At 33.3% G+C, this 144,179-nt stretch overlaps 6 protein-coding genes and 1 pseudogene across 9 annotated transcripts; 4 read left to right on the top strand and 3 right to left on the bottom strand.

Moving 5' to 3' along the window:
* The first annotated feature begins 29,527 nt into the window (after window positions 1–29,527).
* LOC122298840 (protein NIM1-INTERACTING 2) lies at window positions 29,528–29,923 on the top strand. The gene has a single exon (XM_043108687.1). The coding sequence runs from the start codon at window positions 29,528–29,530 to the stop codon at window positions 29,921–29,923; it is 396 nt and encodes a 131-aa protein (XP_042964621.1).
* A 35,507-nt stretch (window positions 29,924–65,430) lies between these two features.
* LOC122299442 (dihydrolipoyllysine-residue acetyltransferase component 4 of pyruvate dehydrogenase complex, chloroplastic-like) lies at window positions 65,431–71,251 on the bottom strand. The gene is made up of 7 exons (XM_043109732.1): window positions 70,202–71,251; window positions 69,911–70,102; window positions 69,717–69,804; window positions 69,548–69,618; window positions 69,325–69,408; window positions 65,776–65,923; window positions 65,431–65,665 (listed from the first exon to the last, which is right to left on the bottom strand). The coding sequence occupies exons 1-6, from the start codon at window positions 71,108–71,110 to the stop codon at window positions 65,819–65,821; spliced, it is 1,449 nt and encodes a 482-aa protein (XP_042965666.1). The 5' UTR covers window positions 71,111–71,251; the 3' UTR covers window positions 65,431–65,665; window positions 65,776–65,818.
* A 14,998-nt stretch (window positions 71,252–86,249) lies between these two features.
* On the top strand, window positions 86,250–88,219 carry LOC122299589. 2 transcript variants are annotated; one of them, XM_043109973.1, is made up of 3 exons: window positions 86,250–86,709; window positions 86,815–86,896; window positions 87,906–88,219. In XM_043109973.1, the coding sequence occupies exons 1-3, from the start codon at window positions 86,581–86,583 to the stop codon at window positions 88,061–88,063; spliced, it is 369 nt and encodes a 122-aa protein (XP_042965907.1). In that variant the 5' UTR covers window positions 86,250–86,580; the 3' UTR covers window positions 88,064–88,219. The 2 variants fall into 2 exon arrangements, with proteins under 2 accessions (XP_042965907.1, XP_042965906.1); XM_043109972.1 differs by having other exon boundaries at window positions 86,292–86,709; window positions 87,900–88,219.
* An 8,463-nt stretch (window positions 88,220–96,682) lies between these two features.
* Window positions 96,683–98,585, top strand: LOC122298839 (universal stress protein PHOS32-like). Its single transcript, XM_043108686.1, has 2 exons — window positions 96,683–96,743; window positions 97,869–98,585. Exons 1-2 carry the CDS (start codon window positions 96,683–96,685, stop codon window positions 98,315–98,317), a joined length of 510 nt encoding a protein of 169 aa, XP_042964620.1. The 3' UTR covers window positions 98,318–98,585.
* A 2,921-nt stretch (window positions 98,586–101,506) lies between these two features.
* LOC122299471 (protein-tyrosine-phosphatase PTP1-like) lies at window positions 101,507–115,117 on the top strand. Of its 3 annotated transcripts, none has more exons than XM_043109800.1 (9): window positions 101,509–102,010; window positions 102,201–102,297; window positions 102,436–102,518; window positions 102,617–102,757; window positions 108,775–108,909; window positions 111,400–111,548; window positions 111,644–111,785; window positions 114,396–114,482; window positions 114,656–115,117. In XM_043109800.1, exons 1-8 carry the CDS (start codon window positions 101,834–101,836, stop codon window positions 114,480–114,482), a joined length of 1,011 nt encoding a protein of 336 aa, XP_042965734.1. In that variant the 5' UTR covers window positions 101,509–101,833; the 3' UTR covers window positions 114,656–115,117. The 3 variants fall into 3 exon arrangements, with proteins under 3 accessions (XP_042965735.1, XP_042965734.1, XP_042965732.1); XM_043109798.1 differs by having other exon boundaries at window positions 101,511–102,010; window positions 114,396–114,478; XM_043109801.1 differs by lacking the exon at window positions 108,775–108,909 and having other exon boundaries at window positions 101,507–102,010; window positions 114,396–114,478.
* A 14,975-nt stretch (window positions 115,118–130,092) lies between these two features.
* LOC122298838 lies at window positions 130,093–130,932 on the bottom strand. The gene has a single exon (XM_043108685.1). It carries the CDS (start codon window positions 130,930–130,932, stop codon window positions 130,093–130,095), a length of 840 nt encoding a protein of 279 aa, XP_042964619.1.
* An 11,978-nt stretch (window positions 130,933–142,910) lies between these two features.
* LOC122298835 overlaps window positions 142,911–144,179 on the bottom strand; it is a 5,043-nt pseudogene continuing 3,774 nt past the window's right edge.

Genomic DNA, 144,179 nt, shown 5'->3' with positions numbered 1-144,179 from the left:
AAAGTTTGATACTGTTCCACACAGCAAAAACTAAATAAATAAATAACAACTGATTAATGTGAAATTTATACATGCATGATGCATTTTAAATGCTATAAATAATTTCGTTGCTTCATATGTTGAAAAATACATTCAACCAAATTAAATCATACTTTAAATCAACAAGGAAATGAAGATAACAAAATAACACATGGAATGAAAAAATACCATGAAAATGAAACTTATAAAAAGCATAGATCGATATCACATATCAAAATTCTTGAATGAAATATTTCTCAAAATTAATTTACTATTCAAAGTAAGTACTCACAAAAAAATTATAAGCAGGGACCAGTAAAAAGAGATATATAATATATATATAAAGGCACTTACAGGTCTTGAGATGAACAATAGAGAGTCTTTTATATATTCAGATCTCTTGATGAGGAGGACAATTCCTGTCTAGACACAAAAGGCATTGTAAGTTTTGATTGCATTGTATATATATACACACACACACACACACACATATGTATATAAATTGTCGAATTTTTTTTTTCTCCCTTGAAAATTGATTTCAATCGATAATTTAATGTATAAAGAATAAAATGAACGTTGTAATAAATATGGTTGTAATAAAAGATCTGGAATGCTTATTATTATCAGCATCAAGGTTCTTATTATATATAATATACGTAGTGATGATAGGTAGAATATTTATTCTTTTGCCTAAGGATGCATTGACCAAGCCGGGTAGAATACACTTGTGGGTTTCTATCGGACGTGATCGAGCCATTTCTAACTAATGTAAAAGTGTGTTACTTTTACATTAGTTAAGACTGTATTCAATATTATTCTTTTATACAATATTAAATGTATTTAAATGTGAAATTTATCAGTTCATGAGTTTTTTTTTTTTGTTTAATTTCAATTCTAAATCTCAAATTTTAAAATCTTCATCAAATTATAAGTGCAGATAGTATTTTTTTTTTAAATCAATTTGAGAAAAATTTTAAAATTTTAAAATTTTATTATATTTTATTTTTTAATTTGATAGGATAGTGGTCATATTTCAAAATTTCTTAACAACAACTTATGTTCTAAACTTACTTAGAAATAAAATGATTATTTTGAATATATTTAAGATGTGATATCCTTCGTTTAAATGCATGGTTTAAACTTTTTTATACTTATATTTAGAATAAATATAAAAAAAACTTGTTCAAATATGATTTTTTCAAAATGCTTGCCCGTATTTTCATTTTTTAAAATTTTTTTAATAGCAAAGAAAGTAATTACTAATGACTTTGTTTTTTTTTTAATATTTAAAAATGTTTAAAAAGATATAATTGCATACAAGAGAAAAACTACGAAGGATATATTTAAAGATGTTTACTAACAAGGGGTTTGTTGGTGATTTTAAATAAAAGTTACAAAATATAAGGAAAAAAAAAACTAATTGTTTGTTGGTAGATTATTTTATGATTTTTAAGGTGTGAGATTTATTTTAATATGTTTTCTTGATATTAATTATTGATTGCATTTAAGTTACTCTTTGACGTTTTAAAATCTTAATATAATTTTATGTAGAATTGATATATTAAGTAGAAAAAATTAAAACTTAAATTTAAGAGAAAAAACATTTTAAATTGTTAATAAAATTTTATGCAAAATTTACACATTACGTGAAAAAATTTAAACGAACTATATACTAATACATAAGCAATGAAAATTTTACAACATTTTAAATTTAATTTTTCATATTTTAAATTGTTAATAGAATTATATGTAAAATTGAAATATTAAGTGAAAAAATTTAATTAGGCCGTGTTAAATGACGCCGTTTTAAACCCCTTAACCCACCCCCATCCCCAACCAAAACGGCGCCGTTTCACACCACAAAACCCTAACTATAAAAGCTCCTCAAACGCCCCTCCCTCCCCTTTTCGAGAGTCTTCTTCCCCGCCCCCCTTCTTCCCTTTCTCTCTCTCTGTCTGTCTCTCTCTAGGTTTTTCCCCTTCTCTGAGCATTTTCTCTATTATCTTCTCGCACTTTCTCGCAGATTCTTTCTATTTTTCGCGCTCGTCCCCTTCGTGTGTGGTTCTCTGGGATCCTGGTACTAAAATGGAGTTTGGCACTGGCCGCAAAAGAGGGAGGCTCGAAGCTGCTTTGAATGGCAATGGCGGTCTCAAGAAATCTAAGCCAGGTTAGCCTTCACGCTACTCATATACGTTCACGCACACTCTCATACGGGCATTTCTGCTTCATTGTATGTATATTAGTACTCGTATCTATACTCTGTTGTGGGCTAAGGCTATTGTAATGAATGTTGAAGAATTTCTGGATTTACTTTAGATTTTTTTAGAAGTAATTTCTGGATTTGCTTTAGTCTTTCCTGTCATTTTTAGTTAGTGTATGTAAGTATTTCCTCTTGTATAGCTCCTGTATGCTTGGGCGATGCCTATTCTTGGTAATAAATCTCTTATTAATTATAAAAAAAATTAAAAAAAAAAAAAAGCTTTATTGGAACTATTATAGCTTTTGGCTTCCTTTGTGGTCTTCATGCTTTGGAACTTGAGCTGATTCTTTTATTTCATTGCCTTCTGAAGCAACCAAGTTGGGATTTTTCAGTCGTTGGATTAAAAGTATTGTGTGTTCTTGTGTCTTTGTTTTATCATGTTTATGGCTATAAAAATGAAGTTGCAGTATTCATGTTGTATTGTGTTAGTGAAATCTATTGATTTTTCTTTCTATGTTGTCGAGCTTAAATTCTCTAGTCTGTTTACTCCTTTTTGCTATTAACTGGCTGCTTTGTTAGCCCATCTTTTTGTTGCCTATTGCTTCTTTTAACTCGTCCTGTCGATGGTGATGTACGTGTGTTCCGCATTTCAGTTTAGTAGTCAGTAATTTATGATAACATGTGGGTGATGAAATATTTCTTAGGCTGTTTCTGCATGTTTTATTGCTATCTGTTCATTATTCTATTCTTTGTACACTTATTATGCTTAAAATTGTTGAGGTGGCTTCTTCTTTATCTACAGGCAGAATTTTAACTTGCCTGGACTGGTTATTTTCTTTGATGATTATATTTCAGAGATTTGGCATTGTTGTGCAAGCTATAAGCTTTTGATGGGAAAAATGTTAAAATGTGATACAAAAGAAATGTTAAGTCTTAAACACTATACAATTTAGTGTTTTGGGTTTTGGGTCTGTCTTGGGTTTTGGGTCCAATGACACAACATCACACTACTTCACATTACTTTTCTTTTCTTAACCTATTCACTATCAAGATAGCCAACAAAAATAGTATACATTATTATTGGAACACTTTTATTTTTAGATCCTCACCCTAGGATGTTTATCTAATTCTGTTTTTGCTCCTAGCTTTAGATATATCACTGACAAAACATCACATTTTTCTTTTCTTAACCTATTCACTGTCAAGATAGTTCACAAAAGAAAGAGTACACTTTTATTTTTAGCTTGGGTTAAATGGATTAGGTTCTGTCTTGGGTTTTGGGTCTGTGATTAGTTCATCTGGTTTAACTGCCGTTCCATTTTTTTTTCTTTTTGTAGTTTTTTTTAAGTTTTTTAATTTCCAATGAGGCAACATCACACTACTTCACACTACTTTTCTTTTCTTAACCTATTCACTATCAAGATAGCCAATAAAAACAGAATACATTATTATTGGAACACATTTTTATTTTTAGATCCTCACCCTAGGATGTTTATCTAATTCTGTTTTTGCTCCTAGCTTTAGATATATCACTAACAAAACATCACATTTTTCTTTTCTTAACCTATTCACTGTCAAGATAGCTCACAAAAGAAAGAGTACACTTTTATGTTTAGATCTTTGATAAATCTGACAATAGCAAATGAAAGGGATCGAAAAGTGGAAGATAACAAAATAAATGACACAAAAAAAAAAAAAAAAATTGAATAAAGTAAACCACAAGATAGACTTACAAAGATAAAAATCAGAAATGTAAAACTCCGAAAGTCCCCAACCAAGAAAACTTGAAAAGAAATCACCATTAGAAACGAACAGAAAACATTAAACACTGCAGGAAACAATGAAAAATAGAATAAAGAAAAGCTAGTAGGATAAGGAAACAATGAAAAAAAAGAAAAAGAAAGAAATGCTAGTAGGGTAAGGTAACAATGAAAGAAAGAAGAAAGAAAAGCTAGTAGGGTAAAGAAAATAACCCAAGAACTAAATGTGCAGCTCTGAAAGAAAGCACCAAACGACATAAGCAGGGTGAACAAAAATAATCTTCATAGACCCTTTTAAGGTGCAATGGCTTCCTGAACTATCCTCCTAGGAAGTCCCATCGCGTGCAGCAGACCACTGTAAAACCAATCAACCCACTGGAAAACCAATCAAACCAAATATTGGAAAACCAAATGGAAAACTGGCAGCATCAGACCACTGCATATGCATTTTTTATTTCTTGCGTTTTATTTATCAGGATTAACTATATATTTTTTTAAAAAAAAATCCTGCAGTTAATATAAGTGAATATATATGTAGATGTAGAACTGACCTCCTAGGGCATGCCATCATATGGATCTTTATCCTGATTAACTATACTTTTTAATGTTTTTATGATTCTTTATTTCTTACATTTTTATTTATCAGGATTAAATATTTGTGATTTTTTCATATGGCATTTGTATTTTCTTCTTAGGTAGTGAGCACTGTTTTCTTTGTCCTGATTAATCATATGGCAATTTTTTTCTTCTACACACTGAACAATTTTTTCTTCTTTATCCTAAACGGGCAGGATTTTTTTTATTTATTTTTAAGATTTTAATTATTTTTTTTATCCAGATTAAGAATATTTTTTTGAATGATTTTTGTGATTCCATATCTTACAGATGTAAAAGTCACAATTACTTATACGCATGCAAAACTCACAATTAACTCCAGGCATGCACTGACCAACTGAAGGAGGTTCTATACGCATGCACTGATAACTGACAAGAGGGGACAGCAGGCCTTGGTACCAATGCAATTGGCATATTTAGACTGCACAACCAATGAATTTAAAGACTTTTGCACGGATGGAATACACAAATTGAAGCAAAGAGTGGAGACATGAAACATGGAAACGGAATGGGATTATTACTGTAGCAGAAGCATAGATGCTTTTTATTATAGATAGATATAAGTTGTCTTTGGGCCAAGCTTGAGGACCCAAAAATGGCAGTGTACCCAAAAAAACTAAGATTTTATATATATCTTTGAAGGAAGAAGAACATATTTAGAATTTTTTTAAAAAAAGGTTTGGATGATATTTTCCATGATGATAAAATTGATTTTTTTTTTTTTTTTTGGTAAAGACTAGTCTTATTGATTTTCATTTATCAAAAAATGTATACAAGAAGGAATTTTCTCTAATAAAATTCTCTCCTCAGAGAGTTCAAGTACATTCTTAGCTATTGCATGTGCCACTTCATTAATGTTTCTAGTGACATGCCTCACAGTCCATTGAGCCACCTTCTCCATCAAGTCTTTGACATCTCTAACATCATCCCCACTAAACTCTATCTCTTTTCAGGACTATTGATCTTGTTTTCCAGTACTAAGAGTGCATCTCCCTCAAGTATCACTTGTTGTAGTTCTAACTCTTGGCTCATAATGGAGGCTTTAAGAGCTGCAACGGATTATCCAAATTGAGCATCTGGATATGATTCCCTAGATGATCTCAGTGAAGCCAAAAATCTGCCTTCACAATTTAAAACTATGACCCCTATGCCCACTTTGCAATGTATTTTATCAATAGCTGCATCCCAATTAATCTTATAAGAATTGGGAGGAGATGCACACTAGTGTTGATCTGCAATGACAGTTGTTCCTGCATTAGAAGGAGTCTTCTTCATGACTTGCCCATAGTCCTCGAGTGCCTGGTAAGACAGGTGCACCAGTTTGCCTATAGTTATAAATTATCATAAATACATTACTGTGAATTAATGAGGTAGATTTCAAAATCTTAGTTCCTTCTCCATTAATAATTTATTCATTGTTTAGATTATTTTGCATCTTTAGAATTTATTTTAATTCTTTTATTGTGTGATTAGCTTATTAAATTGCTTATTTCTTACTTTGATTCATTAATTATTTAGTTCTTAAATTTTATTTTTTTAGAACACATTTTTTAAACTAGATTAGAATTTATTTAACTTATATTTTATTAATCTCCAAGTGTTTATGGGTTTGACCTCGTCTTGTTGAACTATATTTTGATACTGTTCGTATCCTTACGAGTATAATTAAAATTTGACAAAATGCAACTTTCGATTCCTGGGTATTGTCAGTCGTCTGACATGATCAGTTTGCCGTATGTACAGTACAGGCAAACTTTGACCAGGAAATTTGTAAACAGGGGCGTGGCAAATCGACGGGGCCATGAAGTTGGTTAGATCTGACACTGATATAATAAGTTGGAAGGTTTGTTCTCCCTCTCATGTATCTCATTAGTTACTTCTTTATATATGAAATTTGCTACTTTTTACCTACTTGTCACCCGTCTCGGCATCTTGAATTAATGCAAGAAAAGTTGGACATTTTGGTTGGAGTCCTAGATTTGTGCCTTTACTCCTTAGGCTTTATAGGTTGTTGGATAATTTGGTTGGAATTACATACGGCTCAATCTAGATTGATTGAACAGTATCTTCTATTTCTTTACAGCCCGAGCTTAGGCTTTATTCAAGCACAACATAAAAAGAGAAAAACTTTCAATCTTTCCTTCTATTTATCCTCAAATAACAACCTTCTAATGATAAAATATCATGTATGCGTCCCATTTTATCTTCACTATAGTGCACCACAGATCAGACTTCAGGAAAAAAAGAAAAAGCCCTAGCAAATCCTCTCCCCTCTCAACGACGAATCCCCCACCCCCTCGTGCGACCGACCTCCCCCCTCCCCCCCCCCCCCCCCCCCCCAACCAATGATGGACCCTCGCATCGGCGTTGTCCCCTTACCCTTAACGCTCCCCCTCGCAACCAAGCCCTCCCCTCACACCAACGGAAACCCACAATTTGTAGAAACCAAGCTCTCCACTTGCTATGCACTCACTAGATTCTTTGGAAGTTTTCATACTAAAATCATTAAGATACACACAGGGGTCAATTCAATATATGCATAAGATCCTGGAAAATTTGATGAACTTTAAGATTATAAACTCTCGTTTTATTCTAATTCCTTGAAGGTATCATTCAAATGGAGCAAGCATGGATGATGATTTAAATCCTGATTTATGATCCATTTTAATGATCAAACCCAAGTCCTGAGAATGGGGTAAGGTCAACCTTCATCAAGTACTTTATCTTAATTGTCCCAAAAGTTTCCTAAAACCAAAACTTCGATTCAAATTTAGGCTCTTAAAAAAATGAATTTCAACCGATAGAGTCTAAGAAGACACAATCTCTATCATTTTCCCTGTGATTTATGCATGCCACTAGATGTTTTGTCGACAATGACATGTTTCAAATGAAAACACGCTCCCTTCAAACGAAAACCAGTTTTGAACATCCAATGAAAGCACACTCCCTTCAAACTCTTCTTACTAGGTTGTGGTTCCAAAGCTAGATAGAGATTATAGAGAGGACGATAGTGATGGACACGGCTAACACACTGTTGTGGACGACAGTGATAAATCATTGTTGCGGACTCCTGTGGTGAAAATTGGTGGCTAAATCACTATTGTGGACTCTTGCGGCGATGGACCTTAGGGGTCTGTCGACCTTGGCAGGCCATAAAACTAGGTGCGGTGGCGATGAAACTAGTTTGGCACCAACAACGAAACTAGTTTGACAAATAGCAAAGGATTGTTAGGCAACAGAATGAACAATGATGATAATGAAATCTTGGAATTATCGAGTGTGATAATATTATGTTCATTTGTGTAGAATTGTTGATGTGACAGACTTTGATTAGGGGCTACTGTTAAACTCCCAATATCAACCCAACCATTCAAAGAGGAATTGATATAGGAATGTACTTTGTTTTATTCAAGTACAAACTAGTTCATTAACTCATTTCAGTCTTGAACATGGACTAAGTTTAATTATTAAGCTTTGCTACTCATCATCCCCACACACCACATACCACACTTTTTTTTTTAAATATTAATTTTTTATTTTATTTTATTCTTCTTAAACTAATTGAATTCTTCTACTCATTATCCACATATCAAACATTTAGTAAGAGAAAAAAATATAAAAAAAGTTATATGTAATATGTGGTGTGAAGATGATAAGTAAAATTTTTCTTAATTATTACAATTAGATTCTTCAAAAATGATTATTGAAAATATAAGAAAAAAATTATTTATTTAGAATAAACGATATAACCACTATGTTATTAAATATGGCCAAAAAAAAAAAAAAATATTGCCTGTTATAAAATTACAATATAAGTTGAAAACAATATGACCAATAGATATGTAAAGTATGAAAAAAAAAAAGATTTAATAACAAAATAATAAAGAAATTGAAAACAAATAATATTTTATTATTAATATCTAGGACTCGATTTTGAGTGAAATAATTATAAAGTTAAATAGGAATGATATTTATCATTTCACACCATTTCACACCAAGCAATTTACATATTTTAATAGAATACTTAAGACTGAAGCTAAGGTTGTTGTTCCATCCTCATTGACTATTCATCTACTTATGAAATTGTTTTTTAATTAATTGTTAAGAAAATGTTTTAAATGAGTTTGGGATTTTTTTAAATATTTAAAAGGGTTTAAAAAATGTTTTATTTTTTATTTAAAAAATTACATTTTACACTTCTCAATAGAAATCCTCGCGACAACTCTCGATGGCTCTACCGACTCTTGGCTTATTTTTTACAATTTGTCAATATGTAAGTTTATGTACATTTTATTATTTATAATGAACTTTTGTATTTTTTTTTCTTTATACAGTTTAAATATTATTAATTTTTTTATTGTTTCTAGTATATATAACTTTCTTCCATATTCTAATGTACATTATTTGTAATTTCTTCTTTATAATTATCAAATAAAAATAAATCTAGAGACTAATATGAGAATATTTCCATAATATTTGTGGGGGTGAAAAAAATAGGGGAATGGTAAATATATAAAAGAATAAAAGAAGGAAAGTAGAAAAAGAAGAATAAAATATGTTTTTATGAGTGAATAGTGTGATCTAAGTCCACATATTTAATTATGGCAAATAGAAAATTTTATTTATTATCTCTACACAACACATAATTTTTTTTTTATATATATATTGTTCTTTAGCAATTATGTGATATATAAATAATGAATAAAATAACTCAATTAGTTTAACAGGATAAAATAAAACAAAAATAAAAATAAATACCTAATATGTGATATGAGGAATGATCAGGAGCAATGCTCATGACAAATATGTAAATTGGATTTGTTTTACGTAAATCGCTAAACAAATGAGAATGCTCTTCAAACCTTTAATTATTTGAATACCTAAGAGACTGTTTGGAACTAAATTTTTCTCAGATTACTTTATCACTATTCATAAACTATTTACTATTATTTTATTACTATTTATAAATTAGTTTACTACTATTTACAAATCATTTGAGATTCTTTTATCCAAACGGAGTCTAAATGCAATTCAAATATAAATATGGATATGGGACATTTACGTCCCAAATGTTATGTAATTGTTTATAATTAAGTATGTAAATTTTAGAATCTTCAATTATATAAAATATGCTGAGTTGATAATTATTTAGAATCTTAATCCGATGAATATAAGTTGGACTTATACGTAAATAAGTTATTAAATACATCCTGGTAAATAAGTGAACGAATGAGATTAACTTATAATAATAATCGGCAATCGTTTAGAGCACTAGCATTTGGCTAGCATTAGCTTAGCCAAATATGCCAGTTAAAGTTATAAGGCCCTCAAATTTCATCTATATTAGATTAGATTAGTCAAACAAAAGTTATCTACCATATTAGCTATGATATATCCCTCAAGTCAAGTAATATGTGATAGCAACAGTAGCTAAGTCAAATTAATTTATTATGATTTCCTATCAATCTAATCCTGCACGTACGGCTCATTCACCTTCTCTTTCTTGCAGCTCATTCTCCTTCTTCCTGCCCTCTCTCCCGCACGGTTGTCTTTTCTTCTCTCATGCACGTCTCTTTTTGGCGGTCACTGCTTTATAACCTTAGCAATTTCCCACAACTCCCTCTCCATTGCTTTCTCTAGATTTGTTTGGATTCCAATCACGTTTTTTTAAATTTCGGTCAGATCTAATTTCTTCTCCTCCATATTTTTGGGACTATGGTAGTGTGTGATCTGAAATTTTTCTTGCTTTCGTTTGTTTGGTGTTCCTTCACTGTGGAATAAAAAAGATAGTGGATCTATTTTTGCTTGAGCTATTTCCGTAGGTGTTGCTTTGCTTTGATTTAGTTTGGTTGGTGTTGCTTCAGGTGGAATCAAAATGATAGTGAAATGGTTCTTGTTTGAGCTATTTTCGTTGGTTGGTTGTTGGTTTGCTTTGATTTGGGCTTTAAGTGCATGCTACTTTGAGTTATTTTGAAATTTCTGGTTTTTGAAGTTTCTGGTATTTGTGAATTTCTAGTATTTGAAGTTGCTGGTACTCGTTGAGACAGTTTTATAGCCTTGTAGTCCCTTCTGAACTTGTGAAATTTGGGTAAACACAACGAGTGAAATTTGGGATGCTATTTGTTTATCTCAATTCTGTTGCATCAGTCCTGAGCATTATGATGCTCTCATGAATTATTGACAGGCTTGAAATCACTGTTATGTTGTGTACAATGTATTTATCGATCCTTCAGTGTTGTAGATGGAGGCGGCGGCAGAGGAAAGGGATGAATCCCTAACGGGTTGGGCCTAATGGTTGGGCCTAACGGGTTGGGATGAATCCTAACGGTTTGGGCCTAACGAAGCTGGGCTTTCAGTTAGGCTGGGCCTAATGTGTTTACAGTGTCTGGGTTTGTTGTTTTTTACGGCCCTTTTCAGTTTTTATGTTATGTATGGGTGATTGTGGTTTTGGTTTAGCTATTATAAATAAAAAAATAGACTAGTCCCACTCCTTTTTAAAGGAATGTGGGTGTTTGTCCTACTCCTCTTTTGGAGGAATGTAAGTTTGGTACTCTTCCTCTTTGGGAGGATAGAGTGTGGTTGTACTCCTCCTCCTTGGGAGGATGGAGCGTGGGTGTACCTTTCTTCTTTGGAAGAAAGGTCGTTTTATCTCTGTTTTAACAGAGAGCTTTCTCTTTTGACTGTTGTCAAGAGAGGAGGTATAGAAGTTTAGACAATGTCCGTCACAAAGAGATTTGTTGACGGGGAAGCTCCTGAGCAGTTGCGTTAGTTGACTTATAGTCTGGTTTTCCTGTATTGATAAGTCACAGTTGTAACTTCGTTTATGAATGAATGTATTGAAGCATTTTCCATAAAAAAAAAAAAAAATATGTAGATGTTCACATTGGGATGTTATTTTTAAATTATTGCATATGAAAATAAAAATGAAAATAGTTGTTGGAGTTTGAGTTGGAGATTATGAAAATGAAAATAAAAATGTTAAAGAAACAAAAAAAAAATGTATTTAAAAATATATTTAATAAATAATAATATTTTAATATTATAAAGAATGTGATGGCTAATCTAATATGGAATTCAAGTTTTACATCATTAATTAAAATTCAAAAAGTCACATATTAGCCAAATTTTGACTTTGAGATAACTAATTCAATGTCAATGCTCTTATATACTTAACTAGATGATGCAAGAAGGTTCAGATGGAGAAGAAATTAAATAAAGAAAAAGAGACGAGATTAAAAAGTGAGATTGAAAAAAAAAAAAAAAGAAGTAATTAATAGAGATGGGAGAAAAATAAAAGTCAAGAAGAGAGTGATAAAATGCCTTAAGAAACATTAGAGGGAGAAAGAGAGAGATAATCACTATCAAATATTTTGGTCCTTTCAACAATTTTTTTTTTTTTAATACAGGGGATGTGAAGTTTTCCATATTCAAATTTTTTATTTGAAGTATCGGATCATATGCCATCAGTCCATTAAGTTCTTGGGATCGTTTCAACAATCTGCAGATTATTGGTGTATAAAGAACTTATAATACTAATATTTCCAAATGAGGACTTATAAATAAGACTCATAATCTTATTCCTAATGCAAATTTAACTCTAGCTAAAGAAGGATGTTACTTTTTATTCTATATTTTATCATTTCTAGTCACGCTGACATATTTCAAGCAGTTGTTTCAGGTAATTACTAAAATATTGTTAATTACTGAAAATTTGTTATATGGCAAATATAACTGAAAATGATAAAATCTAGGTCACCCCTTTTACGTCCAACTTTAACTTAAGATTTAGGAAATAAATTTATTGGATTATTGGATTTTTGTTTCCTCACTACAAGAAATTTGGCCTATTGCAGCGATTTTTGACTTGTTGCAAAAAAAATCGTTGCAATAAGTTATCTATTGCAGCGTTTTTTAAATCGCTGCTAATTTTGGTGTTTAAAAATTATCAGATTCGTGATTTTAATATTTACAGCGAAAAATTTAGCAATTACAGCGATTTTGACCACTGTATTTGTAAAAAACCTTTTGCAGCGCCTGAAAATTGTTGTAATTGATTTCTGGGCGCGAAATTTCATTTTTTTCATCCCCCGATTCCTCTTTCTTTTCCCTCCAGTGGTCTCGCCCCCCCCCCCCCTCCCCCCTCTCCCCTCTCTCGGTCCCCATCGATCTTCTCCCTCGACCCAAGCCGCCACACACAGCTAGTCTCCAGCGGCCCCACCACGTCACCGCCACCTCACCTCAACGTCCGCCCCCTCCTTCTCCCCCAAACCCCATGCCGGAAATGTCATTTTTCCCAAATCTGGCCTCACCTCTCTCTCTCTCTCTGTCTCTCGGATTTCTCTGTATCGCCACCACTCACACGTCGACGCCATCGCCAATCCTTTATTGGAGCCCCCTTCTCCTCCGTGCCTAGCCCAGTCCCCCGAGGCCCTCCTTCTCTCCCTTGCTCTGTTCGCAACCCACGGCCCCCAACGAGTTTCTAAGCGAGTGAAGCTGAAAACCCTAGATTTGTTTCTTCCTTTTGTTGCACATAAGACTCGTAGTCTGTAAGAATCGGAGAAATTGAAGATGGCTTCCGAGAATACGCAAATTGATCATGAGCGGAAAATATTATAGTTCTGCCTTTTGCACTCGCTCAACAATCTCTTTTAGGTACCTTTTCCTAAACCCATTTCTTCTTACAAAGGTTTGTTCGGTTGGTGAGAAAATTTTTGCCATCTAATTTTTCATGTATTGGGTAACTTTTTGATTGTCTATGTAATGTCTGGAAATTGTTAATTTATTTTGAAATTTGTTTTAGAATTGTTTGTGTTGTTACTCTTACTTTCTAAATTTCTAGTTTTATCGAAATCTTCAATTTTAACCTAAGAATTTCTGGCCTCATATGATAGCTCTGGTACTCCCTGTCTCAATCAGTTACCTTGTACAGGAAAACATTTTTGTTTGATATGATTTAGGATTCATAATTTCTTTTTAATGTATAAACCTGATGAATGATCTTTTGTTATAATTTAGTTATCTAGCTTTACTGATAAAAAAAAGTTATCACAATTAGCTTTGGTTTTCCTGACACTGCAGGTTATACCACTTGTTTGCCATTTTTCTGGTTCATGTAATCCATCAACCGTGAGGCTTAACCACTAGGAAGTAGAAACTCTTTTTCATGAGTTTGGACATGCTCTTCATTCATTGCTTTCTTTCTTTCTTTTTCACGAATATATAATAAGATAAGAAGTAAACAACTACAAATTCATACATACCTCATGAGGAAAACCTCAAGTAAACAACTTTATTCATTGCTTTCAAGAACGGTATTTATCTAATTTTATCTCTTTACAAGTGGCATTCTAGCATTACCCTAGCTAGTACAAACATTATTATATCTTTGTTTTCCTTGTCATAATTAATTTTTCAATTGATCTGCAGGATTACCAACATTTCTCATGTACCAGATCAGTGGTTCTTGATTTACCTGAAACACCTTTAAACCTCTTTGAGTGAGTGGATTGATGAAACTACCTGGTTTATATAATACTATAATTTCTATTTAATGTTTATTTTAGCTTATGAAGATTAATGTACAAATACATGCATAATGTCTATTTAATGTTGATCTACTCCCAGCCACGTCATTTCCAAAAAAAAAAAAAAAAAAAAATTGTGGTCCTTTGAGAAGGATTGTGTAATTAACAGCTTTGATGATCCCATCATGTCTTGTTGATGCTTTGTTATGTCAATTGCTACCTCACACTATCATCTATCTTCTAGTTTCCGCCTCATGTAAATTCTTGAAATGTTCTTCCGCTATCTTTTTTGATATAGTTGTGCCAGTCAAATCAACACAGACGGACAAGCAGTGGAAACAAGAAAGAGAAGAAGGTAAGATCATTTAATTCCTTGTATAGATTATATTATAATGCTTTGTTGTAAATGCTGCTTTGAGTTGATAGTTGGAGTAGCAATGGCCTTATCCTCACCTATTGCATGTTGAATCCTTGATGATGGTGGTACAGCTTCAGCTTAGTTCAAAATTTATGTTTACTATGTGTGTTTCACATCTAAGTACTCATTTAAATATGTATTAAACTAGGTCTTTTAGCGTAGTGGGAATCTATTTGATAAAAGCTTCGCTGGGTGCGCAAATCCACTAGGGTTTGTAGCACTTGTGAATTTGACTAGATTCAACGAGAAAAAAGTATTTAGGTTATTGGAATGAATTTATTTATCTCTAAACAGCATATACTAGTCAATTACTTGTCACATTATGGCATTCTTTTTATATACCTATCTTGATCTCGATTTCAGATCAAGATGAGCCAAAAAGGAAGGAGAAAAGGCAGAAGGGAGGGAAATCAGGTTTTCTTGCTCCTCTTCAACTTTCGGATGCCCTTGTGAAGTTCTTTGGTATTGGGGAAAGTGAATTATCACGAGCTGATACTGTAAAGAGAATCTGTAACTAAATAAAGCAAAACAACCTTCAGGTGTTTGACTTTCTTGCCTTGGTGCAACACTATGATTACTTTGTTGTTAAGGATTTATATCTCATATATCTGATATCCTGGAATACAGAATTTTTATTCCCTCTATTGTGCTGGTTTCTTATAGAACTTTGTTTGGTTGCTATCATTGATAATGGTGGGGAGGTTTTGCTTGTCATGAATGAGAAACAGTGAGCTTTGTTTGCTTGCTATCAAATTCTCTTATAGAACTTCTGAATGTGTGTATAACATGTACATGTACGAGACGAGACTTAGAGGCAATTTACAAACAAATTTAGTTTCGTTTGTTTTGCATCAGTTTCAATCAATACTTAAGAATTATTGTAATCCTCAAGATGATTGGTACTTGTTTAAGCTGAACATGCATTAGTTGCATCAATACACTCAATTCCCTCAACAAAGATCAGTTTTGTTTCACATTTTACAAGTAATTAAAGCTAATAATCCTTGCTATAGATAATTTATAATTAAACTACTGAAAACAACAATAATGCATGCATGCTCATATACTTATATATATATATATATATATATATATATATATATATATATATATATATATATATATTTTATATATATATATTCAGTTTTACTTTTGCTTATCTAAAATTGACAAAAGAAAATATTCACATATTAGTGGTATGTCACCCTCTCTGTAGTTGGAATCTTAGTGATATCATGGCACTTGACTTACCTTCCTTAGAGATGCATCAATGAGCGAAGTTTCAAATATTCACATATTACCTGTTGCTTTCAATTAATTTCAGGTGATTGTCTTCTTTGAGTTTGACTTTAATTTCATTAGAGAACAGGGTGGTTCAATATCTGCCTTGTTTTCTAACCTAAGAATCTGTGACAAGTGCAGTAAAGTGCAATTACTTTGTTGCAACACTTTATTTTATTTGCTTTTGTCTATGTTTCTGTGTGAGATTACTAATCCTTTACCCAACACTGTCCTCAATATGCTAATTATTTCTTATTGTGATGTTCTCAGGGATGATGACAACGACTTCCTGGTTCAGCTATGTAAATAATAGTTTTTAATCCTCTACAAAACTTTTGATATAAGTTTGGAAGTACTGGTTTTTTAGTCAAGTAATGCTTTGTGTTTTTGCTTAATCTATATATATTTAGATTGGTTGCTGCAAGTCCTATGGATAATTATCTCTACTTTGATCATAAAAGTGTAGTTTGAAAGCAGTGGAGACCTAAATAAATATCCGAGCAAATTGTTTGTAAATTTGTATAGGAGTTTTGGTTTGGACAGTTATTGATGAGCTTCTAGTGTTAACAATACACATTTTTCCAGAATTTTAATAAAAAAAGGTTTGATTCTAAAGTTGTACTTTACTTGAATGAAGTTCTATTTTGAGATTAGTAAATTAGATTGATGCTGATGTGTTACAACTATTATGAAAAGTAGGTTTTCATGCATTCTTTACCTATAATAAGGCTTTCTCCTGTTTGTATGACTTCATGCTCCACTTTCCAGGTTTTTTGTTCTACTAATCAGTTGGTATTGTGTCTTTCCAGAAAACTCATATACAGGTATGCCTTTGAATATGGGAGCAATTACTTTTAGTTGAAAGTGATGAAGTGCACTTAGGATCGACTTGAAGTTTCTGCTTGGCTATGTACTGAACATATTTCTACTTGTTGTATACTGAATGTACTGAACATATTTCTACTTGTTGTATACTGAATGTACTTTGTAGAACATTTTCTATGTATCCTTTGTATTATTAAGTAAAGGGAATTAAATCCTAGCTGATCTACTAACTTTGCTTCTAATACAAGTGAAAAAAATTACTGAAACTGTATGTTTCAGTAGTAATTTTTTTTTTTTAATTTTGTAATTAAGTATTTGCAGCGATTTTTATTCTTTGCAAATAGGCCCAATTCGTTGCAAATAATCAGTTGCAGCGATTTTAGTCCTTGAAAAGTATGCAAAATGCAACACAGGAAGCAAGCGTTGCTTTTACGCATTTGCAGCGCTTTTTCATTTTTTGCAGCGATTTTAGTCCTTGCAAAAACAATCAAAAGCAGCGCTAGAACGGTATGTTGCTTTTGACGTACACAATTGCAGCGCTTATAAATCAATTGCAGCGATTTCAAGTGTTGCAAAAAATGACAAAAGCAACGAACCAAATGTAACGCTGCTGTTGTTGGAGGCTATTGCAGCGATATTTAGTGATATAGCAAGGATAAATTTCGCTGCAATTGATCAAATGCAGCGCCATGGCAATCACATGGGGTGGCCTTTTGCAGCGTGAAATTAGTGAGTTTGCAGCGGTTTAAAAACGCTGCAAATGAAGTCTTTTGCAGCGTTTTTTCAATAACGTTGCTATTGATCAAAAATATCACTTTTATACTGTCGAACATGCAAGGAGGGTAATAACGCTGCAATTGATTAATTACAGCGTTTTTTCGGTGTATTTGCAACGATTTTAAGCGCTGCAAAAGGGCTAATTTCTTGTAGTGCCTTTCAATTAAAAAGTATTGAGTTGGTTATGTTAAACCAATGAATGGATAAAGCCAAATCTTATGGATAATAAAAATGTAGTTTGAGTAATGTTTTATGAGATTTTGGGGGATGATAGAGAGAATTTTGAATAAAAAATATTATAAAGTTAAAATATTGATAGAATATAATTTTTAATATGATTTTTATTTAGGTATTTGAAAATGTAAGTCCTCGAACTTATCCCCATTACGAAATTTTCCAAGATTTTTTTCCTTTCATTTTTCAAATATTATGCTTTCTACTTGTCACACTCCCACCCTACTAAATTAGTATATTTATTAACTATCAATTATTAAAATTATTATTTAAAAAATTAAAACTGATCCAAGAATTGTGTATAAAACCACCACTTATTTCATAAGTTAAAACTGATAGAAAATGATAGATTTTAACACTGACATCATCAATTAACACTTCTTAATAAGAAAGGTCGGAGCATGAGATATTTAATAAATAGAATAAAGGGTAGAGTCGGGATTCTAGTTTAGAATTTGTGCTTTGATATTATGTGAAATCTACTATGAAAAGATGTCAATTTTAATTTTTATATTATATCTTAATATTGAGGAAAATATAAAATTAATAAAGTAAGAGATAACATCTCATAGATAACATCGAATAGTTTGAAGTTCATGTGTTATCATTTAAACCAAGAGAGAATTGGTCCCCTCCAAAGCAATAAATTCCTTGAGAACGAAACCAAGTGACCACAAATTAAATGGTACCAGAAGTTGTCTTGGCCTTACGGTGAATGGAAGGGGCATGTCTTATGGCCTCACTCACTTGTCTTTTGATAGAACTAGAAAAGACCATGTGATGGGTCAATTTTATACAGTTTTGCTAGTACAACTGCCCATGCCGAACCGTTGTGTAATCGTGTGTGACGTGGCAACATCGGAAAAAAAATTAAAAAATAAAATAAAATGAAAAAAGAGAAAAAAAAAATGCATTTTTGAAAAACGGAAAGAAAACCATCTCAATGAAAAAGGCGATGTCTCAAACCCAAAAGAGACTGGTAACAAAGGAAAACCAGAAGATGACAAAGGAAAAAATGAAGACTCCACAAGAATTATACCTCTTTCTATTTCTTAATTGTTGCTTTTGTTTCTATAGCTCTCATAGTTTCTTTATAGATAACTTTAACCCGGTATTTTTCTTTACATCCCTCTTTGCTTTTAACAAAGGCAACTCTTAGCACCCACTTATATTCTTGTTTTTAATCAAACCACACAAGAATACTCTTGATAACACTTATGCTCCTATTCATCACAAGTTGTTAGGTAGTGTTTGTGTGTAGTTAAGAAAGAAAGTTTACGTGTACACAGAGAGAGAGAGAGAGAGAGAGAGAGAGAGAGAGAGAGAGAGAGAGAGAGAGAGAGAGAGAGAGAGAGAACTTCGCTTTCTTGGACCAAAGAAACAATAAGAATTAAACTTGGGGGAGGGCCAGTTGATTTGGTTTAGTGTAGAAATTCAAGCACCAACCTATTTTCACCTGTGGATGCTTATGAGGGTTAGGTTTATGCATAAATGAAGAAGGTCTCTAGGCTTCAGGAAGGGTAAGGGTCATCGAAGGAGAAGGGAGAATGGTGGTAACGGCGAACTCACGAAAGGATAAAGAGGTATATTATATCCCCTACTGATATTTTTGAGCTCCTCATCCAAATCCAAGAGTGTGTCATCTGCTACTATATTTCATGAAACACGGTCATTTCAATCAACATGTCCGGCGACTACCCGGCGGTTACACAAGCCGGTTACGTAAAGCATTTTTCAGTTTTCTAAACCCTTTTTTTTTTTCTCTCTCTCTTTATGCCCAATTGGGCTTTATTTTAATTTTGAACTCTGCCCACCACTTTGTTTTTGGGTAGTTGAAAGTTTCAATATTCTCCACTCCATGTAATTTTAGCTAAAATAAATTATAAAAATAAAAATAAAAAATTAGATGGATAAGATGGAATGGTACATTTTATGAAAGGAAAATGATATATTTACACTTTCTTTACTACAGTTTTACTATTAAGATATTTTTTTTCTTTTTTGCTCTTTGAATATGGATTAAAAATATCAGAAGGTGACCTTCTCGCATAATTCAAAAAAAAAATTAATTCAATTAACTAATGCAATCACATAAATTAAGTCAAAAAATTCAATATAAAAATTGACCTTCTTTTATGTATGAGAGGCTCCGCACAGTTTGGGTTGGTCTCGGGTTGGGTATTCAGGCTTGGATGCAATTTCGATTGTCTTTAACTCAATAACTCAATTAACTTATACAGTCCATTAATGGGGGAAAGAACACTCCAAACAATGCCAAAGCATGAAAAAAAAAATCCCACAAATAGTATAGTCCATCAAATACAGTTTCTCTTTGTTAAAAAAAGAAAAACAATAAGAACTTATTTGGATTGGTGAAATACACAATAAAAAAATAAAAATTACAATAAGATTAAAATTGAGACAAATCAACTTGGACTGAGCCACAAAAATCCAATTCTTTTGAATGAGATTCAAGCATTTTACGATATACAAAGCTTCTAATGAACTGGTATAACAGACCGAATCCTAACCTATCTCCTCCAAGATTCAATAGTTCAACTGATCGTTATATAACTTGAATCAACTCTGCATAAGTGGTTGAGTTTAAAACTTTACTAATAAAAACACATCTTTTTGTATGGAAAATTCTTGAAAGTATATACACCCTTGTTCTCTAATGTTCTCTCTTGTACGTTAAAAACTAATAATAATAATGTTTAAAAAATGTGTTTTTAGTGATATCGTGAATTTTTTTAAAAAAAATATAAAATAAATAAATGAAATAAATAAATAAACTTTTTGCTCTTTATTGAGACGAGTCTCGTGCTACATCCTCGGTGGATCATGTAGCTTTCTTGAAGTATACTCTCCTCGTTCAACTTTCTTTTCAAAATTCTCAAACATGGAAGGTTTTTTTTTTTTTTTTTTTTAATTTGTTTTGGGTGGCCCAGCTTTGATTCCAAAAGTTAATACCATAAACGTTCAAGACTTGCTCCAAATTTAATACAGAAAACTGGAGGAGTTAAAATGTCAGACTGGTTGGACATTTAAAAACAACGCCGGCAATGGACAATAAAAGTAATCAAGGCTGCCAACGTTAATATAAAGTAAAATGGTAGTATCTTCCATGATGTTCATGATTCTTCGTTTGGAGTACTGTTTATATATTTAATTTTTTTTGCTTAATGGTTACCGTGACTATTACTTTATTGGTATATTTTTTTAATTTTTTTAAAATATTAAAATATGTTTAAGAAATATAGAAAAGAAAAACAATAAAAATTAAAAAAAATACAATTTACACTAAGAGCACACGGCCCAGTTGCCACCCTTGCATGGACGGCATATATAGTATTAGCGTCCCAATATAACATATATAAACCGCTTGGAGCTCGAAATCAGCTGAGTGAGGACACTGTTATACCCACCAAGAGTGTAGCAAGAGAAAAGTCACCGAGAAGGCCGTTTGGCCCTTTTTTATGCATTATTTAATCTCTTTAAACATTTTTAAAAAAATTACAACATCATTAAAAAATATTTATTTAATCATTAAGTAAAAATGAGACAATCAGGACCCATTGTGGAGACACAAAGCATTTTCCGAGTGAGAAACTAACGACACGGTTAGAAGACATTGACCAACGTTATCAACCATAAATCTTTTTATTTGAAAAAACTGATCAACTTTGAAAAAAAAAAAAACTCAATGGCCAACAATAAATCCAACGTTACAATCACCATTAACAGACATTAAACAAACGTTACAAGCAATATTTATTGAAAATGGCCCACATTTGGATGTTGAGTGGCCTAGTTGGTGATGGTTTGAAGTTTGGGAATTTATGCTCAAACTGTGCGCCATTGCATTAAGTTCAGCATCAAGAGTATATTGGCGTCTATTACTTTTTATATACGTATTTAAATTTTAATAAGTACGTGCAATTTGTAAAAATAATATCATTTTATACAAATATATACTCTCTTATTAAAATATTGTTATGAAATATATTGTGAAATGTGATTTGTGTGTATCATTATTCTTCGCAAAAGCTCAAACTTGAGTCTCGTTTTTCCTCAAACTTAGAATTCATGGATGGATTCACCTCATGGGACAAGTTTGTTCTTTGGTGGGGCGAAGACTCCAATCTCTTTTTTCCCCCTCCATAACCGTATCAAGCTGAGATGAATGCATGCCAATAGCTGTGGTCTTGACTGTATAATACTTGCTAAATCTCAAATGTCGTTGTTATACTGCAAATTGAAAAAGGAGAGAAAGGAAAAGAAGAAACTAAGGTTATTTGGTCGATATCCCTTCTTCTTTCTTGGGATGCAGATACATATATATATATATATATTAATATAAGTCCTCTTTTGGCCAAGCTTGAAGACCCAAAAATGGCCGTGTACCCATGAGGGGGTCGACGAGGAGTTCATAGCTTCTTTAGATGATTCTATTTCATTGTCTTTGCTCAACACAGCTATATCATGTTTTCTTCTTATAACGATGTCTTCATATGTTTTCTCCTTGTAACGATCATAGCTGAATTTGTGCATAATTTTATTACCTTTAAATAAAGCATTATCACAAATATGTATGTGCTACCTGCACATGATGTATAGGTGGTAGCACATGCATAGGTTTTTTTTTTTTGGGGGGGGGGGGGGAGAGAGAGGGACATCTTTCAGCTTGCGGACAGGGTCCCTCTCTCTCCCCCCCCCCCCCCAAAAAAAAACCAATGAAAAAACAAAAACAAAATCCAAAATCAATTGCGGTTGAGATTAAAACCTCATTGAACATTAGTAATATTATTTATGAGATTGATTTTTTTGTCAATTATTTCTATGTTCAACGAATAGTTATTCTTGCTTCCTATCAATTGAGAGAGAAAATTCTTGATATGAGCTCAATGATATTTTTCTCATTATCTAGAATAATCTTAATCAGTTATGAGTCCGATTCATAATTTTATTCAAACTAAAATCTAATGTCTTATGTTTATTTGTAATTTTAACGGATACAAATGATTATTTGATTTTATATCTTTAAGCGAAGAAGAATATACGTTAGAATTTTCTTAAAAAAAAGGTTTGGATGATATTTTTCATGATGACAAGATTTATTTATTTATTTTGTGGTAAAGACTGGTCTAATTGATTTTCATTTATCAAAAGATGTATACAAGAAGGAATTTCCTCCAATAAAATTCTCTCATCAGAGAGTTCAAGTGCATTCTTAGCTATTGCCTGCGCCACTTTATTAAGGTTTCTAGGGACATGCCTCACAAACCATTGAGCCACCTTCCCCATCAAGTCTTTGACATCTCTTATAATACAAGTCTGCTATGGACAGTCGACATGCATAGTCGCGGCGCAATCTGCATGCCACGTTAGCCGATTTCTTTATTTTTTTAAACAGATATTGAAAGGAGAAAATACGGAAAGATAAAAACAATACAGACAACTTCTCTTCATCTTCGCAGAGCTCCTCTTCATGCATAACAGAGCTTCTCTTCGTGCCGAGCTTCTCTTCGTGCGAAACCAAGCTTCTCTTCGTGCGAAAGCGAGCTTCTGTTCATGGGTTCGCAAAAATCGATCTGTTTACCGTGGGTTCTTCTACAGATTGGTGAAAAGTTTTTGCATCTGAGTTCACAACCTTCACTTTCAATCCTCCCCCTTCATTTTTGTCCTCCCCCTCTGTTTGGGTTCATAACTCATGGCATGGTACTTGTTAAACTATTTATTCGAAACAATAAACGCAGATTGAATTTTCACCCTCAAAATCTTTCATGCTTCCTGACCATATGTGACCTTACTTTGGCTGTTATTGGCTAGGGTTTACGTCTACTTTCTGATATCAATTATGAGATTTTTTCTTAATCTTAAAGTTTTTTATTCTTTCTCTCGGTTATCTTTTAGGAGAATTATTTCTTCTTTTCTGAAAACCCAGCTGAATCAACAAACTATTTCTCAAAAGACTTTCTTTAAGTCCAATAACAAAGACTCGCATATCCCGCTTATGCAAAAACAAGAATTTCAAAGAAGCCATTGACATTCTCTGCGAACAAAAGCGCTTAAGGGAAGCAATGCAGTTGCTTGACCAGATTGATCGACCCCCTGTTTCGGTATACTCAAACCTCATTCAGCTTTGTCTCCAGCATCGTGCTCTTGAAGAGGGCAAGAAGGTCCATGCTCACTCCAAAGCCTCTGGGTTGGTGCCTAGGGTCTTCATTTGTAATTGTTTTTTAGATATGTAGTGAAATTTGAGAATATGGAAACACGAAGGGGCACAATTGGGAGTGAGACGGAAAAGATTCGAAAAAGAAAAAAAAAATGTAGGGAAGAAGAGGATTCAGAGAAGGAGAAAACGAAGGGGAGGATGGAGAAGCAGGAACTAAGGGAATGGTTTGGAATAGGGAAAAAGAAGATGGAAACATGGAGGGGCACAATCAGGAGTGAGATGGAGAAGATTCGGAAAGGAGAAAAAAATGAAGGGAAGAAAGGATTCAAAGATGAGAAAATGAAGGGGATTATGGAGAAGGATGAACTAAGGGAATGGTTTGGGAAAGGGCAAACGAAGGGGACAGGAAACCCAAAAACAAATGAAATGAACTGTTTCAATTTTATACGTGGACACCGACTACGTGGCGCTTTCCCCATCTGACTGCAACAAGTATTTTTCCTTATAATATCATCCCCACTAAACTCTATTTCTCTTCAGGACTATTGATCTTGTTTATTAGTACTGACGATGCATCTCCCTCAAGTATCACTTGTTGTAGTTCTAACTCTTGGCACAGAATGAAGGCTTTAAGAGCTGCAATGGATTCTCCGTATTGAGCATCTGGATATGATTCCCTAGATGATCTCAGTGAAGCCAAAACTCTGCCTTCCCAATTTCGGACTATGACCCCTATGCCCACCTTGCAATGTACTTTATCAATAGCTGCATCCCAATTAATCTTATAAGAATTGGGAAGAGGTGCACACCAGTGTTAATCTGCAATGACATTTGTTCCTACACTAGAAGGAGTCTTCTTCGCAACTTGCCTTTAGTCCTCAAGTGCCTGGTAAGACAGGTGCACTAGTTTGCCTATAGTTATAAATTATCATAAATATATTACTATGAATTAATGAGGTAGATTTCAAAATCTTAGTTCCTTCTCCATTAATAATTTATTTATTGTTTAGATTATTTTGCATCTTTAGAATTTATTTTAATTCTTTTATCATGTGATTAGCTTATTACATTGTTTATTTCTTACTTTGATTCATTAATTATTTAGTTCTTAATTTCTTATTTTATTTTAGAACTCATTTTTTAAACTAGATTAGAATTTATTTAGCTTATATTTTATTAATCTCCAAGTGTTTATGGGTTTGATCTCGTCTTGTTGAACTATATTTTGATACTGTTCGTATCCTTACGAGTATAATTAAAATTTGACAAAATGCAACTTTCGATTCCTGGGTGTTGTGGTCAGTCGTCTCGACATGATCAGTTTGCCGTATGTACTATGTACGGTACAGGCAAACTTTGACCGGGAAATTTGTAAACAGGGGCGTGGCAAATCGACGGGGCTATGAAGTTGGTTAGATCTGACACGCATATAAATAGGTTGGAAGGTTTGTTCTCCCTCTCATGTACCTCATTAACTTGTCTACATCTTTATATGTGAAATTTAGCTACTTTTAACGTGTGGCTTTATTTTTCATTAATGCAAGAAAAGTTGCTGGACATTTTGATTTCTTCTTCTCCACATCCGACAAAATTGATTTTAATGTAGATTTTTAACAAGAAACAATTATCATAAATATATTACTGTATTAAGGACGTGTCTTTCTACCCAAACGTAATTGTTCACCTACAAAATGTAAGAGGATGTCGGTATTATATACCCACAAAGACTATGATGCTTAAAGTCAGTAAAGAGTAACTATAACGTCTTAATAAAAAGTTTAAATTATATGATTTATATTTTAAAAGAATTAATTAATGATACAATTGGACCTTTATTAAAAATTTATAAAGAGTAAAAATTTTTTATTTTTAAATAATGTAAAATTCTATACACCATCTATCCTCAATCTTACAATATGGGATATCAAAAGAACTTCTCCTTACTAGAATAATTAAAATTTGACAAAATGCAACTTTCAATTCCTGGTGTTGACAGTCGTCTGGACATCAGTTTGTTGTATGTACAGTACTGGGATACTTTGACACAGCAATAAAGCCTTGGTAAATTAGTAAACAGGGGCGGGGCAAATCGACGGAGCTAAGAAGTTGCAAGATAGGTCTGACACTGATATAAATAAGTTGGAAGGTGTGCTATCCCTCTCATGTATCTCATTAGTTACTTCTTTATATATGAAATTTGCTACTTTTTAGCTACTTGTCAGTCGTCTCCGATCTTGAATTAATGCAAGAAAAGTTGGACATTTTGGTTGGAGTCCTAGATTTGTGCCTTTACTCATTAGGCTTTATGGGTTGTTGGATAATTTGGTTGGAATGACATAATGCTCAATATAGATTGATTGAACAGTCTCTTCTATTTCTTTACAGCCCGAGCTTAAGCTTTATTCAAGCACAACATAAAAAGAAAAAAATCTTCAATCTGTCCTTCTATTTATCCTCAAATAACAACCTTCTAATGATAAAATATCATGTATGCGTTCCATTTTATCTCCACTATAGTGCACCACAGATTAGACTTCACAGGAACAAAATAAAAAAAAATAAAAAAACCCCTAGCAAATCCTCTCCCCTCTCAACGATGGAGACAAGCCCCCCCCCCCCCCCCCCCCCCCCCAAAAACCAATGATGGACCCTTGCATCGGCGTTGTCCCCTTACCCTTGACGCTCCCCCTCGCAACCAAGCCCTCCCCTCACACCAACGGAAACCCACAATTTGTAGAAACCAAGCTCTCCACTTGCTATGCACTCACTAGATTCTTGGAAGCTTTCGTACTAAAATCATTAAGATACACGCAAGGGTCATTTCAACATATGCATAAGATCCTGGAAAATTTGATGACTTTAAGATTATAAACTCTCGTTTTATTCTAATACCTTGAAGGTAGCATTCAAATGGAGCAAGCATGGATGATGATTTAAACCATGATTTATGATCTATTTTAATGATCAAACCCAAATCCTGAGCATGGGGTAAGGTCAACTTTCATCAAGTACTTTATCTTAATTGTCCCAAAAATTTCCTAAAACCAAAGTTTCGATTCAAATCTAGGCCTTTAAAAAAATGAAGTTCAAGCAATAGAGTCTGAGAAGACACAGATCTCTATCATTTTCCTTGTGATTTATGCAGGCCACTAGATGTTTTGCCGACAATGACATGTTTCAAACGAAAACACGCTCCCTTCAAACGAAAACCAGTTCTGAACATCCAATGAAAGCACACTCCCTTCAAACTCTTCTTACTAGGTTGTGGTTCCAAAGCTGGATAGAGATTATAGAGCGGACGACGGTGATGGACAAGGCTAACACACTGTTGTGGACGACAGTAATAAATCATTGCTGTGGACTCCTGTGGTGAAATTTGGTGGCTAAATCACTACTGTGGACTCTTGTGGCGATGGAGCTTAGTGGTCGACAGACCTTGGCGGGCCACGAAACTAGGTGTGGTGGCGATGAAATTGGTTTGGCACCAACGACGGAACTAGTTTGACCAATAGATATGTAAAATATGACCAAAAAAACAATAACAAAATAATAAAGAAATAGAAAAGAAATAATATTTTTTATTATAAAGATATCTAGGATTCGGTTTTGAGTGGTATAATTATAAAGTAAAATAGGAATGCTATTCATCGTATCATGCCATTTCACACCACGCAATTTACCTATTTTAATAGAATACTTAACACTGTTGCTAAGGTTGTTCCATCCTCATTGACCATTCATCTAGCATCTTTACTCAGAAATTGCCGAACATCATCCCGCTTTACCCAAGCATTAAAAGACGCAAAGGGAAAAAGAAATGGCTTTGTTCTGATTGGTCAGATTTGTATGAAATGTCTCCCGAACCATAAATTAAAACCTATTATTTTCTCTGTACATATAAATACCATAATATTGCTTCCCACCATAATTTTCATCTCTTTGCATCCATTTGATTTATAGGTTATAGAAAATTATGAAAATAAAAATAAAATATTAATAATAAATAAATAAATAAGTATTAAAAAGTCCATAAAAAATAAAAATACTTTATTATTATACAAAATAAAATTAATAATATGTTTATGTTTTAAGTGTGCCCCAAAAGTGTCTCCTAGTTTATTTTATTTTTTCTGTTTTAATATTTAAAAAAGTTACTGCCAGTAATATTGAAGAAATAAAAAATAAATCGAAATATACTTAGATACTTTTGGAAACATATTTGGAGGCATTATAGCATCAATCTAAAAAATTAACAAATTAAATAAGAGAGAAATGATTTGTACAAGTTTTAAAAAGTAGATTCCACTATGAAAATGTGTAAAAAAATATTTATTTTTAATAGAACTTACATTTTTACAAAAGATCTAAGTAGAAATTATCTATATCGATAATGATACTCTTACACCTCCTTAATACTATTTTACTACCCAATTTGTTTTTTTCTCTTGGTCTTTGAATCTGAATTAAAAAACTTAGAATATGACTTCTTACATAATCTACAAGATAATAAATTCAATTAACTAATGTAACAATGTAATTTAATTAAAAATAAATTCAATTTTATAAAAAGTGACGTTATTTTACTCTTTAAATCAATTTTTATAAAATTAAATTTATTTTAAATTATTTTATATGATTATATTAATTATGTAAGTTTATATCTTTATATTTTTAATTTAAAATTAAATAGTAAATAATAATAATTAAATAATAAAAGAGACGGAACAACTTGTGCGTACCCTAATCGAATATTGATTGATTGTGACAATGTTATGTACAATTTTCGAAGATATATTATATATAATGCAAGTGTAAATAAATTTATTTTAAAATTTTTTTAAAATTATAGAAGTATTCTACGTAAAATAATATTTTTTGGCGTTTAATAAAATTTCCACATGCACTGTTTCAAGTAGGGACAAATAGAATTTCTCATTGTGATCTAAAAAGACAAAATTCGGACCCACACACGTGTATTAGACGTATCACAAGAAAGACATTCAAATTGAAAGGGCAATGGTAGGGTTCCTCTGGATCCCGATGCAACATCCGCTCCAATTTTTTTTCACATAGTAATTAAAAAAATATTATTTAATAATATTATAAATTTTTTTGATTTTTTAAAATATTTAAAATTGTTAAATAAATATTGTGAAAAAAATATTTAATTAATTTCTTTTTCATATATTTTTTAACATTTTCAAATATTTTTAAAAAAATTTCAATATTATTAAATAATCTTTTCTTAATCATTGTATAAAAAAATTAAAAAAAAAAAAAATTAGGCATCCCCGTTATTTTCCAAATTGAAATCTTTCGAACCTCTGACGTCACAAGACGAACGTCTTGTTGCATCAAAGGACCGACGTGCTTTTCCTGACTTCAATAACCTCCACCGCGTCCTTCTCCTCCACCCATTTGAGAATAAAATATCTAGTGGGTAACGATATCCTTACTGCCGCTTCATCTGTAGTTCGTCACCTCCCCCATCAAATAACGAACACGTGGCGAGAATTAATTATGTCTGCGACGTGCCCGCTGCTAGCGGCATCGTACCTTCCAGTAGCATAAAAAGTTCAAAACTCTGCGCCTCTCTTGATTCTCGATTTATATAAAAATAGAGCGGGTGTTATAAGAAAAAAAGAAAAAAAGAAAAAAAAGAGTGGGAGCGTGATCGTTGAGGTGGACTTTGGACGCATGGCAGGCAGCAAGAAAACCGTCATTGAGGAGAGAAGGAAGGCGGTGGACGGCGTCGTTTCCGGACGGCGGAAGAGGGCCCGAGAAGATTCTTCGACGGGATACGACGTCGTTTCCGGGAGGCAGAAGGAGGCCGGAGAAGACGCCGTGACGGAGGAGGAGGTGGAGGAGTTCTTCGCGATCTTGAGGCGAATACACGAGGCGGTTACGTACTTCAAGAGAGCTGGCAAAGGCAACTGGCGTAAGTTAATGGAAAATGATCTCGAGGGGGAGGGGCACGAGGAAGTTAATGGCGTGCAAGGAGAGGAACAACGCAAGAGGAAGGAGGAGGGCATCAAGGAGAATGCGGGTTTGGACTTGAACTTGGATCCGGATCCAGATTGTGAGCCGATTTAGTCGGATCCTCAAGAAGTGTGTACGGTGGGTGTCATTTTTTCCTTCGATTACGCGGCGATGTGCCGCAAATGTTTTGCTTGGCTGTCGTAACACGCAGCATGCTATTTAATCTACGATAAATACTACTCTCGCACAGAATTTTTTTATTTTATTTTTATCTTTTGTGTCGAATTGTGTTTTTATTTATTTTTTATTTAATAATTAAGAAAACATTTTATAATAATTTTATAAATTTCATTATTTTTAAAAAAGTAATTAAAATGATTAAAAAAATATGTAGCAGCGCTCTCTAGTCTACATTTAGCAGCGTCCAAACTGTTCCATTATTTTATTTTAGAGCATTTTTAATGGAAGATGGATGAACATTATATTTATTGTAAAGCAGTGTTAGGTGTATAAGTTTTTTCTGTTTTTTTTTAAATTTTAATCCCACAAAGAATAAAATATGTTTTCCTGAGTGAATAGTTTGCTCTAAGTCCACATATTTAATTATTATAAATAGAAAATTTTTATTACTTATTACAAATTATTTATTACTATTTACTTACTATTTGCTAACTATTTCATCACTATTCACAAATCATAATAGATACTTTTATTCAAATAAAAGCCTGAATGCAATTCAAACAAAAATATGGATATGGGTCAAGGTGTAATTCGGTTCAATTTGATATAATTCGGGGGTGATGGACCGATCTATCATTTTCTCGGAATCAAACCAGACTGAACATTCATAGGAACCAAATCGGACCGATCCGGTCCGATTGATCTGTTTCGTCCAACCCAATTAATCTTCTCTCTTTTTTTAAATAAATTAATAAAAAAAATATTTAAACTACGAAATTAAAATAAGAAAATTATTAATGTAAGTTATATAACTAACTCATTAAAAAAATATTTTACATAATCAATGATAATAAATTAGATGAAAATTACATCATTAACTTATATCATTATTATATAAAAATAATATATTAAATTATTAAAAATATTTTTAAACTATATATTGGAGTTTCGTCCAATCCGGTCCAAAATTTAAAGTTATCAGGATCGGATCGAATTTTTTCAATCTATAATTTATGAGACCGAGACCAACTGGTCAAAAGTTTGGTCCGATTTGTTTTTCAGGTTCGGAGCGAACTCCTTACCCCTTAGATATTGGGTTTTTACATCCCAAATATTATAATAATTGACATTCATTTAGAGAACTGGCATTGGCTTAGCCAAATATCAGTGAAAGTTATAATTTAACTAATGCCCCTCAATTTTCATCTACATGGATTAGTCAAACAAAAGTTATCTACCATATTAGCTATAGTATATCTATCTATCCATCAAGTCATATATGATAGCAACTGTAGCTGAGTCAAATGAAGTTTTTTATTTCCTACCAACCTAGTCTCGCACAGCTCATTCCCCTTCTCCTTCCCGCAGCTCGTTCTCCTTCTTCTCCCGCCCTCTCTTTTGCGTAGTTGTCTTCTTCTCTTCTGCATGTCTCTTTCCAGTAGTAACTACATCTACTTAGCAATTTCCCGTAACTCTATCTCCATCGTTTTCTCTAGATCTGATCCCAACAATAGGGTAAAATTATATGCACTAGCACTCGATCTTTGTTCCTTTTCACTCGATTTGTTTGAGTTCCAATAGCATTTTTTTGAGATTTGATCAAATCTAATTTCTTCTCCTCCATTTTTTTTTTTTTGAACTATCGTAGCTTGTGATCAGGAATTTTTCTTGCTTTCGTTTGCTTGATGTTGCTTCCCTGTAGAATCAGAAAGATAATGGATCTACTTTTATTTGAGCTATTTTCATAGGGGTTGCTTTACTTTTGATTGTGTTTTGGTTGGTGTTGCTTCACTATGGAATCAATATGATAGTGGAGTGGTTCTTCGGCTTTCGGTTTGGGCTTTAAGTGCATGTTAGTTTGTTTTATCTCAATTATGCTGCATCAGTTCAGAATATTATCATGCTCTCATGAATTATTGAAAAGCTTGAAATCACCATTATATTGAGCACAATGTATTCATATGTAGATGTTCACATTGGGATGTTATTTTTAGATTACTTCACGTGAAAATAAAAATGAAAATAATTGTTGGAGTTTGTTGGGGAGAGTTGGAGATTATGAATATAAAAATAAAAAAGTTAAAGAAATAAAAATAAATCTATTAAAAATTTATTTAATAAATAATAATATTTTATTATTATAGAGAATGTGATGGCTAATCCAACGTGAAGTTTAAGTTTGGAGTCATTAATCAAAAGTCAAAAAGTTACATATTAGTCAAATTTTAACTTTAAGATAACTAATCTAATGTCAGTGCTCTGTGCTCTTATTTACTTAACTAGATGATGCAAGAAGGATTAGATTGAGAAGAAATTAAAAAAGAGAAAGAGGAGTTTAAAAAGAGAAATTGAAGAGAGAAGAAAATGGAAGTAGTTAATAAAAAACGGAGAAAAAGAAAAGTCAAGAAGATAGTGATAAAATACCCGAAGAAATATTAGAGGGAGAAGGAGCGGAACAATTACTTTATCAAATATTTTAGTTCTTTCAACAATCTTATATATATATATATATATATAAATAGAAGGTGTGTCGGGGGGTTTTGAATTCATATTTTTTATTTGGAAATTCAGGTCATATGCCATTAGGCCATTAAACTTTTGGGATCCTTTTAACAAACATTAGATTATTAGTGTATAAAGAACTTATAATACTAATTTGAATCCTCTCAGTGCATAAGGCTGCAAAAATGTGGTCTTTGCTGGAAATTTCTTAGAATTTTATTTTCAAATTTTACTTAGGCCCTGTTTGGTAACATAATTATTCTAAGATATTACCTTCAAAACATCACTAAACACAAAACACTTTTCAATTTCAAATTTTTAACTTCTTCATTAAGTAATTATCTAATCATTATAACTAATCCAAACTCCCAAACAAAACATAAAAAACAATGCAACTTTTTTAAATATTAAAATAAAAATAATATTCAAACAATTTTTTAACTTTATAATATTTTTATTCAACTTTTTCTCTCTTGTTTATCAAAAAAAAAATATATATATATATATCCTAACTCAAAGAATTTTACTATTATTCACAAATATATTGAGATATTCCAAGTATTTAAACAGACCTTTAAATACAAACACTTTTTAATTTCAAAAGTTTAATTATTTCATCTAATCATTTTATATTTCGCAAAGTTTTAAACAAAACACATAAAATAATACAATTTTTTAAAATTTCAAAATAAAAGATTATGTTAAAAAATTATATTATAACAATATTATAACTTTATAATTTTTATTTAAATTTTTATCTCTTCTTTCTTAAAACCTAATAAGATATCTTAATTCAAACCATTTAATTACTATTAACAGATTTTATATCTCATCTCATTTTCCAAACATCCCTTAATGGAAGATGTTCACGCTTTGGGATCTACAGAAGAAAATAACGCTTGATATGATGAACTATGTGTTAATGACATAAAACAATTAATTAAGTTTATATATTTTTATTCATTTAAACTTTTCAAATAAGTAGTGGTTTAACAGTCTATAATAGAGTAAACATCTTGAGTTGAATTAAAACTACATTTCACTAATTACATCGTAAACTTTAATTTTTTAAACAAGCAACAGTTTAGCACTTATTGAAAGGTGATAACAAGATGTGGAAATCTCTCACGAGTTTTGTAATTTTTGTTGCTTAATTGACAAACAATCCTTTCTATCCTTTATACATTCATATTATTAAGAGATCCATTATAGCGATGTATTAGGTGAGTTAAAAAATAAATATACAATTAGATTTTTTGTTTATTTTATAGTTGAAAGGAAGATGTTGTCAAATTTGATATATATATATATATATATATATGAAAATCATTCCTTAAATAAAAAAGAAAAAAGAAAAGAAAAATTCATGGTTTTTTTTCATTGGATAGATAAAGGATTACGATATATCTACAATTTTTTTTTTTTGAGAGAAATTGTAGTAAGCCGCCTCAAGTGTACTGCTCTATTTTACAGCTCATCAATTTAATATATTTTTACTTAATAATTAAAGAAGTGATTTTTAGTATATTAGTGTATTTTTTTATTTTTTAAAAATATTTAAATATGTAAAAAAATATGAGAAATAAAAGAAGAAAAAATAAACAAAGACATTTGTGTTAGGCAGCACACCCAGTGGTCATTACTGGGCAATAGCCTAGCACTACTCATTTTTTTATATTTAGTTTATAATTCATTTTAAATCAATTAATATAATAATATCATTTTATAAAAAATAATTTTAATTTTACATGACTACCCTTCATTTTAAGTATAGTTGTAGACTAATTGTAAGTATTTTATTTTCTTAATATAAATAAAAGTGTTATAATGGTCACAATTTCTTTTTATAAAAGTAAACAAATAAATTGACGTAATTTTATATAATATATATTATATCTATTTTATAATAAAAATAATTTTATATATTACATCTATTCACATTAATTTATAAATTCAATGTTTTAAATTTAAAAATTTAATCTTTACCTACTAAAATCACATAAATGGGAAAGTAATGATATCTCTAAGAGAAATTTACTCTTTTAATTTTTTTTTCTTATAAAAAATATGTGGTATATAAAAAATAAATAGAACAATTTAATTAGTTTAAAAATAATAAAATAATAATTTTTTAATATATATACATAATGTATGGTGTGAAATGATTATTATCCTTCCTCAATGAGTCATAATGTATCGATTGTTTTGATCGATTCTATCTTTATTTTTTTTAATGGTTTAGAAAATTAATATTATTAAATTTATGTATTTTTTATATGAAAAAAATATATTTAAAAATATTAAAAAAGTAATTAAAAATACACTGTATAGCTAAGCATCGGTCGGGACCATCGGTCCCACTAGCACAGGGAGAAATGGTGCAGATATGTCTGCAGAATCTGCAGAAAAATCAAAAGCTGCGGTGCCGACAAAGGCCACCAACTAACCTTTGTCTCAGAAATCGGAATGAAATCATCCACGTACTGGTTCGAATCTTTCAGTCCAGCGGAGCGATGGAGCTCTCGGCCTGCATTTCGTTACTCAACTTTTCCCACTTCATTTTAATTTATTTTATTTAATTATTATAATTTTTTTATTTTTTAATATAAAATATAATAAATAATTTAATTTTTTTAAATTTTAAAATAATAATAATAATAAATAATATTATAATAATATTTTATTCAACTTTTATATTAATTTAATTTGATTCAATTCAATCAATGACCTAATTAGATTGGTTAAAAAAAAAGAAAATACTATTATGCCTTCTCTAATATACTGTTTCAAGTGATCATTTATTAAAAAATTATTTTTTTAATTTAAATTATGAAAAAGAAAAAAAAATGAATTTAACTTATGACAATCAGGGCAGCATGGTAGTACAGCTGTTAAAAAATAGTATATATTTATATAAAAAAATGATTGAATGCAATGCAAATAACTATTATTTGTTTATTTTTATTAGAATATTATATTTTTTTTATAAAGAATATTTATAATATTTAAATCTATTTCATACCTTCACATCACATCTCAATCAGATCGCCTCAAAATGTAACGCAGATTTTCAAAGGGAAGAGAATTTGATGCGTCACGCAATAGAAAAGTGGGAGACCATTGATGGGAATGGGATGTGGTTGGTGGGGGGGTCCATTGAGGTCAGGTATGGCGTGTGTCCCCAAAATAACCAAATTTTAATTCATTTCCCACTCAGAGCTCTGATTTCCATCTTTCACATGTCAATGTCGTCCCAACTGCAGCCTTCCACCTGTAAAAACTGGCATCAACCACCAACCTCAATAAATATATTTCGCAGACGCTACTTTGTTTTTACTGTTCATTAATGGAGAATTTTGAAAAGGAGAATGTACACCACCAATTCTTAAGACCGTTTATCCGAATTCTGAATTGGAAATTTGGATATATCCAACTTGAAACTCACATTTTAAATCCGGGTCGTATTTTGATTCGGATATATTTAATTGGATTTGGGCGAAACCTAGGTTTCAAAAATTTAAAAATTCCCCGAATTTTTTTTATTAAAAAAAAATCTGTTTCGAAGCCCCCCCTTTTTTTTTAATTTAAATAAAAATAAAAACCTATTGTTTTATCTTTTTTTCTTCAAACATCACATCGAATATTAATAAAAATCTATATTTATATAAAAATCTTGCAAAGCATAATTCTCTTATATTTATTTTTAAAATTAAGAAAATGTATTGAATCATATTTTTATTTAATAAAAGCCTATATTATGTGAAAAGTTTTTCTAAATCATTAAAAAGCATAATACTAACATTTTCCAAAATAATAAAAATATATAAAAATAAAAAAATATTTTGTTATTTACACATTGTATTACAAAATACAAAATTATAAGATATGAATTACAAAATCATTAGCATGGTCTTCTATCAATGATTTAATCACACCTAGTAGCTACTTTAAGTGATCTGATCGAAAGAGAGCCTGCAAAAAACAAAAGTTTTGAATACTTAGAAAAACTCAACAAAATTATCAGTTTCACTGGGTAAAAATGAAAGTAAATGGAAAACTTACTCTTGAACAGAAAGAACAGAACTAGCAGGATAAGAAACCTTGATCCCATTCAGAAATGGAATGGTCAAGGTGAGTGAACTAAGATGTGGGAAACAAATCTACCATTTGGACAAGAGGGCAAAGAATGCATGTGGGGGGAGGGGAAGGGGAGCCATGGCTTGTTTTTGTATCTGCATTTATATCTTGCAGCATAGGGCCTACATGAAATAAATGTGAGGCAGTTGCCTAGTATTATACATTGTATGGTAAAATTGATGGTCAATAAGGTAGAGCTAAGATTTTGTTCAAATCTTGAAAAGAAAAACATATTTTCAAAAGTCTCATTATGAAAGTAATTCTTTTTATTTCTACATCCAGAAAGTATCAGATTGAACATTACAGACCATGACAATGGAGATTTAAAAGAACAAGATCTGTGAAATGAATCTCATTTTTGTTTTCAGAGTTGTACAAGCCCAATACCACCATGCAAAATTGATAGTGCCACTAACCTAGGCTTTTTCAGCAGCACCACACCATAGCTGTAGACATCGCTCTTCCCTGTTATGTTCATGGTGTATCCATATTCTGCAACGGGACTGAAACCTTATTAGAAATGAAATTACAATTTCATTTAATAGCACATAAATATCTAATATTGCTGGGAAGGGTCTATGGATATCATTTTTTCTTTTCAAACAACATACAAATAGCTTAATTCTGTACAAAAATGAGTTTTTTGGGCTACTTAAGATATCACATGCCATGGGAATGGGAAATATTGACCTCTAAGATCTAAAAAAAGGATTGTCTAAGAAAACAGATGAATCAAAGTTGAAGCAGATTGATATAAATTCAGATAATATCTTCATACATGTGCATGATGGTATACATATCTCAGCCAATTAGTGGTTAAACATAAAATTCTACTAAAGGACAATGTTTTATGGATTATATGTAAGGCAAGCACTGCAAATGTAAATAAGAGAAGATTGAATATCCAGAATACTTGCCTGGGGCTATATATGTACGGCAAACTGATTGTCAAACTTTTTACGTAACCAATTTTAGGTGGAATTGAATCAGAGAGGCTGTTGTAGCTCAAATCAAGTAAAGTCAGTTTCTGCAAGTTCCTAATCACAATCTCTGATCCATTGATAAAAGAGTAGTTACAATTTTTACATGATCCATTTACAAAAAATATTTATAATTTTTACATGATTCCCAATACTGCTAGAGTACTTACAGTCATCATCACATATTTACAATGTGCAATTCACCATTCAAAACCTAGTGGCTCTTTTGCAAGAGTACTCCAAACAGCTTATTTATATATAATGACTATACACAATCATTTACAATATTTAAAAATTTTCTTTCCCCTCGGTTTCCAGCAACCAAACAGATAAACAAAAACATAAGAGTAACGTAAATAATAGAAATTTTCTTTTACAAATACGCACTAATAACAATACACTCTCATAAATGAAATGCCCAGTAGACTCCAACAATCAAAACAAAAAATGAAGGATTGAGATCTGGGCATTAAACACAAAGAAATGAAAACAAAACAAACCCAAATCAACAAAGTACTCAAAGGAAAAAAATCCTAAAAAAACTACTACAGATTTGAACTTGAACAGAGATGTAGCATAGATTGACCCTAAAAAACCCACAAAAAAAAACTTGAACATATCGAGCAAGAGAAACGGCGAGCCCAAAGTATAAAACCAAATCAAAAAATCGAATAGAAAGAACTCTGGATTTCTCCCAATGGCTTAAAGTATACGTAAAGACTAAAAAACTTGAAAACAAAAAAATACCCATGTTTAACAAAAAATAGCAGATTTGCTTTCTTTGTTGGGTCGAGAGAGAGAGAGATAGAGAGAAGAGAGACTACCGATCTAAAGTTCGGCGGCAGTGGCGAGAGAGATAGACGGTGGCAAAAATTGAAGGTGAAGGCCTAGGGTTACCTTCGTTGGGCTTGGAAGAGAGAGAGAGAGAGAGAGAGAGAGAGAGAGAGAGAGAGAGGAAATAAGAAACAATTTTTTTTTTTTTTTTTTTTTATAAAAACTGGGTACTGGGGTTAAAATCTGGTACTCGTGAGTAATACCCGCAACCGGCCCGGATTGGGCCGGTTTTAATATTGTGGTTTTCGACCGGGATCAAATTCGGGTCGAAAACCATAACCAGTTATCCGGGTTTCGACTTTACCCGGCCTGTATGAACAGCCCTACCAATCATATTACAATTTAATTATTATTATATATTAAAATATTAATATTTTTTACTTTAATTCAAAATTTCTGTACTTGCAACAGTTTAAAGTATATAAAATAATAATTTTTTTTTTTTATAACTAGTTGTAAACAAATTATAATATAGTTGTACTTATATCATTCTCTTTTTGAAAAATGATATGCATGCGTAAACTGACGTAATTTTCAATTTTTATTGGCTTTTTAAAATAGAATATTCTTATTTTTTAAAAAAATTTAAATAAAATAAAATAATAATATTATTATATTTTTAAAATTTTGGGTGAAATTTATAAATTAATTGTTTTTTTTTTTGGGTTATTAATGATTTGAAAATGTTTATAGGCAATTGTGAATTTTTTGTAGCATGTGAAAGTTAAGAAAAGAAGATGATTTGTTACACTTGATAATGTCTAAAAATGGTACAACAGACCGGAAAGGTAGAAGGATTCATGACGGTAAACAATAAATAAATATAAGAAAAGTAAAGAGAGATGAACACACAGATTTAGGTAGTTCGGGAATGAGCCTACATCCACGTGAGTTCAGGGAGTGAAGAATCCACTATTATAAACTTGTTTTACAGTCTCTCATCCTCATTGTACAATAGATTTTAAAAGTATCTCTTCGTATCCAAACTCCATTACTGGAACTCCTATCTTGAGAATGAAGAAACCTTCCTCAAGAAGTTTGGCCAGAAGTCTCCCTTAAGTCGTAAGTTCCCGTGCCTTTTATCTCCTATCTCTCCTTGCTTTATGTCACTTCGCTCCCCTTTTATGTCCCCTTCCATATCTTCTTCCTACCTCCCTAACACCTTGACTTCCTTCTCTTCTTCCTGTCTCATTTTTCTCTCTCTTCTTTTGTCTTATAGTGATGACCTTTTAATGAGCTGAGCCTTAAAGAATCATTTTTAGCCTTGTAATATTTTACCTACTTGCAAAGCCGTTAGAAATGATTGGTTAGGATGTAAATATTTGACACATTATGTATCATATTTTAAATATGAAAGGATATAATAATATAAGAACAAAAAAAAGTCATTTATAGTTAAAATAAAAAACTTCTAGAAAAGTCTTAATATAAAATGAATATTTTAGAATTTTAAGTTTAATTAAAATTCTAAAAGGATTCAATGAAATTATTATTTAAAGAAGTATCCAAGGTGACTATGAACACTATTTCAATATATATCCCAATCATTGAGACATAAATCCACATGCCTCTAGCAATGTTCCATTTCGGCTGAATTTATTTTTCTCAATCCAAAACTCGGATAATCGGGTTACAGGCCCACCCAACTCGATAACTAGGTTATCAACCCGCCCATATCTGGGGTGGGTGCGGGTGCATGAGGCAAGCACCAGGTTTAAAACATTGTATTTTCAATTCATTCGGATTTATTCTTAAAAAAAAAATTATTTCAACTCAAGTAGAATTTGGGTGCCCAAATTAAAATTAAAAATTGATTTTTTGTAAATTTTGGTGTCTAGATTTTCGGGTTCAAAAATCTGAATTCTTTCGATTACCGACTCAGATTATGATCCAAATTAACCAATGCAAGTATATGGGAATTAGATTTTCAGGTGTGGATCCTAATATATATTGGGTCTATGAGTCAGATACCTAGGTGAACAGTCCAACATGCATCCCAATAATATTTTACTTGATGGTTCAAAATTAGAATAATTTATGATCTTCTTGTACCATTTCCAATATTTATCTATAAATAAAGTAGTCAGACATATATAATTTAGATTTTTTTCCATTCCACATGTGGATTGTGAACATACTCAAGCCACCAGGGGTGGACCACATAGATGGTTACACTGCAAAAAATAAAAATTTAAAACCTTACCATGTAACTAATGTTTTTTTAAGGAGCCCACAAAATATGATTATTTGGCCCCCCAAGACACATCTTTTAGCATATTAATCTCATATTGAAATTAGAAGGGATATTTAGGGCCTCGAAGAAGTAAGCTCATGTATTAAAGGGTCCAAGTTTGAGTCGTCCGAGGCTGAACTACGAGTCCAAGGGTTGGTCTTATTGATATATGTTGTAGATAATGAGATTAGATAACACCTCTGACTGATCAGGGAGGTAATCACTCCTATTTACACGGAGAGTCTTTAGAATAAACTTTAGAGACTAGTCGTTATTATTCTCATTATGTTCTTATAAATAACACTTGAATGTAATGCATTTACTATATTCATTCATATACTTAATTGAGACGAATTAACTCTAACTTAGGCATCAGAATATCATTGGGCATCCCGCACTGTCCTCTCATTTCATTTCAAGTTATCCATGCTGTTGGTGGTGTGAAGCATGTTCTTAACAGAAATATTTTTATTTGTTAACAAGTTTTATGTGCCCTTTCTTTGTTTTTAGTATCATTTACTTTTTCATATTTCTAGAATCTCTTTTGTTTTCTCACCAATTTTTCCATCCTTACACATATTTTTGGTCATTAATGAAATTTCAGCTTCTCATGATAATATTTTTCGCATCTCAGTAGCCAAGAAGATTTCTAGATCTCTTTTTACAACTTTTTTTCTTTGGTGCCTATGCAAATAGTTACAGTTTCCGGGAAGGGGGGGGGGGGATCTGGTAAAATTACAAGGCAATCTCCCCAATTTGTTTTACACTTTTGATTTCAAGTCTACCACTATAGCTTATTTTGGTTGGTTTTTGTTAGTACATCTAGGTCACCATTAAGTTAACAATTAGAGTGATCATAGCAAGAAATCTCTAGTATCTTATATGGCTATTCCTGATCTATATTAGGCTTTATAATATTCAATCTCAGCATTTAATAGAGATATCTATTTTTTGTTATCTTAATTTTTATCTTCACTTGGGCAATATTGTGATGGATTTGTGGGATATTATTAGGTTTATTTTATTATTTTGATTGACTTTGAATGAGTTCGGTTTTTAACTTAAATCTCTTGAATATATTGTTAGTAATGCGCATACTCCATATATGTGTGTGTGTGTGTGTGGAAAATGATTAACTTCTAACTTTTTTGCAACTCTTTTTATAACTCAATTTATTTTTAATGAAATGAAATGCTTTAATTGGTTGATTATGAAATAGATTGTAAGAGAGTTGTAAGTATATCATTATATATATAAAAGAATAAAAGCATCTATCGACTAAAATAGGGGTGGTCTTGGGTTACTTGTGGTGGTCTCATGGTGGCTTGGGTGGCAATGAGAGGTGGAGCACGGCAGCATCATGGTGGTTACAAGGCTAGGTCATGGGGGAGAGAGAGAACCCAAGTGGAGAGAAGGGCATTTCGGGAAAAGGAAAGGAAGGGGGAGCTGTGGTGGCTGGATCCGGTCGGAGATGGGTTGCCAGTTAGTGGTGAAGGTGCGGCACTGCAGTGGTGGCCAGCAGTGACTGGGCTGCTAGAGGAGTAGGTCGGGTGAGGGGAGGGGGAGGCCATCAGGTGAGCTAAAGGGAGAGGGAGGAGGGAGAGGGAAAGAAAGGAATGATGAGCTACGGTTTCCCTTTTGGGTATTTAATCCTAGCCTTTCACCTAAGATCCCTAAATTAGATCCAATGGTGGGGATTTAAATACTGACTTAACTGAAAATATTGAGAGGAATTAAGACAGAATACTATATTATAATTTTAAACTCAACTTTAGTTTATAAAATATAATCTTTCATCATTAAATAAATGATAAAGTTTTACTAAATATCTTTAAGATAATAAACCATCTAATTAATTAGAGTTTTTAACATAATTTAAATTTCATAATATTTTTAAATAACTAAAATCATTTAGATAAAATGATTTTTTCTATAATTATAATATTTTTGGAACGTTCTACAATTATAATATTTTTGGAGCCCTCAAAAATATTATAATTGTCTTCCATAAAATCAAGCTTGATCTAATAATATTGGAAATACCCAATATAAATATTTCCAAGACATTTAAAATATTTTAAGTCTAACACGCAGAAGTTTAGAACTAGACTTATAACCATTCGAGAGAGGAAGGAGCTGGTTATTACAAGCTAGCCATTTTTCAACAATACTAAATAACAAACCCTCTAAATCTATGTTAAGTGTATATGTTAGCATTAGTGTATTGTCTTATGTGAGTCTCATATTGCTTGAGTGAGACTCTTCTATAGCCTTTGGCCTCCTATATATAGGCCACCTTGTATAGCACAATTGATATATATATAATTGATTAATACAATTTCTGACATGGAATTAGAGCCATTACTATGATTCTTTAAGTAATAATAATTTTCATCATTCTCAACATTCATTTGTTGCCCCTACTGAATCATTCAAATGTTGCTCATTGCCATCATATAGTTGCAATTGCTACAAGGACTACTACAAAATTTCAGAACCATCGTGCCTGAAGCTCTATTTTGATAAGGCGATATACCATTGGAAAGATCTCATTGAGACCGACTCAACGTCTTTAAAATTAGTCAAACCGGAGCTTGCACATACCTCCACGAGCCAACATAAGTTTTTGTCACACTGCATGTGCTTTGCAGTTACACATCCACGTGCCACACACGCACGTCTCCTTCCTGACATCAGCCCTAGTCTTATCAATAGCTACATCATCCTATCATGTCACATATTGCCATGTCAACATTGTCGATCGTTGACTTTGACCACTGCATTGACTTTTTTTTTTCGATCCAAGTTATGCTTATTTTCGCATGCTGATCACATTTTTGCAGTCTATTTTTGCATATCTAGTCTCATAATGACTCAAAACAATGAGATTCTTTATCATATTCATGTTATATTAGAAGGTAGAAACAATTTGGTGTGTTTTTAGTCTTTTTGTCACTTTCTTAAAGGCCGAAAACTTTGGTTCTATTGCACGGGTGATTGGACAAAACTAGTGCAAAAAAGGAGATGAACAAGCATAACAATTTCAATAACACTTTCTCAAATAGGATAGCCATAATCACTAAATCCTTACTTGGATGCACGATACCTCATTCCAGAGAGTACCTAAAATACATTTATGTTCTAGCATCGTTGTAATGCCCAAAACTCTTAGAAAATCACATTACGACATCCTTATAATGCTTAAAAGATAAAAGAGGTTTTGGCAACAGCATGGTTAAACTAAAATGCTTATAAATACATTTTATATGCCATCACAATGTTGGGGTTTCTCCTTGTTAGCTCTATGAGTCCACAGAGTCACAAAGTTTTAAACCTTAGGTATTGATTCTATGTAAAACCAGGTATATAGTTGGACGTTTATTTCGCTAGATATTTCTAATATTGGAATATTATTAAATATCCAACACATTCCTCATAATCATTCATATAGTATACTAATGAAGGCATACTAGCAAGTAGATAAAAACACAAAAATATGAACATGAAAGAATTTAGCAACGGGAAGAATCCGAAAAATAAATCTCAAGAAATAATTTGAAGAAAAATATTATCATTACTAGCTGAAAAGAACTAAATTTTAGAAGTAAATTAGCTAAAGAAATAAAGCAAAGGAACGATGATGGTAATTGTATGGGCGGCACTACAGCGATCGATTTTGGGTTCCGATTAGTGTACGTAATTCATTTTTTTTTATGCATTTTTGTAATAACCTTAAACATTTTTTTTATATATAAAAAAGCTACAACATCATTAAAAAAATACTTCTTCAATCACTAAGTAAAAATTTTAAGTGTTAGGAGACTCGGGACACAGAGCATTTCCCAATTGTATTTCATAGTTCATGTATAAGTGGAGGTAAATATTGGGAATGGTTTAACTGCCATCTCCACTTCTCTTGAGGTTTTTTTTTTTTTTTTGGTACCTCTTATTCCTAGTTTGTTATAAATATATATATATATATATATATATCTGTATCTCCACCCTCATTCCACTCTCATTTTACTTTATAAAATGTGACACTTTTTATCACCTTTGGATCATGTTTTATTTGTTTTAAAGAATAAATTTAAAGGTTGATGACAATGACACCTCGTTATAGTGAAATATGGGTAATTTTTATAGAATTTTCCATAATTATATATGTGAATGTGCTAGCGCAACGCTGCGCAAGTGTAAAGGTACCCATTCAATAGAAAATGAGGGTTAATACAAGTGTCCATAAATATGGGCTTAGAACTAAAAAGAGGTCCAATGTGATTTTAGAGTCAAATCTGTACACTGGGCCTTTAAATAATAAAAGTGCTCTAAAATGTGGGCTTAGAGCTATCGCTATAGGCCTCTGGCCCACGTAAAAGAGTAGTAGCCAGCACAGCAGCCACAATTCCAGCTATTTGATAACAGAACTTGCGTAAATGGTTTAATAATAGGAACAATGCTACGCACTGTCGTTAAATGTGTAAATATTATATAATTTATTTAAAAAAAGAGTAGGGTTTAATATTAAAAAATTAATTTTTTTATTATGTGAGTCTCGTATTTACTCACTTTTTTTCAAAATGATAGCGAGGCTTTTGTGTATTCCGTAACTATAAATATCATTTCTCTAATATTATTTGGAAAAAATCTATTTTTCAATCCTTAATTTTTCTTTTATGTCTTTTAATTTGTATTTTGAACTGTCAAAACCACAAATTCTTCATGGTTTCTAGAGGTTAACCCATAGTTGGGAGCCTTTTTTAGATGGTAAAGATAATTTACAATTTTTTTTAGGGCCTCCTTTGGATTCATCATTTTATTTCATCTAATAATTACAATTTTTTCAAATTTTCACAAAAAATATGATAAAAAATTCAACTTTTTCAAATCTCAAAACAATAATAATATTCTAACAATATTTTACTTAACTTTCTACTTTCATCTCAACTCACTATCCAAACCTCACCTAAATCATTCCAAATATTAAAATAGCTAACGTTATTATATATTGAGAAAAAAAAATGATATTTACAATTTTAGAGTATGTAAGTTCTATATATGTCATTTGAAAAAAGTGAATAAATCCGAAATCTATATAAATAAACTGTTCTTTTAATGATGGACCCCCTTTTTTTTTTTTCAAATGGAGTGTGTGGGGCTTGAAGACCAAAGAACTATACTAGTATTATCATTGAGAAACTATGTCCATTTCACTAGGTTGGAGAAAAAGAAATGATATTAAACTAAATAGATGCAGATTGTGCTATGTGTCTTGCTTAGTGATCATCCCCTTCAAAGACTAAAGAGGAAGCCAAAACAAAGCATAAAATGCTGGTAATCAGTAATATCACAGGCAAATTTGATGTTGGTGTGCAGCTACTTATATTCCCATCTTCGTTACCTAACAAACATTATGGGTTTGCTTTCTACAACTTTTTCTTCTCATTCCATATGAGTCTTGCTTAACTTGAAGCTCAGGACATGTCTTTTTATTTATTTATTTTTTCCTGTTAGGCCATCAGCTGTTTTAGGTTTTCTTCGTTGGATAATGATACATTGATACTCTTACATTTTATTTACTATTGTTTTATTATTCAGTTATATTTTTTCCTTTAGCTCTTTGAATCAAGATTAAAAATATCAGAATATGACTTTCTTTCATAATCTAGAAGAAAATAAATTCAATCAACCAATGTAATTATATAATTTAATTAAAAATAAATTCAATTTTATAAAAATTGACAATTTTACACTTTGTGTCAATTTTTATAAATTTGAATTTATTTTTAATTAAAGCACATGATTACGTTGATTGATTGACGTTATTTTTAATCTAAATTCAAATAGTAAAAAGAAAAAAATAATTATATAATAAAATAGTAATAAATGAAGTGTAAGGGTATCATCCTCGAGTTTAATTCCTATAAACTTTATTTGAATTCTGTCCCTATAATGAATCGATATAAGTTTTGAGTAAAAATTAAGCTCGTTTGTTAAATGAAAATCTTTTAAATATTTGAAAACATAAAAGTGAATCATATTCTTAATGCTACAAATGTTATTCAAATTCTAATGAATACGTGTGTGTGTTTGTATGTATATATATATATATATAATTATTCAAGCTTATATACTACATTCTCAACTCCTTTTATCGATTTGGTACTAGTCATTAATTTTTAAATACTTTTTTTATAAAAGAGAAGTGTTACAACATAAGGAGGTTTCACAAAAAAAAAAAAATTACAAACTGACATAGTTTTATGTCATCAATTAAATTTATTTTTATTAGAAAATAAAAATACAATTTTTAAAAAATAAAAATAAATTTATAATATAATGTATCACATCAAAATATACTAATTTGTAAATTTATTTTTAAAAAATTCCTTTGTGAGTAAATTATAATTAAAAATTAATAAAAATATAGCGAGAATAAAGAAAGATAAATGCGTGATATATAACTTTTTCTAATTAAAATTGTAGGTGGAATGGCCGTCCATGCTTCTCATGCCAACAAGTAAGAGTACATACAAGTCAAATGCTTTATATGGCAAGAAAGTAAAATAAAATAAAATTCTAGAAAATGTGATCTCTTAATACAGATTGATCTCTTTAAATGTTGGTCTCAAATGAATAATCTAATTCAAGGTAAGACAAATACAACATTAAATTTACTCCAATTCGAATTTCAAACAAACAATTTTAAATTTAAAGTCTAGAGTAGAAAAAAGATAGACAGATAAAGTAGATTCAGAAATCAGAATATTTAGAACTACCCAAATAAAATTTTCAAATAAGATTAAATATTTTGAATCTTACTTTTGTTTATCTCGCTCCTACTCTAAGTTATAGGCTTGAACTCTAGATCTAAATTCAGATCTTCTTCAAATTCAAATCGAAGAACATTGAAATTGAAAATCAGTAACATTCATATTTCTTCACCTTGACATTTTCAATCGAACTTAAATATAAATATGAAGATGACATTTCCAAATATGAATTAAAGTTGGTCCGTGGTCCATGTATAATATGCTCATTTTCTGAGTCATTTACGTGACTCTCAAGTTTCAAGAAAATCCCATGATAGAATTGGAGTATGTTGTGGGCCATAAATGTGCTATTTTTCCACCAATTTGAATGTGGAAAATCAATTCCGGAAAGCAATTAATTTCTTCATGTCTCCTTCCTCCCAATTAAGCTGTCCTTTCTTTTAACTTTCTGAATGGGTTTTTCCTTTTGTCTTCAAGAAAATGCCTCACCACCCTCTTTTTCCTTTCCTTTATCATATCATAATTACCAAGCAAAGTCCTTGGTTGCAACTACTTTTCTTGCCCCTATACAAGGACTGAACTTTAACTAGGGTTTAGGGTTTACATATAGTTCATGGGTTAGGATTTTTTTTTTTTTTGGCCGTATCAGATGTTATTAAAAGGAGAAATTCTATTTGCAGTCCTCAAGTAGGAACTACATGTGTAGACCTTTTATTAAAGTAGAAAAAATTATTATTTTAAAAGTGATATTTTAGTAATTTTAAAAAAATTTAAAGATAAAATTATCTATACCTGCATTGCAGTCCCTAAATGGAGACTATACGTAGCATTGCTCAAAAGTTATCTACACCACACACTATTCATATGACAAAATTTAATTTGTAAGATTTAAACTTTAAAATCTATCTTCGAAATCAAATTATATATAGAAACTATATAAAAACATTTAAAAAGACTCAAAATTATTTTCTTAAAATCTTTAGATATCATTATATGATATGGTCTAAATGGGTTTGGTTGGTAAGAAAATCGGTACTGTTTTTTTTTTTTTAAATATTTGGGATTCTTATTTTTCAAATTAAATCTCTAGGTTTGAAAAAAAAATATGTAATTAATTTTAGCCCAGGATATTTATTTAAATTGATTTTTTTTAAAGATACGTGTAAAGCACATGTTTTGACGCGTGTCATGTCATAAATGAGAAACTCTTTTTCAAGTTTTAATTAGGCTGAAGGAAATTTCCTCTACCTCAATTTTAAAGAAAAGTTCTGTCAAAATGACTAAAATAAAATAAGATTGTGGAAAAATGTGGAAAGGCTTGTCGTCGCCACCGCACGTTGATGTGTCTTTGAATGGACAATTTAAGGTGGCTTTGAATGGAAATTTCCTCCACTCTATTAACAGTGGAGTGTCTCCTCTATTATTATTTAATATATTTTTATTATTATTTAATATTTTTTATTTTTTATTATTATTTATTAAACATCTCATATCACTTCACTGTCTAAACGTAACCTAAAGCAAACTCGTTCTACACTGTTGAGGGTAAAGAGGACAACATCATCTCCCAGACTTTTAAGTACTTTACAATATTGCAGCAGTATTCACACTTTCTTTTTCTCAAAATTCTTTTCTTCCATGATGTCTCAATACTGATTCTCTTTTAGGTTTTTGTCTGATTCAGATAGTTTATTAGGTATTCTCCAAATATGAGTACGTGATTCTCTCATTCAATTTTCTGTGTCATGTTAATTAAAATTAATATTTATATAGATAATTTTAATTACATAGCATGTAATGATATGATTGAATTACCTAATAATTTTTCACTTAAATTATCCGGTTAAAAGAGAGATAACCACATAGTTAAATATTAAAAAATACTTTGGCCACGAAAACATCACAAACAAGTAAAATCATAAAATGACATAATTTTATATGATATATTAAATTGTAAAGTTATTTTTATTATAAAATAAATCTAACATATCATATGAAACTATATTATATTGTTAGTTTATTTTTATTTTTTTGAAATTTCTATGCCTGTAACACTTCTCATAAATATTTGCATAAATTTTACACCATTCTAAAACCTAACACATACAACGTTAAATTGAGTCATGCCTTTTAGAGCTTAGAGTAATAGGAAAGAGATTAATACATAAGTAAATCTCAAAGTATTTAAATTTATACAAATTTATTTTTTAGACAGAAAATTAATAAATATTCAAAGACTCACTTTGTAAGTCATAGATCCGAACTCTAGAAAATTCAAATCCATGATAAATATTGTGTCTTATCACTTTCAACTTACATATAAAATGGAAGACATCAATTCGGGACAGATATTGATATTTCTTCATCATCACGATGACATTTCTTAATCCAATTTGAATGCAAAATATCTTGATGAAATTTCCAAACCGAGTTGGCCACCACGATATTAGAGTATGTTGTGGGCCATGATGTGCTATTTCTTCTCCCACAAATTTGAATTTAGAAAAGCAATTCCTACCTGTCTTCCTCCCAAGCTTTCCTCTCCTTGAACTTTCTGGTGGGTTTTTCTCTTTCGTTTTCAAGAAAATGCCTCACCACCTTCTTATTTTTTTTCTTTTTCTTTCTTAATTATAGAATATAAATAAAATCATTATTTGTCATCTTTTAAATGTTAATTCAGATTATTAAATGATAAATTTTGCTACACATAAACCAGCACTAACAATAGAATTCATTATAAGTTATAACTTCAAAATATAATAAAATAACAATAATTTTTTAAGCATAGCTGACGTAGAAATTGTTGACTTTCAATGTCATACTGAGTATGTAAAAAATAAGACTTACAAATAAATTTTCTTTTAATAGATAAATAAATAATCTTATAATTATATGATGTATCGTTATAAATGATAAAAGTTATATAATAATAATAATAATAATAATAACCTTTTTTAAAATAAAAATTATTTTATAAAATTAGAATCAACGCCAATATTTTCATGGTCAAAACCATCAATTTCTTTACGCATGAGGTAAGTGCTATTAATGATATTATGCCCACTTGTTTTTCAATATGCTCTTTTGGATGACTAATCATGACTTGAGGAACATAGAATTACATGCACGACTCTTTTGATTACTCTCTTTATTGTATGATATTTATACATTCACGACTGTAAAATAAGTGAGCATAAATATTAATGATGCTTACCTCATGCATAAAGAAATTGACGTTCTGACTGGAAATATCCGGTTTCAACGGATGAAGAAAATAGTTTATAATAGGTAGAATTGAACCTATAATATTGATCATTAGGTATTATTTAAAATTATTATTAAAAAATTTATTCGGACAACAATAAATATTATAGAGTTTACTTGTCTGTTTTTCTTCAACACTAGATCCTATATATCATATAAAATATTCTAGAAGATTCTCGTCTCAATTCAATATTAACTAATCTTATACTGTGGAAATCCACCACCATATATATGAGATATCATCTTCGACAATTATGGAGAGAAAAAAAAATTATTCTAAATTTGAGTACATCAAGTAGGAAAAAGATAAACACATCAAGTAAACCATACAATACTTATTATTATTTGTGTGACTTTTTGAAATGTCGACGTTGAACGTTTAATAAGTATTATAAGACTAGATCCTATATATAATATAAATGCTCTAAAAGATCCTAGTCTCGATTCAACGTTAACTGATATTCTTCTACAGTGGAAACCCACCATACGAGAGATCATCTAACAATTCTAAATTTGAGAATCTCAATCAGGAGAAAGATAGATATATAAAAGTAGATTATACAAACGTATTATTATTTAGGCAACTTTTTCAAATGGGATTTAACGTTTAATAAATATTATAAGACTAACCAGGCTTTCTAACTATCCACCAAGAGATAATTTTAGTAGAATATGGTGACAAAAAGCAATATGACATGATTTCCTCAATACACATACATACACATGATGCACAAACAACCCTTTCCTAATGATTATTTTCTTCATAATAACGTGTAAACTATAGGTGGAATTCAGCCTCAAAGAGACTAGAAAATAAATGTGAAACCTAAAAAAACAGATGGCCTAACACTTTAATCATGGTAATACGTACGAGATAACATCATGACCCACTCGCTTGAAAGAAAAAGCACAAACACAAGGCAACCAAAAAGCTAGCTAATAATAAAGAAAAAGGAAAAAAAAATATTAATTTGTTTATAGGTTTTATATTAATTTTTTTTAATGATTAAGTCAGTGATTATTAGTAAAATGATATATTTTTTAAAAAAAATTCTAAAAAAATCTAAAAAATATTTGAAAAAAGAGTAAAATTACAATTATATTAGGGGCACGTCCAGCGTTACATATTGGGCGGTAGTGTAGAATGATCAAAAGACAAAATGTAAGTGTAATGACTCATGAGCAGTACCAAAGTCAATTTTAAGCAGAAAAACACATGGAAATGAGACAAAAGTTGGACGTTAAGATTGGAATATTAGGTTCCCACTAACATCAAATTTGTCGGTGCCTTGCGGCCTGTATTTGTGTTCTTTGGTTAGGCTTCCTCTTTAGACTTTAGGTTTTTGAAGGGGATCGTTGAGCAAGACAGATAGCTCAAATTAGCTGTATTTTAGTTTACTAGTATTTATAATTCTTTTTTTTTTTTTATAATTTCTAAAAATAATATAATTTATCTGTTTTAAATTTTAGGTGAGTTACAAAAAATATCCCATATATCATACGATATTGATAATTTAATTAATATTCGAAACTATTGACTTTCATCGGTAGTTCCTTGTACCAAAAATAAAAACAGGAACAAATACGCATTACGCTTTGAAATTATTAAGAATTTTACCCTTTATAATGATCCTCAAGATTAGAAATGATATTTATTATTTCTGCATCATGATAATATATGATGAGTTTTGATACGTACAAGCGAATTCGCATACCAATTTACATATCAATACTTATGCTTTCATATTTAAAATTTAAATTGGTTCTGTTTTCAATAAAATTTACTTTTTGACCAATCATATTGAATGTTTTCGACCAATCATATTGAATGAATGTATGTATTGATATGTATAATCACTTAGAATTAAATTTTTTTATATATAATTTATTATTTTATTTAAATATATATATTTATCTATTAATACGTGTGTTTGAATAAAATAATAAATATATTACACGTAAATTTAAAAATTTGTTTTTATATTTAAAATATTTTTATTATAAATATCATATTTTAGGAGGTGGATAATAACGTTGGTAGGAGGCCTACACGTGATGGATGCTTGTGCAAGGCCGGACGTAGGCTCCCCCACCTTACCTAGCTCCTCGTGAAAGGCAATTACATCGATAACATGTCCTAACCAACCAATCCCATCCATCCAACCATCCATCCATCCATGCATGCATCATGTGACCTTTTGCTTTTGACATCCACCCCCACTACTCTACGTGGCCCCCACTTTTTTGGTAAACGTATCAACCTTTCTAGAACAAAGATCTTCTCCCATCAATTTCGATTCAAACCAATATCCAACTTTTACATATTTTAATAAAGGAAAGTAATAGTGGTAGTTATATAAATCTTACGTAATTATTTAAAAAATAATAATAAATATAAAATTTATTAAAAAATTTAATTTTTTTATTAATAAATTTAATTTTTTATAAAACGATTTCATAATATTTACACCTTCCATAATTATATCTAATATTACTTTTTAATAAATTATACTATACATAAGTTTTTTTTTTTTTAAGAAAGTTGTAAATAAGTTTCTTAACCACGGGCAAAGTGGAAATTTGCCAACTTAGGCCTTCCATTAACAATAAATTCTTTTCAAAAAATTCTTCTTATCATACTTACACTTCACACACTACACTTATTTTATTTTATTTTTCATTTTTTCTATAATAAATATGAAGTGTATAAATGATAAATAGAATAATTCAATTAGTTTAATAAGAATAAAATGAAATAAAAAATAAAAAAAATAAAAAATAATATTTTAATATATAAAGTGTATGGTGTGGGATGTTGTGTAGCATTCCTCAATTCTTCCCTCCCCCTCCCTACATTTGGTCCAAAGAAACTATTAGTTTGAATTTTATGTTTGCACATTTTTAATATGTTTTTTTTTTCTTATACATTTAAAGAATAGGGGTTTTGAATTTCACCTCTATTTTAAAAGCAGAAGGTAATACAAATCAGGCCACAGGCCTTTGGCACATTTTCAATATGTTAAATGCATATATTTGTTTAAAAATTTGAGAAAATTTAGGTTTATTATTAAAAAATGAGTAATATAAATCTTATATTTTTTTAAAATGAGTACATAGAATTTGCATATTTTAAAACTTTAAAAAAAAAATTGCAAGATATATATATTTTGCAATTTTATTATACGAAGAATTTTTTCTTCGTAAAGGAAGATTTTGCAAAAATATTGTGTTATATCATATAAAAAAACTTTCTATCTTTTCAAAAGATAAATCTAACTCAATTTCAAAGAGTAATTTTCTTATATTTAAGAATAATGACAGGTATAAATCTTAATTAAATAAATATTATGTAAGTTTTTTATAAAATTAGGATTCTATTAAATAAAATTAAAATTTTTTCACATTTTTATAATGAATTCACTTTTTTATAAAGGGCATGCACGATATTCATTTTTGGAACTTATGTATATCTTTATTAAAAAAATTATATATTTAACATCTTTTTTTTTTCATTATCTTTTTAATATATAATAGATTTATAACTAAAATATAATAAATAATTTTTAATAATTTAATATGGACAATGCTAGAAATCTCGATGGGGATCCCGTTGTCCATCCTGCTAGTGGTTTTTTTTTTTTTTTTGGTTTTTGGTTTTTTATATATCATTTTTAACACTTATAAATATTATTAAAAAAAGAAAAAAATTCACAATATTATTAAATACTATTTTCTTAATCACTTGGTAAAAAAAACTTAGAACAGGAGCTCCAAACGTGATCCCTATCAATTTTTTATTTAATATTATATTATAATAAAAATTATATTATAAAATAATAAGAAGAAGAAGAGAAAAGAGATTCTATTACTCGTGTTTATTAGTCTTGAAATGACAAAAATCTGCATAAAACTCGTGTGAGGTAAAACCATGTTCTCCTAGATTAGGTTAAGATCTGACGACACGTTAACCGAATCAGAGCGGAGGGTGGTGCCTGCCTGCCCACGTTAGACTCTCAAGTTTCCACATATTTAATTCGATTTGTGTCTTATATATCACACATAATATAATTTTTTTATTATAAAATTTTAAATTTTATTTTATTTTATTCTTTTTAAAATAAGTAAATTTTTCTACTTATCATTTATATATAAGAAAAAAATTAAAAAAAATTAAAAGATTGACGTGTGAATTCTGAAGTTCAGAAATATTGCCATGGTCGTTGTTGTCATCTGGAACTGAGTCGGCTTCGCGCGCCGCTTTATGGAGCAGGTGGGTTCTTTGGTAAAAGATGGTGGGAGAGATTAAAATATTAATTTATAAAATTTATTTATAAATTAAAATATATTTTAAACGTCGGAGATTCCGTATCGTATCCTACCGTATCGCTAGGAGTAGGAGTTTCCGACAAGGTGGAAAGAGTGTGTTTCGTTACAGTTGGGGACAACTGTTACTACCAAGTTGGTGGTTGAGGACAGGACGGTGTATCTGTGTGTGAGCGCGTGGCAAAGTTGATATGGTATCTTTCACGTTTTGCCGCTGTGCCTACCTGCATGTGCTATTGCCTATTGTTGTTACTTACTTTCTAGACTGTACGGCATACAAATAAATAGTTTTTTTTTTAATATTATTTTAAAATAAAAAATACTACCCATCATTCTTATATCTTAAGACCTTCAATCATAAACAGTAATAACAACAATACGTTAATAGTTGAGCTAAATTTTAATTAAAAATGATCATTCTCTATTTTAGCAATCTATATGTTCAAAACTTCAAAGAGTAATACTATCATGTACTATACTTTATATTACTCACTTTATCCCATTGACATGATAAAATGATATCATAATATGTATCGCTTAACTTATTAAAAAATTAAAAATATAAATATAAAATATTAGAAAAACACAAATATAAAAAGTTAGAGAAAATTTAGGGTTTTAGTTTTCTTTCTTTGTGTTTTCAAGTGTCATTTTATTTAAAAATATATATTTCTAATTTTTTTTATTAGAAGGCATAGTAACATTACTCATTTTCACATAAAATACAATAAATAATTTAATTTTTTAAAATTTTAAAATAATAATAATGTTAAAAAAATAATATACTAATAATATTTTATTTTATTTTTAATTTTTATCTTAATTTATCTCATCTTATCACACTATCCAAACTAATCTTATTCATATTCATAGCAATTTTTAACGCAATAAATAACATGGGACCTTGACACCAAATGAGTGGATTATGTAAAAGAATGTTTAAAATGTGTGTACTATATACCATTAGTGCATGTGAAACCGATTGTACTCACCATAAAATATCTTCTTGGAGATTCGGTAGTGTCAAAATCGAAAACATCTTATTCGAAATCTCAATAATTTTATTTGAAAATTTTTATGCCACATATTTTCTGTACGATATAATTTGATTTGATATTACGGTCTATCTCACACGTTGATTTTTCTTGTTCTAGACAAATCCCGATAAGATTTAAAAGAGAATCTTAATCAATGTCAACAAAATCCATATGCAATCAATTTTTGGTAGATAAATGATAGAAGTATATCTCTTTTATAATTTTTTAAGCTACATTTAGATATTGAAGTGATCTCAGATGATTTATGAATATTAAATAAAAAAAATGAAAAGAAACGAATAGTATTACAAATAAAATAATTTATGAATAATAATAAAATCAGCTCATTAACTAAACGTATCATAATTATCATTTAAATTTGGACATAGTGTCCCACATCAATGTATAAGGAGCATGTGTCCTACATCCAATGAATCTAATCGCATTCAAGGGTTCCAATGGGAGGTGTGGTCTTTGCGGAGATATAACAATGGGATACCTCCACAAAAAACACAACTTCTTTTTTTTTTTTTTTTTTTTTTTATATATATATATATATAGCTAAAGCATAAACTCTCTAAGATTATGCATTTTTTAGAAATCTTATCATTTCTAACTTAGGTATAGTAGACATCCTCTGTTAAGATAACTCATGTCTTCAACGACTATACGGTGGAGCTCGTGGTGGTGTTGAGTTTGTAGAAAGTCGTCTCAACACTAACAATTATGTTTTATAAAAATGCTCTTAATTTAAAATAGAATTGTAAAATAGTTGTAAAAAAATATTATGTTTTATAATTTTCCATCCTCGTGACTGTTGTCAAACTAATTTATTTTTTTTCCTAGATATAAAAAGATATGAATTTCTTATAATTCTGAATAGTATTTCTTTTTATCATAATTTTTATTATTCTTAATCACACCTAATAATGTATACAAAATATAAGAATTTTATTATGAGTTTTGTTATATATAAGTTAGCGTGTTAAGTTGTTAACCCACAATTTATAGTGAGACTATTTTAAGTTATAAAAATTAAAATGATAATTATTTTATAGCATAATTGTCGTAAAAACTTTCGCATCAATAGAATGTTGAGTTCTGCTACATATAATCACTTTTATGTATATTTTATATATTATACAGATGTAATTAGTCAAAATATTTATTTTATATTAAAAAAATAATATAATCAATTATATTAATAAAATATATAAAAAATACATAAAAATAAATGTATATAAAATTATTATTATTATTTTTATATATAATATCAGCATTCATCCTGTTGACCGGCATTCATTAGTGTTAAGGAATACAAAGACTCTGCACCTATTTTTTTTTCTATCTCTATATTTAAATAAAAATGATAAGAGAGATGTGGCTCCTAACAAAACGCATACCGTCAACCTTGCGATTGATTTTCCTACCAAACAAACAAATCTCAAGTCAGCCGAGCCGAGCCAAAAGACAACGGGAAAAAAGGGGAAGGGGGCCTTGATTGACTAGGCATATGCCAGGGCACGTGGACCCCACGAAAGAAACCGGATCTCAACGTATAATTCAAATCAGTTTAATGGAAACCCTCTCCGACACGATACTAGGAAAATAAAGTAAAAAACACAAACACAACAGGCAAGCCGTCCGTGATGAACTAAGTATTCTCCCCATCACGCGCCTGCGTCACCATCATTATCTCACGCTCTCTCTCCTCTGTCTCTTTCTCTCTCTAACTTTGTCCCCCTTTATATACTCCTCCTCGCTTTACCGGACCTCCCCACCACTGCCTCAACATAGCTTCCGTAGATTCTGTTTAACGGAAACTTCTCTCTCTCTCTCTCTGTGTCTTTGTATCTATGTCTGGCTTTGCGGAGGATCGGAATAACAAGAAGCGAGTCCGGGATGACTTGGAGGAGTCGTCAGAGCTGGACTCGCCGGAGGTGAAGCGTCTCAGGGAGAACCTTCTCGGTTTCCTCGACGACTCTGATCCCGATCCGACGTTTCAGGATCTTGCCTCAGTCATGAAAAGCTTCGAGGAGGAGATATCTCGGTCTACGGCGCCGGTGGTTGACTTGACGTCTGATTCAGGCGAGTCTCAACCGGAACTAGGGTACCTTCTGGAGGCCTCCGACGACGAACTTGGCCTGCCACCCTCCGGTAGTTCCTCGGGCGAGGGGGCGCTGGATCTGGAGTCCAACTTAGTCCCGGTCACGTCCGAGTCGCCTTGTATCGGCGGGCTGTGGGGTTTCGAGGATCAGATCCCAAGTTACGACTCGTTCGAGTTTGTAGGTGGAGAAAGTTATAACGATTCGGCCGAGTACGTGGCGTACGATGGGCTATTCGAGTACCCTGATATGTATTTCGACTCGTCCGATTTTTCGGATCTCTCGTGGCGGCACGAAACTTTGCCAGCACAATAGCAAAAAGGAAAAACTAAAAAGAAAAATCCGAAACGTTTCGTTTTGACGGATCCTATACACAAGGGAAAGTTGTAAATTTTGTTTTTATTTTATTAGAAGAAAATGGAATATATGTAGGTTTAGTGTGATATGCAAGAACAAAAAGAGATGGATAAAGTCATTTTATATTGGATCTCACGATTATCAGGGCTTTCAATCAATCCCCCAAATGAAAAACTCGCACAGGATGAGTAATTTTATTTGTAAACTATAGGCACGTATAATTTTATTCGTGAAATGATACGCAAAGTGTAGAGTGGCAAGTATCATAAACTATAAAAAAGAAGAGTTTATTATTAAAAAATTAATATTTTTATATAAATTTTATATTTATACATTTTTATTTTAAAAAGTTGTACGGAAATTAAGTATTTCATTATTGTAAATATTATTTTTTATTTTATTTTATGCATAATATTATATTAATTGAATTTATTGAAAGTTTATTTATTAATATATATATTTTTTTGATAATTTGGGGAGTTTCCAATTCTAAACTTTCATTTTGGAAGGTAGGATTTATGCCAATCAATCGCAAGCTTTTGGCTTGTATTTGAACTTTAAGTGTTTAAGATTTTTACCATTTTTTATATAATTATATAAGTAAAACTATAATATATAATATTTTTCATCTCTAAAATATAAGTTTTGTCCCCTTTGTTTTATCCAATTTCTTTTAATAAAAAATTATATCTTGCGGTTCAAAAGTTAAAAAAAAAAAAAAAAAAAATTGATTAAAACTTATATTTTCACAAAAGAAAAAACATACACAAAATTTACACTTAGGGCTAGTCAGAAATTATCTCAATTTATTTAATAATTATAATTTTTTTAAACTTTTAAATAAAATATAATAAATAACTCTACCGACATTTTTTTTCAAAATCTTCAGTCAGTTTCACTGATTGGCCCCCGCCTGGACGGGGGGTCGTCAATCAAATTCAGGTGGTGGGGTATCCTCCTGTATCTTGATACCCAGTGGGGCGAGTTGGGCCCAACCCGCACGTCTTTTCCCCTATCCGCTGCATATTATATATATATATATATAGTTATATATGTGTACGTTAAAAAGTAAACGAAACCTGAAATAGTTTTATTATGTATATTTATACAATGTTTGTAATTTAGATTTTTTTTTTTCTTATTATTTTCTTCAAGTTTGTCTCACTTGCCTAAGCCTAATCCCAAATTCTCAATGATCCAGTCTTAATATAAAAACCAAGCTTATGATCTCATCTTGATTTGTAATTTTAATTATAAGTTTTTAAATTTTTTACATATCTATATAATATTTGAAAGTCTAATTTGTTTTTCAATGCTTTTATTTTTATTTCAAGTTTTATAATTTCACAGTCTCATCCTGACCCCCAAATTCCAATATCAAAGTCAATGATCTCATCTTGCTACAATTTGTTATTTTTTTTTAAACATTGTTATTTATTTAAATTATTTGACAATTTGTAATTTTTTTTAGATTAATTTATAATAACTTAGAATTATTAGTTACAACTTAGAAGGTACTAACTTACTAGTTAGAACTTAGAATTTTATGTTTTATGCTTTAAAAAGTTTTGTTTCATTTTTTGTAATATGTATAATATTTTTTTTATTTAGACAATTTGGAATGGCATTTGGGCTATTTTGGGCCTAGAAACAGGTTTTGAGTAGGGCTAAGCACCGACAAATCAGAATCAGTATCTGGGTCCTCCGACTCCGACTCCAGTTCTGAAGGTTATATGCTCCGCCCCGGCTCCGATTTTGACTTGTCGGAGCAGAGTCGGTGAGACCGTGGGAGGTCAGTGGGCGACTGACCTTCCAGAAAATTCCCCCAGCTGTGGTCGTAAACTGGACCATCCCCCAAATCCCCGCGAGGACACAGAGGCTGTTTTTGATGCAAATCCATCATCTAATTGGACCGATCGACTTCCAAAGGAGAACGTCGGAGAGGACGACTGCAATGTAGATGATGAGGAGATTGTCCAAGGAGAACTGACCGCATCTTCAGGTCCTGTGTCTGATCCCCATCTCGAGTACCTAAAGATTTTCGAGAATATCGACAAGTTTCTCTCGTCTCTCCCCTCTAATATAGATGACAACAATGAAAATGAAAACTTCAACCCCGTACAAATCCCTCATGAGTTGATCAAGACGTTCTTGGATCATCTCGTGGAAGCCAAGCTTTCAAAGCTTGAGGGGCCCAGTGGGGTGATCCGGACAAGGACTTGTTGTTTCTTGAAGGTGTGCATCGTATATCCAAATCTGAGTGTTGCGAGGTTTACATGGCGGCAAGGAGCAACGAGTTGGAAGAGAGTTTGCACAAGCAGCTAGGGTTTGGGAAGTTGGGGGGGGGGATAAAGATTAAACCTGTCTTCACTTCATTGAAGTAAACGGCGGCATTTACCTCCAAAACGGCGCCGTTTTATTACAATTAACTTTGTTTTTGTGACCAAAATAGAGTCCAACGACGCCGTTTGGGCTCTGTTTTGGTATTTTCAGCCTTTTTTGTTTTTTTTAAACCCTAAATCAAATATTAATTTTGTTTAATACTATATATATTAACTATACTATTATATATAATATAACTATATATTATATAAGTATAACTATATATATTATATAAGTATAAATATATACAGTCTAATACAGTATATATATAGTTATATAGTATATTATATATATACAAAATAAAATAATATATTTGATATTAAAATAAGGTATAGTAAGTTATATAGTATTTAGTAACTTATAGTAAATTAGTAATGTAAACTAACTATATAAGGTATAGTTATATAAAATGTGTAAATATATATGATTAATGTATAAAAAATACATAGTATAGTAACTATATATTATATAAGCCCTTAATATATATAGTGTATATATAATCTATAATTATATATAATATAACTATATAGTAACTATATTAACTTATAGTAAACTAGTAATGTAAAATATAAAATTTATAGTAACTTATATAGTAACTTATAGTAACTTATATAGTAACTTATAGTAAATTAGTAATGTAAAATATAAAATAAGCTATAGTAACTTATATAGTAACTTATAGTAAATTCATAATGTAAATTAACTATATAAGGTATAATAACTTATATAGTAACTATATTATTATATAGTAACTTAATAGTAAATTAGTAATGTAAATTAACTATATAAGGTATAGTAACTTATATAGTAACTATATTAACTTATAGTAACTTATAGTAAATTAGTAATGTAAATTAACTTATAGTAACTATATTAACTTATATTATTCATTATTATTTATTAGATGTTAATATGCACAGTATTGGAGTCGGAGTCAGATGGGAAGTCGGAGTCGGAGTTGGTGTGTCGGAGTCGGATCGGAGCGGAGTCAAAGTCAGAACACCTCCACCTCCGACTCTGACTTTTCAGTGGAAAAAAACTTCGACTCTGATTTCGACAAGTCGGAGTCAGACTGGAGCCAGAGCGGAGTCGGAGTCGGAGTCGGAGTCGGAGTCAGATTTTCAGATTTTACTCAGCCCTGGTTTCGAGCTTAGTAGGCTAAGAGCCCATTTGAGCAGGACAGACCAGAGGTCCAATTCGCCCCTGGGTCCCAAATGGGAAACCTCGCCTATGAGGTGCAGGTCTGGATTCTAGTAATTCAATTTTGATATATTTTTAATTCTGAAGACCATTTTTAATATGACAAATGTTTGGTTCATACAAAAATCTACTAAAATCTACTGGGGGAGGGAAAATCGATTCCCTCAATCTTGATTTGCGTCGATGTGGTTTTCAGTCTTGTTAGGGATTACGGTCTTGTCCCTAAACATTAAGTCCACGAGCTCACCTTGGTGATGTTGGTGATCAAGTGACCTTGCCAACTTGCTTGGCCTTCAACAAATGGTAGGTGTTTGGGAGATGAAATGATGAAGATGATGGTTGAATTAGGTAGGCTAAGTGTTTAGGGCTTGCAATTCACTATGGATGGCTAGGGCTTGTTCCTTGAGTGTGGTGCCAAGTTAATTGGGCTAAGGTTGATGAGAGATAGTGAAGCTAGGGTTTTGGGTATAAGGCAACTAGGGTTACCTAAATTACCAAAGGGAATTAGGATTGGCGCCAAGAGGGAAGTAGGCTAGGGTTTTGGAAAGATTTCTAAGTGGTAGGAATCTTTGAGGAATTGATGGGGTTAGTTTGGAAAGTCAATGTTGACTTGAGAGATTTAAGGGACGAGGGATTTAAGGAATTAAAGGGGATTATCAATTCCTTAAATTAAGGGATGAGGGATTTAAGGAATTGAAGAGGATTATCAATTCCTTAAATTGAGGGATTTGAATTGGAGGAAGTCAAGACTCCTAAAGGGAAAGAGTTTCCTTATGGAGAATTGTGGGGTTTTGGCTAGGGTAAATTGGGATGGAAGAAGGATAAAAATGGTAATGCCATGTTTGGTAAGTGATGATTTGGCTAGGATTTTATAAAAGGTTTGCAAGATGGAGGGAATCTTTGAGGGAATGAGGGATTCGAATTTGGACTAGGATGACAAATCAATAGTTGACTAGAGAGATTTTAAGAAAAATGATTTAAGGGATTGAATGTGATTGTCAATTCCTTAAATTAAGGAATTTGAAATGGGAGGGAGTCAAGACTCTTAGAAGGAAAGAATTACTTTATAGGGACTTGAAGTAGGCGGCTAGGGTTTTGTGGAGGAAGTGATTTATGGAAAGTGGCAAACAATTTATGGTCGAAAATGAGAATATAGAAGAATCAAATGAGTAATGGAAGGATGAACCACTGTTTTTAATACTGTACCGTACTGGCCGATATGACCGGTACATACCGTACTGTTTTTAATACCGTACCGTATTGGTCGATACGACTGGTACATTTTGTACCAGCCATTGGTCCGGTACAAGTATTGTACCTGTTTCGTACCGGTCGAAACTTCGGCCTGTACCGACTGGTATTTCAGTCTTTACATTTTTTTTTTGTTCATTTTTTCAAACTATAATCTAATTTTTTGACCCCCAATTCAAACCAAACTATTTATAATTTATATATATATATATATATGTATTCATGTATAATTTATTCATATATATACTATTATTTTGAAATATAATTTATATATATTTATATATATATAATTTATTTATATATCGACTATCCCGAAACGGTACTGGTACCGAAATATTTAGTTCCAATGCCTTGACTGGTACGACATCCGGTACGGTATTAAAAATATTGGAATGAACACCAAGAGCAAAATGACGAACACTCAAGAACAAAGTAAAATACTTAAGAACTTGATGAATAAAAGGTAACAAATCAACTAATGATTTACGAATTGCACAATAGTTGAAATAAATCTCATGAATTGATAACTTGATAATAACAAGGATAACAACAACTTGAATTCACAAATTGCACCAAGTTGCAAGATCAAAATAAATGAATCACACCTATTCACAAATTGCAAGATGTGATTCTCTCTTTGAGATTCACGAATTGTACCCAAAAAATCCAAGTGCCTAGTACCGATTGTTGATCTTCTAAACAAAATAATCTTCCTCTAAGAAATTTGCTAAAAGATGTAAATGCAAAAACTAAGGGTCCTATTTATAAGGATTACAACTTGAAAACTCCCAATAGGTCCATTGGAAAATAAATAATTAAATTAAAATAAACAATAAGCAATAACATAGTTGGCATGAGCCAAGTTGACCCATGACATGCATGAGCTCATGGGTGGGCTAGGTTGGCCCTTCTCTTCATGGGGTCCTACCAAGTCTGCCGTCGGCATCGTTTATGATAGAGGAGTATCTTCTACGACTCTGCCATGGGTGTGCAAAGAAGCTTTTGACAGAGGAGATAGTTGAGGAAGAAGAAGACAGAGAAAAGGGAAGGAGGGAGGGGGGGGGGGGGGAGTTCGTAACTTGGTTTAATGCCATTTCATAAGTTAGTTCCATTAAATTTTTTTCTCAGTCTACGGTCTTAAAAGATGTTGTTTCATTCATTAAAATGAAATGGCGTCGTTTCTCTATAAGTAGAAAACAAAAAAAAAAAAAGTTTATAGCTGACGTCGGTCGGTTTAGCAGATTTTTCCTAGGGTCAAACCGGGAACTGAACCGACCGACATTGGTTCCTACATATTTAACTCGACCACCGACTGATTCTTTATCGGTTTTGGCTAGTTTCGGTATTCAGGGGTTGATTTTTGTTGGTGGAGGCCAGTTTTTTGATTTGGTGTACAACCCAATTTTACTTGATGAGACCCACTTTTTACAAAAAACTTGTGGATTTGAAACTTATTCCTAACATTACTTGAAATGATTATATCATTACCTGATTCCACAAAAAGCTTTTAATATTATCTATGGACTCTTGAAATATCAAAAGAAATCAGGAAATATTTTAACCAATTTTGAGCAAAAACAAGAATTGTCAAGGTCTTCAAAGCTAATATTTTAGTTTTTGATAAGATTTAACTTTTGATAGATTTGTGATTTTGATTTTGGCTTTGGTGACCATGTTTGGATAGTGAAAGTATTTCATTTCATCTTATCTCATCATTACAATTTTATCAAAATTTCACACAAAATATAATAAACAACTCAATTTCCAATCTCAAAATAATAATAATATTAAAAAATAATCTTCCAACAATAATTTATTTAGCCTTCAACTTTTATCTAAAACCATCTCATATCATCTCATTATCTAAATCATGTTTGGGATTTTGGGTTTCAAAGGGGATTTTAGTTAGAAGTGATTGTTTGACCGTAGGATGGGGCAGGTTCCCTTCTCGGAGGGCCGGGCAAACCCCATCCATATAGGGCGGATATCGCTCTTTGTCGCGACAATATTTGCTATTGAATCTTCCAACAAGCAACCAAACTTTTGACTTATAAAAAATGACCCAATTTAAGAAAAAACAGATCATTTAGCAGTGATACTTAAGGTTCTAATCATAAGGAGCTGTTAAGGGTTCCTGTTTTTCCCCCGACTGCAATACAAAATGGCCAAATTCTTCTCACCTTGAAGAAGCATGATGGCAAATGACAATAAAATCATTCTCAATGTCTAGGCATGCATATCGACACCTGCTAAACGGCTAAGGATTGTATAAGATCACTCAACTTTCTAACAAAACAGGCCCTGAGACACATCAAAAATTCAAAGTTATTCCCCTGTCAAAATCTACCCAACGATATCTGAAAAAGAGCTGGAAGCCTTTAGACACCCAAAATGAAAAACAGAAGCACGACCTTGCTGGGGCAAGCTTTCAGATTTAGTAACCTGATACAACATCTACAATGTCAGGCTTTCTGGGTTCTCGACAATCTTTGCGAATGTCCGAAGAAAGGCAGCCAAGTCAGCACCGTAAATAATCCGGTGATCTGCTGTTACATTCACCTGTAAAAAAATTCATGCAGCAACTCAGTTAGAATCTCCATAGAATTTTTCGAAGTACTAGAAAAGTTTCCTGTATTGTCTTTTCAGCCGAGAAGCTGTTTTATGTTTCATTAGCAAAATTAAGTGCAGAGGGTGTATAAAATATTCTCAGATAGCAGAGGGACCTAACTGAGACATTCCAATTGGTGACAAAAAAGAGGCATCTCCAAATACCGAAGTCAAAGAACATAAGCTGACAATTCAACTTCAATTTAATTCAGTAGTTTCAAAGAAGGGTATATTAGGATGTGATTCAGTTACAACATTTTGTTTTCAGTCCTTTTAGATATATTCGACCCAAGTAATTGAACTACATAGTTGGAGAATTAAGTCAAAAAAGATTTTGATAGTGGCAGAATATAGCTCCCCTCAGTAATGATAACATACCAAGTAATACAAAGTAGAATCATAGAAGCATATATTCATGAGCAAGAGAGGCAGAGTTCACAGATATCTCTGAACATTATGCCTGACTTTGTTACTAAACCCATAAAAAAAGGGGGGATGGAAAAAAAGAAACTGCAAAGAGTGGGGGTGTAATTTTCCCTTCACGCCACATTGGATATGACTCTGCACCCAATCTCGCCTTGTGGATGGCATTTCAGAATCTTCAACTTCGGTCATTTAATATGTATCCTCAAATCTCCATAATTCTAAAGTGACTCTGCTGATGAGTTATTGTCACCTTTTATACTTATAGAAGAAATCTAATTACTCCCATGTTAGATTCTTCTCCACTCCATGCTAAGAGTCCAAAGTCCAAACATGTCCTAGTCCCACAACAAATAATTGGGACAAAACAGAAAAAGAAAAGAAAAGAAAAGACACGGAACAGAACAAAAGATAGAAAAGGATCTGCACCTCTCCACACTCCTTTCTAAATGCCAAAGTGACACAAAAAAGTCTTGGCCCATGACCACGATCCTCCACCCAATTATGAGATGCCGTTTGAACCAAAGCTCAGTGGCACCTTTTGATACTCCATTGATTTTTTTTTTCCAATTAGTATGATTTTATTTAAAAACATAAAGAGCATAGCTTTGAACACTGGAAATAAAACAAAAGATATGAAACCAAAAAGAAAAGCTAAGAAAATGAAATAATATAATTTGCAGCATGGTTTAGAATTATGTGGAAGTGAAGTGATTGCACAGCAAGAATGATAATATCCAAGGAAAGGGCAGAATAGGGCTGTCGCACCATGAACCTATACCATGTTTCCATGCTATTTTTCCTGGCAGTTAGCTACCACCTTGGTTTTTTTTTTTAAAGCATTTGCATCATTACTCATATCAAGGCTCTGAAAGCAGAGACTTTCTGGTGTACTTTCACTCCCAAGAGAAATACACTCCCCAACAACAAAAATCTTTGAGTAGTACTATTTGAAGGCCTTTACATCACATACCATTCACATCACATAACTTGATTTGTGAGACTCAAATTTTAAAATTTATATTATAAATCAAATTATGCCAAGTGGATGGTGTGGTGGGAAGACTTTCAAATAGTATTATTCAAAATCTTTATATAGAAGAGTTTTGGCTAAGTTTGGTTAGTGAGGTGATCTCAGACTACCTCACTACTATTTATTACTTTTTTACAACTATTCATTAAATTTTCACTATTATTAACAGATTATTTGAGATCACCTTAACATCCAAACGTAGCCATGTCTATGAAGATTAAACCAAAGTTGTTTCCTTTCCCTCTAAGTCCTGATAGAAGATGAAGGACTCTTGATCCAATGGGCAATTTTTTTCCGTCTTTACTCATCTCCATTTCCTGCTTGACTCTTAACTCTTCAAGTCTGAAGTTGATTTGGCATTAAAAAATTCTTTCTACGGAAGCTCTACTTTGGTCAACACCTAATATAGATCACCAAACTAATAACGTGCTCCATAAGAATAAGGTAAGAAGTCATTTTCCCTTATATACATGCAAGGGTCCAAAGCGAGATGGTTATCACCCATGAGTCTGCTGTTCTCTTTTAACAGACAGAAGGGTTTTTAAAGTCAGAAAATGTATGGAAGAGGCCTGCTACATGCAAGCCAGTGAGGAGAGTACACCCCCCAAACCGCTGACATGCCATAATTTGATTTCTAAGCGATGTTTAAGATTAAATTCTCTTTCAAATCAAATTCTACCATGTTAGGCTGTTAGCGTGTGGAGGGTGTGTCTTCCACACTGGCTTGCAATCTTTTCTTTCTGTTTTTTTTTTATTTTTTGGCAGGAAATTCAAAAGGACATATTTAGATTAGAACTAAAACTTCTGAAAAAAAAAGCAATTGTCCGAAACAACAGCCAAAGGCATATCTATGTTACACCAATTGCTCTCATAATTGAAAACTGGATGTTGTTCATAACACGAACCATGGTACAACTTATCACTACAAGGCTTTCATAACCGGGACAGGTTTTTGTCACTAAATATCTTATCATAATGTAAATTTCAGAACTAGTCCCAAAGAAGCTCTTATCACGGGTTTCTGACATGCTTCACTTTTAGAATCAGGGTGGCAAACAGTTGCTTCTTAAGTGGATGATTGTTCATTTTGGGTGAGGGTTTGGACCAAAACCCAGATGGCCCATCCTTTACCACCCGAGCCAAGGCCTAACAGCTGCTTCTTAAACTGGACCTCACAAAGAGCGGGTGCCAATAATGTAAACGTTTTTGCTGCAAGCGGCATTTTACAAGCTCCCCAATTTCAATGTATTCAAGACCTGGCCTTGTTTGGGAAGTGAGATGATCTCATCTCATCTCAAAACTTCTCATAATTTCCTTCCCAACATCACTCAAACACAAACACTATTCAATTTCAAATTTTCAACTTTTTCATCTAATTATTACCTAATTATTACAAGTTTCTTAAACTTCTAAATAAAAAATAATACAACTTTTTCAAATTTCAAAACAAAAATAATATTAAAAAATAATATTTTAACAATATTTTAACTTTATCATATTTTTATTGAACTTTTTCTCTCCTCTCCCAAAACTCAATAAAATATCATAACTCAAACCATTTCAATACCATTTCACTATTATTCATAAACTATTTTACTACTATTCACAACATTCTTATCTCATCTTATTTCCCAAACATGCCGTCAGTGAGGGATGCACAAGATCACTGGTGATATTCTGAGCTACAGAACTCTAAATAAATTAGTAAAAGATCGTGTGCCATTGTTTAGCTTCTCATATATGTCATTACATATTGATAGTGCAACTGCATAGGGTTAAGTGGCATATTGATGCCTTTCTCAGAAATCTGACTTTGTGTCTCATATGGTCTTCCAATTAATAAGGAATGTGAAACACATTATTTTGCAACTTGCAAAGAAATGGGAACTAAACTTACCAGCATTTTACTTTTTACACTGAAAAATCCATCTGCATCAGCCACAACGGTAGGCTTCGATGCTCCAACAGCCATGATAGCCCCCTGAATATCATTCCCGATCTTCAGTGTATGGCAAAATAATTCGAATAGGTAGAATAATATCATCAATTAATGGAGGCAAAAAAAAAAAAAAAAAAAAAAAAAAAACACAAAGCCTAGCTCTTATTTGGTATCACCCCACCTGGCCTGGAGGAAGAATAGCATCAAATCTGTCCACTCCAAACATGCCCAGATTGGATAAAGTGAAAGTTCCTGCGAATTGCATTTGAGTATAACTTAGTGGTATTTACGCAGAAAAGTTTATGCACAACCTAGAGTCAAGATGTTATGGAAAAAAAAAAAACTAAAACCTGAATTATACTCATTAGGCTGAAGTTGCTTCGCCCGAGCCTTCTTCAGTAGCTCTTTCCATTTTTCCGATAACAGATACAAATCCAACTGCCCATCATACAAATGTAACTAACGAAACACTAACCTAAACTGGGTAAAGCCCAGCAACTAGATTTATTACATTTATTAAACACCGAATAGCCCCATCACTGACCTTATCCGCGTCTTGAAGAACAGGGGTTATCAACCCACCATCGATAGCCACAGCAACAGCAATGTTTATGCTACTATTGTGCGCAAAGCTCTTTCCATCTTTACAGGTCGCATTGACAACTGGGTGCTGAACCAGCGCCATCGCTGCAGCCTTGGCTAACAGCGCAGTCATGGTCACACCTTTTGGTTTCACCTGAAATTTGAATCCCATGTCCTCATTTCCAAGCTAAATTTTCAAGAGCCAATTACCCAATTCAATAAAAAGAATGATCGGGATCCAATGGCAACGTACCTTCTCATACAGTGCATCGAGAGCATCCGTTGTCACTGGATAACCAACGCGAAAAGTGGGCACGGCGAGGCTGTCCACCATGTTCTTCGACACTGCCGCTTGCATTGTCGTGAAGGGCACGACTGTGGAGCCAGGAACCGGAGGTGGAGCAGCCACAGAGGGGGCGGGTCTTGGTGGCGTCGGCTGAGAGACGATGTTCGAACCGGCATTGGTTCCAATACCCTTCGAAGGCGTGATTCCCGCCGCGGTCTCCACATCGGCCGGTGTGACTCGACCGAATGGCCCGGTCCCCACCACTGATTCGATATTGACCTTGTGCTGCTTAGCTAGCTTCTTCGCAAACGGGGTTGCTACGATTTTCCTCGGGCCGTCAGAAGCTGGCTTAGCCGGCGGAGGGGGAGGCTGAGAAATTGCAGGAGCTGGAGTGGAAGTAGGAGGTGGAGGAGTGGGAGTAACGGCTTTGGGACTAGAAGGAGCGGATTTGGAGGTGGCTTTGGCTCTGGCCTCATCGATTTCTGACTCGGTCTCGGCCAAGAGGCCGATGGGAGCGCCGACAGGGGCAGACTCACCCTCGGGTACGACGATGGCGGCGAGGATACCATCGTAGAAGGTCTCGACATCCATGTCGGCCTTATCGGACTCGACAACGACGACGCTTTCGCCCTTGGAGAGGCGGTCGCCCTCAGACTTAATCCAGGAGACGATCTTGCCCTCGGTCATTGTGGAGCTGAGGGCCGGCATGAAGATCTCCCTGATCTTGGATCGGACGGAGAGAATCCTCCGCCGGGAATAATTCGCGGACGAGGGGTTGCGTAGAAAATGCGCGGGGAGGGAGGTGGAGGTGGAGGAAGAGAAGGAAATGGAGGTGTTGGAGAGAGTGGGCCTGGAGAGGAAAGGGTTGGAAGCCATTGCCAGAAGAGAAAGGAGAAGAAAGAAACAGAGAGTGTTTGTGTCTGTGAGAGTGAGTCCGGAAGAGTAATGTAAGGATGGAGGCGGAGAAGACGAGGTTGAGGAGAGTTGGTTGGGAGAGTTGGAGCAACCTTGAACTGTGTTAACATCGCCCAATGCTAATGCATTTTCTATTCTTTTGGGGTTGTTGGCGTCAAAGTTCGTTACAATGAAATTCTAAGCCGAAGTAACTGTAACTCCCTTCCACCTTTTAAAAAGATAAATATTTTTTTGAAGAATTTTTATAAAAATAAATATATGAATTATAATAATTTTTTAAGTCAAATAAATTATTTCTATAAATTTACTTTAAAAAAATATTTGTAATTGTAATAATTTTTAAGTCAAATAATTTTTGACGATAACGTATTACATCTTCTTTGGATATACAGTTAAAATGAGATAAAATAAAATATTTTATTAAAAATTGAATAAAATTTTATTATAATATAATTTTTAATACTAATTTTGTTTTGAGATTGAAAAAGTTGAATTATTTATTATATATTGTGTGGAAATTTAGAAAAGTTATAATAGTTATACGAGATGAGATATTTTGATTTTGTGTGACTAGCTACTTTGAGTACTAGAGAGAATACTCTACTATTATCATTATTTTTTTCACATACTTTTCATTGCTTTTTATTAGTATTCAATGTTTTATCAATTCTTTTTCACTATTATTTACAGAATATCTGATATCACTTTACTATCTAAATGCAATCTAAACTAGCCTAAATTAAAGATAATTTTATAAAATGATGTTAATTTTATAAGTTATTTTATAAAATATTCTTTATTTAAAATAGGGTTGTGTAAAATATTATAAAAAAGATCCTGCCTGTATCATTTTTCCTCATTGTTGTCATGTTGGTCATCCATTGGTTGTATAGTAAACATTGGAACGGATCACTTCAAAAAAATTTCTTAAATTCAGCCAAAAGTTAAGGTGATATATTATACATTAACACTTATCTAAACTAAAATTATAAAGATCTATTCAAATAAAACATGGAGCTTTCCATTCAATTTAATTAACAGTTCTTTTACAGGTACACATAATTGGGTACATAGGGGGCAATTGGCTGTCAGCCGATATATTAAAAAAAAAAAAAAAAAAAATGCAAAGCACAAAATGAGAGGAAAAGTGCAAAATGAAATCAGGAAAGCAACGAAATTTCGTTGAGGAAAGTGCTGTCACCCTGAACAAGATCCAAACCCAGCCGAAAAAAGCCACCAAATTTGGGCTGGTGGTAGTCATTATGGGTAGCCAAAGCTCTGCCGGTGGTCGTCGTCATGGGTAAGCTGCTTAGAAGCAAGTTCTGCTTCCAGGATATGCTTTGCATGCTTTGAGAAGTGGCTCTTTGAGAAGCATGTCTTGTTTAGTATTTTTTGCATTCTCGTGAATTCTTGGTATGTTTCTTGCAGTTTATTCTTACACTTGATATTATATTCTTTGAATTTAAGGGATTTGGGCAATTTTAATATCGCTAGCACTTTAGGTTCAGAGCTAGGCGAGCTCAAGCATCTGCAGTACTTGTATTGCTCTTTTTCTTTCGGTATTTACAGCTTACTTTTTTAAGATTATTGGAAAATTAATCTCAATCCCACTTTAGTAAGGTGTTTAATGAGCTGCAAGCAGCTTTATAGGAATAAGATAGGAAGTAAAATCCCAAAAGAGTTGGGTAATTTGAAAAACCTTGTTAGCATCGATTTGTATGAAAGCAGATTAGAAGGAGAAATCCCAAAGTCTTTAACCAAGTTGAAGTCTCTCAGATTCTTGTAAGTATCAGTATCTTTCCATTGACTAACTAGATCTGAACTTCCAAAAATTACATTTTGCCTTGAAACTTGCATTTGATATAGTTTGAAACGAAGTTATAGACGGTTTTAGATGATGCCTTGACCTTGCCAGTTATATTTACCAGGCTATAACTTTTCATAGATAACTTGGAGATGATAGTGATTTCTTAATTGCATTTATTTTTTCTTCGCCATTTATGGAACAAATGATTGCCTTGAAAAGCAGGAAATTTCTCCTGTAATGGAGTTTCCGGATGAGTGCATATGAAATGCTAGATTTAGCCATTTAGATGAATGTTTCTAGAAAGCCAAGCCTTCTAGGGTTTTGGACCATAACTTATTTTTTATTAGTGAGATCCATTTTTATACTTCTTTATCATGCCTTCGGAGTCAAAACAAGTGCATGTTAATTGTGCTAATTATGGTGGTTAGTTTAAATTTCTCCAGCAAACTCTCTTGCTTGGCCCTTGAAATTTTCAACGTATTCTTGTAAAATTACGAAATTGTCTACTAATTTCTTTAAATGAATAAGTTAGATCTCAATTATCAAAATTATGAAACGAATCAAATACTTTAAAATAAATAATCAAACTTGCACGACGCAATGATTGATTACGAAGGGAAACCCTTTAAAAAACTCTTTAAAGGTAAAACTCTACGGGGTAACCAAATTTATGAAAGTCAATCTTATTATTTGAAGAATAATTACAAGCAATAATCAATTACAAAATCTTTGCAATTCGACTCTCTTACTTGCCTATACAAACGACCCGTTTGTCTTCTACCGCAGTAGCAGCCAGAACTTTTGGCGATCTTCAAATGTTGACTTCCTTTCTGGAACTCCAGAGGCTGAAATCTAATCGATGTTGCTTTATCCTCAAAGCACGATCACACTCAAGAAGATATAAAAAATATCATAAAAATTCTCAAGTGAATTTTCTCTCATAAATGCTCAGAATATCCTCTCTAAAATTCGTGACTCAAAGTCCTTGAGAAGATATAAACCGAATCCCTTTAAATAGAAGTCTGGAAAGAGTTCTAGTCGCAGTAGGACTCTGCTGACGGTTAGCAATAGACGCGAAAACGCGTCCCGACGGACTGCTAACATTTCGTGATAACTTCTTTTGTTATAGACTAAACTCTGTTAAGATTTTTTTTGGATAAGTGCAAAACTATCAGAACTTGATTTTGACTTTAGGGACTTATCTAAACAACTCCTAAAACTTCTAGATAGACTCAATATTGTTTAGATACAAATTAATAATTATTTTTACATTCATCCAACAATAATAAATAATATGATAAGATAAGCCTTATCATTTACTCATCTAATTCTAGCTAATTTTTACCTTTACAGCCCTAATAAAGTTTTCTTCAATCAAGGAGATGTCAATTTCTACTATTATATCATCACAATTCATGTCAAAATCGTGCAGCCAGCATGATTTTTCTTCAGAAACTGGATAAAAGTAAAACCCCGAGACACATTCTGGTGTATAATGTAATTTTGAAGGACTTGGAGAAATTTACCTCAATCAAAGGATCCTTGCGTTCCCAATTACTTGATGAAAATTGGCTTCAGGCCATCTTTAAGATAAACAAAATACTCTGTTGAATGGTTTTGTTAAGATTCTTTAGTTTTGTGAGGTTTTAGAAAGTTATTAATAATTTGAATTTATTTTCTTTTCTTCCTTAAAAGTGAATAGGGGGAGCACATACAGTTCATCTCCTCTTAGCATGGAAAAAGAGGGATAACACCCATCTTTGCTAACACCATCTAGCTCAAATTTTCCAAATACAGTATGTTAAATTTTTTTTAAACTTTTAAGATTGTGTTGAGTTTATATTTATTTTCAAAACACATTAATAACTTGTCAAATAACATGTTAAGACATACCATCAACAAGTCCAAATTTCACAAATTACATGCACGGTTACTATGGACCAATTTCTGCATGGTTACTATGGATCAATTCCTGCATGATCACCAACTTTTTTGCCATATATAAATGGCTACCAATATCCAAGTAACATTCAAGAGGCGATGCAACTGTGTTCTTGTATTTTTTTTATAAGTTGGCTTCATTTTTTAAAAGTATAATGTCATAGATTTTTTGTTCTTTTTGCAAAATGCTGGTTATCTGACTCCTCTCATGACTACAAGCTCCGTTATGAGCAGAAGAGTTGGTGTAGAGGAAACACGCGAGTGTAGGGAAACTGATATTCTGTATACCTCTTTTAGAGTTGAAGAAAGTAATGAATATAGACCAGATTCACAAGAAACCGAGGATGGCACTGCCTAGACACCTTAGTTAGGGAATGAAGTTGTTGGTGATACGATTGAGGAGCTAAAATCTGGAATGAAGTTTAATTATTTTGAAGAAGTAATGAATTATTATAAGTAATATGCTAAGAAATGCGAGTTTGAAGTGATGACAAGAAGGACTGAGAAGGGAGAGGATGACAATATTAGATATGCCACCTTTGGTTGTGCCCATGGTGGGAATGCTCGTAATAGGATGTTTAATGTTGCTAGACCATGATCGATAGGGAAGACAGCCTGTAAGGCAAAGATTAATGCCTTAAAAGTTGACGGAAAGTTTAGGTTGACAACAATTCATAATATCCATAACCATAGCCTCAGTCCAACTAAATCCCGCTTTTTCAAATGTAATAGAGAAGTCATGAGTAAGTCCATAAAAAGAGTACTAGATATAAACGATTTGACCGACATCCAAATGAATAAGAGCTTCGGATCTCTTGTCATTGGCATGGGTGGAAGATCTCCCGTTTTTTAAAAATGATTGTCGAAATTACATCAACAAGGCAAAACATCTACGATTTGGGAAAGGTGGAGCTGGAGTGCTTCAAGAGTATTTTTTTAAGGATGCGGTACAAAAATCCTGGATTATTTGCATTAATGGATTTAGATGATAACAGGAGATTAAAGAATGTCTTTTGGGTAGGCCCCTATAGTAGAGTAGCATATCGGTATTTCAGTGATGTGATCACATTCGACACTACATATCTGATGAATAGATATGGGATGCCCTTTGCACCATTTGTTGGTGTAAATTATCATGGCTAGTCAATTTTGTTGGATGCAGATTGATATCTAGTGAGGATATAGAGACGTTTACCTAATTTTTCCAAACCTGGTTGCAGTGAATGGATGTTACAGTTCCAAAAGCTATTATCACATATTAGGTTAGAGTGATGAACAATGTTATTGCTATTGTCTTTCTAAATACTTGACATCGATTTTGTTTGTGGCATATACTAAAGAAAGTTCATGAAAAACTTGCCTCTCATGCTTCTTATAAAAGTGGGATGAAAAATTCATTTGATGAAATGCATGTATGACACCCAAAGTGTTGAAGAGTTTGAAAAATGTTGGGATCAGTTAAGCACCACTTAAAATTTGCAGGAGAATATTTGGCTACAAAGTTTATACACTAAGCAAGAGCCTTGAGTACTGGCATTCTTGAAAGACTTTTTTGGATTAGAATGATTACAATGCAATGGAGCAAGAGCATGAATACTTTTTTTGACGGTTATGTTTATGCTAAGACAGACTTGAAAGAGTTCGTCGACTAGTTTGACAATGCATTGAAAAAGAAAATTGAGAATGAAAATAGCACAAACTTCCACTCATTTAGTTTTACCATTTCCTGCATATCTAGATATCTGATTGAAAAGAGATTTCAAGAATTGTACACCAATACAAAATTCAAGGAAGTTCAACAGCAACTTACTAGCATTATCGATCTAGATCCAGAGTTACTTAAGAGAGATAATGCAGTAAAGACCTATCTGGTAAATGATGAAGTTCGTGCTGAAGAATTCACTAAACTAGTTACACATTCAGTGGATTTTAATGAGGATGATGCAGCTGCAAAGTGTTCATGTGGCTTATTTCAGATGAGGGGTATATTGTGCAGGCATATTTTGGTCGTATTCAAATGTAATGGTATAAAATTTTTGCTAGAGAATTATATTTTAGATCGATGGAGGAAGGACATTAAGATAAGATACATGTTAATCCACAGTAGCTATGACACAGGGGATTAGCAGATGCTAACTGATATTCAAGTTTATTGAATATTTGTTATAAGATGAGTACTCTTGTAGTAGGTTCGGAAAAACATACTGAGGATGTAATGCGTAAGTTATTTGCAATGATGGACTTATACCTGCATGACCAAGAACCCCATCGATGACTCTCATGGGTTCAAATGTTGGTTGTACGAGAAAGGACACAACTACCTATGGTAGTTTGTACTCAGTTCACTAGTTTTGAGAGGGAAAGGTAGACCCCCATCGATGAGGAGAGCATCAAAGATGAAAAAAAGCATGCAAAAAGTTAAAGCGAAGACGAAGAAAGTACAGTGAAGGGAAAACACAAACAGGTGCACATTTTTTTACTTTACATGTTTATTTATAATTTAGTACTGTTGGGATTGACAAATGTGTTATGTTCTTTGTCATTGTTTTCTAACAAGATTAAATTTATCACCAGCCTATTCCAAACAATCCAACATTTGACATCAGTGGAACCCAGCTCCAAGAAACAATGATCAGGAGTTAAGAAAGTGTAAGAGTTCTTAAATAATTACATATTTATTTAGTAGTATCCATATCACAATGTTAAATTAATATTATTCGTTACAGATATAATTTGCATTGGATGAATCACAATCGGTACAACTTGGGATGGATGAATCACAATCGGTGCAACTTGGGTTCATAGACACACAACTGGCACAATGAAGTTTGTGTATTGAATGTAATTCATGAACATCGAGCAGATTTGTGTTTTTGTGTTTTGTGTATTTGGAACAAATGACTATGAAGTTTTTGAGTTGGATAACTTTTTATTTTTGGATGGTATGAAGTTTTTGGATGATGGATGTGGAATCATAAATTGAGTTGTCAATGAATGTTTGTTTTAGGTGTATGACAGCTTATTCGGCGCCAAAGCTAGTGCTTTATGACAGCCTATTCATCTGCACCTTTTGTATTGCAGTTATTTTCTGAGTGTTTGTTGTAAAAGCATTTGAGTTATGTACTTCTATTATAAAGCATTGCATGGGTTTTTTTAATTAATGATATAGTTTTAGTAATATAAGTACTAAAATTATATTTTGTCCTCCTTATCCTTATAAATGTTATATCTTCAATCAAGCCTCATTTCTTGATTATCTATACTTATATCTTCAATCAGGCTCTACAATGCTTATAAATCCTTCTCAAATATGTTTTAATGGCATTATGTGTATATAAACACATGACCGGCTTACCAATAAAACACGTGTGGTCCAATTATTTGTTTTGATGAAATAGGATTTATATGGTGGGGATTTCAGTGCTCCTTCTACAAGCGGTTTTGGCTACACCATATTGAAACACTTCTCAATACACAAAAATTCATAACAGTTCTCAATACGTATTTCAATTAATAGAAATTACAGCATATAACATTTAGACAAACTTGTCAATACATACATGACTAATGCATCCCAGTTACTGCCAACTACTAAACAAAACAAACTTGTCGAGTTTCGAAATCACTTAGAACACATAAGTAACATGACACAACAATTGAAAAAACCCAATACAACCAAAGTAGTGTTTGTGATCGTCTTATTTCAGCTTCTTGATCCCGAAGCACCATCTTTCTCTTCTCAATCTCATCTGCACTCTTACGGACCTCAAGCTTCATCTTCTCGATATCGTCGAGTATCTTCTCAATGAGTTCTTCATTCCTTAACAGTTCATTGTTTCTTTCTCAAAGGTGGAGCTCATTATCTTGATTACTATCTACCCACTTAAAAAACTTACAGTATGGTAATCTCTGATAATTTTATACGTATATAAAAATGTTAGATGTATTATATTTAATCATTTTTCACCAAAAATGTATATTTACAAATGATGATGTTACCTCTGTGTTGTATTTTGGACATCCTAAGAAGGGTCATCCAGGATTTCTTCTGGTATTTGAGTATTTCAATGTGGCTTTGACCTCACAGAAACAAAATGGTTGACTCAAAATATATTTAGCAGAAGATGAAGAAGACAATGATGATAATGACGACATTCTAGCATGAACCAAAATCATAATCATAAAAATAACAAACTATGTTTAAAGTAACATCACAATCATAAAAATAATAACATCACAATGATGATGTGGCACACAAATGCAGACATTTAAAGTTAAATACATTAAAAACAAGCAAAAGCAAAGTTGCAACTAGGTTTACTCAATATACATTATGTGTATGTATGCGCTGTTACTGTAAGCATTGCGGTCCTTATTGAATATGACACATACACATAATATCAGCTATAAAAATTAGCATTCCTCTATCTTTATATAGGTTTGTTTTGGCTGTCAAAACAGGATCATCAAATACAATAAGGCCTTAATGTACAAAATATTCATTACTAAATACAAGTTCTCTAAAGCCCAATATTTATGAGTATGCCATAGAATCAAGATTGACCCAAATTGAAGATATACAAAATCAGGATTAAGATATAATAAAAGAGCAAGTACGAATGTCATTATTCATGAGTGGTAATCTTGTAATAGAAGAGATCAGATAGACTCCTTAGTCCAAAAATTGGATATGAAAGTTAAATTGTGGCTAGCTACTCAAACTATGATTCAAGGTCCCTATTTATAAATAAATTCATGAGAAAACTCTATAAAGAACTCTAGAATCATGCAAAAGAAGTTAGAACCATACAACTAGTACTATTGATATCCAATATTAATTATCCAGATTCATATCCAATAAACCCAAGAAAGAATCAACAAAAAAGGATGAACTTGATAACTAAAAAAATAGGGCAAAATAACACCAAATTTTGATCAACTGCTTTCTATTCCAATCATATTGACGTACACCAGAAGTAGGAGCAAATTGAAGCAACACAAAATCTTCTTGGAGAGTTTGAATGCCCCTAACTACATAGAAGAGAAAACATCATAAAACAAGCATTCACACCTCTATAGTATGTACATTTCAATTGCACGAATAACTATGATGATGAAAAAAATAGCTTCAATATAACATACATCCAAAGGGATGAACTCTGGAGCTCTAGCTCAACCATAAGAGCTGCCTTCCCTTTGTAAATTGCGTGACCCACAAAAACCTAGGCAGGAATGTTAGCTACACATACAAAGGAAATTGAGCCAAAAATTGCATTATCAACATTATAAACAGAGAAATTTTAACTTCCCCGATATTTGATTTGTCTTCATTACTTCTAGAAGGACTTTATGGGGAAATAATTAAAATAAGCCCATGCTAAGTTGAGTAAAATTGTATAAACGCACAATTTGGTCGTAGAGACAATCAAGGAAGAAAAGAATAGAATAGAGACAATCGTGGGGTTGGTGAGAAGATGAAGGTAAGGAGAGGCATGGCTTGGTGGGTTGGGTTTAGGGTTAGGGTTAGGGTTTTGGGTTTTGTGGGGTTGGTGAGAAGAAGAAGATACACCTGCGTTTAATCAGCCATTGCTTGGTGGGTTGGGGTTGGGGTTAGGGTTTCAGACTTTGTGGGGTTGGTGAGAAGAATAAGATGAGAAGACAAGATTGTGAACTTGCTTTTTGATGACTACGATGTTGTTTGTGGGTTGTCCAAAGAGAAGGGAAGGGAATGAGAGCATTTGAATTTGAAGATTAAACGTAGCGGCTGATTGAACACAAGAAACCTATGCATTTCATTTGTCCACGTGAAGGCCCATGTATGCGAGGGGTTATCCCTCCCGAGTGCAAATAGACTTTTTCTTTAATTAATGACCCATTTTAAATAAATAGGTCATTACATGTATATTAATAGTGATGACTGTAACCAATCATATTCAAACATTGTAATCAACCATATATTACATAGATTAAGATTCTCGTAAGTCGTTATCCAAATCTAAGTCTCAAATAAAAGAGATATAGACATATCAAGTGGGTTTTACAATAATTATACCTGCTCTCATTAAGGTCCTCAAATTTGAGATTTTTTTACACGTTTACATATATCCACCTATGCTGGTAATTGAAAAATCTTGATAAGAGCCTGATGGCCTGATAGCATACTGTTCTTTAAATGAAAAACCTAGGTTCAAAACCCCTCACCCATTTATATTAAAAAAGATTGAAAAATCTTATTTAAAAGTCAGTGTGCAGAGCATACCTCTATTTTATTGATATGACAACATTTGATTTGTTAGAGAAATTTAAAATTAAAATTTTTAAGAAATCAAGAATTATCATGTTAATAAAATAGAAGCTATATTTTGCACGTTGGTAGCGTTCAAGTATAATAACTCTTTAGGATTTGAAAGCACAAAAAAAGTTATTTGTCTCGAAACAAATTTGCACACTTCTTTGTATTGAGAAACTATCTTATCATTACAACTTTTCCAAATCTCCATACAAAATATAATAAACAATTTAACTTTTTTAAATCTCAATTCAATTTTTTCAAATTTCAAAATAATAATAATATTAAAAAATAATATTTTAACTAAGTTTTATTTAAATTTAAATTTTTATTTAAAAATATCTCATCTCATTTCACTATCCAAATAAATATGAAGGTAGAACCGGTTCTTTCACTTGCGGATTCCCATCTAACGGTAACAATAATTTCAATCACCATGGTCGATAGGTTTTGGGAGAGCCCAAAAATAAGGGGCTTATGAATAGCCTATATATGAAGCCCACAATCTACATGTTGCTTCAGGCTGCCGTTAGATATTGATGTTCAGTGGATTTAAACGAAATCCAGATATGAAAAGTTCAGCCCAATAGTTTTGTAGCAGTGAAACCAAAGTCCAATTGGTTTAAAAATGCATCTATGATCTATATGTATAAATGGTACTCATCATTCTATACCACGTGAATGCTGTGCAATGTAAATACATTCAAATAGAATTACTGTTTTATAATTATTAAAAAATAAAATTTTTTTATGCTAGTTGATATGAGAAGATTACATATCATAGTGTGTATAGATATATTTATAAGCACAGATTTTTTAAAAATTTTTTTAATTAATTAATTAATTAATTATTTCCCCCCCCTAAACTAAAGGATGTTTTACACAAGTTATCGTGCTTCATTTTTTTTTTTTTTTGATATTGGGGATTGGAGAGGGGGATCGAACTCAAGACCTCTCTTATAGAGGCTGGATCTCATGCTATCTGAGCCACATACTCTTGACAGTTATCGTGCTTCATTGATTACTTACTTTTTGTATCTAAATGATTATATTTAGACTGAGAATATTCTTAAAAAGGTAAAAAACAATCAATACATTTTTATGCTAATTTATGGGTAAAGCTTCCACATGGCAATGCTTGGATGTGTGAATGAGCCAGTTCTGCTAGGACAACCGGAATGCGGAATTGGGGGGCAACGTGCTGTACATGGAGCTTATGTAAAATTGAAAAAAAAACAAAAAGTAGAAAAGTTAAAAAGTAAAAAGCAAAAAGCAAAAAGCAAAGCGATCCATAGGGTGCAAGGAGGCAGATTTCATTAATCCATAACCCAGAAACTTTGATTTTCTTTTACAATTCATAGATCCTTCCGATCTAGTTTTGATATAACACCCCACTTTCGTATAGTCGAACCCTTGCCCACCCAAAAAAAGAAAGAAAAATGCTAGAAGCAACAAAGCAAAAACGAGATTTTTTTTCTTCTTCTTCAGGTGAGTAGCAGACAAGATCACATTTTGAATGTACAGCAGAGTAAGTTCCGTTGAAGCATTTCGTGCAAGGCCACAACCCAGATTTTGTAAGACTTTGAAGCATTTATTCACCAAAGAAAGTTCCATGAGAATCTGACTTTATTGGAAATTGTAGCGTAGTATTTTTGCATTGTTTTACTTCCAGTAGGTGACCACTCTTTATCGTTTTAGTCTAATTTTACTCAATTTCGAATTAGGTTGACTCCGTGGCTACCTACTTTGTATTTTCTAAATATTTTGACCAGAAAGTTACTCACACATCCAATCTCCCCACCGGCAGCCGTGCCATTTGAGCTAGAGCTCATTGGCTAATTCAATATTGGTATTTGAACACTTGCAAAACCAAGAATAACTCTTACAGACTACAATAACATATTCTAGAAATAATGCTAATAGCCCACAGAAAATCGCTGACGAGCGCGAATCTTAATAACTCCACGTAGATGAGCACAAGCTTTGTAGATCTGTGCTTTCTCGAGCCCGAGGGCCTAACCATTATCTCATCTCAATGCGGAGAGAAATGTAGTGAAGCAAAGCAGTATATGTTCAACACATTTTGAAGGTTTTGGTGAAGGAGAAGGGAGCAGCGGTGAAAATGAGGTAGAAGTAGAATGAGGAGAAAATCAAAACGGTGTGTTTTGATGAAACATTATATCCCGCCGGCTATATAAATGAAACATAATCGTCTCAATTACTGAGTGGAGCCGGTTGAGCGGTGATTACATAGGGTGGTTACCTTTAGCATTTTTCGTAAATGAGCATACTAGCTAGAGGTGTAACTAATCCGTTCTAATTTAGGATAAAATTTATGACCGAACTGATATGTATTGGTTTTGCATTTTTATGCATTAATTTTACATTTTTTAAAACCGATTACGTACCGATTACCCTCATAAACCGGTACTATGATTTTAACGATTTTAGGTCTAATTTTTCAATTTTAATATATTATATGTATTTATATATATATATATATATAGCATTTTTCGTGAATGAGCATACTAGCTAGGGGTGTAACCAGTCTGGTCTAATTTTGGATAAAATTTAGAACCGAACTAGTATGTACTGGTTTTGTATTTTTCTACACCGATTTTGTATTTTTTAAAACCGATTACGTACTGATTACCTTCCTAAACCGGAATTATGGTTTTATCGATTTTAGGTCTAATTTTTCAACTTTAATATATTATATATATTTATATAATATAGTATATTTAGTATATAATACTATAATGATACTATATCGTAGTATATTATAATATATATTAAAATCATATTATAAACTATAGTGATATATTATAATATATAATGATATAGTATTAATATAACTATTTATATACACTATATAATATTAAGATAACTATTAATACAATAAACTATAGTGATATAAGATTTTAAAATTTAATATTATATTAATTAATAATTTATCATATAATATAAAACTATTTTATATATAATTATATATTATATATAAAATTATATACAACATAAAAAATTAATATATATATATATATATATGAACTGGTCCAGTTCGGTCCGGTTTTAGAAAAAGAAAAATTGAAACCGGATTGATTTTGACTGATTTTAAGAAAAATAAAACCGGTATCAGACCGAATCAAACTCTATATACAACCAAACCCATCGGTTCAGTTCGGTTTACTAATTTTTTTTACACCCCTAATACGAGCAAATATATATTTTCTTTTATTTTTCACTTTTTAAAAAGATAATTTATTAAGCTTAATAGTTAAAAACGTTGTACATACTAATAATTTTTCCTAGTCTTAATGATTGGACTTTTATTGGGATTACTATTTTCCCCGATTCCTAATGGCTTTAGTGGTAATACTTTCATTTCTTTACTTCATTTCTTTTTTACTTAGCTTGAAATAATTAAAGATAAATATTATTTACAATTTCAAAGTACGTAAATTTTTTTTATTCTTTTTAAAAATAGTAAATAAATCTAAAATTTATATAAAAAAAATTATTTTTTATTAATAAATTCACTTTTTATTAAAAAAAAATACTCATAATTTATATGCATCTAACGTTACTCATTATTAAACTACAAGAAATAAGGACCCAAAGGGGTCAAGATGTCCCAAATTAGACCGACATAAAACTTCCAGGAATATTATTACATTCTATCACGCCAAGGACAGGCACATCCATTGTGAGTTAAGGTTCGGATTGGATATTGATAATTTTGAGATGAGAATTTTAATTTTAATATTAAAGTTTAAAATATTACATTTTACAAGATATGTGCATGCTCCCGGTACCATTTTAATTTCTTTTTTATTTTTTTTTAAGAATAAGAGTTGGTGAGGGCGAATAACGTAACAATTCTATATGGACATGACCATAGAAGCTCATTCCTACTGTAGAATGTTTGATTTGAGTTATAACTAATGTCTCGAAAGCGAGATCATCACTACATTACTCCTAAGTATTTAATTGGTCCAAAGTCCTAATCTCATGGCTTAAAGGCCAGGTTTTACAACCACAATTAGTTTCACCTTACATTCTTACTCGAATTCCTAATCTCGAAATCATGAAATATTATCTCGTACCAGTTGGACTACCACATTAGTGGTATTTTAATTTCTCTTTCAAATCTAATAAGTGTAATATCATGTACAACAAATCTTTGTATTAACTTAAAATTTTGGAATAATTGATAATTTTACCTGATCTCATAATAGAGATCTTTAATACGAATTCTAACTTTAAACTTCACTTAATTAAATATTCAATATATTTGATTCACTTATTAAAAAAGAACTCGATCCACACGTGAAAGATGAGGATGTTAAGGATAGCTTTCCATCTATTTAAATTTTTACAATATAATTCTTTCATCCAAAGAATTTTTTTTTTTCCTTTTCTTTTCTTTTTATCAATTTAGATATTGATATATCCTAAAAGATTTCACTACATACTTATATGTCATCAATCAAAATTCTAAATTAAAAAGTCAAATCAATATTTATTATATTGATAACATGTTACCAATTACACAGTTTTAATTTGTAAGATTTCTGTAGTAAATTATCAATACGTTTATTTAATTTTTTTATTTATTTTTAATTTGGGATCTTGGAGAAAAGAGTAATGCTAGATTAAGAGTAATGTAGATTAAGAGTAAGGGTGTTCTGTTCAAAACTATTAATATATATATATATTTATTTTGTGGGTCTTAAGTTAATTATTTTTTTTAATAAAAGAGTGCGTGAGACTTCCATACTCTAATACTATAAATATCATTTTTTAAATTTTAATAACATACCATATTGTGATCTGTACCGTATATTCCATAACTCTTTAATAATTATCACTCATTTCACACTATCTAATATAAAAAAGATGAATTCTGCATATTAATCGTCACAAATCAGCTTAGTTCGGATAAATTTTTGCAAGAAGAATTCTAATATTAATCATCACAGTTTTAATTTGGTAACAACCTCTAAGGAATCATTGTTGGGAAGAAAATTACTCAACATTCACTTGTGGGCCTATCTTTGGGAATGGAGCATCTATGCCAACTATGCATGACACCTTTTTCATTTTTTTTTTTGCTGTCTCTTTTTGATATTTCATGACTTTTGTTTTTGTTTTTGTTTTTTACTTTACTGTGTTTGTGGTCTTATCGTGTTCCATCCCCATCTTCCTTGTTCAGCAACAACTGAAACCTAAAGAAGCATCTTCAAAAAGGGATGGGGTTGGTCTTTCAGTAGCAGCTGGAGTAGTTCCCAGATCTTTTTCAGCTTCTCTTTTGCAGTTTTAGGATTGAACGTGTTACCTTATTTATATGAAAGATCGATCCCTCCCTCCTCTCTGAATGATTACATTAACAAAGACATGGCTGCTGCTTTTGGTCGTCCTAAAATGGAGCTTCCTCCAACTGCTATCAGAAGAAACTCAGAGAGCAGCTTCCTACCACTTTCTGCAACCAGCCTTGCCTCTGTTGAATCTTTATCCATGCCTCTTGTCCGTACCTCTCTCTCTCTCTCTCTCACACACACACACGCACGCACACATTTGCTGTGTGGTTTTTTCTGGTCTTATATATGTTTGGTAATTTGTTCAGAACAGGTCCAGGAAGTTGTTCTTTCTGCAGATATTCGATGTGCAGAATGTCAAAGGAGAGTTGCTGATGTAATGTCCAGAATGAATGGTGAGTTTTCCATGTTTTTTCTTTCCCCCTTTTTTTTTTCCTGGGAAATTTTGGTCTCAACACCCTTAATTGTACTACCTAGTACTTAGGTTTAGGATTCGAATATATATATTTTTTTTTCCAGAAAAAAGGAAAGGGATTCGAATATATATATTTTTTTTTCAGAAAAAAGGAAAGGAAAGAAAATAACTTTATGTACCACGAGTTCATTAAAAAGGGAAAGCCAAAAGGTTATGACTAGACATGTTGTCCTTAATATCTCTTGTAAAGGAAATAACAAAACAGTACTGATTTTGCCTAAAATGGGATGTAAAGAGAACTATTTTTAAGAGTAATTTATTAGTATTATTATTATTATGAAAAATACTGTAGCTATGTATAGATTATATAAAAATAAACTTATAAATTGATGTGATTTGATGTGATATATAAGTTACTTTTATTATAAAATAGATATAATGAATTTTATGAAATCATGTCAGTATGTAAATTTATTTTATGTAATCTTTTTATATTTATAGCAATTTTTTATTATTAGAGAGTTGTCAATGATATTGATGGCATTTGTTCTTTTGTTTCACTTGTCCTGATCTTCTTGGAACTTTGCTTTGAGGGAACTCCTCATAAAAAGATGCTCTCTATGCGATGTAAAGGGAAGAAAAAAGGGGGAAAAAAGAATGGAAAATAGTATGTGATCTAATTAAGCTTTACAAATATCTGAGTCATAGAGTGCGAAAGAACCGTGCAATCATTTTGAAAAAAAGTAAGATTTATTATTAACAAAATAATTTTTTTTTATGTAGGTCTCATATTTACTTACTTTTTTTAAAAAAATTGCATAGTACTTGCGCACTCCACGATTGTAAATATAATTTCTTTTCTATAATTGGTCATTTTTAGTATATATGGCGAAAAAAAAAGTTGAATTTAAATTGAGAATGATATATATTTTTTTTTTTTGAAATAGAATGGGAATGATTTTAATGTACTTGTCATTTGGCAGAGACAGAGTCAGTGGTGGTGAATTTATTGGAGAAAAAAGTGATAATAAGATGTAAGAATGCGAGTGCTGGCAAAGCAACCACACAGCAAGCTGTTGCTACCATATACAGGAATCCTCTTAGCAAAGTTGCCATTCTCAGGCGGATTTTCCGTTCTTCTCGATGATACATGATTACAAATACTCTCTCAGGCCATTTATAAAAAAGTTTCAATTTTCATTGTTGATGAATAAATCAAGAGAAATGATATTTGTAATCAGCATGCACCTTTTTTGAAAAATGTGAATAAATATAAAATTTAGATAAAAAATTAATTTTTTAATAATATACCTCATTTTTTTTAAAAGAAATGTACGATGCTTGGACAATTTATGATTGTATCTAACATTACTCATAAATTGCTTATGTATGTAATTGGTTTTTTTAGTTTGCTTGCCTTTAAAGCCAAAAGTGATGAGTATTAATTAGTTTAATTTTGCCAACATAATTAAAGAGCATGCATGTTTGGTTTTTTTTTTTTTTTTTTTTTTTTAAAAAGACTACTTCAACTTTCCATCTAAAGATTATGTACCCAAATAGCTTGTTATGCCAAATACCTCGTGATCAAGCCTGATCTATGCAAGAGGGAGAGACTACATGTTGCCTTTTGACACTCCATGACACTAGGCAGGGACCAAGAAACACAATATAACCTGTTGTAGATTGACGGTCACTCATATTACCTACTCAATTAGAGTCATTGAAGGCCTAAAGTTGCGAGGATCCCTTTGCAAACTGGAGGTTGTGATGACGAGTTCACTTTAAATAGCACAACACACACTTTGTTGTGGACTAGTGAAAGAGGTGGTTGCATTCATGAATTGGTAGAGTTGATTAACCACAAATGCTAGTTTAGTTTACAATATTGAAGACCAATCATAACTTGTCTATAGATGGTGACATCTTATAAGAGATCACCTGTGGTTTGTGAAATCTTGGTGCCTGTGACTAAAGGAGTAGAGAAGGGTTTAGCACCAGCCATCTTGGCCGTGTGTAGCACATTTAAAATATATTTGGATTTGGATAAATAAAGGCCAGATTGGTACCTAGCGATTTGAATACCTAGAAAGTAATGGAGTGTCCCAAATCTTTCACAGAAAAATCTTTCTTTAAGCAAGAAATAAGATTCATAATCAGAGACAAGTGTGTGCTTGCCACAATCAAGTCATCCGCATAAACAAGTATAAAAATATGCACTCCAAGTCTGTGGTAAGTGAACAAAGAGTAGTCTATGTGGGATTCACAGAAATCAAGTTAAAGTAAGTTTGAGAGAGGTGACGAAACCAATCTCTAGGTGCCTATTTGAGTCTATAAATATACTTATGCAATTTACTCAAGTTGGGAAATGATTTCATTAATGGCACTAGGTGGTTGTTCTATAAAGACTTCCTGCTAAAAAGTCCAATGTAAGAAGGCATTAGATACATCTAACTGCCTGAAGTGCCAGTTGTGGTGAACAACAAGTTTCAAGATAATTCTAATGGTGGAAGGTTTGATGATGGGGCTAAAGGTCTATGGATAGTCCAATCCATCTAATTGCTGGAAGCACTTGGCTACAAGCCTTTCAATTGACTCCTTAATGAGATAGATGTGAATACGTAGATTTTATTATTTGTATTATAGTCTTAATATTCCCATTAAATATGTGTTAGGCTCCCATTCAATGAGTAGTAGGCCCAACATGGTAAATATTTAATTAAATACGATAAAGTGTAGAGTCAGAGTTCAAATTTAAAATCTCTGCTCTGATACCATAAAAGATTTAACAAAATAATGTTGAAGAGAAATGCAACCACTTCTTTGTGTATATTTGATTGATATAAATAGAGTACATGAGTATTGGATTGTTACCGTGGTTACATAAACCTTATATCTACAAATACAAGTTGGATTAATATAAGATGAGAAGTTATCTCTATAACAACTAACCTCTATTCTCATATGAACTTTGGACATCTTTATTTTTTGTAACTGACATTGGGAGCATGATCTGCATCTTTGAACTTATTTTTTGCTGCAGGGTGATTTGTTGGGATTGTTGTTACTACCTTAAAATCTTTCTCACCCGAAGTGCTTTATAAGAAATGTTTGGTTTATAAAGAATTTTCATAAAATAAAACTCACAAATTGATGTAACTCTTTGTGGTACATTAAATTGTAAAATCTAAACATATCAATTAGTAATTAAATGTCTTTGTGACGAACCCACTACACGTGGGAAACTTAGACCTTGGTCCTTGGCAAAATGAAAATAAAAAAGAAACAGACCATAGAAACAATATTCTAGACGTTCAAGAGTCCAATGGAGTCATGGTATAAACAACCAAAATCTTAGATTGATTGCTAATTAGATATTGATCATAATGATCAAAATTTGCAAGTAATTTTGATGAGAACTACTATACTTAAGCCTACTACAGTGGCATACACCACACCGCTGATTTGGAAATTTTTTTTTTTTTAAATTGCTACAGTAAACGCAGCATTTTACTCAACTTTAGTCCTGATTTTATTTCCCCCAAACCTGATCTTTGAATTGAAGTCCCGTTTCTCCCTCCAACTTTGCCGAAGCTCCCGCTCGGTTTTCTTTCCTCGACTGCCGCTACTGTGCCGTCCGGCCACTGCTTATCGTCCTGTCTGCCTGCGTCTTCGTTCAAGGAAACAGTTGAAATACAAGGTATAGTACAACCCCATTCTATATAGATCTGAAATTTTGGCCTGAGTGAGATCTATCGGAAGCAGTCCTAGAGAAACTATACACTCACTGCTTCTTAGTGCTTCTTCTTGATATATGCTATAGAATTATTTTTTATTTAAAGAAAAACATTTGTTATTTATTTTACATGTCCCTAGCAGAGTGGGTTTGAGCATTTCCGAGTCCTGGGTTTGAGAATGTTTTTGAGAACTTTTGATACACCAAATTTATTTATTTTGTAAAAAAGAATATGCAATTGAATTGGTAAAAATTGTAAAGATTATTTCTTAATTTTAAATCTAGTTAGGGTAAGGCATTAAGGGGTTTAAGTTGTGTATTTCACAAAATAATTTTGGCGTTCAAGATTATTTTGTAAAAATATAATAATAATAATAATTTTATAACTCTTCAATTATTTTAAGATTAGTCTATTCAACCTGATATGGAGGAGGGGAGTTAATTAGAATTGAAGTTATGTTAAGAATTTATTTGAAATTATAAGCTAGCTATGAACGTACAATGAAACGGGAATGTTGTACTCTTCTAAATGTTGCAAGCAGTTAATTAAGTTAATTAACGTGAGTAAATAAAGAAATCAATTCAGTATTATGGTTGATTCTATCACCAAAAACGGCCACATTTGGATTGTGGAGATCATTAGTGATTAAATTTTAGTTATGATTGCGTACGTCTTGGGAAAGAAATTCTACTTGCTCTAGAGTTCATTGGCTGCAATTGCCTGTCAGATTGCTTATCTTGTTGTGGTATTGAGAATTCCTCAATAAATTTTAACATCATTTATAAATTTGAAAAGGTTTTTGAAAACTTTTGATGCACCAAATTGATTTATTTTGTAAAAAAGAATATGCGATTGAATTGGTAAAAATTGTAAAGATTATTTCTTAATTTTAAATCTAGTTAGGATAAGGCATTAAGGGGTTTAAGTTGTGTATTTCAAAAAATAATTTTAGCATTTAAGATCTGTAATTTTTTGTAAAATTAGAGGCGGTATCCTTAATTTTATTGATAATCTTCTCTTATGATGAAGGAATACATTTTATAAATAAGAGAAGAGTGTTAAACAAGTGTTATAATAATTTTATTTTATACTTTTGAATAATGAAATACTCTTTTTACATAATTTAAAAATAATAAATATCAACTTTATGGTGATCATCTCTTTAAACTTGTTAAACTTTGAGTGTCAAATGTAATTGTAGTTAGTTTGAAGAAATTTGAATTAACATAATTTATTTCTTGTTATTGCATTCTATAAACTCAATAGATAAGGTAATTTATTTCTTAAATTTATTTTTTGTTACTGTATCGGAAGCTCCAGAAACTGATAAGGTAATAGGTTTCCTTTACGTGCATTAGTTCCATTTTGCTTGATTCAGAATTCGGAATTTTTTAGTAATCGGGTTGTATTTTTTGAATTTTTTTTAAGTACTCAGTGGTTGTCAGGATGATTTTATTGTTCTAACACAATACAGTACTGTCACACAGCCCCCGCCATCAGTTAATGAGGAGAAATGACGTTATGGTTGCAAATTAGTATTTGATGAGAGGAAGGGTTTCGTGATGTATTTTTATGGTTATGATGTGTTACAAAATATTTTGGTCGTTGTGATGTAATTGAGAATAATTAGACGATCGTGGTGTATTTTGATGTATTTTGGTCAAAGCGAGGTTAGATTTTGACGTGTTATTTGTCGTTGTGATGTAATTGAAGTTTTTAGATGCTTGTGATGGGTTTGTGCATTTTTAGTTCGTTTCAAAGAAATATGTATCCTTATTTATGGATATTTATTCAATTTATTCTACAACTTATTTATAATATCAGGTTGGGATATTTAGTGATTATTTGGCAGGTTGTGATTTAATTGGTGTGATATCTATCAGGTGAATTATACTAAGGTTTGCCATATCGTGATGTATATTGGGATATTTATGGGTGTAATAAGATTCATAAGAGATTAAGCAATTTGTAATATCAGGTTGGGATATTTAGTGGTTATTTGGAAGGTTGTGATTTAATTGGTGTGATATCTATCAGGTGAATTATACTAAGGTTTGCCATATCGTGATGTATATTGGCATATTTATGGGTGTAATAAGATTCATAAAAGATTAAGCAATTTGTAATATCAAGTAGGGATATTATTTGGTTATTTGGTAGGTTGTGATTTATTTGGTTATTTTGGTATAATATCAAGTGAATTATACTAAGGTGAATATCTACGCCATGTTTAACAAATTAGGTGAATATTTATGCCATGTTCAACAAATTAGGTGAATATCTACGGCATGTTCAACATCCATGAACCATCTATTTTACATATCAAAAGTTTACAACTGATTCAAAAAATTACAATCGGGTCATGTTAAACATCTAGCAACCCATCCATTTTACATACCAAAAGTTTACAAATTACTAAAACTTGAAATCTCCCTTCCCAACAAAAAAGAAAAATACGCTTAAATATTTTAATCCGAACTATCCATTTCTGTCTAACTTCGACCAAAATACATTTATGGTCCAAGCCAACAAAAAATTATTACAATTGATACCACCCAATATATACACAAAGAGATGCGAATACATCTATTTTGTACGACCTGTTTCACAATTTGCTTCTTTTGCTTGTAAAGAATATCCTCTCTCTCAAATAGTTTATCTTCCTTTTCCTAAACTTTATACTCTCGGAGCAATATATCATCTTCCCTTTTTCGAACTGCATTCTCTCTTGCGTGAATTTTTTCATCTACCAATTGAAATATATCTGCCCATAAGAAGAATTGACACTTTGCTTCTCCCTGCAGTGCAAAAGGTATATTTGAATCAAGTATGAATATGACACGTTAAAAAGCAATACAAAAATATGACCAAAAAAACTATGTTTTACTGTGTTGTACTTCGAGCATGCGTAAAACCTTCTTCTAGGATTTTTGTTAGTTTTGGAGGTCTTTAATGGGGCTTTCAAGCCACACCAACAGGTTGGTGATTCGAAAAATCATCAACCATACATGATGATGCGCTCGATGTCATAGGTTATCTATCTCAAACAATGCAAAAGAATTTTAAACCATTTCAAGAAAGTAAGTAGAAGACCATTTGTGATGTTCAAGAAGCTGTTAAAATGTGATGTTAAATGGAACTCCAACCAAACAAATTAGTAACTGCCAAATTTATAAGTGATGTTAAAATTTATTAAGGAATTCCCAACACCACAACAAGATAAGCAATCTGACAAGCAATTGCAGCCAATGAACTCTAGAGCAAGTAGAATGTCTTTCCCAAAAAGTACATAGTCATAACTGAAATTTAATCACTAATGATCTCCACAATCCAAATGTGGCCATTTTTAGTGATAGAATCAACCATATATCTAAATTGATTTCTTTATTTACTCACCTTAAATTCATAGCTAGCTTATAATTTCAAATAAATTCTTAACATAACTTCAATTCTAATTAACTCCCCTCCTCCATATTAGGCTAAATAGACTAGTCTTAAAATAATTGAAGAGTTATAAAATTATTATTATTATCTTTTTACTTATGAGAAGTGATGAGATTATACCATTTCTCATAAACACCTGCAGATCATGAAAAGGGAATGCATTACAAAGAATATCAACCTTTTATGGTAATATCCTATATATATATATATATATATATATTCCTTCCCAAGGAAAAAGAAAGTGATGTAATAATTATAATATGGACAATATTGCAGTGTATATAGGAGAAAAGACAATAAAACAGCGTATGAGAAAGCCAGGATGATTTGCCCAGAAGTTGAAGAACAGAGGGTCAAGCCAAGCCCTTACTTATCATTTCACTTATCATTCTTTCAGAGCATAAGAAATCTGCTCTTTTCTATAAACAATATTTGGGCAAATGGTAATGAATTCGGATATTATGGAGAACTTAAGCCTTTCAAACACTACATGGACAAGCAAATCATTTTCATCCAAGTTACCATAAGCCCAATTATAAAGTTCTACTTTTTCCAGGTACTTCAAATGTGTGCGTGTGCTACATAAATAAATATATATATATATATATACACATATGTATGTAGGAAAAGTCTTCTTGCAGGCATGATGCGGACCGAATTGCGCACCATTCTGACATGGATTAAATGAAACGGCGCGTTTCGTCTGGAGCGGGAAGCACTTTCCTCTTCCTTGTTCAACCATGCATTTTCCATCTTTTTCAATTCTTCCCTCTTTTTTCGTTGTGACGCTCGAAACTCCTCAAATTTAAAATGGCACAAGGCATTGCAGGGTAGAGAATCAGAGAGAAAGAGATGGCGCTGCCCTAGGGGATGGAGGGGCAAGTTCAAGGACAAAAGGTAGACAGCAACAACAACAACAGGGTGGGTTCTCTCAGATGATTATGGATATCATAAGGATGGTTGTCTTTTGGTACTTCGCTTCCAAATTCTTCTCTCCCAAAACCAAGCCTTCCCAACTCATCTCCAATCTCTTTCACAAGGCCGAGCCCTGGTGTGGCTGATTATTAATGTATTTTTTTGCGGCTAGGTTGTGTGGCGATTTGGAAATTATGGTCTTTTTTTTTTTTTTTGTTTCTTTTGCATGTTTGAGTTTTGATAATTGCATCGTTATCTACCTGATAAAAAGTAGAGTAGATAAACTACAGTATCAACCAAAAGTAAGTAAGTGGAATTTAATTTGATATGCCAACATAGTAGACTCCTTAAAACCCTAACCATCCATTACCATCTTTAGATTTTGCCACTTATGTATAACGCAGTTGCCCGAATTTATTCTTTGTTGCTATTGCTTTATACTGTTTTTCATTGTTGTGCATAGACCAAATATTTCCCATTCATGTATTCTATTTTCTTGTTTATGTCGTGTACATTACCAAAGCAGGGTCTTTCGGACCCAAACCATGGGGAGTAAATGGGGATGCACGATCCTATTTTTGTATTCTTCTTCTTCCCGTACTTATATTTTATTTCTTGTTTCTTGTTTGATTAGGATATGTGGTTATATGTCTATGAACATGAGAAGTTCAATGAGTTTGGCAACGAACAGGCACTTATTTGGCATGAAAGAAATATTTCGTATGCAGTTTGGGGACTTACTTTGAAGTATTATCCATCTGATGTATCACTTGCAGTAGGATATACTAGATTTATCCGCATTGTTTTTTCTTTGTATGTGTACAGTATTAAAGATATTGGGCAATGTGTAATCATTTCCTTGTTCTTGTTGCTTCTGATAAGTTATTTTCTTCTGAGCCATGCTTTTGATAAGTTAATATCCTAAAAGGTTGATTTCTTTTTTTCCAGGCTTTGAAGCACAATTGGAGTCTATATGCTCACGTTTTCTTGAAGTAACACCATTGTCTTCTTGAAGTAACTTGATTGGCCAAGCATTTTTGCTTGAAGTAACCTGAGCTGCAAAGTACAATGTCTTCTAGTTACGAGATAGTGATTGTTTATCTTTTTCCTTTATCTTTTTCTTCTTCTTCCTTTAGTTTTGTGTATTTTTTAATGTGCCTATACTTGGTGGAATTTGGAAAGACCAGTTTTACCACCTCCAAAACAAGACCATGAGAAAGAATTTGTAAAGATGGAAGCTGCATTGTTAAGTGAGGAGCTTAAAAAAGAGAAGAAAAAATTGTGAAGAGGGAGTTGGGAGTCCGCAACAAACAAGTTGATATTGAAAGGCAGCAACAAGACATTTGGCATGAACACATACTACTTCGTGTGTATTGGGTTATTACCATTTTGATTTCATTGTATTTGATACGATCGAAATGAAGGCATACTGTCGGAGAACTTTGTACATTGTATGTTGGGGCTATTTCAAATGTTGTTGTCTATTTGACTTTTGTTGGAACCTGTACTTGATGCATTGTAATTTGTATTCTAGAACCTGTATTTTGAAACTTATACATTGTATGTAGGAGACTATTTGGAATGTTGTATATATGTTAGAACCTCTACTTAAATTTCAAGTTAGCATTGAGAATGCTCATCTATGTTGAGTTAATTTTGGAACCATATTTACAATGGGACTGTGCGCTTGGAGGCAAGATTATTTAAACATCAGAACAAGAAACATCAAGCAAGGTATTATCCTTGTGACAAGGCACAAAAAAGACGATAAACTTGTAAACATCAACATTTCCTCATTACACTACTGGGAACATATCGTTTACAGTAGAATAAAATGAAAGTTGTCTTTTGATCAAATGTGAAAAATTGAAAAAGCAGCTCCATGCGTGCATCCCCACACTAATCATTTGAGTAGCTCCCGATAGACCTTTGCCAGCTTCATTTGAGTATAACTGCACCATCCTGGATATAAATAAACAACCAAATATTCAATTACTGCAAAGAAGAACTTGTAAGCTAAAAAGTCATTGCACCGACCCAACATATCACTGTAGCATATTTATCTTTTATTTTTGTTGGTCCTCTTTCTCTTTACTTTTGGTTGTATGAGCATATTTAACTCTTTCAAAAAACTAAAAGCGTATATAATCAATTTATTGAAAGTCGGGGGCTACCAAATGGTGGGTCCAAAGTCCAAATTACTACTTGTGGAGTGGATTGATATGCCTATTGCAGAGCACCAACCTTATAATATTCAAATGCAATTACAATAGCTAGTTGAGAAGAACATTAACTATTTTTGGGCTATATATCAGTACATGAGAAAGTTCTTTTTTTTTTTTTTTTTCTCTATTTTCAAAGAACAATAGTCAGTGTTGAGCTATATGCAGTTTTGAACTCACTACCACCTTGGTTTTTTGGATTCTTTGATAATTAAAGATGCTTTGTAAAGTAGCAACCAGCAAGATGCATAAGACCATCCCACGAAACCCCTGTATCACCATTAGTTTTTTGTAAAGCATATGCATATGACCATCCCACGAAGCTATATTTTTTCACTGCTCAAGCTTGAGCTTCACAACCCTTCCATCTGCCCCCAAAATCTCCAGCACTCAATAAAGAATCAATAAACAAAAGCTGCAAGATTTCATGTAAAGTTGTTGGACCTAGACCCACCACAATAAGTTTTTTCACTGCTCAAGCTTGAGATTTCATGTAAAAAATTCAACGCTGACTGAACATTATCGTGTAAAATCAGACTACAAGTTCATATGCTAATTGCAAACAAAATTAATGACCCATCCATAGATTACACAACAGAGACCAAAGTATTGAGCATACATATCTGAAAATTTGAAGTGAATATTTCTTCTAACAAATGGGCAGTGGACAACATGGTACGCGATGGGGAACACCTTATACTAGTTACTGTATGCCCCGAAGGGAACTATGAGGAGGGCGAGATACAGTTCTGGGAAGCCACCGGTTCCCCTTTAATCCCTCTAAGTGATTTCTCCGATCCTATCATTATGAAGAAGTATGGAGTGAAGCGTGCCCCTGAGACCCTAGACATTGTAAACACTGCTGCTATGCAAAAACATATTATGGTGATCTTGAAGATCTACTGGGGAGATGCTCGCGAGAAGATATGTGAAGCAATTGATAAGATTCCTCTAAGCTGCCTTGTTATAGGAAACAGAGGTCTGGGCAAGCTTAAGAGGGCCATATTAGGTAGTGTGAGCAACTATGTGGTGAATAATGGTTCTTGTCCTGTTACAGTAGTGAAGCAGGTGGAGCATGAACACTAGTTTGTGTTACCAGCTAGCTTACTCTGTGTGTGTGCACGCTATTCTCTTTGTCCATGATGGGTTGCTTTTTCCTTGTATCTCAACCATTCTACAATATCTTGTATTGCTTTTGCTAGTGTTGGAAACACAATCAAAGCAAGTTTTGCTTTGAAGTTAAATAATCAAACAAACTATGCCTTAGAAAAAGTTGGATTTATGCACAATTAGTGTAACAAGCTGTTGCTAGCTTTAGTATTATCAATTGGAAAGGGAGAATCTTTGAACTTTCCAGGAAAGAGAAAAAAAAAGAAAAAAAAAACACATGGGCTTTCATGAAAATGGGGGAAACATAACCACTTACCATAGACGATGCCAACGACTAGGGAGCTTCTCTTCCAAAAATCTGATGACAGAGTTCACGTGGGTGGCAGAGGAGTGCAGCGCAGGCGACCTTCAAGATCTGAGAGAGAGATGTGGGTCGCGGAGGAATTGAGGAACGTGAAAATGGCCCGCAAAATGGGGTGCAAAATACCAAAAAAAAAAAAAAGCTTGGGGAGACCACATTCAACCCAGATCTGGGAATGGGAATGGAGAAACAGAACCAATTCCTTCCTCTTCATCGCGTGTGCTGGGTGCAAGGCCTGCCGAGATTCTTATGGACTCTAATGTAAAGTTTGAAGCTGAACAGAGAAAGCTGTGTAGTGCTTCAGGAATATATCAATCCAAACAAGCAGTTGCAGATAGAGAAAGTGAGAGAGGAGTTGGCGAGCAGAAATGAAAATGGCGGAGGAGATCCGCCAATCTGCAGCAGAGATGAAAATGGCAAAAATGCTAAGCACTCAGTTAAGGAGGAGCAAGAGGGGAGAAGCTACCTGTGAAGGAGGAGCGACGCCATGGTGGGGAGACGGGGGAGAGATGAAAATGGCAGATTCCTCTCTTCTTCTTCGTATATTTCATTTCCCACCCCCCCCCCCCACCCCGCCCTTTTGTTTTTTTAATTTTATTTACTTGCCACGTCATCGATGGTCCGCAGTTTCATCCGCGGTCTGCTTGCATATAGAAGAACTCATGTATGTATGTACGTACTACCCTGGAGGTCAAGCATTCAATGAGCATGTTTCACCCATTTCCAATATCGACAAACATCATGTGTGGACAAAATAGAAATAAGGATCTACAAGCAGAACATAATAGACACATCCATGAAAGCAACAAAAAGTTACAAAGTTAGCAAACAAGACCTCAAGCTCTTCTAAGTTCCTAGTGGAATATAGATGACCCCAACCATCCTTGGACCCAAGTCCAAGAGCAAAAACACAACCTCCGAAACCACAACACAACAAACCCATCAACATATAATCACAACATAACAAACCCATCAACATATACGTTTTATTTAATATCAAAACTCCATCAACATTTTTCCCACAACAAATGCAAAATGAGGGAGTAAAATCCAACTTTCAACAGTAAAATCACAACCTTAGAAACCATATATCCAAGCATTAATATCTCCAAGCATTAATAAACTAAAAAAAAAAATTAAAACAAAAAAAACCAACCAAAGTGAGAAAGGGATTACCTTATCGTCGTGGAGTGGAAGATATTTGAGGCTTACGAAGGAGATGAAGAGACCGGGCGATTCGGACGTGAGCGGTGGAAGGGTCTGTAAGATTTGGGTTTTCTGTGATTTTAAATTTCTAGGATTTTATGTGGGTTTGAGGGAGATGCAACTTCGATTGGGGGAATTGTGTTGCTTGGTTTTAGGGAGGGGGGGGGGGTAGGGGTGCTGCAGACGCTCGGTTTCGAGAGGAGCATATCGTGCTTGAGGGAGGGGAATTAGTGTATAGTAGTTCTCGTTGGGGGGGTAATGTTTTCGGGGAGGCCGGGGAGGGGGGGGGGGGAAAGGAGAGATGAGAGAGTTGGCCTTCAGACAAACGAACCCGTGTAAGTGAAACCGTGACATGGCGGTCAGACCGAGTTCGCCATGTCATGGTGTGGGGTGTATGTGCGTGGACTGGCCTTTGAATAGATTTTCTCAATTTTGATTGAGTGAAATCAGATTCTTGTGCATTGTTTGATGTATCCTGAGTTGAAGTGGTCAATTTATTCCTCATTTTTCATCCAAACCCTTCTTAGCTGGGGGTGTATAATTTGGAAAATGATTGAGCCATCGAGAAACTCTATCGATTATTTGGACCAAAATATGGGGTTTTCAGCATTTATGTTTGTTTAAGTTTTAGTATTGTGTTTGTTTATTTTTAATATTTTTCATAAAAAAATACACAAAAATTGCTTTTAGAAAAATGCTTTAACATGTTTCGGTACAAAGTGTCGGTTGGTTTTCTCGGTGCAAGTAGCGCCTTAGTATAATTTTCATGGGAATCTAATCCCACTCAATTTGGAACTTAGATCTCTTAGATTTTTACTTGAATTCTATAATTTAGGGCTTGCTTGGGAATATAAATTATCTCATCTCATTTCAAAATCTCTTATAATTTCATTATGAAATATCACTAAAATAAAAATATTTTTCAATTTCAAATATTTAACTTTTTTATCTAATAATTATAACTTTATTAAAATTTTCAACAAAATATAAAAAAACCATACAAATTTTTCTTATTTCTAAAAAAAATTATATTAAAAAGTTAAATTTTAACTTTATAATATTTTTATTCAACTTTTTATTTTTTATTTTTCAAAACTCAATAAAACAAATTAACTCAAATTATTTTACTACTATTTACAGATTTTTTATATCTTCTTATCTCTAAACATTCCCCTAGAATATGAGAGAAATAAACATATAATGTAGATTTCATAGTATTTATAGTTGTCAGGATAACATTAAATACTCAATAAATATTATAAAACCAATTTTATTTATCTATTTCTTTCCCAATATAAATTCTATATTTCAATTTGATCAAATCACTCATTTGATTTATTAATTAGTTGCGTTGTAACTATTAATGTAGTCCGGTTGGTAAAAGTTAATATTTCATAATTTTAAAATCAGGAATTTAAGTTAGGTTATAAGTTAAAATCATTTATAAGAGTAAGCTTGACATTTGGGTTATGGAATAGACTTTGAGCTAGTGGGTTACTTAAAAGTTCTATGGTGAGAGCCTTGTCCTTGAAACAGTAGTTATAATTTAAACTGGATATTTTATAGCAAAGAGAGATCTAATATCTGATAGTCACGGCTAGGGAGGGTTGCCTTTTTGCTTTTAAATAAAAAAAAAAAAAAAAGTTAGTTGCGTTGTCGTGCCAATTTGTTGTTTCATTTTGGTTTCAAGATTTGAATGCGCGTTCCCGGGACAAAGATGCTGGTCGTATTAACCCTATCAATTCTAATGTAAGGTTTCGCGAGAAAAAAGAAAGGAAAAGAAAACTTAGAAAGGAAAGAAAACTTCCCGTTGTAATCCATCTGCGGCTCAGAAGCCATAACATCCAAATCGATTCACGGGGCATTACGTTCAACTGGGTAACTGCATTTCTCGAATTGGCCTCCACCATCGGAGGAGACCGGCCATGACTACCTCTACTGCCTCCAAGGCTCTCTCCATCCCGTTCGATTTCTCGCCCGATTTGCCGCCGAGACTCATTCTCACCCCAGATCAGCTCAGCCGCTGCTCCGAAGCTCTTGGGTTCTTCAGGGAGAGGCTCTCTATGCCACAGACTATCAACCAGGAATTCGCTCGCTTGCTGGTCAGAAAAACTGGATTTTGTTTCTTTCCGTCGTTCAATTTATGCTTGCTTTATTGAACACATCGATTGAATGATGTACTCTTAAAAAAGTTGGGTTTTCAAAGCCCGTTCGTTTAAATTTGTATTAGGCTTTTGTTTGTTTATGTATTTCTGTTTCGATTATAGCACTAAGTTTTACAGTCGATTTCAGGCCGGTAGGATAACCCCATCTGAGATGAGGAGAAACTGTACTGTGGCTCTTAACGGCGTCAATTTGAACAAGAATCGCTATACGGATGTCTTACCATGTATGTTATATTTGTCACTTTTCACTTCTGAATGCTTAAGCAAATTGAATTATTTTGCTCTTAAATGTGACTGTATAAGTATGAAGCTTGAAGACAAAAGCTTTTGTTACCAGATTGCTGTAATGTTGTTGATTTCAGTTGACAAGAGTAGGGTTGTTCTTAACTCATGTAAGGATTACAGACCGGCAGCAAATGGCTACATAAATGCGAGCCTTGTCATGGTATGAGCATATATAATCTGTATTTAGTTTATAAGAATATTATAAATCGAAGGAATGGTCTCCTTGATTGACCCTTCATTGACGACTCTCAAATGTAGGCTTCTTCCTTCGAGAACGTTTCTCAATTTATTGCCACTCAAGGTCCACTACCGCATACCTATGAGGATTTTTGGGAGATGGTGATCCAGTACCGTTGCCCTGTGGTTGTGATGTTGACTAGGTTGGTGGACAATTACAAGGTATTCAATGCATAGAGTTTAAGATAATTTTTTAAATCTCAGTTGCTTGTAATTGGTCAAATCTTTATTATCCAACAAAATCTGGTCATGATAAATATAATGATCTAGGGACGCATTAGTTGTATTATACGCAGAAGAATAATACAAATTGTAGCTCCATAGAATCACTTATAAAAAGTCAAGTTCATCTTTATTGCATTGTGAGGCAGCTAGTGCTCTTTGAAATTCTATTCACAATTTAGATTGGGCATGCCTTGTACTGCGGTGGATCTTTTGGTGTGTTTGAAAGGAAGCTTTAGGGGTTGTTTGGAAGATGGGATGGTTTCATCTCATCTCATCTCATCTCATCTCATCTCATTTCCTTCCCAAATAGCACTAGCTTTTCAATTTTTCAATTTCAAACAAACACTTTTCAATTTCAAATCTTCAACTTTTTGATCTAATCATTACCTAATTATTACAACTTTTCCAAAATTCCAAACAAAACACAAAAAACAATTTAACTTTTTCAAATCTCAAAACAAAAATAATATTAAAAAATTATATTCTAACAAGATTTTAACTTTATAATATTTTTATTCAACTTTTTCTCTTATTTCATGAACCCCATAAAACATTATAATTCAAACCATTTCACTACAATTCACAAACCATTTTACTACTATTCACAAATTTCTCATCTCATCTCATTCCTCAAACATCTCCTTAGTTGTCCACGGAGTGCAACATTATGGAAGACAATCTTGTGTTGTTTGTTGTGGGATATATGGTGAGAGAGAAACGACTGGAGCTTTGAGGATTGTAAAATGACAATGGTGGACGGACTAGTGTTGTCGAAAGCGAAAGCACATGCCCCATTGAAGTAAAGCTCATATTTTTAAAATTAATATATAATAAGAAAACCTTACAAAATACAATAAACAAAGTTTAAAAAGGAAGATGGTAATAACTTATAAAGAAAAAAGGGAGATGGTAATATACATAGTCTATTAACTTAATTTATATATTAGAGTAACACAACGTGAAAATCAAGTAATCAACTAATTACATAGATTTAGAAAATTTTTGTCAAACACCCTTGTGCTGTAGGGTACTTAGGTTTAAGATCATGTAATTTTTTTTCTTTTTTTTTTGATAATTAACCACGTGGTATGACTTGAGTTAATTAGAAAGATCTTTGCTAATTTATTCGTCTATCAGTGCTAATAAAAAAAATTTGGCAGCTTCACAGATTGCCAGATGTCACCTTTAAAATTTAAAATAATCAATATTGTTAATAATAATAAATAAGTTTTTTTTATAATAAAAAACATATTTTTATTTAAATATAAGAAACTTAGAAAACCAAAAAAATAAAGAATTGTAGGTATTAACTTGTATGCTAACAAAAGCAATTTTAGACAGCCAATTTGAACTATTATATCAAGTTCAAAGCATATACTTTTTTTATTGATAAGTTGGTTCAAAGCATATACATCATATACAACATTATGTGGAGCTATAGCATGTGATTGATCTTCAATATCATCTAAATACTTAAAGAATATTTGTTTTCAATATTTTCTGGGTCTTCAAATGATATTTTATAATTTTTTTTTTTTAAAAAAGTTATCAAAGCGTGTTTTTTTGCTCTTTGATCTCACACAAAAAGCTCCAAAAAGTGTGTTTAAAGTGCGCTTTTGTAAATGCTTCGCTTTTGATAAGTGAAGCGCTTTGGCCTTGGAGCTTTGCGCTTTAGCAAGCTTTTAACAACACTCTTGGACCTTAAGAATCTCTTCTTTAAAACCCTTTTACCATCAGATGATTGCTCATTTTGGTTTCTCTATTTCTAGTTTTAGGATTTCTTCACTCTTTTTTCCTTTCTTTATTTGGTGTTTCTCATGCATACACCCCGTGAATTTTGTCAACAACTCATTTGGTTGATATAGTTTAGCATACTTTTCAAAATAAATAAAGAAATAAGAAAAGTCCAACAAAAAAGTTCATAAAGAAATCCGATCAAAATAAAGAAATAATAAAGTATCTGATTGTCAAAAAAATATGAAATATTATCTCACACTATGATTATGTTGTTTAGATGCAACTTCATACATTTGGAGTGAATGAGACCTTAGTTAATAGATTTCATATAACTTGAGAGGGAGAAGTTTTTGATCTTTAAAATGATTTCAACGAACTCCAGTTACAACCTTGATTATTTTTTTGAGTATAAACAGATGTGGCTAGCACTTTTCTTTGGTTGTTACAATTGTTATCTGAGACAATTTCAACCAAAATTGTGGGGCTTAAGTTAGGCCATAACAAAATGGGTTGACAAGGAGATAATGAGATTTGAGTAAGGGAGATTATAACACCCCAAATCTATTAGAGGGTGGCGAATGAGTTTTTGGTGGACGAGATCCTCCATTGCCCAACAAGAAGTTCTTGACTTTTATTGTAATTACCCTAGAAAATTTCAAGGCACATGAATTTATTACTTATACTACAAAATGATTAATCAATGTTATAATTGAAAGTTGGTGGAATCATTTTAAATCGCAGAGTGTCTCCCTCTCAAGCAATGGCAGATACCATTCATGTTACCACTTTCTCATACTAAATTTGACGTATTACATTTATAATGGATTTGAAGGGTCTTCAGTAACCTAAATTAGTCATTTTAGAGTGTAAACACACGCAGATGCGGCTAGTAATTTTCTCTGGTCGTTATAAATGGTATTGAAACCACATTTGCGTTTACACTCCAAAAGTAGTCATTTAACTTTGGAGCTCTATTCGCTGGCGATCTAGGACATGGTTAGCCCATCCCTAGATATTGACCAATGGTATCAAAGTTGAGCCATGTGGTGTTGTGGCATTCTACTGTTATTTGGGTCCTGGCAAGAATGTTAGGGATTTTTGGGAAATATATGATATTCCAGATTATATTAAATCCCACATTGAGTGGGTGAATTGTGAAAGAGTTATATAGGTGCCGAGTTCCATGTTTGAATGTTTATTAGAATGGACTGAGTTTTATAAGTGATTATAGGATGTTCCAAATGTAATTTTGACTAGTTATTTTGGAGTACAGCGCATCCCTGAGTCGTGAAAATTAGGTCTTTTGAATTTGATGAACTTCGGGGGAGGGGGGTGCTCTAGCAGTGGCAAATCCAAGAATTCATCTTTGGAGGGCCGAGTAAGTATCATTTAAGTAATTATCTTCTTATTTTTTTAATAATATATATTTTTATGTATGATACAAAAATTTTCTAATTATAGTTCAAAATATAAAAAATAGTCAATATATGAATTTAGGGATATATGGCGCATGTTTATAGTATTAAAGGATCACAAATTAGATATAAGATTTTCAATTATTTTTTTAAACAAAAAATCTTAATATGTTTAGGTTAACAAGGAAAATGTAAGGACACTCGAGAAAAAATGGAGAAAAAAAGGAAAAGTAGAAGAGTAGCACACAAAAAAGTTCAAGTATGACTCATTGAAAACATATCTGAACAAGGAAAATGTAAAAGGACACTCCAGAAAAAATGGAGAAAAAGTACAAGTATAAAGCATAACATAGAAGAGGAGCACAAAGAAAAGTTTGATTATAACTCAATTGAAAAGTTTTGAAGAAGGATTACTGTAACGCCCCAATGGAAGGCCCAAATCACATGGCCTATACTCCAAAAGGACTAGTCAATGATACAATTGGAGCCCCATTGGAATTTTATAAAGAGCAAGAATTTCTCATTCCCAAGCAATGTGGGATCTCATATACCACCTATCCTCAATCTTATCATATGGAGGTATCACAATCTATCCCCCTTAAATTCCCGACGTCTTTGTTGGATCTGTCCGTTGTAGGTGGCACGGCTCAAGTCCCACATTTCTGGTTGGGATATGCTCTGATACCATCTGTAACGCCCCAATGGAAGACTCAAACCACATGACCTATATTCCAAAAGGACTAGTCAATGATACAATTGGAGCCCCATTGGAACCTTATAAAGAGCAAGAACTTCTTATTCCCAATCAATGTGAGATCTCATACACCAACTATCCTTATTTGTATCATATTGGAGGGGGGGGGGTATCACAATTACACTATGATTTGTTTTTAAGTGAGTGTGTGTGTGTGTGAACTTTTAGAATTTTCTTAGATCAGAACCTTAGTTTTGATAAAAAAAAAAAAAAAAAAAAACATTTTTCACAAGATTTGTGGTTGGATTATGAATTTTAATAGAAATATGTATTTCCTAAAATACTGACGTAGGAGGATCAGAATATTTAGTTATTATTTCCTAAAATTTTTGAAAAATATGTATTTAAGGTGTTATTTTAAGATTTTTCTTGGGGCAGAATAATTTTTGTAATTTTATGGCAAAAAACTTAAAAAAAATGAATTTTTCAGAAATTTGGGCCGGGGGGGGGGGGGGATGGAACTATTTTTTTGTATATAAAAAACTTAAAGAAAAAATATGACATTTAGTACATCTAAAAAAACTTAGTACATCTAACGTGTCAGTGGTTTGACATATTTCCATCTTTATCTATTTCATCGTTATATGATGAAAGAGGTTTCAGTATCTGTTTATATCTACTCCCTGTGATCAATGTATGCGTATAGTGCTGCTTTCACATAAAAAATTGGAAAGGGTCTAATATGCCATTCCGAAATGTTAAAGGGGCAATTCCAGCTGGTCTTTTCCTGAGATTTGACAATAAGGGATTCGCATTTGGTCTGTGGTTCAATGATTGAATACATTCATGCTTCTGTGTATAGATTTTTGTGTTAATAGGAGAATATAAAAAAGGGCTAAACACTAAAATAGTCCATATGCTTTTTCTTTTGAATAGATTGATTTCTATATTCTAATTTTGGACTTTTTACTCTATGTGCTCTCAGCATTAATCATTTTGATCCTTCTATGAGTATTTCGTCAGTAGTACATTAAACATGTCATGTTAGCGTTGATCATGGAGTGCTATGTGTAAAAAATAAAAAAAAATAAAAAATCGTTTTACGAAAGAAAAATATACTCATAAAAAAGAAAGAAAAATAAAAAGCAAAACAAAAAATTTAAGATGCTTAGGCAAGGATCCAAGGTGCTTGGGTGTGATCCATGTTGCCTAGGTTGCAACCCAGGTGCAATCCAAGTGATGCCTAGGTGCAACCAAGGCCATGTCTTGGTTGGAACCTCAGTCGAAACTTGAGTCACAACCCAAGCCATGCCTGGGCAAGTTGCGGCCTTGGTTCTTGCTCTTTTTTTTGTTTTTTAGTTTTTATGATAATTTTTTAATTTTATGCATGTGGCATTCCATGTTTTGGTCTAACGTGGCATATTTAACAGACAACTAATGGTATGCTGACAGAAAGATCAAAATGATCAAAATTGAAAGTAAAGTATATAAAGGGTTGAAAATTAGGGTATAAGGACTAATCTGTCAAAAAGGCAAACCACATGGACTATTTTAATACATAACTGTTTTAATGGAGGGGCAGTCCATGAGTTTCTGTCCTTGTTGTTCTAGTATTATTATATATTTAGGTGCTTCTTTTGTATATTTCCCGTGTAGATGGGCTTCGCCTATTGCATTTGATGAATAAAATTTTTACTTTAAAAAAAAAAAAAAAACTTGACCGGTTTAATTGTTTTCTTCTAAAGGTTATTTCATCAGAATAACAGTTATAGGTGTTTATAAACCTGATGGATATCATTTTTGGAATTTCCTCCAATAAAGTGAACTCTTTTGAGGGGTTACTTGATGGCCATGCATTTCGGTTTGTTACCAGCTTGATCCCTTGTAACTATATAAATGAATGTATCATTCCTGTGAAGGAGTGATCAATAAAAATGTCTACTGATATTACTTCTTCTGGGGTTGTGATGTGCAAACCTATGATCATTGTGTGGACTTACTTTTCATATTCATTTGACTCTTATTTAACTGTTGCTTAATTTAACTTATACATTTCTTATAACACTGTTATTCATTAGATGCCTTCTGGATGTGAACTTTATGTGCAGATGGTAAAATGTGGAGATTATTTCCAGGCGGAAGATGGTCCCAGGGAATTTGGTAATATAACTATAGCTACTAAATGGATAAGAAATACAGAAACTTCATTAGTGTTACGCCTTTTGGAGGTAAACTATAATGAGGTAAGATGAGTTCATTGAAAATATTCTGGCATAATGTAAATGGTGCTTCTGTTTAGGCATGCCATATGTGGGAGAAGCATGCATGCTCATCTTTGGCAACTAATCTCCGTCTACATCCCTGTCTTTGCTGATCTCTTTTTGTGTCCTACTCCTCATGAATATAACATGGGTTATCTTCAATTACTTGAGACATAAGACATCCTGATATCAGGAGTTTCTTCAATTTGGGGGTTAAGAATAATTGAAATGAGCCAAAAGGGATTTAGACCTAGATCTTCTTTGTAGTGAGCACTAATTTAATTGCTGGGAGTAGAAAGATTGGTGGATTATTGCTGTTTGTGATGTATAAGTGAACCCTCTTGGCTTTACAGAAGACTTTGTAGAAGAGTAGTGGCTTGAAGTCTTGAACTCTCTCCTGATTGGGCAGCCCAATTTTTAGACTACTACTGGACAAGTTCCCATTGATGCTTGTGTGTGATGATAAGAATTGTGGACAAGGTGAAACAGTAGTGGAGTTCCTATGGTTCCCCAGTCATGTTATGGCTAGCAAATTGAAAGCCCTGAAACTAGATTTGAAGAAATGTTACCAAGAGGTGTTTGGTCATGTTAGGAAGAGGAAGCAAAAATTTATGGAGGAACTTGGTGAGATGGATACTATTGCAGAAGGGTTGAATTGTTTGTAAGCTGGAAAGGATTCTTCTCTTGGAGGAAACATGTTGGAGACAAAAATCATGCCCTGTTTGGCTCAAGGAAGGAGACAAGAATACAAAGTTCTTCCTCCAGATCACCATGCGATTGAGACTGTTATTGGTGGTACAATGTCTTTGACAACATAAGAATTAGGGCATATCTTACACTTTTCCACCCATCTTTATCATAAAAAGTTCTCCTAGAGACCCAAGTTACATGCTCTTAGCTTTGATTCTATTGATGAAGAGGATGGTGTGGCTGGAGACTAGAGAGAGCCTTCCAAGAGGTTGAAGAACTTGAGGTAGTGAAGGCTATGAATGGTGATAAGGCCTCTAGCCTTGATGGTTTCTCATTAGACTTCAGACTTGTTGGGAGATCATCAAAGGAGGTCGGTCGAACGTATTCTTTCAGTTCCATGTTTGAGGCAAGTTTGAGAAGAGTCTCAATGCTACTTTCATTGCTCTTATTCCTAATATTGTTAGGGCAGTGGAGATCAAGGACTTTTGTCCTATTAGTTTGGTTCGTTGCATTAATAAAATTATTGCCAAGGTTCTAGCTAATTGGCTGAAATAAGTGGTGTTGAAAATTATCTCTAGCTCACAAAATGGTTTCATCAAGTCGTGACAAATTTTAGACTTGATTCTTATAGCGAAGGAATGCATTGATAGCAGAGTTAGGTTAGGAATCCTAGGGGTCATTTGCCAACTGGATTTGGATAAAGATGAAATGCCGCTTAGCTGGGTGGAAGTGGCTATATAAGGCGGGTGGGTTGCTTTGATAAAGAGTACTCTGTATTGAAATGGCTATAGAAGGAGGGCGGGCTGCTTTGATAAAGAATACTATCTCCAATCTACAATCTACTTCTTGATTCATTATCCCTGTCAAGGCCGCGCCAATGTCTAGGGTGGAATTGGCAATAAGTTTAAGTTCCACCTAGTCAAGTGGTCTAAGATTTGCATTTCAATTTTTCCTGGTAGCTTGGGTCTTAGGAATTTTCTTTTGTTGAATAAAGCTTTATTAGGAAAATGGTTTTGGCAGTATGCCATTAAGAGGGAGGCTTTGTGGCAATTGGCAGTGGAAACCAAACATGGTGGCATTTGAGGAGGATGGTGTTGAATGAGGTCAGTGGGCCTTTTGAGGTTGGGATGTCGAAGAACATCAAGAAAGGTTGGGGGTGGGGGGGACTTCTCTCACTTTATTAGATTTAAGGTGGTTGACAGGTCTAAAGTCAAATTTTTGGTTCGAGGTGTGGTGCAGGGACCAGCCCTTGAAGAAAATATACATGCAATTGGATCCTATCCAAGAGATGGAACATCTAGATTAAATCCTTTCAAAGTGCTCTGCCTTTTAGTTGGCTCCTCATTCCCTTGAAAGTTTGTTTGAACAGCTGGAACAATTCCCCTCTTTGCTTTCTATATACCGCCTAGAAGGGCTACAATTGGATTGATACTGGAAATCTGAAGCCCTTATTTATTTATTCTTCTTCTAGGATAATGAATCATGAATCATGGGAGAGTCTCCCTCCTCCCTTTCACCCCTATCCCTCCTTTTAGCATCATTATGTAAAGCTTCTGTCGGTATTAAGTGTCATGTTTTTTCGATGTACTTTTAGGTCCTTGTACTCATCTCATAGATGGGGTGTCCATCCTATAAGGTGTTAGCTATACTATTTTGCTCACATGCAAACTTTGTTCGAGTATTTGGTGTTCTGCTTGTGTCTTTATAGAATTGATGTCGGGGACCTTTGATTCGGGAATGCGTTGAAATCTGCGCTTCTCTTGTTTGTTGTTTATTTTGCAGTCAGAGGAGGCACCCGTATCTGTTCTTCATGTTCAGTACCCAGAGTGGCCTGATCATGGAGTTCCAAAGGACACATTTGCTGTGCGTGAAATTTTAAAAAGAATATATAATGTGCCACCTAATCTTGGTCCCATAGTGGTCCACTGCAGGTTCAGCTCTTTTTTACATTATCTAAATATGCCATGATGATATAGCATGAATCATAATACACTTTCGTCTGAATCTCTCTCTCTCTCTCTCTCAGTGCAGGTATTGGGAGAACTGGAACATATTGCACCATTCATAACACGATCCAAAGAATCCTTGCTGGAGACATGTCTGCTTTAGACCTTGTTAATACCATAACTATGTTTAGGTCTCAGAGAATTGGAATGGTCCAAACACCGGTATAATTGCTAATTTCAAATGATTGTTACTGATTTTTTTATAAGTAAAACTTTTTTGATAGAAAAAGACAAAGTCTGAATACACAGGAAGTATACACAAAATACACCTAGCAACCACTAAGCACTAGTGAATACAGGTAAATTATGAAAACTATCCCATTACAAACAATGATAGAAGCCCAAGAAAAGTGTTGAAAAAGAATCTCTTCAACTCGTCCAAGGAACGCTTCAAGTCTTTGAGACACCTACCATTTCTCTCCATCTACAGCCTCCCCATTTTTCTTACACAAGTAACACCAATCCATAATGATAAGACCCCATTTCCTTGGATTGTCAATGGTGAGAATTTTCCCAAGGGAAGAAGTCCAACCAAAGAAAGCAATCTTTGAGATTACCTTGCATCTCCAAATACTCTTCTAGGGAAAGTGGTTACCATGATGACCCGAAAGAGCTGTATAAAAGGATCACAACGAGAATCTTCTACTCCATCTGGAGCCCAAATCATCTTATTCTCCACCACATAACCAGTATTCATATCATACAACGAATCGAAAAAATAAGCAAAGCTTCCAAGTTGCAAATCCTGAGCCACTCATGAAACAATCATTCCACTGGGTAGAGCCATTGGAGCAATCCAACAAATCAGCCACCATAAGCCTCTTTATCACTTGCAATCCGAAAGAGAGTGGGGGAAAACACAGTTAGGGCCCTCTCCCCATACCAAACATCATGCCAGAAATAAACACTAGAAAACCTACTAACCTCAAACCGGAAAAATTTAGAAAACCTCCCCACCCTTTACAAATAGTTTTCTGCTACCCCACTCCATGTGCCACCCTAACTTTGTTAGAACACCATTCCCCCTGGCACTCTCATACTTAGAATCAATAACAACTCTCCACAAATCCCCCCCTCCCGATAATTCCTCCACAACCACTTCTCCACAAGGGCCTTATTAACGATCCTCAAATTATGCACCCCCAAAGCACCACAACTATTGGAGAACAAACTTTGTTTCAACTAACAAGATGGAACTTAGCTGCCTCCCTAATACCACCCCAAAGAAAAGCACGGAAGACCTTCTCGATGATAGATGCCACAAGTAAATTCTTTTCCATCCTGCCAATATTCATCCGATCTTTTCTAATACACCATACCAAATAGTTTTCGCCTTAAACGTGGCCCCAAAGGAAGACCAAGATATTTCATGGGAAGCGAAGAAACCTTACAACCCAGAATGCTAGCCAGGCACTAAATTTTACTCATAGAACTAGAACCCACAGGTACCATTTCAGACTTCAATAGTTCACCTTTAATCCCAAGACAGCTTCAGAACAAAGTAAAGTATCATCTACGAAGAGGAGATGAGAAATATTAACACCACCCACCGAGAAGCTTGCTAGGAAACCTCCACCAACAGAAGCATCCAAGATACGACTGAGAGCATCCATGACAATGACAAATAGAAAAGGAGAGAGAGGGTTCCCTAGAACTATTGAAGAATCCCACCTGAGATGCATTCACCAGAACTGAGAAATGGACTGTTGAAATACAGTGCTTAATCCATGAAAAACCCATCTTTCTCCAAAATCACATCTCCCCAGCAAATAACACGAAGTCCCAATTGACATGGTCATATGCCCTATCCATATTTAATTTGCATAAAATGCCAGGCACACCAGCTTTGAGTTTACCATCCAAACATTCGTTAGCGATAAGAACCAAATCCAAAATTTGTCTTTCTTTAATGAAAACATTCTTAGGTTTAGATATAATGGTAATGCCACATAATTTTCCTCCATTGTACTAATAAAAAAAAAAAAAATTATCCACCATTATACTAAAGGACTTCAACTGGCCAAAAAATATCTCTTATGGCTCAACCCTCAGGGTTGGGCCCAAGATTGATGTACAGGACTCGTGCATTATGACTCAGGTTGGTTGACATTTAATTTTGTTAAACTGACCTAAGTAAAACCAATTCTTCAGAACTGTAACAGCAGGCCAAACCAACGAGGGTGAGGTTGGTTTGATTCTCTTGTTAACAAAGTTGCACAGTAAGATTGCAGGGTGTTTTTGTCTAATACCCTTTTAGGGCTTGTTTGGAAAACTGATCTCATCTCATCTTAAAATTTCTCATAATTTTCTTCCCAAACATCATTCAAATACCAACACTTTTTAATTTCAAATTTTTAACTTTTTTATATAATCAGTACCTAATTATTACAACTTTCCCAAACTTCCAAATAAAACACAAAAAATAATATTACTTTTTTAAATTAAAAAAAAAATAATATTAAAAAATAATATTCTAACAATATTTTAACTTTATAATATTTTTTATTCAAATTTTTATCTCTCATTTTCCAAAATCCATTAAAACATCGTATCTCTAGCCATTTCACTACTATTCACATTATTCTCATCTCATATCATTCCTTAAGCATCAGTCACAGAGAAAGGGCTTTAAATTCTGTGACAAGAATGTAGAATAGATAAATCTGATTCTCATTGCACCCCTCCCCCTTTTCTTTCTCTTTTTTCTTAAAAACCATTGCTGAATCTTCTCTACTTCTGATACACAGTCTCTATTAACTTTCTGTTGGCTAGGATCAATATCTTTTCTGCTATAAGGCAATCATTGACGAATTAGAAGACCTAATTTCAGAGTTCAATACTCGGAGCTCAAAATGGTAGGTATATAAATTGAACTTTTGTGTCTTTGCATAGATTTTTGAACTGTCTAAAATTTCTTTTAGTGAAAGGAAAATTCTTTTTCGTTTATTTTGCTTTAGTATAGACCTTTTACTGTATCATGCTTTGTAGGATAATTTGTAAATCCAGATGTCTTTTACTTTATGCTTTGGCAGCTAGATCAATAATCGTTGCTCATCCTTCGTACCAATGGTCAATAAGGGTGAGAGAAGTCCAGCTCCCTGCATATTTCTTCAAAGTTGAATAAACAAGGGATTCTATGCTTCTTCCTGTATGTTTTTGTTATTCAGCAGTTGGATCCGGTTCCTTATGCCGAACAACTAATATCTCCTCAAATCCAGCTGATGTTCGGAATGATTCAAATGGCCTGTATTTCAAGTTCTCATGATTCCTTGAATCCTCGCAGTTAATTAGAAAAATGAACGGACTTACAGCCATTACAGGCTTTCGATTCAAGGAGCATTGACAGTTTGAAGTTTTTGTTTTCTGTTAAGGCCAGTAAGTCGATTGTGAATGCTGAGTTACAGTCATAAATACTAAAAATGATTTGCAAAGTTCTCTTTGTTGACAATGGTCATTGTTAATTGAACTATATAGAGTTTCTGTCTTGAGTTCAATTCTTTGACTTTCCTGTTACCAGGAGCTTTGTGCATATAGATTACTAGCTCAGGTGATATTATCAACCTACCTGATAGAAAAGATGGAGAGTAATTCTTATATCTAATATTTCTGCATTATTTCCATATATAATTATTTTCTTTGGTTCACATTTCAAGGAGGTTTGTGCTTAACACGAAATATATTTACTTCTGTGCATTATTATTTACTTGTAAGGAATGATATTTACAATTGTGCTTAGATACATGAGTAATGAGAGATTATTTAGGTAGAATGTTTTGAGATCTTATGTTTTATTTTTTTTATTTTTTTTTAAATTTTTAGTTTGCTCTATTTTATCCTTCCAATTTTACCTTTGAGAAGTTGTTAATTTCTATGTCTCTTAGTATCCAACTTGTGAATTCACGAAGTGTTCATCAAACTTCACTTTTCAGATGAGTTATTTTATTCTCAAGTTGGTATGTAGAACATGTCATTAACATCACTTAAATGATAAGATTTGATTTGTAAGATTCGAATTTTAATTTTATTTTTTAAATTAAATTATATTACGTAAGCACTTTATTTAGTGTGTTATCCACACCAGCTTATAAATATAAGTTTTCTTTTCAGGTTTGTTTCGGTTCTAGCTTGCAAATGTTTTTGCTTAGATACAATTTCAAACTGAATTATTTTTGTTATTCCTGGAACCTGTAAAGTTCTTGCAGTTCATTTGTTGTTGCAAATTTTTTATTTTTTTTGCAATATTCATGTACATTTGTATTTCCGATTCATTTGGTTTATAATTGTTAGTTCATTTCTTCTTATATATACTTCAACTATTGAATTAAATATATTGTTTCCTAGAATCTCAGCATAGAGTCAGCTTATTTTGCAAGACCTAGGATAAGAATGGATATGACCTCCAAAAGAAAGATAAGGGTAGTTGGCAATAACAAGTATAGTTCAATGGTGTAATCAAGTCAACCTCACCCTGAAAATGTTCTAAGAAGTTAATATAAGTGATGTGTTTTCACACCTCAATTCTTACTTTAATATAGGGTTCGGCTTACAATCTGTTAAAAATTCACTGGATGCATACATCCTGTTTAAAAAAAGAGTTTTGCTACATACAAGCAAAGTCGCGTACTAATCTGCGTACTAATATTGATTCTTTCATACTTAAAAGTTAAATTAACACTGTTTTTAATAAAATCTACTTTTTGACCAATCATAATAAATTGGCACACATATTAGTGCACAAGTGTACTTGCAACTAGACTTTTTTTTAAAAAAATGAATGAACAAGATTGCTTTAAGTGAAAAAATAATTTGACTTTTCCAGCAATCTTCCAATTTTGTTCATTTACGTTTCAACAGGATGTATCCAAGAAACCAAACTGATGCTCTAGCAAGAGTTTTTGAAGCCAAGTTGGATAAATTATTGTATGATCTAACCCATCAAAACCCATTTTGGAAGGAAAATTGCAGGCACACATTCAATATTTAATTTTCACATATTTATTTGTAATAGAGATTATAGATACATCACTCCCTAATTTTTTTATTATATATATATATATATTTTAATTGCAGTTGCATTTACAATTGATCAGTTCCAAAAATGATCAGCGCCACCATATGCTCAAATTCTTCTTTTTCTATCATAAAAAAAGATAAATGTCCAATTGTGGAATACATTGATAATATTATTTGGTGATTAGATTCCAAAATCACACTTTTTTTTTTTTTATTGGCATCGGGTGTCCAATAACACAATCCCGACTAAATCCTCCATATTATTCACACATTGATCTAGTAACTTATGAAGCTGTGAAACAATATATGAAGCAGTTTCCAAAAAGCTTTGATGAAGCAACAACCATTGATGATGGCGGCTTTACCAATTATCTAAGACGAAAGTATTGGATAATTGATATATTATACTTTACGAAGTAGATAATATATAAAGTGGTCAAATACCAAGCACATCTAAATATAGATTAATGGTGTAGGATTTCTCAGATCCTAGATATCTATGAACTAGCTTTAGGATGTCTTCAGCAGGAACATACCTAAAGCTACTCAAAGGTCGATTCTAAACATTGCTGGGATATAAAATCTTTTGGTTCATTTGAGAAGTTACCTGCTGTGGTGTGAAGATCAAAATCTGCTACATTTCACTCTCTTATTAACATAACTTGGGCAAGGATCTCAAACTGGAAAACAAAAGCTCTTTCAGCTACTGGTAAAAAGGTGCTTCTGAATGTTGTTCTCCAAGCCATTCTCACATATACTATGAGAATCTTTTTTCTTCCCCTCTCTATTGATGAAAGGCTTAACAAATTCCTGAAAAAATTCTGGTGGTATTATAATGAGGATCACTCTAAGATGCAGTGGGTTAAATGGGACCATGTAAGCCACTCCAAAGAACAATGTGGGTTGGGGTTTAGAGCCTTTAGAAGCTTTAATGTTGCTATGCTTTCTAAACAAAGTTGGAGGATGCTTCGAAACCCCCACATCACTTCTTGAACAAGTTTTTAAGTAGAAATATTTCAAAGATGGGAATGTGTTGGAGGCTAAATTGGGGTATTGCCCCTCTTATGCTTGGAGGAGTATTTTTGCTAGTTTGAAGCTACTCAAGAAAGGGTTGTTTTGGAGAATTGGTGATGGCAAAGGCGTGAAAATTTGGGAAGGCAGGTGGATTCCAAAACCTCATTCATTTTGAGTGTTATCTCCTAGAGTGGCTTCTGGAAGTTACTATCATGTTGCTGACTTAATAGACTTTGCTGTGAAAGCATGGAAGGAAGACTCTTTGTAAGAGTTATTTTCTCCTCAGGAGGTTGATTTGATCAAATCCATTCCAATTAGCATGGGGGCAGAGAAGACAAACTTGTATGGATGCATTCTAAGAATGGTTTATTCTCTGTTAAGAGTGCATATCACCTTCACAAAGACATTGAGGCTAGTTCTGTCGGTGAAATATCAAATGTAAGAAAAATAGGGTTTTTGGAAAGCAATTTGGAAGTTGAAGGTTCATAATGCAGTGAAAATGTTTATTTGGAAGGCCTGTAGTGAAGCTCTTCACACTCTTTCCAATTTAGTGAAGAGGAAGGTAGTAGAGGATGGTCTATGTCCTATATGTGGGTTAAGTAGTAAAACCTTAGGTCATGTGTTGTGGGGTTGTGCTGCTGCCAGAGATGTTTGGAGCCAGAGCTGTAGGAAAATTCAAAAAATGGCATGTCAAAGTGATTACTTTCTGAATATATGGAAAAAGTTTGGATAGTGATTTGAGATGAGATGAAAGTTGAATAGAATATTATTATAATATTATTTTTTAATATTATTATTATTTTAAAATTTGAAAAATTGAATTGTTTATTATATTTTGTATGAGAATTTGAAAAAATTATAATAATTAGATAAAATGAGATGAAATGAATTGTGATTAACTTTGAATCCAAACAAAATAAAATTCTGGATCAGGATGAGCTTGAGGAGGCTACTGTGACCACAAGATTGATGTGGACAAGAAGGAATGAACTCACAAATGGGAAGGGATTCAAACATCCTATTGTGCTTCTCATGAATGCTAGAAAGGAGGTGGTGCTGTTTAAAAACTCCAATATCCATTACCAAAAGAAGTCAAACAGATTAGTCTATTCCCATATCAGATGGTAGAAACCTTTAGATGGTGTTTATAAGCTTAATTGAGATGCTACTATTAAAAGTGCAGATGTCAAGATTGGCATACACCGATAGCTAGAGATTTCTAGGGTCAAATTTTTGGCACTCTTCGAGCTCCTAAATACATGAATGATAATTCCATCACTATTGAGGCTTCTGGTTATCTGGTAGTTACTATTTTTAGCAAAGAAATGGGTTTCACTAATATTATTCTTGAGGGGTATGTGTTGCAAGAGACATGGTGAATAAATCTGCTGTAGATTGGAGTTTAGGGTGATTATTGATTGAGGATGAAAGAAAAGTTCTAAATTCCTTTGCCTCTTGGTCTAAGGTTCATATCGGTAGAAATGCTATTATAGCAACTTATTGTTTGGCTAAAGATGCTCTTAATCTTGACGAAGATATATCTATTTTGGAAGATTTTTCTCAATGTATTCAGTCTATTGTAATAAGTGAAATGTTGTAAGTCTTTAGTTATGAATAAAGTTTAGGTTCGTTTAAAAAAAAAAAGTTAATTAAAAAGTAAATTAAATTAAGGAAAATGCTAAATGCATTTAAGAAAAATTTATAAAAAACTTACTTTTCCACGTGTCAAGTAATATTGATATGCTAAAAATATTAAAATTTGAATTTCAAAAGAAAACTAATAAAATAAGTCTTCTAAGTAAAATTGTAAGTACAATTATATGTAGTATTATTTTTACATTAATGGTCAATAATTGATATAGTGTTTTAAAAAATGGTGGAATTCACTTTTTAAAAAAGATTTTTCACGTGAGCATCCGATTTTCCTACTTTTTTATTTTATTTATTTTTATTTTTATTTATTTAAAAAAAAAAAAAGAATGCGAGGAACCTATACACTTTAAAGTTTTAAACTGAACGAATTGTTTTTTCAAATTAATATTTACAACATTCGTGACGTGTTACCGACCACAATTTGAGGGACTAAAAACAAGGTTAAAATATAATTAAAGAGCGAGGTCAACTCCCGAAAAATATATAATTAAAAAAAAATATATATATATATATATATATATATATAAAATAAAATAAATTCCAACCAGAGAAGGAAAAGAAGTAAAAAAAAAAAAAGATTTTATTTTATTTTATTTATTTTTATTTTTATTTTTTACTTTTTATTTTTTATTTTTAAAGAAAAAAGTGGTCCAAAATGCTCATCAATGGGACAACTTGCATTTTTAATATTTTGTAATGATCAACTACCACGAGCATCTTCGACGAAATTTACCTTTATTTTACCTTATCTCAAAACAAGAATTCGGAGAACCCGAGGTCCAAATTATGAGCTGAATTATTGAGATTAATTAAATTCTTTATTAATAGTAGTAAGTTAAGATGATGTAGTAAGTTTTATGGAGTCTACCTTAAATGAATTTAGATGTGCTTGGATGTTAAGATGAGTTTCGATATATTAATAGGAAGTTAAAAAAAGTTATGGATCTCGTGTGTAAAGAGATGTTAAGTTAAAAAATGTTTTGAGTCTCATGTATAAAGAGATTTTGAGTTGAAATAAATTTAATAATTTGAGAGTTAAGTATTTAAATGTTAGATTCAGTTTAAAATTAGACTGAACGGAATTGATTTCAGTTAAATCCAAACTTCAAACCGCCCTTAACCTTAAGAAAAATGACGAAGCTGGATTAAAATCTTTATACATTAAAGACAAAATCTTTCCCTACGTTCATGAAGCTCCTGTTTTTCCGGGGTTTTCGGGTTTGTGCGATTATTGGGTGCTTAGTTAAATTAACTAGTGGTAAGCTCAAGCTAAGCAATATGTAGCATAATGAAAAACTTCTAGAGTTACTCATAATAATACTCGTTTGGTTACATAGTTCAGATGAGATGTTTTGTTAAAAGTTGAATAAAATTTTATTATAATATTAGTTTTGTTTGGAATTTGAAAAAGTTGAATTGTTTATTATATTTTGTGTGGAGATTTAAAAAAGTTGTAATGATGAGATGAGATAACTTAGGTTTGGGTAAACAAATATAGTTCTAGTACCATTTGGATAGTTAGTCGAAATGAAATGAATTGAGATGAAAGTTGAAAGTTGAATAAAATATTATTGTCTTGAAATTTGAAAAAATTGAATTGTTTGTTATATTTTTTGTAAAATTTGAGAAAGTTACAACGATGAGATCATGAGATGAGATAATATATTTTCACTATCCAAACGTGGCCTACACTAACATATCAACATCTAGACTTTCTATCCAAATTCTAAAATTTTTAAATGAGAAAGATATACACAAAATAGATCATAGGACTTAAACTTTCACTCGGACAGGATTAAGCGTGCGCGTCTTCCATAATTTGGATAGGAACATGTGAATCTATTTGAGGTGACATATATTGGTCTTTACCTCATAAATAAAACTTTCAAGGGAGTCGCAATTTTATTAGCATGTTGGTTTTCAAAATTTTATGGAATACCTAAGTCTTCTCTCTTTTGAATGGAGAAGACTGAAGGAGTTGCTGAAAATATATGAGGCAGCCTCAGGTCAATGCTTAAATGATCAGAAAACTTCAATAATTTTCAGTGGTAATACAAGAGGGGAGGAGAGGAGGCAATTAAGGGCAGTAATTGGGGCAAGGCTATATAGTGACAGTGAGAAGTATCTAGGCCTACCTTCAATGGTTGGAAGGTCAAAATACAATGCTTTTAGAGGTATTAAGGAGAGGATTTGGCAGAGACTAAACAGCTGGAAAAATCAATTTCTATCTCAGGCTGGAAAAGAGGTGCTTCTAAAAGCTATAATTCAAGCTATCCCGACATACCACATGAGTGTTTTTCGTCTTCCTAAGAGGTTGTGTTCTGAAATATCTTCATTAATGGCAAGGTTTTGGTGGGGCCACAAACAAAATGATAGGAAAACACATTGGAGGAGTTGGGAAAGAATGGGGGCTGCTAAATACTCAGGTGGTTTAGGCTTTAGGGATATGGATAGCTTCAATTCAGCAATGCTGGCCAAGTAATGCTGGAGAGTTTTAACTGATCCTGGATCCTTGTCAGCCACAATTCTTAAAGAGCAATATTTTAGAAGAAGGGATCTAATGTCATCAAAGCTTGGTTGGTGCCCTTCAGTTATATGGAGAAGCTTATGGGGTGCTTTGAGATTACTCAAAGAGGGAGTAGTTTGGAGGGTGGGGAATGGAAAACAGATAGGCATATGGAAAGACAAGTGGATACCCTCATGGACCTCCTGGAGACCATCTCAAGTTCCTGTACAAGTTCTTAGTAGGGAAGCAAAGGTTGCTGAGTTAATGGAGGAAGGTAAATGGAAAATGGAGGTAGTTGAAACTGTGTTGGGAAGTGAAGAAGCCAATATTGTGAAAATGATTCCAGTAATCAGAAAGGGGGCCAATGACAAGCAAATTTGGGGCTACACAAATAATGGGATCTTCTCAGTAAGGAGTGCATATCATTTAGATATGGAACTGAAAAACAGAAACAAAGGGGAATCCTCTAGTAGGAATTATGGGAGTGGAAGATGGAAGGCTTTATGGAAAATGGAAGTTCCTGCAATGGTAAAAAACTTCATGTGGAGAGCTTTGGATGACTGTCTTCCTACTAAACAGAATTTAGTAAAACGAAAGATGGTGGAAGATGACTCATGTCCTATTTGTTTTAGAGAAGTTGAAACTGTGGGCCATGTTATATGGAGTTGTGAAGCTGCAAGGGATGTATGGGCAGAAAATGCTAGTCCTCTAAGGAAGTGGTCATGCAGTGATGAAAGTTTAAGTGAAGTATGAGAAAGAATAATTCAGAAGTTGCCTAAAATGGAAGTAGAAATGGTAGCTGTGTCCATACGGAAAATCTGGTTGAGAATGAACAAACTGATTTTTGAAGAACAATTTACAGGGCCAAAGTGCTTGATTAGTCAGGCTATTGAAGACTTGGAGGAATACAGAGAAGCTCAAGGGGTGGGAGAGGTTAATAGGCTGTCAGTTACAACAGGTGGTAGAGAAGTGAAATGGAAGAGGCCTGGAGAAAATATAGTGAAAATCAACTAGGATGCAGCTTTTGATCAGAAAACTCTAAAGATGGGAGCTGGTGTGATGATAAGAGATGAGGAAGGTGAAATCCTTACATGTTTGTGTATGCCTAGAACTAACATCTGCAGTCCAATAGTTGCTGAATTACAAGCACTATGGCGAGCTGTCGAGGTATGTACTGAACTGAGGTTTATAAATGTTGAATTTGAGGGTGATGCCCTGACTATAGTAAATGCTGTAAACAATAGAGATGAAAACTGGGCCTGGTATGGACAAATAGTAGATGATTTGAGAAGTATATTTTCTGATGTAAGTAGCTGGAAGTTGCAACACATATATAGAGAAGGAAATAAGGTGGCACATAGCTTAGCCAAGAAAGCAAATGGATTAGATGAGGAAATAGTTTGGATGGAAGATTGTCCAGAAGACGTGTTTTCTCATGTACTCTTTGACAAATTTGTAACAAATGGTTATAGTGAATGAAATGAGGATATGAAGTTCTTTTCAAAAAAAAAAAAAAAAAAAAAAAAAAGAGAGTCTTCTCTCTTCTTATTCTTTTGATGTTGATATGTTAGTGTGTCCAGATAAGTTCAAACATCTAGATCATAATTTATAGAATATTCTTTTAAGTTAATTTAAAATTCAATAGCTGTAAGTAATCAATTTGTTAATAAAATTAGAAAATAAATGAGTTACGAAACCAGAAGACATTCCAGTAGATACTAGATATTGTGATAGATTTTGTCTCAAAAGTTCAAACTTCAAAGGGCATTTTAACGTTTAATCCAAAACCATGAGAGAGAAGATGAAAGATGCTGTCATGGGTGTACACGAGTAACTCTTGTAAGGCCAATTAATGCTTTCAAAATTACGCCAACTTTTATTTAATATTATAGCATTAACTTTTTATTTTTCAATCCAATTGGCTTCATATAGTTTTTTGGAAAATAATTTACATATAATTTTTTTTCACAACTCTTTACACAATTTCGTTTTAAACGAAAGATATTTATAAAATAACTTATAAAAGTAATATTATTTTATAAAAACACCTTCAATTTTAAACATGATTATATAAATAGTTTACAAAAAGTGTTGTGCATGTATTATTACTCTTGTGAATTACATTTTTCTTGTGAATGGCAAAAAATGTTGATGGTTTAATAGGTTCATGAAATTGAGAAGAGAAATACTATTCTAAGGACTTTACACCACACATTATCCATATGGCATACTATAATCGGTCTCATATTTTAGTTTGGAAAACACTACTCCCACTTAGGGGTGTTCAACTGTCGGTCTGGACCGAAGTTGGGACAAGTCCGACCTGGTCCCAAAATGTGTGAACCGATTGACATTCAGTCCAGTCCCGGAGTCTACATATATTGGACTGGACTGGACCGGACCGAATTCTATATATATTTTTAAAAATATTTTTAATAATTTAATATATTATTTTTATATAGTAATTATATAAGTTAATGATATGATTTTCATCTAATTTATTATCATTGTCATATAAAATATTTTTTAATGAGTTAATTACATAATTTACATTAATAATTCAATTAATTTTAATTTAGTAATTTAAATAAATTTTTTAATTAATCTATTTGGAAAAAAAGAATAAAAAATAATTGGATCGGATCAGACCAAACTGGATCGGACTGAACGCGGACCAACTAGATGCCGATCCGGGAAAAATAATGGACCGAAAATTTCGGTCCATCACTGGACGTACTAGACCATACCCAACCGGGCATTTTTCACCTCTACTCTACCTTTTTTTTTTTGGATAAGTACCTCTACTCCACCTATAAAATCCACAATTGATTTGTTTTTTTTTTTACTCAATTGTTAAGGAAGCATATTTTAATGAGTTTGTAATTTTTTTATATTTTTTAAAAATATTTGAAGTGTTTAAAAAAATGTTTGAAAAAATAAAAGTGATTTTTTTTTTCACTGTTTGGTCCGTCGGTGACCATTGAGAATCCTGGTGTAGCATCACCTGTTTAGTTTTACCCAAGAAGGTAGAGGGAAAGACGAAGGATTAAACAACCAAAGGACAAGGAAAATTTTCTTTCTTTTAAGATCTTTAACGTTATGTTCGGTACTGAAAGTACTCTCAATATTTCACTTTATTATTATTTTTCATTTATTTTTACTACTATTCATTACTTTTCACATATTTTTTATTACTATTCATTACTTTATTATTATTTTTCATCTATTTTTTTACTCCTATTCACAACTATTCTCAACACTTTCCAACACTTCTCAACACTCAAACCCACTCGGCCACCCATTCATCCATCCCATTGCACCCTCCCATCCAACTCTCCAAATTAGGGTTTAGATTTGTGGATGCTACAGTGGATCCCCAGATTTGGTGAGCCACTTTGCATCCCATTTCCCATTATTTATTATTTCGGCCTCTTCACCCTCCTGTGTTGAACTCTATCTCGCACCCTACTTGCTACCAAATATCCTTCGCATCCCCATCCAACAACCACTTTAATCTTCTTCTCTGGTAAGTTTATGCTTTACCTTCTAGACACATATTCTCTCTCTCTCTCTCTCTCTCTCTCTCTCTCTCTCTCTCTCTCTCTCTCTCTCTCTCTCTCGGGAATGCTCTAAAGAAATGGATTTTGGAATCCATATGGATTGATCTCGCACAGTGCTCTTATTCCATTTGTTTACCATTTGATTCTAAAGTTGTATGACGAAATTGAAGTTGATAGTGCAAAACTTGGGTCTTAGTCCATGGTTGTCTAGGGTTTCTATAGTAGATATTTTTTAGGATTTTGGAAAGATTTGTGTACACTTAGTTTAGTTGCCATTCTATAGCTTTTGCGATTTGTGCTTTTTTTTTTATAGGAAAACCACTTTAATTCATAACCAATTAGAATTACAAAAGTAAATCAGTCCATAGGACTTGTTCAACACTAGGCGGAACAGACTCCCACCAAACACTTGTATCAATAACAGTTCTTGCAAACCTTGTTAATCTATGTACTGATTCATTTGCTTCCCTATTGACATGCACAATAGAGCAAACTGGTATTCTAGTCTGCAGTTACTTAATATCTGTCACAACATTCCCAAACATAGAATTGGCCAGCTTAAGATTTGATAATTCTAAAATCAAAAAATCTGTCTCAATGCTTAAGCCTGCAACCCAAGAGGGATACTGAATTGAAATCCTTTGAGTATAGCAATTAATACGATCTCTAAAGGCTCCATCACTGCTGCCTCTTTTTTACTTACAGCCAGTAGCACCTTTCCTTCCCAATCTCTTAGAATAAGACCAACCCCAGCACTGCCATCAGCATGAAACATTGCTCCATCCACATTAAGCTTTGTCGTCCCTTGTGGAGGCAATTGCTTTGTCGTCCATCAGCATCTGACATTGTTTAAGAGCATGTGCAGTGTTTTCAATACCTGCAGAACACAATTCGCAGGCAATATCTTCAACTATCTTTCTCCTTTTCAGATTGCATCTGATTGGAAGGGCTTCAATGCAAGCCCTCCATGCAAAAATCTTAACCTTATGGGGAACTTTCATCCTCTAGATAGCCTTCCATAGCTTTTTATTTGCTCTACTCCTGGAACTTTCCCCCTCTATTGGTGCTGCAGCCAAAGTTTTGAAAAATTTATAAGCACTCTTAACACTAAAACATCCATTCCTCTCCATGTCCCATTGTAACTTGTCCTCATGGTTTTCTGAGCTGAGAATAATTTTCAGAATTGCATCAGCAGGTTCAGGAGCCACCAAACTTCTGACTTTGTGTACATCCCACCACCCTGAATTATGATCAATTAAAACCTCTACTCTTTGGTCATCTTCTGTTGATACCATTGCTGACTGTTGTAATCGTTTGAATCCAGGCACCCAATGGTCTTCCCATAACCTTATCATTCTTCCATGCCCAACCCTCCACCTGCAATCTTGTAGAAGTTTGCCTTTCACTGACCATATGCCGCTCCACACAAAGGATGGATTGTGTCCAAGAGTTGCATTTTGAAAATTTGAACTTGGGAAGTATCTAGCCTTGAATATTTTGTGAAGTTGGCTCTCCTCATTTTTCATGATTCTCCAGCCTTGTTTTGCAAGTAAAGCCTCATTAAAAATACTTAAATATCTAAACCCCATTCCCCCATCACCTTTAGAATCACACAGCCTCTTCTAACTTACCCAACGTATCTTCTTGTCTTCCATTTTCTGTCCCCACCATAACTTAGCCATCATCTGTTCTATTTCATAACAAAGAGAGCTGGGCAACTTAAAGCAGGAGATAGCATATTTTGGGATAGCTAAAGCCACTGCCTTTATTAGAACTTCTTTGCCCTCTTGAGATAAGAGCTTTTCCTTCCATTGCTATAACTTAGACCAAAATTTATGCTTAATGTTAGAAAAAAGCCCTCCTTTTATCTCTTCCTACCATTGATGGTAGGCCTAAATATTTGTCATAATTCTGGTAGGCTTGAACTCCCCAAAAAGAAAGGATTTGTTGTTGTTGAACTTTTGAGGGGACATTGTTACTGAAAACCATTGCTGTCTTTCCTCTATTGAGTCTTTGGCCTGATGTATTCTCATAAGTTTCAAGGATTCTTTGTAACTCCATGTTCTCTTGAAGAGTAGCCTTGCAAAAAAGAATGCTATCATCTGTAAATAGCAATTGATTCACCACAAGAGCCTCTCTGCACACTCAAATGCCTGAAATCTGATTTCTTGTGCTAACTTTAGTCAAAAGAGATATTAGACCCTCAGTCCCCAATCAAAAAAGATATGGAGATAGTGGATCTCCCTGTCCAATCCCATGAGAAGGATAAATAGGGCCAACTGGTTCACCATTAATGAGAATAGAAAATGAGACTGTTTTGACACAAAGCATGACTAAATGGATCCATCTAGAAGCAAATCTCATGTGTTTCATTATAGCCTCCAAATAATGCCATTCAAGCCTATCATAAGCTTTGCTTATATCTAACTTAATGTACATGTATCCCTCTTTACCAGTTCTTTTCCTTTTTAAATAATCAATCATTTCATAGGCTACAAGAATATTATTAGAAATAACATGACTGGGTACAAATGCACTTTAAGAGTTGGAGATTACATGGGGTAGGACAAGTTTAAGCCTATTTGACATAACATTGGAGATCAATTTATAAATGACATTACATAGGCTTATGGGGCGATATTGGGATACTAACTAGGCTTTTTAGTTTTAGGGATGAGAACAATAAAAGTATGATTAACTCAGCAGGAAATTGACCTTCATTAAGAGCATGCAACACAGCTTTTGTCACAGACTTTCCTACAATATGCCAATATTTTTGATAAAAAAAAAATGGGAGCCATACCATCGAGTCCGGAGCTTTGGTAGGGTCCATTTGTTGTAGTGCAATCTGTACTTCATCTTCAATAAAGACCTTTGTGAGGTCTTCATTCATTGCTGCTGTTACCCTGCCTTGTAGAGAAGATAAGAAATTATTGCTATTTGAATAACCATTTGATGTAAACATCTCTTCAAAATATTCATGATTAACTCATCCCTCTGCTCATCTTCTTGCCACTCTCCATGTTCATCCTTGAGCCTTGTGATTGTATTCTTCTTTTTCCTTTGACTGGCTTTACCATGGAAATACTTGGTATTTTGGTCACCCCCTTTTAACCATAGTGCTTTTGATCTCTGCCTCAAAAGTATCTCCTCCCTCTCCAGCCATATGTGTACTTCCTCTCGTGCTTGCTGTACTGCTACTCTATTTGGACTTCTTGAACTCTCAGCTTGAATCTTTTCTAGTTGCACCCTTGCCAGCTTTAATCTCTTCTGGACTGTTCCAAAGCTAGCTTTGTTCCATTTTAGCAGATTGTCATTGCACCTTGAGATCTTGTTCACCACCTCTCCAATGGGTCCATTACCACAATGAATCTGCCAAGCCTTCTCAATCACCTTTCCACACTCTTCACTTTCTGTCCAAACTGCTTCAAACCTGAAAGGTTTTGGACCCCTAAACTTTTGTAAACAACCTCAGTTTATAGCACAATTGGACTATGATCTGAATATGCAGCAATAGTATGAAAAACCTTTGCATATGGAAAATCTCTACACCATGCATTGTTTGCTAGGGCTCTATCTAGTCTTTCATGAATAGCAACCCCTTCTCTGCTGTTCCACCATGTGTACTTGATTCCTTCATAACCCAAATCTAATAAGGCACAATCATCTATTATTCTTCTAAAACTCTCAATTTGAGATTTAGATCCATCCTTCCCACCCTTTTTTTCAACTCGACTAGTGAATTCATTGAAATCTCACATCACCAGCCAGCTCCCATGATCATCCCTATTTAAAGATCTCATTAGGTTCCAAGTTTCTTCCCTGCTACTAGTTTCTGGATGCCCATACAGACCTGTAAATCTCCAACAACCCCTATTACCACTATCCTTCACTTTAGCATCAATATGATGCTTAGAGAAGCTTGTAATGGTCAACTCAATCTCCTGTCCCCATAACAAACAAAGACCTCCACTCCTTCCCTCACAATCTACTGTTAGGCAATTTTGGAACCCTACCTGAAACTTAACTCTATCCATTGTCCTACAATTAACTTTTGTTTCTTGTAAAAACATAATGTTGGGACCTTCCTTCTTGACTAAATCACGAAGGGCTCTAATGCCACGTGAGTTCCCAAGCCCACGTGCATTCCAACTTAAAAGTTTCATAGCTCCCGGCGGGGCTGAATCACAACCTCCATTGATCTTCGAGTTGAAATCTTCTCAGCCTCCATAACCTTTCTCATTTTTGTTGCAGGTAAGGAGCCCGATACATTGTCCTCCACTCTACTTCCCTTCCTCTTCATAGAAGTTTTAAGTAGCTGATTATTTGCACCTTTCTCAGTCATTCTTCTTTGCCTTTGCCACTTTCCCCTAGCCAACTTTGCCGTATCAACATCATCCTTAGCTAACGATTCATTTTCATAAGCTAAGCCTTTCCCTTTCTGTTGGGCTTCAGCATCCATCTTTATGTTGATTGTACCCTCTCCTAAAGGCCTAACCATATAAGCCCCATCATCACTAGAAAAAGCCCATTGAGAGACCTCCATTCCTCTGGATGGAAGTTCATTTTTTTTGTCATTAATCCCACAAGGCGCCATTACTTCAGCATTTAACTCTTGATCAGTTTCCATATTTGGTTCCTTCACTAGAAATTCCCCTCCTTGATTTAAGCCCTCACCATTACTGTGTGTAATAGTCTATTCTGAAACTACTCCACCAGTTTCCTAATTTGGTGCTAACACCTTTGATTGCAGCACTGGAACCGTTATAGTAGGACCTCTGCCTTGCACAGGTTGCTTCTCATGGGGTTGTAGGCATTCCCAGGGAAACCAAACACTTGCAACCATGGACCATGGAAGGTTGTCTTCCTTACATGTTCCTTGATCATTCTTCCAAATGCTATAGTCCTTATGACTATGACCCAAGCGACCACAAGCATAACAGAATGTAGGCAATCTCTCATACGTAAAACAAACCCAGCAGCTACCATGATTGCCCAAATTTATACATTTTCCTTGCAACAAAGGTTTTGTAACATCCAAGAGTATCCCGATTCTAATAAACTCACCCCATGCAACTTCATCCTTTTCAACGTCAATCTTCTCCACTACACCAATGCTGTTACCAATCTTACTCACCACCTTCTCATTCATAGCTCCCAAAGGAAGATCATATAACCTAATCCAAAAAGCCGCTGTTGATATTTGAACTCTAGTTGCCTGTACTTCCCTTGTATAATTCTGCATCAAAATCAGATTTCTATCAAAGGACCAAGGACCCTCACATTGCACTCTAGCCTTTTCCTTCTGATCTTCAAACTCCACTAGAAAAGGTTTTGACCCCAAATCCTTCACCCATATCTTTTTTACAGGATGCCAAATTTTCTTCAAAGTTTGCTTGAAAGCCTCACGGTTGTAAGGTTTTTCCGTTAATAATGAGACTAATAAACAATGTTCACCCCTTTGCTTAGATTCTTCGAGCAGCCCTTCATTCACTATAATCTCCTCTTTTTCTTGCTCCGACAGGGACAACCTCTGACATAATTCTTCTAAAGTTTCCCCCATGATGAAGAATGATAGAGACAACCTCTTACACTAACTTGTGCTTTCTTTTATTTGTACAACTTTTGTATTTTTGCTTTGTGTAATGTGCTCTGTTCTTTGCCTTGGGTTTTCTGTGATTTCTGAGATTTGGGCTTTGTGTAATTTCCATTGTTGTTTGATAAGTTCTTGTAAACTCAAGCGATTGGGAGAGTTCAGTGGGTTCTTTGGCTTTGCCATTGCTGTGATATTTGGCTTCCACAATTGCTATGATATTTGGCTTCCATTGGATAATTTGTGATCTGTTGATTCCTCCTTTGTGTTGTTGGGTCTCTAATGTAACGTACTTATCTACAACTGCCATTAATTATTTGATTTATCAGCTTCATGATGGTCTCTCTATTAAGGACCTCAGGCAACTTCATTTTTCTTGGGTATTAAAGCTCATATTGAGTCTGACGGTCTCTTTCTCTCCCAACACAAGTATGTTGTGGATTTGCTCAAGAAAACAAATATGTCCAATGCCACGCTGTTTCCACTCCTATGTCCTCATCACTTGCTCTTAAACTCTTTGATGGTGATCCATTTCATGATCCCACTCTCTACCGGAGTACTATTGGGGCCCGCCAATATGTTTTGCTCACAAGACTCTCTCCTTCGCTATTAACAAAGTGTCAGCTTATGCACCGTTCAACTGTCACTCATTGGATTGCTGTGAAGCTCATTCTTCGGTATCTCAAAGCAACATCGGATGTAACTCTCCCTCGCTATATTCTCTCCCATTCTCTTCACTGAACCTTCACTCACTCCCGTAACTCTCCCCATTCTCTCCTTCACTCTCTCCAAACCTACCACCAGTCTTACTCCCAAAATCCCTCTCTCCTTCCTCTCGCTCACTCTCGAAATCCCTCTCTCCATTTTTATTCTCACTCCCGAAACCCCTACCGATCGACATTCACCACACCCTCTCCATGACTGAGCCCCTCCTCCTTGACAATAGCCACAAAATGCTACGACAACTTGATTGTTAATTTCTGTGGTTTATCTCTTCTCCTAACTCTCTCATCATTTCTAGCAGTCGTTTGCTTTTATTATTGTGATTTGTAAAATTTCTCTCAAGCATGGTTATTGTTGTGATTTGGAAAATTTTCTTGATTATTTTCTTACTGTTGAGCATGGTTATTTTTTTTATTTGCGATTTGACATAGATTTCTTGATTAATTTCTTACTGTTGAGCATGGTTATTGTTGAATTTTTGTTTGAAAAAATAGTAAGAGGGGAAGAATGGGGACTTCTTGATTTTGATGGAGATTTCTTGAGTTTTTGTTTGAACATGGTAGTTGACGTTGTAGCCATAGAAGTCCTGTTGTTCCTCCCAGAATAACTAGAGTGAAAATCTAAGTACTGCTAGGGAACCAAGAATTAAATTCACTAAAAAAAATGAAAAAAAGAGGGAGAGCTTAGAAATTCTATTTTATGTATCCTGTATGTATATATGCTTTAACATTTTTGGTTTTTCTTTTCTTGTGTTATTCCTTATGATTTTGGAGTTTGAGAGAGAACTCTCAGTTTTTGTTATAAAATGGTTGAAGTGGACAAGAGTTATGCATGTGCATTATCCTTTTGCTAGCCACTGATTACTTAAATGTTCTTGAGCTACCTATTTTTCATTAGGCTGAAAAAGAAGGAAACCTCAACTAAGAAAGTGAGCTGGATGCCTAAGATTAAGATTAAAAAAATACAATAAATATGCACGTTTAGCTAATAAAATAGAGAAAACACAACTTCTCACTTTCGATTAAGTTGAGCTTTTTCCATGATGCATTACGTTGGGAAAGTTTTTGGGGTCTTGAGATGATCTTAATGCCATTGGCAGAACTATATGAGATGCCTATACTTTCAGTTTGAGGCTACGATATGCTTGAGATCATGTTTAAATTAAGTTTCATGTTGGAGCATAACAATTAGAAGTTCTGCTTTGACTTGTTTGTATTTCCACCTTTGCCTGGAGAGCATCACTTAAGTCTCAAAATTCGTTAGATTGTTTGAGGGACAGAATTCTCCTTTAGTTTTAGAATTCTCTTACATGTATAGGAACCTTACATGTACCTGCACCTTGATATGTGACTGATTCTACTGATGTGCCTGCACCTTTATATGTGCTAATTCACCTTGATATGTGTCTGCACATGATTTGTGTAATCTAACATGCTAAAACAACATTTGTTGCAAAGTGTGATGCACAATGTCTAGTTGTTTTATGAACACATTGTCTGTAGTTGAAGAATTAATGATGTCGGGAAATCAACACTGCTAAACACTGCAATTCTTGTTTTGTTTGTAAAAAAAATGAGATATAATATTCTTGGTTTTTTTGTTGGTCATCTTGGGTAATTTGTAAAGTTTTGGGTCATTGTCTCATCAGTTTTTTAAATAGTTTTGTATAAATACAACCTGAAATAAGACAATAAATCAACTTTCTGGTTTGCTTCTATTGTCAGGGACAGAGAGTTGCAAAGTTTCTTTTCCAAGGGGTGTGTGCTTCTTAACATTTTCGTGGTTGTTCTGAGGCAGGTTATTGGGGATACTGCATTGGCACTTTCATGGGTGTTTTTTCTTGTATACTCATGGAGGGAGAAGTATGATTAGATTTGCCAAAACCACAGTTTGCATTTTTTCTGCTCACAATTGCAAGAACCATAGTTTGCATTAATTCTGAGCTTAATATTGCATAATTTATATATGTGGCTATAAGAAAATTAATAGTTAGAAAACTATTAAAGTCTGTCTCCTTTAGTTTATCTTCTTTATCTTATTAAAGTCTGCATACTTTCTGATGTGCCAACATTTATGGATGGTTGTGTTTTTGTAGGTATTACTCAGAAGTCAGAACACACTTTGTGGCTGGTCGACATTGCTGAAACTCTTTGAAAACTGTGTTTTGTGATGCTATTATGTGTTGTTGGAATTACAAATTTTATGTGGATGGTTTTTGTAACTTAGTATGATAGATCTGGGTTCCTTTTTTTTTTTTTTTTTTTTTTTTTTTTTTTTTTTAAATTTTATTTAGCATAAAAGATGTGTGTATTGTACAAATTGGGTTGTAATCTGGGGGCTTCTATTTGTGCTGCTGTTAGGTGTTGTTGACATGAGCACAAGTATGTTGCTAAACATGGTAATTTCTTGTTGGAAGTGCATATTTGTGTAGGTGTTTTTTGTAACTAGTATGTTGCTGTAATGTTGCTGTAATTTTTTTTTTTTCGATGGAAAGAAGCCTTTCATTTAAAAGATATTTGCATTACAATTGTCTCTCCGCCCATAGGGCTGGAGCAATTACATCAGGGAAAGAACTTCACCTTAGGCTAATATCACTAACATGCCAAGCATGCCTTGCAAGCTTTAGTGATACCTCATTACAAGTTCTCATAGCATATCTAACCTCACACACTTGGAAACAGTTCATAAGCTCCTTAGTATCCTTGATCACATTACCAACCAAAGTCATTGATGGTTTTGACTTCTGCAATTCTTGTACTAAGGTTAAGGCATCACTTTCTATAATAAGATGTTGAATACCCAAGTGAACTGTTAGCTGTAGACCCCTGAAGATTGCAAGCATTTCAATACTTGTTGCATCCCTAACTTCTGGTTCCTTCTTGCTGGTTGCCATAATAACATCTCCTTTATTGTCTTTTAGGATAGCCCCAATTCCAGCACTGTGTTGGTTCTGGAAGATAGCCTCATCGAAATTTAATTTGAAAGTTCCTGGAGGGGGAGGCTCCCATCTGCAGTGATGTCTCACCATTTTCAATGGTTGGCCACGGGTTGCCTTGTAGACATGCTGGACAGCCAGGGCATGAGCTATAGCTTGATCAATATAAATGTTATTGTCTTCAAAGGTTGCTAGGTTGCGCCTATACCAGCAGCTCAATGAGATAAGAAAGAATAGCTCCAAGTGGTCTTTCTGTTGTAAACCACTTATGTACCCAGCAAGGTCACCATACAATTTTGGGAGGCTAGATGAGAAGATGATAGGCAAGTGTGTTTCCCAAGCCTTTCTTACTGAAGGGCAGAAGCATAGTGCATGAGCTGCATCTTCTGTCTCTCTTTTGTAGAGCTTGCAGGTTTCATCGTTTAGTACCTTTCTTTGCACCAAATTGAGCTTGGTTGGCAAGCTTTCTTTGCAAGCTTTCCATGCAAATATCTTGAGATTTACTGGTAGCTTCAAATTCCATAGATCCTTCCATAGCTTTTGTAGTCCCATATTTCTCGAGCCTTCACCTTCCATCCTGTTATGTTTAGCCTCTTTAAATACCCGATAGGCACTCTTAACTATAAACTTTCCATGTGGCTCAGGGTCCCAGACGCTCTTGTCTTCAGATGTGCTGCTGCTTAGGACTATTTTTAATACTGCATTTGCTACTCGGGTAGGTAGCAAGGTTCTGATCTTCTCCACATCCCACCATTTGGACAGTGAGTCAATTATGCTATCAACTGTGGTATCTTGGTCATAAACTGCTGCAGTTTCATCATTTCTACTTAGGGGTGGATGACCAGGGATCCAATTATCTCCCCACACTTTGATATTTTGTCCTGACCCCACTCTCCACTTGCAGCCCCTTACCCTAAGTTTCTTAGCCTCCCAAATCCCCTTCCATGCAAAGCTAGGATTAAAGCCTAGCTTAGCCTCTAGGAAAGGCTCTTTTGGGAAATACCTTGCTTTGAAAACCTTGTGGATCAATGTATTTGGTTCTTGCATGATTCTCCAGCCTTGTTTTGCTACGAGAGCATCGTTGAAAGTTGTAAGATCTTTGAATCCCAAACCTCCAGCTTGTTTATGTGTACAAAGTTTGGCCCAACTGACCCAATATATTCCTTTTGTTTCTGTCCCCATAAAGAACATGCCATCATTTGCTCCAGCTCATGACATAGGCTTCTTGAGAGTTTAAAACAGCTCATGGTATAGGTTGGAATAGAGAGAGCCACTGCTTTTATAAGAATTTCCTTGCCCCCTTGTGATAGCATTGTCTGTTTCCAATTCTTCAGTTTGGTCCATACCTTATGTTTGATGTCCGAGAAGGCTCTTGTTTTTTATCTACCACTAGTGGAGGTAGTCACAGGTATTTATCATATTGCTGGAAGTGTTGTACCCCCCATAAATCCATCAATTCTTTCTGCTGGGTAGAGTCTACATTCTTGTTGAATAATGTTGCAGAAATTGATAGATGAAAGTTTGGGAAGAAATTTTGGTAAAAGAATATAATTTGATGGAAAATGTAGATATTTGGTTAGTAATTAAGAAATTTATATAGAATTTTAGATGAGTTTAATCAAATATTGTTAGTTATTAGCATTAAATGACCTTTAAAAATATCATTTTTTTTAATATTAATTTAATTAGAATATAATTATTATTATTAATATTTAATAGGTAGAACTATAAAATGTGATAAAAATAGATTAAATAAAAAATTATTAAATTAATAATATTTTATCATTATATAGAGTTAATGGATAATTCAATGTGGGGATTAAATTTGAAAGGAATAAGCAAATACAAATTCAAGTAATATTAGCTAAAATTTGAATTTACATTAGGCCAATCCAATAATAATGCTCTTAGCAGCAATAATGATCTTAGTTATCATCTAATGCTTTTTTTAAATATCTTGAAGTCTCTCGAGTCTCTACCTTGATCCATGTAATAGCTTAAATTAGCCGGGGCAACATAAACTACACATTTGAAGTATAAGTTGCCAAGCCCTCCATCCTTCACCTCAAATTTTAGAACTCCATTGATGAAAGCAGTCACCATCCATTGATTAATAATATCATTATGGACAGTAAGCGAAGGTACAATGATTGTGCAAGACAACAACTAGAGCATCCTTATCTCAAACGTTTCCAGGAATAGAAGCATAAATGAGAATGACTCTTAGAATATCTAAAGTATGACGGGATTTCATTTCTGTTTGTCTATTAGGTTGACTAGTATATGGGCATGAATAATGTGAGAGTATTCTTTGTTGACTCAAGAAATCAAGAAAAGAATTGTAATTATATTTTGTAACATTATTTGAACGAAGGATTTTGATGGTAAGAGAAAATTGAATTTGTACTATTTTGTGAAAGTTTATATAAATGTGAGCAAATTTAGAATAATGCTATAAGAGATATATCCAAGTATAGGGATAATAATCATCAACAAATGTAACAAAATAATGAGACCCCCCATGTGAAAATGGGAGTGGGTTGCCAAATACCAAAATGAATCAAATCAAAATGTGTAGAAGAAAATGATCACTTTTATTAAACCAAAAATGTGTTTGTTTTTCAGATTGGCATGAAATACAATCAAAAGTTTTCTATCATTTAAAAGTTTGTAATTGCATCACACAACTTTATATGCAGGTTCATCATGTTGCTGCTAGAACAACTATTACAGGGCGTTGATTGTCTAAGATTAAGATTATATGAATGTTTCAATATATCTTTGCGATATTAGTCATTTGGATTTAGAAATAAGAGTGAAGGAATCAAATTATATGATGTTATTGGGAATTGAATTGAATGATACGGTTGCTTCCTATTTCTAAAACATGATTCAACTTGATCAAGTAAACTCAAATGATTTTCTTATTTCTATGTGTATCTAATGCCTACCCAACTTATGAGTTACAATCTTTGATAATTATAGTAATGCAAACCCAAATTGATATAGGGTATTTGAGTTCAAATTATATGTTGATAATGTTGAACAACTTTACAAAAGTAGATTTGCATAAAGAAACACTGAATCTTTTTTGGATTTGGGCAATATCTATTGTTTTCCCCCCCAAATAATCTATTTACATTCATTTTCTAATAATATGTAGAAGTCGATATTGGGAAAATTATGCAATTCCTTGATGGCACTTCCTTTAGCGATTTATTCAACTGTTATTTTGTGTGGCGCTCTCGACCCCCCATGTCATGTGATTTGATAGGAGTTGCGACACCGGGGTGATGGCCACTCGGGTTACACACCCCATCGCAGAGTGCAAGTGTGTGAAAACATGCAATATGTGTACATGATAAATATACACATAAGAAAAATTTAAAGGCAGTTTCAAGCTAAGTACCAGAAAGTTAAAGTCTACAACCCAATCGAAAAATCCTCACAAGTTAATTCAGTTATTCAACTGATCAAAGTAAATAAAGACAAATCTCTCAATACACAAATGAGAATACTCCAAGTTGTCACTCCTCTGGTGGGGTCGATTCATCATGTCCGAATCCGTCCTTTGCATCGAAATCTACGGTTCCATGAAATGGAACCACAGGTGGAAACACCACATGAGATTTCACCATCTCAGCAAGAAAAACACAGTCCACAACCAAGCATTTCAACACAAGGTAAACAACAAAAAACACAATAGTGCAAAAAGACCAAAATACCCTTTCTTTATAATTTTACACAAAAAGGACATCGTTTAAAACCACTCATGCCAAAAATCACATTTCCATTTAGAAAGTAACCGTTTGATTAAGGTATGCACCACGGTCTCCCCTAGGGACCATCTGCACACTTTGGCTCCCTTCGTCATATCTCAAGTAACAACCATGTTTGTGACTTCATAACGAGTGATGCATAGCTTCGTGCCAAGCATGTATGTGACCAGGCATCCTTTCGCCCTTACCAGCAGAGGGGCCATGAAGTTGGCACAAAAGCATTACTGTCTCGTCCGAGCCCGTTGTCACCCAAAGACAATCCAGGAGATGTCACTCAGTTTTATACAGGCCCGAATGACCAGATGAGCTCTACTGAGATAATGCCCCATCTTGGCTTCGGGTCATGATACACACACACCCTTAAAATAATTTCTTAACACTTTTACTCCAAAACACCATTTTTCCAATTTCACAGCATAGTCAGAGAGGATGCCATTTATCAAAGATATGTAATTGCAGATATAGAGCAAAGCACAGTAAATATGATAAAGATAAATAATAACAATTAAAAATACAGATGCATGAATAGGCAAGTATTGGATGCATGGCAATTTACAAACAACACAGTTCACAAACAAAATACCCCATTCCCACAGAATCAACCAAATACACAGTTCTCTAACTACGTGGGTTCCCAACACTTCATTCGACTCTTGGACCAAAATCCTTCACCAACTACAATAGAATTTCCCAACACTTTCTCGGGCTCTCAAATTCCAACATAACTAGACTGCACAAGACAATTTACAACGGCGTTACAAATCCAAAGTCGGTCCAGAAATTTACTTACTACGCCAAAAGGAATATCTGGGGAATAAAGCGTGTCGCATGCTGACAAAGAGATCCCGCAAGAGCGTTCGTGTGAGCGTCAAAAGGTGGCAACGACAGTGGCGACGCAGTAGGGACATCAGTAGTTCACTAGGACAAGTGCGGATTTGAAGCGAAAAAGGGGAATCAGCTACTGAGAGGGCTAAAGGGTGATGGAACAGAGGGTGGAGAAGAGACTAACACAGCGAAGCGCAGTGTGGCGGTGGCTAAAAGGACTTCTAGCTCATGGGTTACGTTGATCTGAGGTAAGGGGAGGCTAGGAGAGGGAAAGGGATGGCTAGGGGATGGTTGCGAGACCATCGGGATGTGGTTGAGAGTAGTGGCCCGTGACGATATATGGTGGCGATGGGTGTAAAAATCTTCTAAAGCTGGGGAAAGGGGGTCTTCGAGGGAGGGGAACAGAAAAAGGTAAAGATCAAGAGGAGAAGAGGTGATTTTGAAGGGGGAGAGGCTTAGCCTATATACAGGTCGAGAGACCACATGTGCCAAAACCACCTACGGTAGCCATTAGGCATGCCAGGAGGTGTACAGGTCACAGGAAAGGGACACAAGGGTTGCAACATGCAAGCGTGAGTGATTCGGGGTGGCCATTAGTGCGCACGAGTTTGAGAGAAAATTGACAACGGCACAATGGATTCCGCAGGGGTAGAGGCATGGGGTGGAAGTGGAGATCGAGGCTTGCTTGCGTGGCCAACATCGGTTGGCTAGCAGCAGCGACAGAAGACAACAAATAGAGAAGAAAAAATAAAATGCTAAGATATGGGGACAGTCATGGAGGCTCGGAGTGGGGAGAAGGGAGGTGGTGATAGGATGAAGGAGGAGGGGCATCTGGCCAGTGCACACATGGACCTGATTCAATGGAGGAGGTGAGTGGCGTCACGAGCTGCAGCCTGCAAGGGAGCAAACAGACAAAAAAAAAAAAATTCAGAGGGAAGAAGGGTAGTTGTGTGGCACAACAGGGGAGGGAGGGGAAAAGAGATGATAAGATGAAACCCTTAGGGTTTCTCACATCTTAAACCAAAATGAAAAACCGGGATGGGTTGGCCACTGAGAGTGGCCTCGAGGATTTCCACCAATAAGTGCAAAATGCACTTTTTTATTTTGTGTTCTTTTTTCTCAAGCATTTTTAAACCCCTTTAAACATTTAAGAAAAAAATTCACAAGCTCATTTAAAAATGCTTCGTTAACAATTTAGTAAAAAAGAAAAAAAAAGGAATTGGTAGCTTATGTTGGGATGCATCCTCATCATTTCCCTATTGTACAAATTTGCAGCCACCAGTTTAGAGGTATAATATCTCATGTCTCCAATGTAGATCCTTAGTTGCAGAGTGGTGGCTGCTTGGGTAACACCAAGAGCCCAAGAGATAAGTCAGTACTAGGCTCCCTTATGATTCTTTGACATCACCACTTATCCCAAAAGTTGAAGCTGATGGGAAGAAATAAATTATTTATTTGTATTATATTCTTAACACTCTTCATCATGTGTGGGCCAGACTTATCCTCATTGAATGGACCCAATACGTGGAATATTTAATTAAATAGGAGAGAGTGTAGAGTCAGAATTCGAATTCAAGACCTCTATTCTGATACCATGTGAAATCAATATTTGTCCCAAAAACTTAAGCTCTATACATAGAAGAAATTGGTATTCACTTTTATGTTCTATCTTGTATCTGTTCTAAATATTGCAGTTATTAGAAGCTGAAGTTGTCATTAGAATGCTCGCCCAGCTTAATAGATCTTTTTTGTGGTTTTGATTACCTATTCAACTGTGGGGCCCTTGACTCCCACGTGTGATTTGTAGGAGTCTCGATATCGGGGTGATGGCCACTTGGGTCACACACCCTATCGGCAAGTGAAAGTGTATGCAAACATGCAATATGTGTATAGTTAAATATGCATAGCAGAAAAATAAAAGGCATTCTCAGCTGAGTACCAAAAAACTTAAAGTTTACAATCCAATCGAAAACGAAATCCTCCTTAAAATTAATACAGTCATCCAACTGATTGAAAATTTAAAAAATAAAAGAAAACCCTTAAACACAAATAAAATATCCCAAGTCATCACTCCTCTGGCAAAGTCGATCCATCGTACTCAAACCTGTCATCTGCATCGAAATCTATGGTTCCATGAAATGGAATCGTAAGTGGAAACATCACATGAGATTTCACAATCTCAACAAGAAAACCGCAGTCCACAACCAAGGATTTCAAGCACTTGACAAACACCAAACAAGGACAGCATATCCGTTTCTTTATGGTTTTACACAAAAAGACATCAGTTAAACCACTCATGCCAAAAACCACATTTCCATTTAGACAAAACATTTTTATTATGGTGTGTACCATTGTCTCCCCTAGGGACCATTCACCCACTCTGGCTCCCTTCGTCACACTAAGGGTAATGACTGTGCGTGTGACTTCGTGACGAGCTATGACCAGCTCCGTGCGCGACACGTATGTAACCAAACATCCTCTAGCCCCTGCCAGTAGAGGGGCCACAGAGTCGTACCAAGGGTGTACAATCTTGGACAAGCCTACTATCGCCTGACGACAGCTCAGGGGATGTCACTTAGTTTTATACCCTCTTGAGTGACCAGAGGAGCTCCATAGAGATAATACCCCATCTTGGCTTGGGGTCATGATATGCATACACCAACAAAATAATTTCTTAATCCTTTTATGCCAAAACACAGTTTCACCAATTTCACAGCACAATCAAATAGAAGAGCATTTATTAATAATATGCCATACAAGTATCAATACAAAAATGCACATGCATGACAGGGAGATATTGGATGACATGGCAATTTACAAATATACAGCTCAACAAATAAATATCACAGTTGTCACAAATCCAACCAATACACGATTTCCAATTACACTCGATTCCCAATGCTTCATTTGGCCCTTGGCCCACAAATCCATCACAAACTATGATAGAAATTTTCCAACACTTCACAGGGGCCCTTAGCCCACAATTCCAACACAACTAGACTACATAAGAAAAATTATCGTAGCCTTAAAAATCTGAGGTTGGTCCAGAATTTTACTTACTATGCATAACAAAATTTCTGGATGATCATATGAGCTATCTAAGACATCTCGCGAGTGAGCGTTGCTGTGAATAAGAATCTATGAATATTTAATAATGGTAACTAAAATATGAAACAATAAAATCGTGGGGTTACACAATTTACAAAGGTGGTGGCACAGCGGAGACAGTGGTTGTTTTGGTCAAAACAGTGAGATTTACAACCTTGAAAGAATTAGAGGACGACAGGTATGTGGTGACAGTGGGTGGAGGAGGGGATTTTCATAGTAGGGCGTGGCGGGCAGTGGCCAAGAGGGTTCCTAGATCACAGGATGGGTTGATTTGAGGGAATGGGAGGCCAGGAGTGGGAAGGGGATGGCCAGGGGGTGGTTGTGCGACCACTGGTATGCAGCTGAGAGCGGTGGCGTGTGGTGATGTATGACGACGATGGGTGGGAAAAATTTCTACAGCCACGGGAATGGAGTTTTGAGGCTGAGGAACACGATGGAGTAAAGATTAAGAGGTAGCTATCTCATCCTCGTTGTCCATTGAGTCTGCTCTGAATAATCCCCTTTTTGCCAAGTTATTGCTGATGTAATCATAAGAAGCTAATTTTTCAAGAATTTTAGATCAAGCTTCTAACAAACTTTGATTTTCGGCTAGCCCAGCGCCAACTCTTAATATATTTCTTGCTGGAAGTATCCTTGATCCCATTGATAACGAGTGGAACCAAATAATTCAATCAGGGTAGTTGTTGAACCATACCACATAGTTCCAGTAGCAACAAAAGAGGTAAAAAAAAAAAAAGCAGCAATACAACTGGAAAGGACGGTTTCAATATTTACCATACATAATCCTTTGTATAGACATTGGGGCAGACGGACATGAAGATGGAATAGACCTACTAATTTGCCCAATGTACTGACTGCAATATGATGAGAGGCTATTCCTCCCGGAACAAAAGGATCAAAACCTTCCACATCCCACGCTAGATTTACAGATTGTACCCTTCCAGTTAGTCCATAAAGATCAAACACCCGTATTCCAGGACCATACATCCCCATTACATGAAATGCGCCAAACTCAAAACAAGCCAGTCTTGAAAGAAATAAATGAATTCCAAAAATATTAGGTAAATCTAAAAAAGGTTTCCTTGTGAGTTCATCACAAAATGTTTCTATATCCCAATACACTCAATGCCAAATAGTTGCCAAAAAGCACAAGCCTCGCACAGGATTCAGGTTCTTTAAAAGGTCCTGTCACTTTCCTATCCCTATCTAGTCCACCAGCCAAGCCCAGTGAACCAGTCGATCCAACTTTGAAGTCGGAGAAAGCTTTTTGTTAACAAGTTGGGGTTCACTTACCACTTTCTATCTGTTTAAGTAAGTTGAACGAAGCCATTAAAAGGGAGTTTGGAAAGAGCATCAAGGAGGAGGAAGAAGAAATCAAAGAAAGACCATTTGAAAAAGTTATCCAAGTATCATGGAGCTAACTAGCAGTGACCAGGACCTATCAAGCGAACAAGCCTAGTGGAGGTGCCAATCACGAAGGCTTTCAGAAGGTTAGGAAGGACAGGGTTGCAAACCTCCCTTCCCTTTGCTTTCAATCTGTCTTGTGCCACTCCAGCTTTCACTCAAAGATTAAAAAAAATCCATGCTAGAGACTTATCCTAGTAACCATCCATGAAATCTAGAGAGGTGTTCTTGAAGACATGGCAGGCTCCAAGCTTACACGCTTCTCTGCTACCAAATCATAGATCTTCCAGAGAAGATCAAAGTGAATGAGCTCACTCGATATGCGTCTGACGGTTTAACCTAGCTTTGAAAGGGATCATCATAAGACTTTAGGTGCACCTGGGGGAAGGACTACCCTTAATATGCACAATTAATAAACGATACCGAATTAACTGATAAAGAGA

This window comes from Carya illinoinensis, chromosome 16 (genome assembly GCF_018687715.1).
Source record: "Carya illinoinensis cultivar Pawnee chromosome 16, C.illinoinensisPawnee_v1, whole genome shotgun sequence".
In the NCBI taxonomy this organism is placed as follows: domain Eukaryota; kingdom Viridiplantae; phylum Streptophyta; class Magnoliopsida; order Fagales; family Juglandaceae; genus Carya; species Carya illinoinensis.
The sequence above is the reverse complement of the archived record's forward strand: the minus strand, read 5'-3'. Positions and strand labels throughout refer to the sequence as shown.

What these genes read in the sequence shown, in the direction of transcription:
- LOC122298840 (XM_043108687.1), top strand. Translation starts at nt 29,528, where the DNA reads ATGGCAGGCAGCAAGAAAACCGTCATTGAGGAGAGAAGGAAGGCGGTG.
- LOC122299442 (XM_043109732.1), bottom strand. Translation starts at nt 71,110, where the DNA reads ATGGCTTCCAACCCTTTCCTCTCCAGGCCCACTCTCTCCAACACCTCC. An exon ending in GCCTAATGAGTATAATTCAG is followed by an intron (nt 69,619 to 69,716) that starts GTTTTAGTTTTT and finishes TGCAATTCGCAG; the next exon opens with GAACTTTCACTTTATCCAAT. An exon ending in GTGTAAAAAGTAAAATGCTG is followed by an intron (nt 65,924 to 69,324) that starts GTAAGTTTAGTT and finishes ATTTTTTTACAG; the next exon opens with GTGAATGTAACAGCAGATCA.
- LOC122299589 (XM_043109972.1), top strand. Translation starts at nt 86,581, where the DNA reads ATGGCTGCTGCTTTTGGTCGTCCTAAAATGGAGCTTCCTCCAACTGCT. An exon ending in AATCTTTATCCATGCCTCTT is followed by an intron (nt 86,710 to 86,814) that starts GTCCGTACCTCT and finishes TGTTCAGAACAG; the next exon opens with GTCCAGGAAGTTGTTCTTTC. An exon ending in TGTAATGTCCAGAATGAATG is followed by an intron (nt 86,897 to 87,899) that starts GTGAGTTTTCCA and finishes GTCATTTGGCAG; the next exon opens with AGACAGAGTCAGTGGTGGTG.
- LOC122298839 (XM_043108686.1), top strand. Translation starts at nt 96,683, where the DNA reads ATGGGACTGTGCGCTTGGAGGCAAGATTATTTAAACATCAGAACAAGA. An exon ending in AACAAGAAACATCAAGCAAG is followed by an intron (nt 96,744 to 97,868) that starts GTATTATCCTTG and finishes GAAAATTTGAAG; the next exon opens with TGAATATTTCTTCTAACAAA.
- LOC122299471 (XM_043109800.1), top strand. Translation starts at nt 101,834, where the DNA reads ATGACTACCTCTACTGCCTCCAAGGCTCTCTCCATCCCGTTCGATTTC. An exon ending in AGGAATTCGCTCGCTTGCTG is followed by an intron (nt 102,011 to 102,200) that starts GTCAGAAAAACT and finishes AGTCGATTTCAG; the next exon opens with GCCGGTAGGATAACCCCATC. An exon ending in TGGAGGTAAACTATAATGAG is followed by an intron (nt 108,910 to 111,399) that starts GTAAGATGAGTT and finishes TTTATTTTGCAG; the next exon opens with TCAGAGGAGGCACCCGTATC.
- LOC122298838 (XM_043108685.1), bottom strand. Translation starts at nt 130,932, where the DNA reads ATGGGGGAAACTTTAGAAGAATTATGTCAGAGGTTGTCCCTGTCGGAG.